Consider the following 119193-nt stretch of genomic DNA (forward strand, 5'->3'; position numbering starts at 1 on the left):
GTAATCGTCGATTTAGTATTTACTATTTAATTTGTTCCTTTCCTTATTATGAATTAAAATACACATGTTTTTACATGGCATATTTGACTATTTTAATTTGTTAGTATAATAGTCCTCTTGTCGTAAGTATTTAAGTGTCCCCTTCATGTATGGCTATGATACATATACCTTCGAAGTTATGTAGATTTATTGATGTAACACAGTTACCCCCGTGATTCGTGCCGGAACACGGGTGAGTGTGGTTAGAAAGAGGTCCAATTTCGAACATTGAGTGATCCTTGTCCATACAATGGTGAATAAACAGTTATTAATTATCTCATTTAAGAGCCAAATATTTACTACATTAGTCAACAAGTAGGTAAAATGAGAGAATTAATCCTGTACAATTTTCAATTATGTAGGTATATTATGTTGTAGGTACAGGAATACGTATTTCTTGATTATTATTTACGAACAACAGGATATAAAAAAATGTGTGCGTGTACTACTTACTGTAAAGAAAGAAGAACACACGAAAGAAGTGAAACTTCTTTATGACCTTATTTTTTTTTTAAATAATTTACTACATATGTATATGCGACTTTACAGAAATACGTTGAATCACGCGTGGTAGGGATAAGAAAAAGATGGCGCGTAACGAAAAAATGTTACACTAAATATTTTTCCAACCCCGATAAAGAAGTTTCACTTCAAAGAGTGTGAACAAAAGGAAGAAGGTTGAAATAAAAGACTATTTACAGTACAATTTTAATTACAGAAGAATAAAACAATATAAATCGAATTAAACCCACAGTTACAGCAAATACAATATTTAATGCAACATAAAACAGAAACAATGCAGGTAAAGATAATAATAAATACACGTTGCAACTTGCAAGCCCAGCACTTATGATGGTTTGTTGAAATAATATACTTCAATTTTTCACCGTATGCTGAATATTTCTATTAGGTACAAATCAATGAACTCATGTGAGTGTTGGTCCAGATCACGAAATTATTTTACATACGGATTTTAGTATATCTATTTGTGCAATTTTAAGTTTATTCGTTAAAGATCTGATTCTTCGATAATAGGAGGAGAGTTGCCAAAATAATTGCAATATGAAAATAAATAAATCGATTACAACTATGGTATCTACGTTAGCTAACTAGAACGTAGTGGACCCTATGTATTTATATTATATTTTACGTGGAGTAAAATGCGTAAGATCTATTTAACGAATAAGCTTTTGAGAACGGATAATTACATAATAAATAATAATTTAATGACCACTAATTAGAAAATATAACGAAATATTGAAGTTACTACACGACTACTTCACAATTTTGAGAAAAACTCGGATTATTAACACTGTGATACAATTGTTCAATTGTTTGTCTGATTAGTTTTTAAGATAAATTGAAGAAACATGATTGCACAATCTGGATTATCAAGTAAGTATACAATATAAATTATGTAAATCCCCGCGATGTGCCCAGTAGTCGGTAGTAGCTTGTAGGTTACATCTTCTTGAATTTGCTTAATTAAATAAAAATGTACTAAATTACCCTTAAATCATGTAACCATTACAATGATTTTTTTATTCTCTAATAATATTTCACAATATATATTAAGCTATAATATTTTTAATGTAGATAAATACATGCAATGTTATTCACTAAATTTTAGGTACTGTTGGTAAGTAGTAATTGCTTAATAGGAAGGATTAATTGAATTTAAAAAATTGACGAGCTATGCCTAAAAGATTACAATTGATTTAATTTGGCTAATATCTAGGATACTTTTGTAGGAAAATAGGGTACAGATGCAGATCAGTTGGAAGTTGAGTTATAGATAAGGTACCTACAAGGACTATAGGACTCGTGAGAAAGTTCATTAGTTCATTTCATATACACCTTTCACTACCAAAAACAGCGCCATTTCAATAAACATCAACGAAAACGATTGATGACTATGTTTTTGTTAGAACGATTTTAATTTAACAAGGAATCGATTGAACATTTCTGGGTCTATTCACCTTCTCACTTTTACTGGAATTATCGGAAATTATTCGTTGAAAAAATATGATAGTGGTGATAAAGGGACACATCTCACAAGCCGAGATTACGTCGCACACCATTACCTACACTCACAATACACGAACGAGAGTCATCTCGAAACGTAATCATTACATTTTGTTCACAGCGCCCGTTACGAAACGTGCTAAGGCAACTATCAAGTTATCTTCCCCGTTCTATCTGCGTTTCAACGTTTTTCATCTAAGTATACCTCTACCACTTTCACGTATCTACTACTCGTTTCATCACTTTTATGACATCACATTCTACATCTAATGGTATAAATATTGTAATTAAAATATATAGTTACTAAATACCTACCTAATGTGCCTTAAGTCTATTGTGACTAGTATAGTTTAATTTTACAGTAACATTAGTTTTAAAAGCACATGTTTCATAAAATAACACCTTGTATGAAACCTTACCTAAAATCTAAACAATAAAACTTAAAGTTATACATATTAGACATTTTCATACTAAACCCAGTACTATATATACGCAATAAAACATCAAATAAATATATAAAAATATTTATAATAATGAGATCTGAAACCTAAATAGTAAAAGAATTCGTTGTAAATTTTCGATTACGTCGCTGTCGTTGTCGCATTATTGCTTTCGAATGACCTTAAAACTAAGAATTATGTCATAATTCTCATAATAATTATCATTTATAATTTGTCTTAAACTTAGGCACACGTCCGTTAATAACGTGTTTATCGAAAATATAAATTAATTTTTATGTAGAACATGCACAATACATTAAATACCTATCGCTACTTATCAATAATTACTGTACAAAATGGAATATTCCTTTACCGCCACATACAGGGTAATTTGAAAAATTAAATTGTTCATGATTTACCTATCAATCGACATACTATTCCAACGCAATAAAAACAAACGTTTGCAAAATTTGTTAGTTGATAGCAAGAACATTTTATTCAGTTTCTTTTTTAAAGCCAGGCAGTCGTTCGAAAGCTTTTATGGCGCTGTATACAGTATGTCATTGTTAATACTGCAGGTATGCATGTAGGGTACACTTTCACTTCATTTGTGAAAACTTTTAGCTATTGTTGCTGTTCTAGTATTATGACGTCAACACTCTTTTTTAACCCTATACTTGGCGGAGAATTTTACGATTAATAAATTAAACTTTTACTACTTCCCTATGTTAATTGTATTATAAGGACACCAGGAAAAATAAAATAAAAAATCTTTGAATTTCAGTTTTCAGGATATATTATGTGTCTTTCAGTGCACACTGCCAAGCTCACAAGAAATTAATGACAAAGAAAAATGTGTCTTTACATGCACACTGCCATGTAGTCACTAAACAAAAAAATAATCAATAAAATAAAAATAACATTAATCTTTAAAAATATCAACAAGTTTTGAGATCTATTCGTAACTAGGTTCGATATGGTTACGATATACGACATAGTTAAACATTTTTTTTTAAATAAAGTTAAACTTTCTATTACTATTTACCACAATATTCAGTCCTTAATCTCTGAGATCAAAGTTTACTTACATTAGGTATATGTCTATCTAGTTATCTACTATGTAGTAATACGAAAAACTTAAATATTACTTAACATGAAAATCTACAAAGCAATTTCGCCCTTCAATTATACATAGTCTTGCGTTACACTTTGAACAAAAAAATTTGGTTTGATGTTTGGTACATTGTCTACATCTGCCTTTTGTTGTAAGAGTTGGAAGATGTCCCGTTAGGTCGTATCGAGTAGCATCATCAGGCCTTTCCGCAACAGGTTTTTTTATTTTTCCCACAGTTTTGGAAAGGCCTTCAGGTTGCAGACTAGAACTCCTCTCAAAAAAACGCAGTTGTCTAAATAAAGCGACTCGAAACTTTTTGAGTGGCAATAGTTTTTGATGACCACTGTTTTCGTGACGATACAGCAACCAAGCATTATTGACGCAGATGTCCAAAATTTGTGAAAACAATACTAAATACCAACGATGGCCTTTCAAATCAGTACGGTATAAAGCAACTAACATATCGGCTAGATCAACCCCACCCATATTACCGTTATAGTGCTTTATTAAATTTGGGCATGTGACTAGACCTTTCTTCTTTTCTTCTTTCTTGTACCGCATTATGCAGATTGAATCTGCAGATTGAATCTATAGATGGTGATGGTGGAATAAAAACTGATGGTGAAGGCGGTATAATGTCCGGATCATGTTGAAGAATAGAAGGTGAGTATGAAGTAGAGTCGGTAGTGTTATGTCTGAATCTCGGTTCTTCATGGACAGAAGCAACGGCATATATTTCTCGATACTCACAGTCATCACTATCTGAGATGTTTACATTTTCGACGGATGACGCTATTGATCGGACCGGGGAGCTGTCTTCGGAGACATCTTGGTGAGGTCTGCACATTTTAAATTCATCTTCCGAAGATTCGCCAGATTCTACATCAGACTTAGCTCCGCATTTAGGCACCAACGCTAGGATTTTTCGACTTCTAGTCATCTGAAATAAAAGCATTGCAAGCTAAGGAATAGGAATTTGGCGGAAACGGTAATATAAATTGTTGTCATGCATTATAAAAAAAAACTCTGTCCGAACAAAAGCTCGAGTATGTAGTAGCAAAGTTGGCAGTGTGCATTTATAGACACAACATTCACAAATTGTAATAATCTATAACGTTGGCAATGTGTATTTATATGTACACGACTAATAGAGTGTTATTCACAGGAAATCTGGCAGTGTGCATTTAAATATACACAACAAATACTGAGTTATTCATACTGCACCAGGCAGTGCGTATTTAAATGCACACCTAACAAAAATCGTGAATTACTGTATACGCACAAAAACAATCACAAAAATAATATACACAGACAATTGCGCAAAGCTTGCAGAAAGTAAAACCATAACAATTTCATACATTTAACTTAATTTAATTAAGATAAAATACGATACTTACAGAGCGTTGCGCAGGCGCTGACCGACGGCTCGCCATTTTGTTCACCACTGACAATGTGTGAGCGAGACAAACACAGACTTCTTTTTATTACGTAAAGAGACGTTTACGAAGTCACTTGCAGTTATTATTAAAACGATTCGATGTATTATTTTGTTTAAAAAAAAAACTAAATTCAATGTGCATGTAAGTGCACAATGTCAAGTATAGGGTTAATCGGAGTCAAAATACAAATTCTGAATTGTTTTGGTTATCGATCAATTAAATACAGCTATTAATTAATTCAAGAGTGCAGTTTACTCGAATTATGCAAAAATACAATTACATTAAATGAAACGTGTCATAGAAGCGATTATCTGAAGAAACTGTGAATACTGTGTTAACAAATAATTTTGTTCCTAACTCATTTTTTTCTACTTTCAAAAGTGTGCCTATTATTTGTAAGAATCAGAACAATATATTTTTAAAATTTCCGTTACTAATCATATAGAGTAGGTATATTCAGTAGGTATATATGCAACGTAATAATAATATAATAATATATGCATAATTTACGAATAAACTTTGGCATCATGGTTCATAAAGTGAAATAGAATGATTATTGATTAGTATGTATAAATCTTCTTTTTTAACATATTATTAGATAGTAAAAGTTTTTTTTAGAATTAGATAAAATGTAAGCTCTCCAAAAACTCTATTCTTTTATTTCGATTATTAATCAATGGCACTTTTAATTAAAGCATCTAAAGCCGCACTTTTCTGAATTAAAATGATGAAATATGGATTATCAGTAATTTTCTTGATTAGATAAACTACATAATAAAATTTATGTTATATATATATACGGACTGTTTCCATAGGCACACTTTGTAAAAAACATAGAATTGTTTAGGTATATCTCTTAATTGGTTTAAAGAAAAATTTCTTGTGGAGCCAAGATAATAAGTTGTATTAAGACTGATTTTGTATTCAGTTCCTTCAAATAAACGCTGTAATACCTATGCTTAAATCAATCACGAGGTTTTATTATTTAGGAAACGTTCTAGAATTAAAATTTCTTATATCGAGCAATATATTCGATTTTAGGCCAGTTTTATTATCATAATTTCTTATTTATAATACTTTAAAATTCAAAGAAGTAAGGTGTCAAAATTGTAAGTTCACTCGTAACATATTTTTGCATGAATTCACAGAGATGGTAATTGGCGATAAATCGTTAATGATATTAAAAAAAAGGAGCCGTATATTAGCAACGCGTTGTATAAGTTACATAAATATATATTTAAATCTATACTTATATTGATTGGTGTTCTCTTTCTCAACTACAAAGCTAGACTAGGCATTAAGTAATATATTTGTATATAATTATTTAAATGCTACCCATTTTAAAGTGAAAAGTATTGCTCTGCGATTTACATACAAACATCTACGTGTATCACTTGGTTGCAGTCTAGTTATAGCAACAAGTTTACATGCACAAGTATTTGTGTTTGTATCACTTTTCCTAGTCTAAAATACCACTAGATAATATTGCTTTTCGTTTAGTTACATTATTGCTTACTGTTACATACCAATATTAATATACATTTTTTTAACTCATAACTTTAGATTTTATTGCTTGCATATTGCTTTTTTGGACATAAGTAGTATCACTATTCTTCTTATAAACGAGAACAACATCAGAACACTGTTTTAAACATTTATCACGGTTTACAGTTAATTTATATAGTTTCATTCGTTGCTTATGGTAGTCACTAATTAATTAAACTTAATGTTCAGTCGGCGCCAATTAACAATATCAACCATCAAATATAAGTATACCAAAGAAATATTATTTTTGTTCTTGGATAGATTCAGATTCTCGGCGTCGTAAGTCAGCTGTAGTTAAGGTACTTTGAACAATAGCGCAAATTATTGTTTAAAAGTAATCACAACAATCGCATAGTGGAATTAAGATTTCGTAAATATCAAATATTTTTTACAGTTGTAGTCGTTTCCCGATTTTGATCTAAAAATATCTACTTAAAATTTTGTAAATAAAGCTCACGTAAAAACATTCAGTATAAATACTATTGAAAATATTCATAATATATTGTACTGTGTTACAAACTAATTGATCATTCCAAATTACATACTTCGATGTTGTTTAAAAATTTATCAAAGCTGTTAATTCTCCGACTCAACGTCTTGTCAGTCGTATTCAAGTGATAGTTGGAAACCTTTAATGCATTTAAATAATATATTACTCCATTGTTGCCTTTTTACAGAATAATGTTATTGTACGATGTTTTCTTCTAAAAAAGCTTATCCTTTGCTACGTTAATTGAATGAGACTTCCCCCCTTTTAACGTTTTATTGTTATCGCAGTATTTAAAATGTAAAGTGCAAATCGTTTAAGCAAAATGCTCAAAATGGCTTAATTAATATAAACCTAAAATTTAATTGTTACATAAATATGTAACTTATGCTAAATATTTGACTCCTACAACTACAAAAATTGTAAAGAAGGTAATTTGGTACATATGAAAATATTTACATTTAAATATTGGTATATGTTTTTGTATATATTATATTACCTTCGTAATGTAAGATTTTAAACCATTGCTTATTCGTATAATAGCTACAACTACAATAACGTTAGTATAAATATTTGAACAAAATATTTTCTCGATTTTGTTTTTTCTTTTTTTTTTTTGAAAGCCATATGCTTGCTCTATTCTACAAAACGATATAATTACTATATCTATCATATTACGATATAAGGAAAATGCATAGGAGTACATAGTCTCTTCATAATAGGTAGCATTAGAGATTTAATAGGTATTAAAGAAAACTGATAATAAATTAAAACTTATGCACTACTTTAACACATTGTAATATTAATTTTGAAACAAAATATCACAATTGAATCATTTTTACGTTAAAATTCGATGTCAGATTCGTTCAATACTGTACTCCAAAGCACCAAAACCGACTAGAAAACTACTAAATATATTATTAAACAATATAATATATGACTACGTTAATGCTACCCTAGTATTGCTTATCGATTTACATTATATTGCTTATTACGCGCAACCTTTGTTATTTTTTAGCCTAATAATCTAAGTTTGACTGAAAAGATGTAGGTAATCATGTTTTACAATAATTAAGAATTACCAAAAAATCAATCCTTTATAAAGACACTACATCTACGTTAACTAAAACATAACACTAGGAGTAATGTAATGGAAATTAATAACCATAATAAATAAATCAACACTTTGTAATAATTTTGATTTTACAACAAGAGTAGGGAAATCCTGGTTATTTAAATTTTATATAAAATGTTAAATGACCACTTGAGTCTCATCAACATAGTTAGTAATTTTGCTCCAAATAAATTTCAACGAAATAAGGAATTGACTGATTTTGTTTCACAAGAAGGACACAAGTACATAATTCTTTTACAGAGAAGATCTCTTAATTGACAGGGTTAAAGAAATTCATTAAGAACAAATTGACACGCGAGGCACTACCTATACACTATTATACGACAGGAAGTAAGTCGACGGCCCCATGGATAACCCTTATTACGACCTAACCTACTTCGATTTATCTATGTGCATACTACTAATAGTCTTTTTTTGCAAATTGGTCACTTGAAAACGCAGGAACGTACATAAGATATACCAAGAGGCCGGCGCTACACACCGTCTACGAGAGCTACGGATCGCTACGGGATTAGAATAGAATAGGAAAGTCTGCTGCGTCTACCGACTGCGGTGCGCGACTTATTTAGTGCCTACATTATTATTGCTTTTCGAATACCCATTTCTTACCGAGCACCTCGTGCTCGTCTCTTAAACTTACTTTAATACTACCTTATTCTACATTATGTTATTGCCAGTTACACTTTACTTTTCCTAATAACACACTCTCAATCTGAAGGCATGCTCGCTGCGTAATGCGACGCTGCCCGTCCCCTATCGACGTCGCGCTATGCGCCCGCCACTCGTCCAAAATATAAATTCCCATCATTTCAAAACAAATAGCGCTCCCTTTTTATTTATTGTAAATAAGCCTTGAATTTGTACTCGAGATTATTTCATTCGCTTCGCATAGCATTTATTAAAGAAATATTTATATGTAAAAATTATTTCATAAAGACCGATAATTTAGGAATGTTAAATAACCTTTTCATAAATACATTTCAATACAATAAAAATATTTAAAACTCGGATTTTTGTCGCTAAGAACGTGAAAAATGAGGCGCGGTGGCGTTGCGGATGCTTAAAGGCCAAGACGGGGGAAAGGTTCGGAGACCGTAGTGGCAGGGAAAGGAGGGACGGGCGGGACGAGGCGGCGCGTGGTCGCCGCTAAGGCACTGTGGCGGGCGGCCGACGCGGCGGGCGCGGCGACGTTGCGGAGCTTCGGACGGAAAGTTTCGGCAAGTTACTCGCCGACGGACGACGCGGCGCGCCCGGGCGCTCCCACTCCGTCCACAGACGTATTTCGCGCTCAGCTCTCGCATCCCCATACTAAACTTACACCGTGATACTCTAACCTACGTTGCGGTTGTAAAAATCACCTACAAAAGATATTAATTTCATTCGTATTTCGTTACTTCTATATATATAAGGGTATATTTATCGACGTTAATATGTACAATACACCGTTAACGTTTATCTTTAACAGGACGTCTGTCGCTACGGCCTATCGCCGCGTTTGCGGCACTACGGGGTCGTACGTGATTCGTTGTTTGCGAAACGTTGCTCGATTGCGGCAATGCGAACCGACAGACGCTTACGCGTCGAATCGGCCGCGAGGCCTCTTATATAATATAATAATAATTTTATAATTTTACTTTACTTTAATGAACTAAATTCATATTAATACTTTACGTTATCGAGTAAACCAAAATGGCGATTGTAACGGTCCCTATTCAGACGCAGAGGCGGAGGCATCAGGCGACGATGAATCATCCTCTCGAACACAGGCCGATTCTTGGTGTTTATTGAGGTAGCTTTTTAATGCAAAAGTTTTGTGACAGCGCGAACATTCGTAGTTTTTATCAGAAGAATGCGTTTGCATGTGAGCGCGTAAATTAGAGCGATCGGCGAATGCTTTCCCGCAGTGTGCACAACCGTAAGGCTTCTCGCCGGTGTGAGAACGAAGGTGGCCTTGCAGTAACCACGGCCGGGAAAATAGCTTGCCGCAGACGCCGCAGACGTGCGACAGTTGATGAGTCAGCACGTGCATAGCTAAAGCAGGCATAGACACATATGCTTTACCACACTCTCCGCAGCGCTTCGCGGCGACTGAATCGAGGCTGCGATGAGTTTGTTTATGTCGCGACAAATTAGAAGATGTAGCGTAGCGCTTCCCACATTCGCTGCATGTATACTTTGACTTGGTTTCGGTCGGTTGTTGGGCACTTTCAACAGGTGCATTTGCATAATTGCGCCGTTTGGACCGACCGTCGCTGACAAAGAATGCGTCGTAGGTGTACGCGACCGTTTCCCTGGGGCGTTCGGTAGGTTGTTCTTGGGTAGGTTCGGGTTCAGGAGGCGGAGGCGGCGGTTCGGGGGGTGAGGGCTCCGCGCGAGGCGGCGTGGTCAGAAATACCGCGTGCTGGCTCAAGTCTAGGATCGCGTGGGCTGCATTGAGATCTTCCTCCGGGCGCTGTAGATATGCACGATCCCCTAAGCAATACGGACGATAAATGTCCTTCTTCTTAGGCGGTAGTGACAGTAGAGTGCCATTGCTCGTGTAACACATCGAGGTGGATTTGCCGCTCGCCGGTGGCGGAGGAGGGGAGACAGGTGAAGATTGGAGATGCACTTGGAGGAAGGGCGTTTCTGATGAGTCAGAGGTTGAGAGATGTAGAAGAGCATAGGAGACAGGCTGAGGCGCCGGCTGAGATGGGCCGGGGGGAGCCGAGCTCACCTCGGTCGGAAGCTGTGCGGTGAACTGCGTGGAAGGCTGCTCCTCGGTGTAACCTGCGATACAAAAATCTATTAAACATCCAAATTGCATTAGACTACTATTAAATTACTTATTTAAATTCGCAGTTTTATTAGCCTCTTAATAATATAAGTGTCAGTTATTGATTTAATAAAAAATTATCTCGATTGTATCCCGCTCTTCGTCGATCGTTCTTAAAAATATATTATGCAGACTTCAATCGAACCTTCAATAGGGCTCTTTTTAAATCCTTCACAAAGATGCATGCAAATCAGGTATTTAACGAGGGGGTGGAAAGGCGCTCAGTGCGAGAGTGTGAGGGTCCCCAGTTTACAAGAGTTATTCTGGGTCCGTTAATAATTTACGAAGGCAACCTGTAGCATGCAGTCTAGCGCCTATATCAACCAGTGGCTACGTTTTTGACGTGACTTCAAAACATTGACTAATACATAATGGGGTATTTGGTTAGCAAAGCAGCTAGCCTTGATTAAATATGAAATACTTCTAAATGTTGTCACTATAGAAATATATCAATTGATGGCCTTCTTTTTACAATTTCTGTTTAGTTAATAGAAATTCCTTCATAATGAACTGCGTAGCAAGGATCAATAATTGCAATTGCCATCTCCAATTAGAACAAAAATTCGTATAGAAATTTGAAACCGTGTGCCGTTCGTGCGTCTCATCTCTTTTTTCTGATCCTTTCAAATCCCTGCGATACTTACATGAAGGCCCCTCTTTTGGACCATTGCCTTTAATTAAACCACGCTGACGCGTTTCAAAAGGCAGACTTATTCATTCGAAACATTGGTGTTTGAAACTGAATATTAAGTTTTTTATTCATGTTGAATTGCTTTTATCATAATAATTTTAATTACTTTCGCAGTGATTTATGAATGAGAGCCTTTGATAATTTAACGATATCGGTAAACTAAGTACCTAACTACCTAACTAGCTAACTAACATAAAACGACAATGTAAGATCAATAGTCAAAGGACTTTGTCTCTTGACTGGTAAAGTAAATGAAACTTGATCACAAGTTGTGATTAGTTAGTGCGAGTATGAGTAAAGGGGGCTCGCGGGAGCTAGGTACACCCTCCTTTGTGTTAGTGAAGAATAAAGGACGCAATTTCGTGTTCAGCTTCAAGGACTCAATTTCGGGTTAAACATTTTCTCGGGCTGCACAATTCTTTATTTGTATAGATTAAACTTTTTGATACCTCTGTAATCTGTTATTTGACGGAAGTGAATAAAATCTTTCTGCTCAATGTTTTACGTTACATTCTTGATGCTATACTGTGTCTTGCTGTGTTACTAGGTACCTGCAAGAAGTTTTTCGGATTACTAAAGCTAGCTGGAAAATTATTCAATTTTATTAAGTCTAATCTAGAGTAAGAAAGTATTTAATCGTAGTAGTGATATTGCATCATATTTGTAGATAGTCGTTAAATATTTATATCACCCGCATCAGCATAAAAACGACATTCACTTTTATCTATACAGACAATATTTATCTATTTTTTCTAAAATATTAAGCAAATTTAACCCTTATCTTTAACAAGTATTCGCTCCCTTTTAGCCAAGAACGTGTTGTCATACCTGGGCGGAACCAAGTAAAGCTTACATTAACTAGATATTATTACAAGCGATGTTCCTTATTGTATATTCTAGAAGTTCGGTTAGGTCGACATTCGTGCTCACAGACTCTACCAACGGCTTAAGGTGCTTTATGCAAGTAGTTTTTGAATGAAGCGATCGTGCTTGGAGTAGACATGTTCTTGTACAAGTAGATCACCGTAATATTTAATATGCTGGCTATAGTTTCATGTGCTTTTGTGCATCTGATACTGACAATTTCTAAACAATTATTTTATTATTGCATATGACGAGTGTGAACTGTGAAACACTGAATTGTAACATAAAACATTTTCTGTAAGTATATAATAAGCTAATCCTAAGTGAATAATAATAATGAAGTGTATAACTTGGATGGATTTCTAGATTCATTATTAATTAATGTGATGTGTTTAAAAGTTACCATAGAATAGGTATAACCTATCCCTACCTATTATACCTATAGCCATACCTTGGACAAACAGGAGTTTACAGAAAATTAATGAATTGCAGTTGATTAATTTTCTGTAGACCCTTGGTTGCGTCCAAACACAACGTGTTTATAATTTCAATTTGGCACGCAATTACACAGCTGCATAACAGTCTATTATCTCGCGAAATTGTAATTATTACGTGAATTAGGAAGTGCACGTGTGAAAATTACGTTCCATCAAATTTTGGAACCGCAGCCGATTTTAATTATTAGAACAATAGGATGTAATTTGGCGTTTACGAGTCGAATTGTGAGTCCGCCGGCTTCTAACAATTGATGTTAAATCGATTTCTGCAAACAATCGACAAACGTATCTCGTTTACAATAACCTATATGTACATATGTATAAATGGGAAGAACTTTCGTGTCGGATGGCAACAATGCTTACATAGAACAATTGCTTCTGAAATCAACAGGTATGTTTCGTGTGTACTTAGCATGTTTTGTTGGATAACAAATAATTTAATTCAGCGCGTTTGCACCTTTACTATTTAAATTTTAAATCGCCTTGAAGCTCGTTGTCTCGCCAAATGTGAATGCAGTGGTGTTGCGTCAGTTTACGGTCAAATACACAACTCTCTCATCATACCATTTTGAAATAAAAAAGTAATTAGTTTATACTTGACTATGCTCCAATTCAGACAGCATTTCAATCAATATAATATAATATAGAAGAAACACTTACGTAAGCTTAATTATCGATTGAACTGATCATATCGAAATCCAATCTGCACCATATAAAATTAAATTTAGATCAACTAAAACCGCTTACAAAAATTGTTATAGACTATATAATACCGCAAAAACGTAATAAGATTATAGCGAACAACCAAAACAATCTTTAATAGAATTTGCTAAGCACAGAAGCAAATTTTAGCGTAAAATGGATTTCATTTCTCTCAACATATTTCATAAACAGAGTTGGTTCATTGTTAAAAAAATTAACACGTTGCGGCGTAGTTGTGTACTACGAGCGAACTTTGTTAACGTTGTTTACGTTAACAGTTACAAAGTTAAACCAACATTTGTATTTCAAAATACAGAAACAAAGGTGAATAGCTTTTCTATTAAATCTTTCTTTTTTTATAGCAGATTAGAAACTTGCATTATATATTGTACGTTGAAAAAGCTCTTATTATGGCTATTTTACATTTTTTTATATAGGTGATATCAACTGAACGGCAGATACTTATTGTAAATAATACCAATATATTGAACTGATTATAATCCATAAGCATTGTTAAACTACAATGACAATAACGAGTAAAATTTTGTATCGATTTACAATTTACAAAACAATATAATTATTCAACAAAGGCAGGCATGTGAATTATGCCGCAGGAAAATTTTTCACACGTTTTCAATAAAGGAATTTCGCGATTAAATATTTCGTCCAATCATTTATGTTAACACGTTTATTGAATACCACCTGCAATTTACTTTTATATCGTGTAATAAAATACTGCACGGGAATAAATACTTTTGTTATTTCTGTTTGTTATTTTGTACACTAGATATTTATGGTTTTTATTTATAGCATCTACCTATTAGTATTTCAAACTACGCAATCATAAACTTTCAATCACTTATAATAGTATTTATTAAAAAGTTACTGAGTAGGTACTTACAAACTTTATCATAGTTATAAATTGATATGGAGGCAGATAAAGTTCAGACTGCTAACTAACTTCATCGCAAGGATTAACGCAATGTTATTTTAATACAATATCATAAGCTTAACCAAGATCTGTAAAGCTTAAAGCTATGCTTAAGTGACGAATATAAGTATATTTCGTTAGAAACTGTTAAATTTTACATCACGTACTCAGAAAGTTGAATAAATGAAGTCTCCGTTAACATTTTCAATTACTATTTTACATTTAAGCAAACATCGATGTGTATGATTTTATTTTAATTAAGCAATCAACAGCTTTAAACATATGAATTTATCGTAAAAGCAATCTTCATTTCTATCAATGCTTGAAATTAAAAGTAATACTGTAATGTTTATTAAATTTTAAATTGACTTTGATCAAATATTTAATTAATAAATTATCAACAGCAACATCATAAATCTAAAAATAGTCACGTAGTTAAATAAACCAGTCTGGCATTTTAACGCAATTATTTGTTTTAGAGTGAAACATTAATTGGACGCTAATTAATTATTTCAGTCGCTGTAGAAAAACTGAAACTGTATTTGAATATCTCTTGTCACCTAACAACTCTATGTTGCACAAACATGACAACAGTTGACCTTGTTGTTTATCTAGTTCTAGTTTATAGATAAACTTTACGAAACATTTCTTTTCGATCCTGTGTATAGGATTTCTTACGGCAAACCTTTCTTACTTCTACTTTCAATCTTCCTTTGAGTTTATTTCAAATATTAGACAGTATAACCATATTTTACAGGAAAAATGTTCAGTTATATAAACTTACTGTGATTTACGATTATATATGATAAACTTTATACATCTATAAAAGTATTGAATAGGTGCCAAATTTCAAATACAGCCATGAATTGAATGAAAACATTACCGCATTAAGTCCGCAGTGCTTTGTGTAGTCCATACTGAATCTACTTATATGTATAGCGAAAATAAGTATTATTTTGTATTGATTGTTGGGCGTTAAAGAAGTTTAAATACAGACTCAAATTTTTAAGAAATAATTCAATCTTTCAACTATTCACACACACAATAGGTGACCTTTTTGTACAGGTTTCAGATCATCCGATCATTTTCCTCGATTTTCTGGTGAAAATTTCTCGAAAGGATATAAAATTTTCTTTAAACTCAATTTCTTACAACCTTTTATTAAAATACATTTCGGCGCTTCATAATACACGTCGACTGTGAAGAGGGATATTGAAAGTAACTCACAAGCGATCGAAGAATATATTCTTCAAGTTGTTAACATTTTACAAGTATATTCGGACCAGGAAATGTGAAAAATGATTCTATTTAGTAGATTTCATCATTAGGTACTTCAACGTACTTGAATAGACAATTACAAAATATAAATTTAATATCTAAATTGTAATGCAATTGAATGTTATCTTTCACAATTTATTCAGCTTGTTTGAATCTCATTTAAGTTATTCTATGAACGTGTACCAGTTATCTTAACTATGTTAGATACTTATACATACCTATTACCTAGTGAAAGTTATAAATAGTAAGTGCTACACATGAAGCGACATTCTTAATGATAATAGCAACCTACATTTAGAAAACAAGTGGTGTATTGACTAGGCATAAAGTAAAATTGCATTATTATACTTAGAAGTGCAAAGTATAAATAGGTACCGACAAGGTAATTGTTAAGAAAAGAAGGAAGATAGAAACATACAAGTATACAGGTAAGTGTATAGTAAAAAGTAAAGATAATAGGAATATGAAGAGATAGTGCGGTAATAGGGTAAATTAATTGTAACATAGTTGGAAGATATGTTAGTTTTACAGAGGTTGCGATTAGATTAGATTTCAGGAGTCTCAACGTACAAGCAGCGACGTAATCAACTCGGTCAATCTCAATAAACGGTCGCTACTGGCAAATAGGGAATAAGCGGAATAATGACCAGCCAACCCTCATTTAAGGTACCTACTGGTACAAAAGAAACGTAACAAAATCAACGCTTAGCGTGCCAACTGTGCGCCGCAGATACAATAGCAAAAACAAACCGGGACAGTGGGATGAGCGAAGGGGTACGCCGCATTGCACCAGTTGAATCTCGACCCCTCGACACCCCACGTGCCCCTCCGTCCCTCCCACACTCCCCATCATCTCAACCGGAGGGCGAGGGAGCACAGAGTACTTGTTGACGCAGTTTCATATGCGATCGGGACGCTTACTCGATTGATTTCCTAGAAAATACACACACGACTAGTTTAAGCTCTTTCACTTGCAGAGTATATGCACCTACCTTAAAAGTACCAAGAATTCTCTACATAGTTATACACAGGAGTGCTTTCAATTCTACGTAATGTTAAGATACTTAGAAAATCTTTATGTCAATTACCATAATGATGCCATTTCTGTCATATAAGGTATTTCATTAATATAAGTTTTCAGAAATTATTATCGTTAAAATAGCTTGGCGCAATGTGAAAATAAAAATTTACCTAATGATAAATTCATTTAAGAATAAAATTTAAACGTTCTCTGAGAAAATTATTTTTCAAAGAATTAAGTAATTTTACTTAAGTTGTAACAAAACAATTCATGATTCATAATGTATTTTAATAAAAAAATGCCTGAAAAGTTTTTTTAATTTACAATTTTTGTAAACTGATATTAAAAGTAAAGTTAACATATGTATTATAATAAGCACGTAACTTAATATCTCTTAGACTTACCTAAACCAATTCGTTTCAAAACATTCAAGAAAAGAATATTCACAAAAAACAGTCTGTTAACGTGTTAGTTGGTCTGGAAATACATTTATGTATACTCAAGTAACATGAATTCATGCAAATGAAAGCAAGGCTTTGAATTCTCATAGCTTTATGTTTCTAACTACCTACACAAACATCTTTGTTCCTCCTACATGAGACGGGACTTAAACATGACGCTACACAGGAACTTGGAACATATGATAAATTTAATAGTAAGTAATATACTAATGTAGACGTCGCAAATATTAAAGGCTGATTGATTTCTATCATGCACACACATTTGATACCATTTTAACTATCATTATTAAAACAAAAAATAAAAGAAAATCTAATAGCTATGAAATGTGTCATTTTTTTTAAGAATGATGTTTCTATTTGTAATACAATAACTTTGTCATGTGCAGAAAAGTTCACTGTATTTTCAGTTTTCTGGGTCAATGGGTGGGAGGAATAAATACAAAGCTATAAGTCACTAAGTCAGCAAGACGCCGTGCTCAAGGGTACGATGAAAGATTAAAACAGAAAATCCCAAAAATATTAATTATTAAGTATGATTAAATGAATCCTAGTTGACTTAAAGCAGACTTTCTCCTAAAATATTAATCAATTAAATCGACTATAGTGCAGTAATTAAGGTATGAATAATTATGAAAGTGATAACTTTATGAAGTTTAGTGAAGCTACGGAAACCCTTTTTATTCCTTAAATCAAATACCTACGTGTCAGAATATTGGATTGTATTTGAAATAATGGTGTAATATGAAACATATGGCATTTTTAAAGTGTGTTTTATGAAGCAATTTCTCTTCGAAGAATTCAAATCCAATACTTATAATAATTATACGTCTTATGAGGGAACCGTGTCATGTGCGCAATGTCTACAATCAATAGCATGGTATATTGAAAGATGCACAGCTGAGCCCACTTATACGTGAAAGGGAAATAACATTTTGATATTCACTCACTATGACATCAATTCAATTTAAATAATACTACCACGCTATTTAGGCAGGGATCTGAAAATAGCAAATATTGTCAATTGGATTTAATCATGATTTAATAAATTACCTGTTTCAACGATATTCCAATCACCGATTTCGTAAAAGTAGACTTCAATTTCATCTTAATCTCACATATTACAAAGAATAGAAACTGAGAATAAATAATCTGAAACATTTGAACAGTTAAATGCATCATACATTTTTAATCATAATTATAAAATAAGCTTAACCGTAAATTAATCTCTATGTTGCTCGTATTTGAATACGCGAAGTAAAAATTAAAACGAATCTGCCGTCGTCCATTACGGGATTAAAATAAACAGGGTCAGTGACAGTAATATATATTTATCTACTTGCAATTCAAATACGGGTTTGATTTTTATTATAAATTACCATGACAGTAGTTAGGTACTTTTGTACGTAAAAAGAGATCATTCAAATCAACACATTTTAATGTTCTGTGCAAATCACCAAATCAACAATAAGATATAATTTAAACTGAGAGCTTCCGGTTTGAGTTTCAGTAAGATAATCGAATCCAAATCATCAGTTATGGGAAATGTGAAATTAACTAAGGTTTTATTTTTTGTTGCAGTTTTTAAAGAGATGTACGTGATTTGTCGTTACGTATATTTTACATTTCCACTGGCGTACGGAGTGATTTAAATTTAATTAAGAGAGAACTTAATTAAGAGAAATAAAAAAGATAATGAGTGCGTCGGCAGACCAGAACTTCGCTCTCCCAATTATTTCGGAAAATATTTAAAAGTTTATTAATTTTTACACGCTACTAGCTATCGATGCGTAGTACATAGGTACATCGAAAAAGTACGTTAATTGATACACGATGCGCTGAAAATAAAGCAAATATTCTAGCTATTCCCTTTCTACACGCATGGCTCGATATTGAATATCAGAGCAATACATTTGACATTTTTTTATTTGGCTGTCTATTAAACTCACCGACGTTCAAATTTCCGGATTTTATTTTTCACAAAATGTTCCGTAGAGGATGTGATTGATCAATGTTTTTTATTGAAAACAATTTGCCTTTTTACGAAGTTTTGTAATTTCCGTAAAATCAAAGTAAATATTTAGGTATGATTTGTCAGCAGGAAATTAAAAAGAGGGAAATATCAAATGACAATTTAATATTTATTTCTTAGGAGTGCAATCAATCATTTTTGTGAATGCTTTTAGATGTTTAAAATACTAAAGTGACAGGAGTATTTTGCGTTCTTCCTTCGTCTCATAGCTTATTTAACATAATATAGCTAAACGTAGCACAATTCATTATAAATGTTGAACGTTGCTGACATATATCGTACCTAATACATGAGCTTCCAGTATGGCCTGGCGTACAAATTTATAATAATTATTAAAAAGATTACTCAAACAGTGAACTTTCTATTTTATTATACATCACACATTAAAACATTAACAACAAAAAGTTCACTAAACAACGGTTTCGAATATATTCCCAATATAACGAAATTGGAGTACCTATGTGGAGTACCTATACCCAGTACCCATACCGCATAGGAGCTTATATTAAAAAGGCTGAGGAATTTGGAACGCTACGTACCTCACCTAACTCGGCATGCCGGTGGGGCGAGCCTGTATATTAATCGTAATATCTGTTCTGTATTTCCATTATTCTTCTTGTTGCCTACTCAAACAGCATATGGTTATTTTGCACTTGACGAATGTGAAATAAATCACTTTGTATTACAAAAAGGAAAGATGTTTTGTTTGTAGAAAGCAACATTATTAGGAAGTAACAAAAGTTTTTATCCTGAGTCAGCCCGGGTGGAGCCAGCACGAGCTATTATATTATGTATATAAAATGATTAAGTTTATATGTTATTAATAAGTATATAATTCAAGGCAAACTCAAGCTCTTCCCGAACTTTTATGCCTGTTACATACAATAGGTAAGGAAAGAATAACTTAATTACTGTCTTTTTATTTCTCAAATAAAGACGTCTTAACAACGAATTATACCCAAACATGACGATGCAGAAACCCAGAGCTAATTTATAAATCATCATGAAACGGAAACATTATTTCATTAGTATGATAAAATAAAGGTAAGGATACTGTAACAATGAAGCGTTAAAATCTACCCACCACCACTAGTTATTATCGTATACAGGGTGTAATCTTAGATATTTCTCGTTTTATTTTTTAAAATATATTTTGGCCATAGTACTTTCGATGACAGTTTATTTTTTTTTGATATCTGTAATAGTTACGGAATAATCGCCTGTGCACACTTAACGATTACACCCTGTATAATTCAAGATACCCTAATATTTATTCTAATTACAATTAAAGTCCAATAATGTCCCAGTTTCAGTTTCCAAGAATGCAAAAAGTCCGTAAGTACTATTTAAACTCGAAGTCGATTAAACTAATTGCATTGTCATTTACGGTATCGAAGGATCTAAAGAGAATTCCAAATCAAAGGAACAGTATCTGTTTCCGAGTTAATGCAATAATTTAATTAAAGTTGTCTTTCCGATCCATTCTTGAGTCTTCGCAAATAACGATTAGTACACAACTTGCCAATGAGGAAATAGCGAATAAATAATCAATTTTTTCTATCTTTTCCGTTTAAGCGGGTAAAATTGTTTGTAATCCAATTATAAAAATAAAATGTATGCTAACATCTACTTATTAAATATTAGGAAGAATATTACCATAATGTAGGTACACTATGGTAATTATATTTCAAAGAAGTAAAATGGAAAAATGATATCACGTTTGATTTTTTTGCTCTATCGTTAATATTTTTTTTAGTCTAATTACAATTATTCAATTTCACCTTCTTACTTTATAATGATGATTAAATGCAGGTGTGCGCTATTATAAAAAATGTAGTAATAATTCTATATAATTACAAGTTCAGACCATCATATACAGATACCTATACAGTATAATTTATCGGCTAACATACAAAAAATTGTAAGGACATGTCCCACCTCTGCCCAAATACTGCCACATCCACAAAAGCAACGTAAGTATATTTACGTAAGGCGCTCCTGAAAACAAAATGTGTAAGCGAGAGGGAGACAGCTTAGCAACATCTGCTCGTGGCAATAAATTTCAGGACATAAGGAAAATGGGTTTAGCACAAACAATTCTCACTAAAGTGCCGCCTTCGTTTACTTTTCAATATGTTCCCCATTTTATTACATGTCCTCATTTTCTGATAAACGAATAAATGCTTCAGTTATTAATCAATATGCTCAATACATATTTATGTACACTTATGTGCAGTGTTCATTTAATCTCCAACATCAAAACCTAAAGGGTTATAGAATTATTATAGACATATAGATGAAGGGGGCGAACACAGACAAAGCGGCGGAAGGGATCAAATACTAATGAGACAATATCAATTCGATGTACCTGTATAATGTATATGCAATACGTTTCGTCTGCATTCAATTGTGTCTATTTAACCTGACAGCTAAGAGACTATAATTGCCCAACAAGTGCAATACGCCGTGACTACAAATTACAATATGCTTATAACGAAGGGAGGGCTGATAAAATTTCAACAGCAGCGGTAATTGGGACCGTGAACTGGCGAGCACAACTCACGATCCCAATTACAACGGCCATCATATTATATTACATTTTCCAACAAATTGACCGCAGAACAGACTGATATGAACGCGCCTACCTAATATTAAACACGTTAATAATTTACGGGCACGGAAGCAAATTAGATCCCAATTTAGGAACGTGACTAAAATGTAGGTTACAGATTTTTTTATTTACATAATTTTATATATTAATTAATATATACATTATAAAAATAACACACTCTCAAGCGAAGTAGACCGATTTTATCATATTTTTGTCTTATTAAAATTGGAAACCTTTTCATTAAACGACTATTTGCAGGCCACAATATCCTGTCTGTAGTTTTTATTAAAGTTATATTATTGGTTTCCGTCGGCAAAGCAATTAAAGGTTTAAATAATACATATATATATAGAATAGAGGTTATATATTTTATTTATAATTTTTATATTGGTAGGAGAGCAATTTAATATATTAGAAGTGAAAATAGAAGAGGACCTTTATTGATTTATGTGAATGTCATTTACTTTATAGATACAGAGATAGAAACAGAAAGGTACTTTACTAGAATACAATAACAATTATTTTCCCTTTTATTACATTGTAATAATATACTTGGACACAGGAAAACTTTCAGTGAGAACAGTGCCATTGAAAACTTCCTTTATCGATTGCTTTTAAGTGCTTTCCAATTTTTTATAAAAGGGAATAAAAAATTAAAGAACTTGAACGTATTTGCTCGTACAATTCTTACAATATAAAAGTTAAGAGATGCAATTTTATAACTTGCATAAGCAACTAGGTATATTCACTTCAAGTTTGCTCCCACTTCGTCATAGTTCTAAAGTGCCGCATTTGCTGTTCAAAACTTGTTAGGATAAAGCGAAATTGAAGTCCAACAATGTACGATCTGCGACCAACATACTAACGCAATATTATGTAAATTTAATTTCAAGAATATTAAAAATGCGAAAGTCACTCTGTTTTCTGTTTTTGCATTGCACCTTAACAGTGTACATGCACTAGATATGCACGATTTAATCAGATTTTGCAATGTTGTTATAGAGGTTATTTCGTTTTCGCCTTTAATTTCATAAGTCTAACGAAGATTGGAAATGAAGTACACTGAATACTGTGTATTATTTTTCTACTATAAGATTATAATTCATCATCGTTTCTGATTTAGGTATTGAATGATCGCATATTGTAAATCGATTATGAATATAAAATATTAAACCAGATAACTAGTTAATGACTCAATAATTATAAAATGTATCTTGTGTTGCTTTTGTATTTTTACTAAGAGTTAAGCAACAAATGTATTATTATTTAATTTTTATTTATTTTTTTGCAAAGCTATGATTTAAATATAGTTATTTCAATATGTAAAAATAGCAAAACGATACTTTAACAAGTAAAATAATACAATAGGATTCGGTTCGGCACTAGCCGGCTGCTGCCGCGGCCGGCGGCACGCTCGCTTCGCTCGGCTAGTGTATTGTGATCACACTAGTTCACCGAATCTAACCCAAATCTGGCCATTACGAGAAGTATATCCTTATAATATATCCATTATTCGATAAAAATAATTAATAGATATTTATCGAAACATTCATACATAATTTTATTCATTCATATTTATAATTTTAACAAACCATTTTTTTTGGAAATTTTGGGATGAAATAAACCGCCAATTATACGCATTTGAATTTATATTCGAAATAGTTACGACAAATTAATAAGTAATATAACTTTTTCCGAAATAATTGAAGGACACGTAAAATATAAATTGTAGCAAAACTTGTTTATTATTGGGCATATCAATAGAACAATTAATGTTTAGTTACAATTAAATATGACTTCAAAAATGATAAAATCCCGGTAAATATTCTATATCACAAAAAGTCTGCTACATTTACGTCAAGGTCTACATAAAATATTTATCTTCAAAAGCTCTATACTGGCAATTAAGCTTAAACGATGGACAATTAGTGCAGGTGGTAGTGCACTGACCGCAAATTAATAATAATAGCAGTTAATCGTTACCAAAATAGTGCGGTCGTATTGCCTCTACAGATTTCGATTATAGCTCTACACGTCTAATATGTTAATTTTAACGAGAAATCCTTTTTCACATGTGCATGATGTGCTCAGATTGAACTAGGTTCTTACAAGGTATCACTCCCTCACATAGATATACCGATATATAACCAGGAGTCGAGTATTTGGGTCACTTAAAATACCTTTAACGTAGAATAAAGGCATTTCAAAGACGATAACCTCGCCACAAAGCTTTATGGATCCACCGTAAAGATGCTTGGTCATACACATTTGTACGTAACAACCATGCAAATAAGAGTTTGTTTGCCTCAACATTTTAAGAACTTTGTGCGTTTTATAACCTGAAATAAAAGTTACTATCTTCAGAAGAAATATTTTAATTTTTTAAATGTTTATTTAAAATTTGTTAATTCACAAAAATTACGCCCGAAATTCAATGTACCAAGGGAAACGTATAAGATGGTAGGAACCTACTATATAAAATTCTCAGAGAATGTTTCGTATTGTCCCATGCCGTTGAACAATTAATTTAAAAGGCATGCGTTATTCAATGGCTTTCCTACTTGTTGCATAAAATAGTATCACCCTAAAGTCTAATAGAAATCGTTAAACGGATGATCTTGTAGGGCTTCTAGTTGACACCGGAGGGTAGCTACGCTCGATCGTACTTGTATGATAAGCGAATACTCTTTTACAGAAATTAATAACAGTATAAATCGTATATCAGTACGATTGAAGGACAAAGGTTAAAACGTTATCGTGAAATTAAAAGCTCTAGTGACGTTGGCTGCGATTATCATCGATTAGCTGTTATCATTATTTCAATTAATAAGCCAAGTGCATTAGAAGGTTATGGGTAATTGCTTGCATGATATATTTTATTTACGCACAGACAACATTCATACGATATTTGTACTAAAAACTGTACTCGTCGGATTATAATTGCATAAAATTGCATTTTGAACAAAAATTAATGATGCTCTTCTTATGGTGTTTATAAATGTATTTTCTATTAAACGAACATCCGATCAAATAAAATAGTCCGCAATTGACTGATAAATGATTTATTTTTATCATTCCATTTAGCACTCTGAGTTTCAATGGAAATAGATTTTTATTTATAAAATGTAAATATACCTTTGTAGTAAAAGTGATGTGATACAATATTTGTTTAAAAAAGGTGCATTCATCGGATATCGAGAGTTAACAATGGATAAAATTATGATATTTTTGGTATTTCTCGATTTAGAAAGGTCTTTTGTTTTAAAATTTTGATCAGTGGATTGTATTTGTTGTTTGTTACAGCGATATTTCTCTCTTTGTTCATGTTCAATGGATTATTTACCCTTTTCCAGTTAATTCTTTTTTTGTGTTAACTTTAGTCATTTTGAAGTTTATTGTACAGCGTTGATTGTGCTTCACTTGTTTTTATTATTATGATAAAACATCACAGGAAAATAGCTTGTATTTGCGGATCTCATTTCTCAAAATGTTTTGTTAATAACTAACTTTATTATACGAATTAAATTATCAACAATTATATAGCATTGAAAATCCATAAAGTCGCCTGTCATACCGTTCCGATTTGAATTTTTGTATTAAACAATAGTTAATGCATAGTAAAATTCCCGTTTAATGAGATTACATATGCCATAATTGCCGAGTGTATATTAGCAGCTTGCTTGCTATGTAGTAATCCGCTTTTCTGGGACACTACTTCCATTATGTCCGTTCAGGAGACGGGAGGGACATTTAACGAATGGGTGCTGCGAACAATACGACTAGTACAAATACAATTGTAGTGAATTACTTGCCTGGAAATCGTTCAAAAGTTCAACATGTACGCTCGACGTGCTATGAGGCTGTTAGTGGCGCACGCTTGGGAAATTCGAGAACTAAGCCTTAGAGAATTCGACATGATAGCGCGAGGAATATTCGGTCAAAGCCGACAGGATTTACGAACGAGTGTAACATGTTGCAATGCTGTTTTCAAGTTTTTATTTTTTATACGTAAAAAATTTCATGAGTATTAACGAAGTGTTATTAATAACGTTCATTTTATCAATGGCTTAACAAGTTGTATTGTAGGTACAAAAGGTAGGTAAAAATTACGATTCATTATTTCATTACCTATAATGTAATACATAATATGTATATTTAGTATTACATTAAAAAAAACATCGTATAATGCAGTAATGTGACGAACAACACGTGTATAAACCACACCATCATTATAATTAAGACAGAAACGAACCGTCCATGATAATAAAAGTAATAAATAATGTTATTTCATCGCTGCTAACACGTACCTACGCTCTACGAGTTTCAACTGCGGAAGCGCTACGTTCGCTAAGAAAATCTATATTAGGCCGCCGTTACTACGTACGAACAAGCTTTTGCCGCCGTTCGTTTGTAGAAAGAAAACGGTAAAATATCTAATACAGTACTCACTAAATAAGAATTGAAAATTTTACTTTGTGACATGAAATTTGTTATTTGATATGATGACTACAATAATTTACAACTAAAGCATGCGTGTACTAATATAAAATGTAACACAATTAGTCTGTTAAATGTTTGGAGCGTTAAAAAGAGCAAAATACAAACGTATTTTATAATATTTAGATATGTATATTAAGTTTAAATTTTTTACAAGTTCTATTAAAGGATTGATAGGGGAGGTCGGACCTGCAAGGAAGGTCGGACAGATATATCTATTCCTCGAGAAAAACTAATCAAAGTGGGGTTTGTATTGATGAACAGAAATGTACCTCGTAACCCAAAACCCGTAAGTGCGATAGCGTAATCTGATACGCCATTTACTAGACGTTATCAGTATGGTTAGAAAAAGTGGCGTTATTCTTGGCTCAATTCAACGTTAAAACAGTTTTACTTTTATAAAATTTCTTACAGAATCATTTTTAATAACTATCATTATAATATAGTTTAAAATATATCTACGCTGTCTGTACGCGCTTGTCCTATGTCCCAATGTACGCTTAGATCTTTTTATTATTAATCATTTTATATAACGTGATAACGTTTTAAAAACCGTTTTAGTCGGGTGACATGTTCAGAAACTTGTGTCACACCAAAACCTCACGAGCGCGATCGCAGGTATAACGAGAGAGAGACGGACCGATCTCCCGTCTCATCTCGAGCGCTGCCACCAATAAGACGTTATCACGTAAACATCTCGATCGTAAACCTACTTTACCTAACAACCAATTTTTTTTATTATAATATTTGTTTAAAATAAATTTTAGACAAAGAGGGTGAAGATGCGGATGAAAGCTAGTATATTATAGAGACAAGCATGTTAAAGATGTTGCATATGTTCCTAATCTATTTAAATTATATACCAAATACATAATCATCAAAGTTTACATAAAGTAGAACAATACTGTGCTCATTAATATCGACCAATGGATCGCACTAAATCGAACAGTCATTGTAAAATAATAAAATGAAGATAGTTTAATTAAAAGTTAATTTATGAGAGACATATAACAATAGTTTAGTTATTTTCTGTAAATCTCTCAGTAAAATATTAAATAATCATTCAATATTTTAAACTGAAGAATGAAGTTTTAATTCAAGGAATGTTTTTATGTCAGTCACAACTTTCTTATTCTTTGTTCAGAACAGAGTTAATTTATCTTTCTATGTTTTTTTATAAATTTATTATAAAATTCTTTTTGTAACTGAAATCTCAGTTTAATAAAAGCTGTTTTTCTATATTAATGAGTCAGACTTTTGTAACGCAATTTAATTGATGTTAAATGAAAAGTCCTCTTGAATATTAATTACTAGCTTTCCGCCCGCGGCTTCGCCCGCCCAGTCAAAGAAAAACCCGCATAGTTCCCATTCCCGTGAGATTTCCGGGATTGCGTCATTTTCCCGGGATAAAAAGTAGCCTATGTCCTTTCTCGGGTATCAAAATATCTCAATACCAAATTTCATGAAAATTGGTTCAGTAGTTTAGGCGTGATTGAGTAACAGACAGACAGACAGACAAAGTTACTTTCGCATTTATAATATTAGTTAATTATAAGCGAAGGATGTCTGGGTCTGAATCTCGAATGACGCTCAATTTACTTTCATGTTCATTTTATAACAGTGCCCATTTCAGACACCATTGTTATTATTTCAGATAATATATTTTATATTTAATTGAAAACCGGTTCGTCGGCGAACTGGCATTGAAACATTTTAAACAGAAAATTTATTCTTTATTAACGGTACAAAAAATTTCACGAGCTCAACGTTGTGGATATTTTAATTAATTGATTGCATTAAAAATCATTGTTTGGTCCTGGGTGTTGCGCTTTAATGATTTTTATTTTGTTTTGATTGTTCTGTTTTACGTAATGCGCATTGTGCTAATGATTTGTTGTTTTTATTAAACGTTGTAATTGTTTTTTTTTTTATATATAGATACAATAATACTGCTATTTATCAATAAACAAAATTCATAAAAAATATGTTCAATGGCCGTAAATACAACCTCGCATGCGCTTAGCTACTCTAATGTATGGAAAAAATTATTAAAAATTCGCAAACCAATAAGGCAGTCGCTAAGCTATACGTAAACATGATTTTCCCGAAACTCTTTAATATACTTACGTTACCTTCAGATATAACAATTGTTTTTATGGTGTACTACTCCATTGAGAAGCTTTTTGAGCGTTAAGTTTTCTAGATGAAAAATAATAAAGATGAACAGTATGCATGTTTATTTTACCATGGATCCATAGAAGAGAACGTTCGGCTGGCTCCAGGTGATCGCTGGTCTGCGCAAAGTTCTAGCCAGGCACGAAGTAAGCATGAGTAACAAGTGCTTACCGTTGTAGAGAAGCGTCGGCTCTGGGTCGCGCGGCGAAGGGCCCGGCGCGGTGGCGGCGGGCGCGGGGCTCCGGCCGCGCCCCTCGCCGACCACGTCGATCTCCTCGTCGGACTCATCGACCAGCTCTCCCGCCGGAGCCACCTTCCACTTCTTGGCCATGAGGCAGCGCGGCATGGCGGCGCCCGCATCGGCCTCAGCGCGACTGCATCAGCGAGAAACAGACGAACAGAGAAAAAGAGAGAAGAGAAAGAGCGGCGCCCCGGGCGAGCGGCGTTGTGGGCGTTCGCACGCGTTCCTCTTGCGTTGTGAGGGTCGGCCGTGCGACTCGCGGTATATATTGGGGGTAGGGTGGTGCGCGCGCCGCGCCTTCGATCGGCATGGGAGGCGGGTGGCGTTCGCACCATGCCGCACAAACTTTACCCGCCGCCAACTTGAGCGCCACTTGCGGAGAGCGGCGACGCAGCGATCCCGCGATCAACCAGTGGACGCTCCGCCGCACGCCGCTCGCGCCCGCCGCTCGCCGCCGCTGCACGCCGCACACACTCGACCTCTCCTATTAATATTAATCGCTTACACTAAGGATGCTACGAAGGTTACTTGAGGAATGTTTGTTCTGCGTTCACTTTTAGAACAATAAACATGCTAACGAGGATACTAATTATAATAAAATGTAATATTATGTTTATGAATGAAGCATCGATAAAAGTAAATACTATAGATATAAAAATGTAAAAAGATAATATTCTTATCTTTAACTATCTATAGAAAAACTTTCCTACATGCGGATCTAAAACTTGGAACTACATAATATATTAATAATTGCTAGAAAAAAAAACACCAAAACGTTTCCTTTTTTTTTTAATTTTATAAATATATTCCATTTTGAATTCATCGTTTTGTTTAAATTTAAATAAAACAACAGATAGTGATACACGTACAATAACATTTTATTTTTGTAAAAATTTAAATACATTTTTCTATCTAAATACGAATATCGGTGGAATAACGTAAAAACCTACATCAATTTTCTTATAAATGAGGAAGAATATTTTGAATAAAAAAAATATATTTATCATTACTTCGCCTAATTAATGCAACTGCGACATAAATTATGGCGTAGTACAATTTGCATATATCACAACTAGAATCAAATATTGGTATCTTATAATATGTCAATAAGGACATAGATAGTGTTATAACAATATCAGGTTCTCTGAGACAGGCACTAGACAGGTCTGTATTGCCTAGACTTGAAAATGATATTATTACAGTTCGCTATCAAATATCCTATCAATCCTATCCTATTCTACTAGAATAAACGTGAACATATGAGGATAGATGGATGAATAGGTCATAGATTGATGGATGGATGTTCATCGGATATGTACAGAGATATATTATACCAAATATTAATTAGAAAATCGACTACTTTTCTCTCGTATGCTACGCGAGTAAAGCCACGGTGTCATAACTATAGCATAATTGATGCCCCAATGTAAAATGGTTGAAAATAAGTTCTCGTTAAGCAAAATAAATAATTACACAATAAACAAAATATTATAATAATTTATGTAATGTAGCGACACGATAAACCCTCGCTTCCCTCTTTCACAAGGAAAATTCAAATTTTAAAATTCTTTGCTGTCATATACACGGAGCTGTTTAACCAAAGGGGTGAGAAACACGAAGGGTTAACAACGCACATTAAATTTTCGTTTAGCTTATGTCAATACAACATGCTTTGGCGTGAAAATGTCATGTTTATTTATGTTTCCGTACATTTTTAGAAAATAAATTAATAGGATAAAATACGATCATCGATACGCAGAAATAATGGCGGTCGGATACGCTTCGACATACATGAGACCACTTGTAGACAGTACACTTTCCCGGAATAAAGATATAAAGCTGAAACATTGAAGATATTTTACTATTATTCTATAAACTTATCTTATTTCACCCGACATGATCAATTACTAACAGACACTATAGGTTAGTTATACCAGGTTATACATTAGTCGTTACGTCCTGTCGATGGCACCCCTTCGTCGCTGAACAATACAATTCCAATCTAAGGTATCAATTTAGTCATTAAAATAGTTTATTTCTGCATTTTTTACATCAATCAATAACAGGCGCTCTTTTTATTTTGTTTCCTTCATATTTTTCGTCTCGTCAGTGGTATTAAGCCAAGAAGTAAAAGCAAAAATGGCGAATGAAATACCTACCTTCGTTTTATTTTATTTCTGCGAAGCTTGAAATCATTTAACTGTCGCAATTTTATGTCCAAATGTTTGTGTTTGAAATTGTAACTCAATAACGATTCAAGTTCATGGATGTCGACATTGAGCTACGGAGCTTACGTAATCGCATCAGAAAATACATCCTTCATTGTTTAGGTTTGGTTCTTACTGTGTATGAAAGTGATTTCAATTTCCAATACAAATAGTATAAGCAAAAAATGTACTTTGAATAAAAGTACGGAAAAGGTATCTTCCTAATATCAACAAGTACCTACGTACGGCATTGCTACTTGTTGATGATGTATAGAAAAAAACATTTGTACATTCATTATTCGTTTAGAAACATATATAAATAGCAAGATAAATAGTAACAAAATGTCGAGTGAATATAATGTCAGTTTAATTAGTTCCCCTATTTATTGCCCTGTAAAATTCAAAAGAAATGTTAATATAGAAATAACATTTCATGGAAACTGAAAGCAATTCAAACGTCGATTTACTAGTTCGTTATGTGGTTATTTCAATAAAAGTGTGCAGCACCTGTGAAGTCGGAATGTAGTTCATGAAAAGTTTTATATCGGTACATTTTGTCCTGGTTTCCTTTCATAAATTTTGTATTAATGCCTACCTACTCGTCATAACTCATAGCATGAGCATACGTATAGCAATATTGGTATACATTTGCTTCAATCTGAACAAATGCCCGACGGACAGTTCATTTAATTAGAGATGATGTTGCAGCGCACCAAAAACAAAAACAAACGACCGAAACAGAATTTAAAAAAGTCCCCCAGCACGCGAGTGATCCCTGGGGCGTAGGTTAGTATTTAAAATTTCACAATACCGCGTGAGTGAAAGCAGTGATGAGTTTATTTTTGACGCATTGTATATTCTCATAATATGAAAAAAAATATTTATGAAAATAATTCAATTCGTATAAAAGCGTCCAAACCATGTCCAAACATATTCTTGTATAGATTTTGTCTTCACTAAGATACATTATGTATATTTCAATTCTTTTCACATTATATTGATTAATAATTGAATATATCCACGACCGAAATTCATCAAATCTACGGGTTTCATGCAAAATTTGACTATTAAATTCATTTTATTTAAATCGTCAATCATTATTTGATCATACCGAAAAGAGAAGTTACAAACCTTTGAAGTAAACAAAAAGCAAGAAACAATAAAAGGGCACGAAAACAAATAATTATTCCATTAAGCGACGAGATAAAAGCTATTTAAAAGCTCTGCAATATTTTAACTTTACACTTTTTAAAAGTCACGTAAACAAAAAGATTTGAGAACACTGACGGTAACCATTTGACGGTTTGTATTTTAATGTGTTCCTTTTTTGCAACGTCCATTGCGATGCTGGCTTTGGCTGAGAAAAGTGTGTTTATTAACTCACCACATACTCCACCATCCTCCATGTACCTACGTTTGCGAATATTCTCTCAACATTTCACCTTTTTAAACATTGAAACAATCACAATGTATACTTAATACGGTGGTATTATACATTTTAACTTTGTAATATACTATCATATTATTGTTAATAAGAAATGTTTTTATTTTTGTATGTGTGTAGGGGTATTGGTTAGGTTGTTTGATAATCTTCGGAAATACTGGTATGACATAGTCTATTGTAATCTCTAGTCTAGCGAGAGCGAAGCCAGGACAAGGCTATAAAACATAATATTATATGTAGCAAACCTTGAAATAACGTTTCTTCGAATACACATTTCATCGATCTTTTAAAAAGTATCAAATCTTCTGCACAAATATTTTATATACAAGCAAAAGGAAAACTCAAGTGAGTCGCAATACTGAAAATATTTCACAACTTTTAAGCCACAGGTTTTACGTCTTTCTCGATATGAACTGTGAATAGTTTTCTATCCAAGGATAAAGTTGAAGATAGGTACAATTTCCTCGAAGGTGAATACTTATACCAACTTCTTCGTATTAAACTTATATCAACAGGATCAGTGCTCGTTCTTATGACTTGTACCTACTTCAATAAAGGCAAAGAATAAATCACCTAAGAATAATTAATATACCTACAATTTGTAGTGTATCTAAAATGGAAGTCATATTTCACGGTACCACGCGTGAGAAACATGACCGATTTTAATGATTAATTATTTTTTTGATGTTTGTTATTTTAAGAAGAAATCTCATGAACATAACTAATACTTAAGAAATTCAAAGCACCAATCATTCCGAAAATTAAGTAATGTTATCGGCTATTTATTTATCAGTTCGCGCGAAGATATCTGCCATAAAATAAAGATAAAAACGACGCATAAAATATCTTTGTAAGTAACGATAAATTAGATATGACCTAAGATCGGCTGTTGCAAATCAATTAATGAATATAAAAAATTGCTTCATCCTAAATGCAATTTTCCAGGTACAATTTGCAATCATCAGAACAAATATGTAGGCTTTAAATCAACAAACTAACCGGCCCACATCACCGGCGTCAATCAAACGAAGCTATTACGAAAATTAATCGCCAATCTCACTGGATAGGTACCTCATATACGGACCGTTTCAAGTTTTTATTGACTTTTCAGTTTCAAGCATCTGCCGTGGAATTAATTTGGAAATCACGTTTGATACTGAACTCTGAAGAAGCGTATATAACTCCTGTATAACCGCTGCATGCGCTAACAGAATTTTAATAAAATGAACTAGATTCAAACATACGTGAAAATCATAGGTATCTGTGACTGAGTCTGCTTTGCACACACACACTGTGAAATCCTTTGATAGAAATGTATTTCATTTCAAAATATTTCACATTATTGATATAACATTAAATTTTAAATTATTAAATATTGCTGAAATTTAAATGAGTGAGAATATAATACCTCAAAGGGTTTAATGCCATAACCACACCGCAACACTCATAGCATCCAGTATAATTTATTTAATGCAAACCGTATTATATAAAACATAAAGTTGTAATTACTTGAATATTTTAGAAATGAATTTAATCGGAGCACGGGTTCGGTTTAAAACGATTTATTATATTAATTTTCGTAAATACATCGAATATTTGATCAACCATTACGGCAGGCTTTTAATCCATTATTCTCGTTTGTACCGACTAGTTTGATGAAAGTAATTTATTCAACGTCATTTTCTACAATACAGTATCACATTATTGGGTTTTATAATATTCTGTTGAATGTAAACAATTTAATGAATGTGTTGGAGTTTATCGGAAGGCAATACCGCTTATTGTGTCTACAATTTATCAGAATAATTCAACAATTATACGATTTAATATCTGTTCTTTGGGTAAATTTAACTAAATCGGCCATTGTAAAAACTTGCATTGTCATTTAAAGGAAATAAATTAAGTAATTAAATGCTCATATGCGTAATGTGAGCATTATCTTGTAAATAATATGCTTATGTATTGTACCGAAATAATATATCAAACCCATAAACGTATATCAATATTTGTTTGATAATTGGAAACCAATATGGAAGTGACGATCAAATTCGTAATGTACATAACATAATATTGTAGATACAGCAGATGATCATTTGACATCAAAGGGAAATACTATATCTACTTGTTACTGTAAATTGGTTGTAATTTAGTCTGCATTTCGTCCCCTCTGCGGACATACCCAGTATTCGCATTTTGCAGACTAGGTTTAAAGAATAGTCATAACTCATAACCAATGACAGCGATTTAATAAATTGTTCTTTATAGTCCGAAATAATGCCAATACGATAGGTTTGATGATGTATGCATTTAAATACAATTGACTAAAACTCTAGTATACCTAAGTGCCTAAACATTCCTAAAAAATACATAATATAGCAGTTAAATAGTGACTCTCCAATCCTTAATATATAAAACAAGCATATACTAAGAACTTACATTTAAATTGAATTCCTTGAACGCTATATTAAATACTCCAAACTACAATTAAAATTCCATCGAAACAAAAGGATTCTATAAGTTTCTCATTTCTGCACATTTAATAAACTCGTAGAAAGCTACAGGAATATTCAACAAACAAAGACGCTTAAATCTGTATGATGACAACAATGGCAGTGATTTCTACGTTAAAACTATTTATTAAAAGACTTTGTACAACTGACACTGCTGAACATTCCCTATTTTACACGGTGATCTCTTTGATTAACTTATACTGTATACTAACTGATGACATACGGAAATAATATTCATGCGCAAATAGTACCTAGTACCTACTCGCTTACATAAGACCTTAATTATGTTGGATGAAGTGTTTGGTTGCATATCGATTATTTATGAAATTGAAATTTACGTTTCTTTACTATTTCATTAATAGAATGTTTTGTATTTAATGATAATAATATCTGACATACGCAGTCGCAAAACTAAAATTGAATAAGAAGTGAGACAAGAAAAATGATTCTTTATTTTTAATACGGATACATTCAACGTACAAAACTCGTTATTTGCTGTCCTCGATTTATTACCTTGGAAGGGCATCAAGGTCATTGGAAATTAACACTGTATTAAAAATTTGAATACATCAACAGAAATAAATTTGAAACCGAACAGAGCACATACCATATGACAAAATACGCATTCGAATAATTTAAAAAATAGATATAAGCTTAACATGGAAAGCTTTTATCCATCAAACATGGGAATAATTAATATTGCAAAAGAGAATACATGTACAGCGCGGAGTATAGCTACTACGCTCCCTCGCACCCGCCGGCGTATATAAATATAAATCTATAGATATCGTCTCTACAAAGGGCTACAGTGCACCGTATCAGCCCGTTGTTAGGGAACTGTTATGTTACTCTATTTGTGATGGTCCCTGCAACGTTGCTATAGCAACACGATGGAAAATACCCTCAAAACTTGTTGTTCAAATCATTGTTCTCGTATACATGTTGTTAATCTCCTCACCTGCTGCACATTCAAATATTTTTTTTATTTTCTAATCAGAAAAATTTAGATGTATCTTTATCAAATAAAATTAATAAATAATAGCATGTATTCAAGAAAAATAATATATATGTACATTAAAATATAAATAATAAATATGTTTTGGTGATTTAATAACGGATTTTCTACGTTCATAACAATGTATGTAGTTTCTCCAATACGCGCGTAGACATTGCGTAGCACTCGTAGCAAAAATAAGTATTGCATTGGCAGTAACAATTAAACAGCTATTGAGCACATAGTAATTTAGTTAAGTATTATTTCGAATAACTTTAAATGTTTTTGTCACTATATTATTAAAAGTAGATATTATTACTAATTCGACACTTGAATACCACAAAAACCTCATCAACAAAATATTCATGTCAATTCCCTAATCGAAAAAATAAAACAACGCTAAAGCCAAGAATGTAGCGATGTATCTGATGTGCTCGAATGAAAATTTCCATCGAAATAAAGCCTACCTTTAATACACAGCTAGCAAATAATGTTAGCATAAAATAATAACGAGTCGTTGGATATATTTTAATTTAATAAATCAAGAAATCGTACATCAATATCATATCTGATTTACGGAGCATTCTTCGCTAATGAAGACAAAGGAAATTATTAACTCAATAATTGACATTCATGAATGAAACAAAATGAAAAATTCTTGCTTTAAAGCTAATTTTCAATTACCTTTCGCAGGAGCTATCGCTATCCGAATGCTGAGCGAAATTTTATAAAAGGAGGTTGGTATTGTGTCAAGAATAAGTACTGAGCATACTTACAATGAACATCGAACCGGAAGAAATGTGTTCTAAAGCGAAAAGTTTTTACTGAAGTCTTACAGCAAAAGTTTTAAATAAATGAAGATAGTTTAACACAATACTTTTGTAGAATTAAAAGCAGACAGTACTTAGTAACTTTATTATATTTGTATAAAATACAATCAATAGCAGTCATGATATTCTGTACATTGATGTTATAATCATCACATCGATTCTTTCCTAGTTATTAACAATATTTTATGAATAGACTGTATTCATATTTGTTTTGGTAAAATCTACAGTAGGGTTACGGGTGAGCTACTGTGAATTAACTTTTTATTTGTTTTGTGTAGTACAAATATTTGCAGCGAACGTTGCAATTACTTGTTTAAAAATATTTTCCTTTATACCTCTTTTTATTCCGCGTTGACTCCGCTCCAATAAGTGAAATAAAAGGGAGAATATTTTTTCTAATTTGTGCTGAGTTTTCATACACGATCCGTATGAATTGTTGCAAATTAATAATATCTAAATGTTATCTTATCTGGCGCCTTATCATATTACGATCTAATTATTACAATAATATAATAAAAATTATTTCCAAAACTTACACTTGAAAGTCCTACGATGAATCTACTAGGAATGTTATCTTATAAACCATCTGAAAATGTAAGGTATCTACGACAACATGGCAGCCACCATCAATCGGTGAATACGAACGATGTTTCATATTTGAATTGACATAAATACCTGATACTAAGGGCTCGACAATAGGACTCCGCGACGGCGCGATGCTGGCCTCGCTCGGGCTGCTCGGAGTGCTGTCTGTTTCCCACCATTTCTGTATCAGGTAACATCGAGGCATCCCTGTTGAAAGGTTATAATTAATAATAAAATAGTTATTGGAAAAGTAATAAGTATTAATTATCTATACTAATACTATGAAGCTGAAGAGTTTGTTTGTTTGTTTGAACGCGCTAGTCTCGGTAACTACCGGTCCGATTTGAAAAATTCTTTCGGTGTTAGATAGCCCCTTCATTGAGGAAGGCTATATGCTCGTGTCATCTCGCTAAGACCAACAGGAGTGGAGCACTGCTGGTAAAACCGCGGAGCACACCTAGTATGAAGATAAAATATATCATAAGTAATTTTTTTGTCTAAGATGTCGCATACTTATCATTACTATCCATAATAATTTCTCTACTATAATATTTTTAAAATCATCAAGGCCGAGATTACATCGTGTCCTAGGTACCATGATTAGCTACATTGAGATTCAGAGACAAATTCTAAGTTGTTAGTAAGTTGATAAGCTATTGATTAAATTTAATTATGTAAATAATATCAAATGTACACGTGAAACAAAATATGACGTAATAAAAAGTATGACATCTGCAAACCAGCACTTGGCCAGCGTGGTGGATGATGGCCTGGACCCTCATAGGAGGCCCGTGTCCCAGCAGTGGGAAGATATATGGGCTGATCATGATGAACAATTATACGTTACAACAATATGTATAAGCATATCAAATTTAAGAATAAGGCAAACTGACCTTATACTTATTCTGATTCATGGGTGCGGTATGATTCGATTGTAACCTAAAATAGAGTGCTGGATGATAGAATTTCAAATCATTTAACAGGTTAGACGTTTATTTAACTCTCGTTATTAATAATGTATTTACAAAGTTAAGGTTTAAAACAAGTTTCAGAAAGTTTTCGTAAGGATATCGTAAATCCCTTCAAACAGTATGTAAGCATGCCTGGGGCGACCAATAACTTTGGGGTGAGCAACAAGTGCTTTGAGATCTTTTGTTATTGTCCCGAAATTTTACCGTGACTGGAAAAACCTCTAGTCTCGACTTTTAAAACGTAGTTGAGTTTCAGCTTACTTTTTATGTCATTATAAACTGGCACGCTTAACTTACAACTCTACAAGTTTCGACCTTTAAGTTTCGTAGGTTGCAGTTGTATAAAACTTTTGGTGCCTTCCTCTTTAAATGATATATTGAAATGCATTTTAAACGTTTATTACAGAACAGTGTACGAGGAAGTGTACGAGTCTAAAAACAATTTAAAAAATCACTTTACGTTCATTTTAAAATCGTTCATATAAAATTACATTTTAAGTTATTGATTGACTTAAAAAGTATGAACGTAAAAAATAGAATAGGCAAAAAGTAAAATTATTCAAAATTTATCTTAAATTGATTAATGTCTACAATGTTCATACAATTTCAATGCTTATGTCTTCACGTACATATTGATCGCCAAATGCCACTTTGATAAATCGTGTGTTGACCATATAGGTATTCTACAATAATTGAGCATTAATTTATAATTAAGTATTATCTTATGCTTACGATTGATTGCTGGATGCATAGTTCAATCGAGTGCGATTACATTCGGTCTTATTGGAATAATTGATAACTATATATAGCTGCAGTGTTAGCTTTTAGCTTTCGTATATAAGCAATCAATACTTATATATACTATATTATAAATTTGAAGAGTTTGTTTGTTTGTTTGTTTGTACGCGCTAATCTCGGGAACTACTGGTCTGATTTGAAAAATTCTTTCAGTGTTAGATAGCTCATTTATTGAGGAAGGCTATAGGCCATATTATATCATCACGCTACGATCAACAGGAGTGTAGCCACGGAGGTGAAACCGCTCGGAGCAGCTAGTACACAATAAATAGAAAGTAGCATGATACCTTTCTTTTTCCAGATATTGTTCTATGGAAAGCATGGTGTAACGGAAGGTAGGTTTTGAGGTTTAACGAAATATATAAATACTTCCTACAATGCATAATTAATTTGATAGATTTGTAGAGTAATATGAATTCGCTTTTTGTTGTTGTTTCTTATGGATAACCGTAAACAAATTTTTAGATAGGTATAAATTATAAATGAGATGAAACTTTTGTTTCAAAAAAGGTAGGTACATATATGTTACTGAATTTTAACATTGCTAAATATTTGCCGTAGCTTAAAATATACCTACATGAGAATTAATCGATATTAATTATTATATACTTGTGCATTATCATATGGATTCAATATCAACATGTAACTGCAGTGCAATATGTAAATAGCGAAAGTAAACAAGGGTCGTTGATTAGTCAGACAAAATTAATACCATTTCGAACTCACTTGAATTGCCTGCGGTTCCTGTCTACACAGACTGATTGATATTACAACCCCTTTGACTCCGATCCTATATTAAAATGTGTCCGAGGGCTAAATGTCTATACATTTATTATATTGCACAATGTACATATTTGTTTTTTGTACATATAATATGTCCTGACGGGCACTTTTTTATACCTACTATATGGAAAGAATTGATTGTTGGTTAGTTACGATTCTTGAGCGCAAGACATTCAATAAGAAATTCTGTAACTTAGTGAAGTCGTGGGAAAATATAATGGATGAATAAAAGTAATAAATGAATATTTGAAACAATAACCATATTATGCTTATAACTATCAGATTTTAATTTATAATATTCATACAGCTCTTTATATGTAAATTATATCAACCAGCAAAGAAACCTCTTTTTATCTTACCTCCACATATTTTCTCGGTAAAAATACCTTAGCTTAGATGTGAAAACCTATTCAAGATAAATTTTAATGAGTCGCTTCAACGTCGCGCTCGTCTTTCTTTAAGACGTTTTAGTATTTGCTCATTTAATTTTTGATTTAAATATATATTGTAAATTATTAAATGTATTTTTATCAGAGGACTTTCATTCGAGAATGTGTTTGATATTTTTGTAATGACATATATGTCTACTCATAATTGGATAGCATCAAGGATAGGATAGGTTATTCGTAAAATGTCAGTAACAGGAGCTTATTGAAATGAAACCATCCGGTCCACTTGAAATAAATGTCGGTAAATCTATGACACGCTTTAAAACGAAATACATAGTAAATACATATTTCAGGAATTTTCTACAACTTTCTGTATATTGTATTGTGCTTGTACATAGGCTCTACAAAGAATTGAGGTATAAATCGAGAATTTACGTATTTTATACCTCTAAATACCTATATTTAGAGATGTAAAATACGTAAATTCTGTAAAATACGTAAAGTATGTAAGAATAATATTATATATCGTTCTTCTTTATGAACATATTTTAAAGACAACATTAACTAAGTTTTTAATAGTTACGAGGTAACGCTTTTGAGTAGTAGTGCGTAGGTAGTATCTAAAAGAAGATTATCAGATTACCTAACTTTTTTATGGCATAGCGGGCAAAGGAACAGGTGGTCCTCCTGACGTTAAGTGGTCACCACCACCTATGAACACACATGAACACACTTTAGTAGGTAATATAGGTGGTGTGACAGGTGTCTTGGTTTGGCACAATTCACAGTAAAAACTTTTTTTAAATAGAGGTTTTATATTTTGTACCGTATTTTGAAATGCCACTAAACATTATTACTTGTGACATGTTAAAATTGCATCTATTGCATCAAACCTGTGCATCAAACAGTATTTTATTTCGTAAAGTTTATTTTTATTTTCCGACATCCTTTTGAACAAGTTTTTATTGTGGTATAGTTCAAGCCAACATGAAATATGTACCTACTTCAAATCAAAAAGTGTTTCAAATATTATATTAAAAAGCAAATATTTCATAACTTCCTTTTATCGTTTATTATTCTTCCATGCAATAAAAAATATTGTAAATTGGACTATCCGTAGTTTCGCGTTAGTGAGTGTATCAAAATTTAAAAAAATACCTGCATGTAAAAAGAATCTGCAGATTAAATTCAATATCGGATATTCATTTTATAATCCTTTAAAAGCTTAAAATGAAAATACCTAAATTGCATATAGAAGAGCTTACATACAACATTTACAGCCAGATTCTGAATTGGGAATTGTTAAGATTTTAGTTTAAATATGTCAGATTAAAGAAAATATTGTATATTTAAGCCGTATTTCAGTATGATTTGCACAAGTCGTTTTTAACGTCAAATACTGAATGTCAAGTACTCAAATTAAGAAACCGGCCGACATTAAAAAAATAATAAATAAAAATTCCCATGGGCTAGAGAAGTTTTAACGCGTTAAAAAGTAGGCTACATATAAGGCTACATATTTCTCTAACCTCTTAACTCGAGACGCAAAATTGAAAAAACGTACCATATAAGTAATAGGGGGAGTCCGGGAGACTTGCCCAGGTGGGAGAGTTGAACCACTTTCAATAACTATTTAAATTAGGCGCCAAATTACGCTAAGTGGAACTTCTGCGCTGCCAGGTGAAAGAAAGACAAACAAAGAAACACGCATTCGAATTTATAAAATTTAGTGAGCATAGAATATTATAAAATGGCATCCTATAAAATATATTTCGTCTGGCAACGTATTGACAGTTCCATTGAAAAATGGATTAAATGCTTTTAGTCATATAACAGCTTAATAAAATCGCATTTTTCATCCAATATCCAGAGTTACAGGAAAGATCCTCACATACGCCGATTAAAGGGGTGGCACCACGGTGGCACTGGTTGAGTTTTGATGAAAAATCAAGTAGGTAGTGACTTTTTGCATTGACAATTAAAGCTATAATCTGATAAAAGCATGCAACCTGAGATAAAACAATAAACGACAATGCGTTTTTGGCGTCATTGTTAGGTGATGAATAATGAATCTCTCTGATTAAAGTTCGATTTACCTACACCTTTATAAGATCACGGTCAAGAACTAAGGGGATTAAATTGGGAGAAATAATTATATAAAATTATTACATTAGATTATACTTTTTATTGATTAGCAATCGAAGAATGAGAGTCAATCTTCCAAAATATAACTCCTATAAATCTATTGCATTTCAACTAAAATAGGTAGATACATACATGTGTATGTACATGGGTTGATCCAAAAGTAATGATAATCTATATTAAACAAGGTTATTACAGTTAAAATAATTATGTATTTCTCTAGATAATCTCCTAACTAGAAAATATACTTCAATATTGTTTTTCCTAAACTTCAAAAAAAAAACTTTTACTTCATTCACAAAAACCCCTCGACGCGGCCATCACTTCGCTGTCGTCTTAAAATTTCTTGCTGAGAATGTGTTTCTTGTGCCGAGGAAAGAGATAAAAGTATCTAAGAACTAGATCTAACGGTAAAGGTAGGTGTTCAAGCATTTAGAATGCCGATTTTTGAATGGCAGCCATCGCAACTGACGCCTTGTGATCTTTGTGTCGGTGCGTTGTCTTGGTGAAACAGCGTTCAGGTCCGCAGTTTGCCATGTCTCTTTTGCTTAGGTACTAACCTACCGCAATCTTTTAATTTGGTCTGTGTAGTAAGAGCCCAATAAAGGCTACCTTCTTAAAATATTCTACCATAATAATTATTCCTTCAGCGTCCCAAAAAACTACCGCTTTAATCTATCCCACTGATTTTCACTTTGAATTTCTTCATCGTCACTTTGGAAGATCGCATTCAGGCCATTGATTGTTTTTTGGTTTCAGCATAAACATGATGAACCCAGGTAACGTCCATGATCACAAAACGTGACAAAAAATTATCCTGATATCATTAAAAATTTAGAAATTCACCCTCTACATATCGAATCGTTGTTTCTTCTTTTCGTCGGGAAACATTCTGGCACGCACTGTTCACATTCAAATTAATGTAAATACTTGGAAACGTGGCCTGTTGATATGATTTTTTGTGATAACTTAGTGAGTACATGAAAGCAAAAAACATTTATTTTATATTTTTATGTGCATAGGACATACCCAATTATCATTACTTTTGGATCAACCTAGTATATTATGTACTTACCTAAAATTTATGAACGTAAACCGTCATGTACAACATCACTACTATACAGGGTGTAATCGTTAAGTGTGCACAGGCGATTATTCCGTAACTATTACAGATATCAAAAAACTTTAAACTGATATCGAAAGTACTTAACCTAATGAGTAAAATGGCCATAATAAATTTTTAAAAATAATACGAGAAATAACCAAAAATGTTACATTAAACGCTCCCATACAATTTATTTCCCATACATTTTGTATTCATAGTAGATTTTCGAAGTGACGTCCTTATTGTGCAATACAATGAGGAGGTCTATTTACAGTTTCTAAATGAACTTCCCTCCAAATTTGCGAAGTAATTAAAGCAGAAAACCAAAAAAACAAAAAAAAAGCTAAAATCTTTCATATTAAATGTATAGGTTGATTCAAAAGTAATGATAATTGGGTATTTCCTGTGCACATAAAAATATAAAATAAATGTTTTATGCTTGCTCATGTAATCACTAAGTTATCACAAAAAAATTATATCTACAGGCCACGTTTCCAAGTATTAACATTAATTTTAATGTGAACAGTGCGAGCCAGAATGTTTCCCGACGTTTTTAGGGTTCCGTAGCCAAAATGGCAAAAACGGAACCCTTATAGTTTCGTCATGTCCGTCTGTCCGTCTGTCCGTCTGTCCGTCTGTCACAGCCGATTTACTCGGAAACTATAAGTACTACAGTGATGAAATTTGATGGGAATATGTGTTGTATGAACCGCTACAAAAATATGACACTAAATAGTAAAAAAAAGAATTGGGGGTGGGGCCCCCCATACATGTAACTGAGGGATGAAATTTTTTTTTTCGATGTACATACCCGTGTGGGGTATCAATGGAAAGGTCTTTTAAAATGATATAAAGTTTTCTAAAAAACATTTTTCTTAAAGTGAACGGTTTTTGAGATATCAGCTCTCAAAGTCGTAAAAAGTATGTCCCCCCCCCTCTATTTTTATAACTACGGGGTATAAAATTCTAAAAAAAATAGAGGTGATGCATGCTAATTAACTCTTTCAACGATTTTTGGTTTGATCAAAGTATCTCTTATAGTTTTTGAGATAGGTTGATTTAACTGTAATTTATTATATTTGCTGCTACGGAACCCTTTGTGCGCGAGCCCGCACTCACCGCACTTGGCCGGTTTTTTGATATCTGCAATAGTTACGGAATAATCGCTTGTGCACACTTAACGATTACACCCTGTATACTCAGCTGATGTCCCCTTAGTGTGGTTTATAGTACACGGTGGTACAAATTTACCTTTAAATTTCCATGTGTCAATAAAACAGACCAAAATGGCTGCGACAAAGTGACGCTATTCTGTTTATTCAAGATATTTACCGAGCAATTTAATACAATTTCTGGTGTAGCTTTATGTACATCAAATACGAATGGATACCGATTTTACTCTTTGACAAACATTTGAATAACTGGACTGCAGAATATATTATATATAGTTATGAACATGTTCATAAACATCAATATTTGAATACATTTTGAGAATCCAACTCAAGCTTATAAAATTGGCTAAAAGGAAAGAAAATTACCTTAAGAAATTTATTAAAATAAAAGTTATTATTTGAATAGGTACCTACTGCATTTTTAACTCACCGCCACGGCCGCGGCGTTATACTTACAAATAATCTTAATCCAACATTACCTACAAATGTAACAAATCTAAACTCATAACAATAAAAATAATTTCAGGTTCAGGTGGTTATTGGAATATACGTTAAAATATAATGCAAAGTATTACTTCATTGTATTTTCACGACTAACAAATGCAATAAAACCACATTAAAGAAGAAATCGATTTAGGAAGCAAATATTTAATTAAATGTGCACTTCACTATGCTTGTGTACCTGCTTTAAGTAGTATAGTTTCACTATCATAGTCCATTGGGACGGAAATCCAACACGACCCAAGAGAGATTAGGCGCGAGATCGACGGCTTAACATGCTGTTCCAAGGACGAGGTGTAAGAGTAGACAGACAAAAGACAAGGCCAACTTCCTGACAGCATTCTGTTATCGACAGATTTTTGGACAGACACATCTCAATTGCGTGTTGAATCGCACAGAAGGTTTAATCTCAGGAGTAGCAATCCACACTAGAAATACAATTAGGTAGGTAGATCAAAAAGACATAATACATCAAAGCAATAACAACATCATACCTACCAACGATAGACTTTTCTACACGATCCAGACATTTATTTCCCAACTGAGACCCCATTATCGAAATGCATCCAACATGTAAAGTTTTTCTTCTACCTATTTTCAGAAAAGCCTTAATAAGTTTAAACGCAGATAATTGCACTGTTCCGTTTCGCAGTTATATAATAATAGAACCTTCAAACTCGTTACAGCATTGAAATTCCCACATATCTATTATTTTACCGATGAAATTAAACATACCTAATTATTGATTCATATCCGCACAATCAGAATTTATGTATTTGATGGCAGTGCAGTGGTATGAGTTATTGAAATTGTTTTAAATCAAGTGCAAATATAATTAATTTGAATGCGTGATTTACATGGTTGGCATGGGTTCTTATTTTGATTAACTATTTTTCATTCATCATACATTAAACTTATTTTGATATATTTTAGCGAATAGCTGAATTTTCGCTGACCGCCTAACCCCTCTTAATACTTACCTGCTAGAACTCTTCACATCTTCAAGCAAAGATATTTTTAAAGTTATTCGTCATTGTGTTCAAGTATTCAGAGATGACGATCGTGGTTATACTTAGTTCCCGTTACTCTTGTTAAGCTTAGCGGCTTAAACTTGAATTTAATAAACAAGATTGGTCTTTGAATGACGAATAGCTTAGATATTTACCAATCTTAGAGCGAGCGCCCACGAGCAACTTAGTTGCCCGGCAACTATTTTGTCTCTGTCGCTGTCTCCTCGCAAAGTTTTGAACGATGCGCTCACGAAAGCGACAGCAACGCAACTTTTTCTTTAAAATTTTCTGCATTTATCAACATGGTTTTCGAAGAGACGGTTGTGGTCTGTGCTCTTGTCCCGCATAGTTCCCATTCCCGTGGGATTTCCGGAATAAAACCTATCCTATGTGTTAATCCAAGTTATCCTCTATATGTGTGCTAAATTTCATTGTAATCGGTTCAGCAGTTTATGCGTGAAAACTGAAAACCATACATATGTACCTACAAACCTTTCCTCTTTATAATATTAGTATAGATATGTAATCGTAATTGTAAAAAGTAAAGTAGTTTTTATTTAATACTTTTTAGTGTATTTTTCAACACAAATCAAACGAGCTCAACCTCGATAAAGTTGAGTCAATATATTACTAAGTTCCTATGGCCACTTTCCGATTCCATCATCAAATCAGCTCTATCTCATAATAATGTTTCATCGCTATCCAATTTACATGCGTATACAAAATTTCAGCTCAATCGGTTTCCTGAAAATGAATCAAAGTTACTTGCTACATTTCAATTAAGGGGGCGCATAAAGCAAAATAACCAATCTTCTATTCGATGATACGTGTAATATGCAAGACTAAATCTAAAAAATAAAATATATATCAAACTAGATGATATGTTCAACGGTGGTTCAACGATTCTGTTTAATCAAAAACATAAAATATTAAAATTTACTCGTTAAAAAAAAATCACCAAGTTAGCTCTAATTTTCACACTTTTACGTTTTCTACTTGACATGGTAATACTTATTATGATTTTTTTTTCATAAACAATTATATTAAAACATTTGCAAGATATTTGTCAGAGCATTTTGTGTAATAACTTTTAGTTTTGGTTTTATCTGCGATAAACCACTTTTGGCGCTCTTTTTTTCTCGAGATAAACGTTTGATTTTGGTTTGTGGTTTATCGCAGATAAAACCAAAACTAAAAGTAATTACACAAAATGCTCTGACAAATATCTTGCAAATGTTTTAATATAATTGTTTATGAAAAAAAAATCATAATAAGTATTACCATGTCAAGTAGAAAACGTAAAAGTGTGAAAATTAGAGCTAACTTGGTGATTTTTTTTTAACGAGTAAATTTTAATATTTTATGTTTTTGATTAAACAGAATCGTTGAACATATCATCTAGTTTGATATATATTTTATTTTTTTAGATTTGGTCTTGCATATTACACGTATCATCTAATAGAAGATTGGTTATTTTGCTTTATGCGCCCCCTTAAGTCATCGAGATCAGACAAAAATGCTCACAAAATAAAAACTACTGGGCTTATCCGAATAAATTTTATGGGACCAATCCCACACCATTCTGCATCAAACAAAAAAAGAGTCACGTAAATCGGTTCAGAAACCTCGGAGTAATCGGTGTACATACATACAAAAAATATACCGGCCGAATTGATAACCTCCTCCTTTCTTTTGAAGTCGGTTAAAACTACTGTGTACGAGAATAAATACGTTGACATAAATACGTATTATCGCTACGCCGGTTACGCGGCAACTGGCCGGCGGCCGTCGCCTGGCAACATTTTTGTCGCCGTGCGCGCACTTGCATTGAAACCAATAGATAGGGCGACAGTTGCGTCGCGGGCTTGTCTCCGAACCCGCGGACAAAAAAGTCTCCCGGGAGTTGCGTCGCTACGTACGCGCACTTTCATACTAGCCCATGGCTGGAGAGACAAAATAGTTGCGGAGACAAAATTGTTGCGGAGACAAAGTTGCTCGTGGGCGCTCGCTCTTACGAGAGTAGCCATTTCATTTAGATGATAGAAAAGAAATGAAGACTATTTTTGAAAGACCAATACCTACATTGATAAGACATTTGTGTAAAAACGTCTCAACATCTCAACCTGATCTCAACAAATTTCTAAATGTAGAGCATTATGTAAGGGTAATAATTGTATTAATGAAAAGAAATTATATTAAAATACTGCGAAATAATATAAATGAGAGAGAGTATAAATCAATTTACAATGAATAGTAAATAGAGAAAATAAAAATAATTTCAATAGACTAGTGAGTGGCCTTAGATATTACAAGACTACATTAAAATATTGTTCGTTCGTAAATCAGTTTTCCGCTGCGAATTTGTTTATACAATTGTTGAGATAAAGCACTTAGGTACTTTCGTGAGTGTATCGTACTCACTCTTGTTTGTTATATTAAATATAAGCAGCATACCAACAACAATAAACAAACGAAGTAAGAAGTTCATTCCTTATTCTAGTATAGTTTTGTGGAACAGAATATTGAATGGCTTCGTAAAAATGTATCCGTTGATTGTCCACTAAGCGGTGTTCTTGACAACTGAGATTAACGAGAACCTCTCATCGGACTATTGCCTATTTTGAGCCACGATCCTAGTCTATATAAAGCTCAGATAACTGACGGCAAACTCAATTCGAGAGATGAATATTCGTAGCTTCGGTCACTTTACACAAACCACAATTCATTGCAATTATTCGAAAGCGTAGATACCTATGCGAAAGTATACAGGCACATGATTATGTTCAGCATGCGAAAGCATGATAAGTAACATGATAGGAAAATGTAATATTCTTGGAAATGGACATACGAGAAATGAAAATATCAAAGCTCAATCGCGGATTTATTTCAATGGAAGCTCGACGGGAAATCCAGTGCAGCAAACCTAATAACTTTATACTTACAATATTATTCAAATGGTGGATACCTAGAATCTTGTAATTTCTCAACGGCATAACAGATTGGATACGATATTCAATTCCACGAGATACTTTTAATCTGGAATTTGCAGACAAATCATGTATAATATGAATTTGCGAAATTGAAAGAACCTATGCTATCTGTGACATATGATTTATAATAAAAAATGATGTACTTACTCGCAAATTATCTTGTAACTTTAAGATATCTCAGAATAAAACATTTAATTAGTTTTTAATTATACTTGTAAGGATATATATTCACAATAAGTTTAACTATACTTATGCAAGTTGTAGATGTTAATAAAATTAATCAAGTTACTGAGCGGACCTGGGTCGGATCTCAAGAGTCGCAGCTCGTATTCTAAACAAATTAAATAAATTGAATAACTTTGATTTCTCTTATTACCAGGGTATTATACTGGAATCAATAAAAAAGAGTCTACTGTATTATTCATTGCTAACGTTTTTTTTTATTTTCTTCATAACTATAGGTACTACTTAACAAGACTTTAGTGTATTGGTGTGCAGGGAGATGAATTAAGGATTTCAGCCAAAAGAAATTATATATTTTCTACTAAGTTACACAAAATACACTATAAGCACTAAACTAATTTATAAACTACTTAGACGTGGGTCGGTGACGCGAGTTTCGGGATAGTCGATCCCACCGCAGGATCATTGCGTTCATAGTTTTTTTTTTTATGAAACCAAAATTTTATGAATATTTATAATTAGGAGAATATATTTATTATATCGACTAGGTTGCCAGTAAAAATTTTGCCGCAATCATGTTTAATAAAATTTTTTCGTATCGATTTTTGAGGGAAAACTTCGTTCACTTGTTTTTTATATAGAAAATGTAGTCTACATCACGGCAAATGTTAACTCAAAGTTCTGAGGTAACAAAGCCAAAAAAATATTATTAACGTTTTATAGACTCAACTTAATATTTTACCTACCCAATTTTCCATCACCTACGTATCTAAAATTACTGCTATAATCGTTTAAAAATTATAAATGCATCTATCCTATCCTACTAATATTATAAATGCGAAAGTTTGTGAGGATGGATGTGTACAATGTGATGTTTGTTACTCGCACGCAAATACTACTGAACCGTTTACAATTAAATTAAGCACACATATAGAGGGTAACTTGGATTAACACATAGGATAAGTTTTATACCGGAAATCCCACGGGAACGGCAACTATGTTTTTCTTTAAAACGCGGGCGAAGCCGTGGGCGGAAAGTTAGTTAACAATATTGACAATATTCTTAGTATCCTTTAAAGTTTAAGTCATATTAAGGTCCAGGCAATATTGAAATAGCTGTGGTGGCAAAGCAGAGGATTTAAAATTAATTATTACTTAATAAGACGCTTTAATAACTATAAATACCTATAGAGAATTAATCCTCACTTATTCCCATCCTTCGTGCCATCCTTTGTCTACTTTGGGATTAAGCTATCTTCCTTTTAACTTTCAAAAGGTGGATTTGGGAGTTTGTACTCTACAGATTAATAACGTTCATTATTAAAATATTCATATTATACATTATAGTAGGTATACGTACCGTAACTTGTTTGAGCTCGGGTTCCGCCGGTGAATGTAGAGATTATTTTTATTTTTCGAATTATACTAATTATATATTATTATACTTATTTATATTTATTATTAAACTATTTTTGTAACTATCGAAGAAACTTATAACGAAGATATATTTAATTATGCTTAAATACACAAACTATTTATTTATTTTTAATACAGTTCAGGATTCCTGAAAGAAAGATACCTATTGAATGTTTTTAAGTTCATAAATAGAGAAGTTTATTCAAATGAGTGGCATTTTGAAATAATATTTTCAATATGTCAATTTTAATAATAAAATGTTCAATTTGGTAAAATTGGTTAACCTCATATTTTTTATTTTAAAAATAATGATGTACAGTAGTTATATAAGTACACAATGGTATTCATATTTTTTTTGTGTTATGTTAATAACTTTTTAAAATAGCGTTACTTTAGTTTAAATAATAATAATAGGTATATATGTACTTGTCAAGAAGTTACGTGTACTGATCGCTTGTGATTAAATAACGAAATTATAAAAATATTTTTTGTTTATAAAATACCCTATTATTAATTGGTAGCTCTTATATTTTCAATTCCACACGAACTAACGCGACTTTTTTTCATATTAGCAGAATGGAATTACCTACAGTAAATTAAAAAAGCAAACAAGTAGCGTTTATTCTTTTATTTATATTTTGTTTTTAATATTAATGGTATGAAAAAACATGGCGCGGCAACTCATCGCGCTCAGACATTGGAATAAAACCGTAATCAACAGGTACCTAAAAATTATATGGGATATCCGAGCGCGCACGGCGTTGTCACCTGTAGGCGGGCGGGCCGAATGACGAACGGAACGAGCGATTGCATCCGCGATGCACTGGGAACTGCCGGTGACTGTAAAGCCACCTATATACTTGTGCTTATAGATATGAGAACAATTTATACCTGGAACTTTCCAACTGGACAAAACAATGTTTACGTAGATAAAATCTGGCACTTAGTCCACGTAATAATTGCCGAGCAAATCAGACCGCCAGCTAGAATCAAACGAAATCATAAAAATGAAGCCTTTAACGTAAGTATGTAATTAATAATTATAACGCATTTTTATATTTTGTAATATTCACATGAAAGCTTTCGAATTTTTTTCTGTTTCCAATCCAAACTACTCTCGCACGATTCAAATCTATTGACCTAATAAACAAACAACTAAGAGACACACTTTTCTTCTCGAACTTAAAAACGAAAAAATGTGACTGCTGCTGCTACTCTGTTATGGAATACTTTAATTCATAACTCATAAATAACTGCAGATTTATTTATGAGTTATGAAGAAATAATATTTATTTTGACTTGAATTTAAAAGTACATGCTACAGCTTGCTTTTTGAAGTCATAACAATGATTATTCGATTTCAAATTCGTTTATTATGTCAATTTTTATCCTATCTTAACCTAACCCTGCAAAGGTATTTAGCAAGTAGCAGTTCAAAATGATTTTATGTGATTTTAACAGCCTGTATTAAAGTTAATTCCCAATAAATATACCTAGCAAATAAAAATTCTCAAGACGCTTATGACGACTGAGTCACCGAAATTTATTTTATTAGCTTTGGCTAATCTGAGATTAGGGTAAACTTTTAGTTTAGTTGTCATCTGGGCCCGCATGTCTGAATTGGGTTTCCCTACTATTATGCCATTAGACCCTTCAATTCAACCCACGAGCATGGCTGTAGCGTTCCACTTTGGACTGTCAACAAAGGCAAGCCAGAAAGAATAAATTCTGAGCCTCGTCTTTGTCACTACGAACTACCACCCATGCAGTGCGGAGATGAAGACAGAGCCCTCCCCTGGATACTCCCACAGTTTTTTAACATACCTGTTTGTACCTATTAAATTTTAATTTTTAATATTTGCCATATTGTGTATAATCCGTATTGCTCAACATTGTAAATATCACCTGCAATGACATCTTTTAGTTATGAAATATGAATAAGGAGTTTGGGGGCTTCCAGTTACCTAACTGTTAGTAGTTAGGTTTTTTTATCTAGATATATGTTTGCACAGTAATAAATATACCAGATATAAAGTATTTAACAAGAACTATTCATAATCCTGGTGTAGATTAGTTAGCCACGAAGTCTATGTAAATTAATCTAGCAACAAGGATTTTCTCTGGACTATGATATTAGTGACGTCTTTGTTTGAGTCCTTCATACAATGTAAGCGTAAATGAACAGCGACGGCGCTCGAAAATTTAACTTGATAATAGATTCTCCTTGCAAGGCCCGAGTAAATTACGTCCTGGATACGACCACAAAGCGTCGAAATAGTTTCAGCTTGTATTATTTATTAACATCTATCGCAATATTTTATGTAGATTATGGTCAGGCCGTTTTAGAAGTTGAGGTGACCTACAATATCTACTGACGACCCCTTCTTTAAATTTATCTCATTTCACGTTCTTAAATTACAGTGGAAATTCTCTCGATATAGTTCTGTGGGAAGTTCCATATTTTGCAGCGTTTTTCTTTAATAGGTATCTATTTGTGCATTATAAATCGCGACCTAGGTACTTGTTCGGTAACATATTTTTTTAATGGTAGGGGGAAGTTTGAAACATGACCTTTTATATGTAGATTATTTTGAAAGTATATAGAGTAAAAAACGTGAATTTACCTATATCAATATTAGCTGTGCCCCGCGGTTTTACCCGCAGTGCTCCGCTCCTGTTGGCGTGTTGATATACAGGGTGTCACACTATTGGTATACTAAGCGCGAAGGGACTTATAGGTTTGCATATACTGATCATGAAAAAAATACTTAAACAACAAAATTACGTCAAAAATTTTTTGCTAAATTTTTCCTGAAAATCCATGTTTTCTTCTCTGGTTTCGCGCAGCCGGCATATAACGCTTCTCTAATGTGAGCATTTTGTCTATGAAAACATAATCTTAAACGATAGCCCACGTGCTGGTGGCAAAGCTGGGCGGGTTGCTTGTTATGGGTGTACACATAGAGTTTTAAGATTTCATCTATTTGAAAAAAAAATGCGTCTGGAATTTTTTAAGTATTTTTTACGTATGCAGCGTATGCAAAACTATAACCTCCTTTGAGCTTAGTATACCAACAGTGGGACACCCTGTATAATATATATACTTACTAGCTGTTGCCCGCAGCTTCGCCTGCGTGGAAAAGATAAATAAACATGATACAAATTTTCATCCCCTATTTTTTCCCCTTGGGGGTAGAATTGATCAAAATCCTTTCTTAGAGGACGCCTCCGTCCTAACATCTACCTGCATGCCAAATTTCAGCCCGATCCGTCCAGTGGTTTGGGCGTCGATAGATCACTATATCAGTCACCTTTTTTTTTTGAGTTATATACTTAGATATAGCTTATAGCCTTCCTCGATAAATGGGCTATCTAACAGCGAAAGAATTTTTCAATAAAGCTATTAAGTATAATATAAACGTAAAATCTATGATGAGCTAAATTCGAACCGGTTTGAATAAAAAAAAAATATGTGTGCGTGTACTATTGTACACACGTAAGAAGTGAAACTTCTTTATGACCTTGATTTTCAAAAAATAATTTACCATGCAACTTGACAGAAATACGTCGAATAGATCGATAAGAACAAGATGGCGCGTAACGGAAAAATGTTACACTAAATTTTTTTCCAACCCCGATAAAGAAGTTTCACTTCAAAAATATCTGCGAATATTTAACCTAACTGAAAATTGGCGTGGAAGATGTGTGTTTATGGCAATTAAAGCTGGAACCTGGACGCTATTGCTATTGCAATCGAGTTCGCTTGCACTGGACACAAATTTACTTAAATGTTGGCCCGAATACATGTTAGGATTTGATTGCACAAGGGTTAAGACGTATGCTATTTGGTTTTCAGAACAAAATAGTGCCTTTGATTTATATTAACGCCAATCTCATAATTAATAATAATTTTGTACAAATAATTATCGTCTATTAATAAAAAAATCCCCATTATTAAGTAGGTACATTATTTATTTTTACCTTTTTTGTCTTTGATTCATATATTTTCAGAAAATAATCTTTTGTTATTTTTCCTAGTCAAAGTAATAAAATTTTGTCCAACCTTGACATATATTTTTTTTAAATGTATTAAAGTAACAGTTGGCATTACCTGCTGCTAAGTTAAAAGCTTACGTGAGCGTACAGGACGGGCAAGTTACGTTTATTATTTACTTCGCGTTAGAAAGCAAGCAACAAAATGATAGAACAATAAAAAACCGGCCAAGTGCGAGTCGGACTCGAGCATGAAGGGTTCCGTACTATGGGGAACCTTAATATATTACTTTTTTTAATTTTTAGTATTTGTTGTTATAGCGGCAACGGAAATACATCATTTGTGAAAATTTCAGCTATCTATAGCTATCACAGTTTATGAGATACAGCCTGGAGACAGACAGACATTCAGACAACGAAGTCCCATTTTACCCTTTGGGTATACGGAACCCTAAAAAGGAATACTATTGGATAATTGCCTTACTTTGATAAAACGAAGAGAAAACTATTGAAAAGAAAGAATCATCTTGTCTTGTCCTATGATTGTTCTACCTATAGTGCTTTCTGATAAATATTCCCATTTTTTTGTCTCTTTATATCGCATAGTATGTAAGAAGCAGTCTCGAGTATAATTGTACTATATGGGACCCTTACGAACATAAATATATTTGAAAGCTCGAAAAAGTCCAAAAGAAATTTTGCAGATTCATTTATAAAAAAATGTACGGATACTATCCAAGAAGCTTATATCTAATACACTGGAGATTTCAGTATGAACATTAACTTGTAACAAGAAAAAAAGGACGTTGAATGACGCCTGTATGTTTTTTATCCCTTTCACACCTAGGTAACTGTAACACGGGGACGTGGACAACCCAGACGCCCTAGAGCAGATCTGTCTAAACTTTCCACCTAAGATCGTGTACAGCGTGGCGGGTCCTCAGGACGTGGGCCTACGACGTCTTCGCGATTTGTTCACCGTCCAGTCGGGAGAGCGAACGAAGTGGTAGGAATCGAGGAATACAGCTGCTCAATGTCATGCTCGCTCACAGCAATGATTGCGATATACTTTGTTTAAGTTTAGGTATATAAATTTAAAAATATTATTTTGTTCTTTCTTAGTTATAAAAAAGGATGTTATTTTAGTTAAGTAACTGCCTTGGGTGTGTACCTGTAAATTACTTGTGTTGGAAAATAAAGAATAAAGAATAATTTCTTGCCACCAAGTAGAATCACCGCATTAAATTAATCAAGAGCACAGAATAGTAGCACAGTATTACCATTATTTCCTACAGGAAGGAAAGGAAGTGGTAGGAATCGAGGAATACAGCTGCTCAATGTCATGCTCGCTCACAGCAATGATTGCGATATACTTTGTTTAAGTTTAGGTATATAAATTTAAAAATATTATTTTGTTCTTTCTTAGTTATAAAAAAGGATGTTATTTTAGTTAAGTAACTGCCTTGGGTGTGTACCTGTAAATTACTTGTGTTGGAAAATAAAGAATAAAGAATAATTTCTTGCCACCAAGTAGAATCACCGCATTAAATTAATCAAGAGCACAGAATAGTAGGTATGTCATGAGTAAGATATCATTCAAAAGGTAAATATTATAATCTTAGATTATAATTTTATAAAATAATGTATTTGTAATAACTACAACTAGTTAAAAAAATGAAACTATAGGTTTGTTTATGTATTTTGATTGAGTATTTCTTTATGCATAATATGATTGTTTGTTTCTAAAATAAAGAAAATATAATTGCGAGAATTGGATAATTTGTCCCGAATGAAAATTCCATTACCTATTTGCCGATCGTAACACAAACTGTAAGCCGCAAATATTTGGAATCTGTTAGTGAACCATTTCATTTGAACATTGTTAAGGGACATCGCTTGGATTAATTTTACGTTACAAACGACCGCAGTCAATAGAGCTTCGAATGGTTCGAGATTGAATCACTAAAATGAATAGGCTGATCGATCAACGGGCTAATAACGCTCCGTACATTCGTTAACGGTGGTCAAGTCTGCACATAGAGTAGATGCCTCATGCCATATAATTTAAGGGTTCATCTACTCCGATCACATTATAAACTACAAGGATAATTGACATTGAGTCATGTAAAATTGACGTAGGTACAAACGTTAGACAGGACCAAGACAGGACGCATATAGTGTTATCTAAACTTTAAGGACGAAAAAGTGTTGATTGTTGATTGTGGTTGATTATAAATGTTATGGGCCCTCTTCACAATAGGCAGGGTTGGGCGAATAGAGGCAATCAGTGATACTTTCTAAGTTTTATATTTTTGTAAATGGCTTGCATCGGCGATAAGTTAAATAACTGAAAGTTGGTGCAACGTATCTATGAACAAATACATAAATAAATATATAGTTACCTCATCTTTTCTATTTCGTTTTATTTCCCTTTAGGTATTGGGCAATAAAACGAAAGTATTAAAATAATTGTAATTTATGTTGTTAGTGTTTAATAGTTTTATTACCTGCCCAAGCACGAAAAAGAGCTGATGATTAAGTTGCTTAGCATTTTTTCAAGTATTTATATACAGGGTGGAAGGTTAAGATGGGGCATGAAGGGCAGGTACCTTAACCGATGTAGCTACATGAAAACGTTCTTAGGAGACTATCCTTAAATTTTAATCTGCATTCACAGATTTTTGAAAAAATGTACGGTCAGCAAGGAAATCGGCAGTTTTCAAAAAAAAATTTTTTTGATGCCAATCGATCCAGTTTCTCATGGGGATCAAAACACTCTAAAAGACCAACTGAGGTATCAGGTATGAGTACTAGAAAAGTCAGAAATCGCGAAAAACTATTTCCACACATTCACTAAGAAAATAAGTGATCCAACAAAAGATGCGTTAATAGAAAACTCCAAAGAGATTTTCAGGCTTCAATATTTTTTGTTTCTGATTATTAAAACACATACTGATAATAAGAAGAAACATTAATTTAATTAAACGGTTGTCAAAGAAAATAAAAAATAACAAAATAATAACAAAAAACAACTGCCCTTCATGCCCCATCTTAACCTTCCACCCTGTATATTTTAATGATTTTATTTCAAAAAACCTTCACCGTAGAAACTGCTCTCCGAATCTGTGGTAAATGGTAAAACTATGTTATGACTAGGCAATAGTCCTTCTAGAAGAAGTCAAATTCTATTTAAACATGATTTTGAGTTTGAGATAATATTCGTGATGAGGCACAGACATTCAAAGAAAGATACGAGATTAAAAGATGTTTTATTGATTCAAAATTAACTTGAATTTACAAAATGTGTTTCATTCGCCATTCTTACACAATACGTACTTATATAGGTAATTACAACTTAACGTCAATCTTTGGATGAACAGTAAAATGTGTCGCGTTCCGCATCTCTCTAGTCTCTACTCTACATTCGTCATTATAGCACATCTTTAGCATACTAGATATAGCTCAAGGAGATGAAAAAGTAGTTATGGGTGATTTTGAATATAAGTATAACCACGAAATAACTTCTTAAAAAATACATTTTCCATATAATTTGCTGCCTAAATAATAATGATGATTTCAAAAAATAATCAGAAGTAGTAAGAACATAAATAATAATTTGTGCGTACCTGACCCCGGGTATTATAACCACTTGTGGAATATGTTTCAGTATAGCTATTTATAAGTCAATGTTTTCCTCTACATAGCATAGGCACTAAAGCCTTATGAATGTTGTTGAAAGATTTAAATCCTGTGTACTGTCACTGTGTAGGTAACCTGCATATTCTGAGTTAATAGAAATATATTTCTGTTTATTGGTTTCTCAAAAAAACATGTCACCTTACTAGTTATGTACCTATACAAAAAAAATACGTAAACTGAAAATCAACATTGAGAATTCTCAACTTTAAATTGTTTTCCAAAAACGTCCCCTTACTAATTATTTACTAACCCTACTTTGTCTACATATATTCGCCTTATAAAATCGTATATAAAACATTAACTATTCAGTTACATATAGACGCTCAGTGTAACATTTGTATGTACATAAATATACTTATATTGTAGTCACGCTTACCTTATACTGTCGGTGACTCCATGTGTTAACAGGTGGCGCTTTCAACAAGTCGCGGAGTCACGCGGCCCGTAGCTCAGGCGTGCGGTAGGGGCAGAGTCCCGACAAGAACACGGCACGCTGCATGCGAGACGCAAGCGTGGCTATACCTATCGCCATCGATTTTTTATATACCTACATAGGCGGCAACACGTGGTTTAATCTTCAAAAAATACACTCGTAATTCGATCTTATGTTCGCGCTGTGTAGGTACTTCAAATAAAAAGAAAGATCATGCTAGGTACGCCGCTATTTGAAAATTTCATAAAATTTATTTTCCTCCCATGAAATTCGCAGACAATTTTTAATATTCGCATGTTAATTTTGATTTTTCAATATGTGCAATTTTAATAAATAGATTTATGTTGTTTATTTTACAAAAAAATATAGCCATAAACTGTTGTGGGTTGTAACTAGCCTCTACAGTCTAGGTTCGTAGCTCGTAGCCTAAGCTCGTAGCCTTGCTCGTAGCTAATGCGTTCCAAGCAAACGTTAATAACGACTGCGGCTGACAAAAGATGTCGCTCTGTTAAATTGTATTTGTTGTCATCTAAGTAATTATAACACCGTGAACTCAGTGATACATCAGGGATATTATGAGGATTGGGTAGAGAGGAGGTGGGGGCCTCTCAGTTACCGGCTTGTGCAGATCCTGTCAGGACATGGATGCTTTGGCAGCTACCTGCACAGGATAGGTCGGGAACCGGCCCCCACCTGCCACCACTGTAGCGGCCAACTGGACACGGCCCATCATACCCTGGCCGAGTGCCCGGAATGGACGGCGGAGCGAAGGCATCTTGAAGGCTTGCTGGGAGAGGATGAAAGTCTCGTGAAAGTGATGGTCAGTGGCGACACTGAATGGAAGGCGGTCGTGGCCTTTTGCGAGGCCGTGATCAAAGCAAAGGAGGTTGCAGAGAGGGCCCGGGAGAATGACCCAACGGCGGATCCTCTGCACCGACGAAGACCCGGCAGACGCAGGCGTCTGTACGTCCAGCAATAGCACTGAAATATTATACGGTTTGACGAATAAGTGCAGGGGGAGGTTTACGTAGAAACGAGCATATTGTAGCTATGCTCGCTGCAATTAAACCGGCCCCCCCTGCGATAAAAGGCGGATAGCCCGGCAATAGGGCGACGTTATCTTCTGATACCGACGTTTATTGCCACCTTATGGGCTTGGGTGAGCCGCCAAGTCACGGCAATATCCACGTACGCGGTGGGGGTATAAGGCCTGGCTGTTAACCCCTGCCGCCGAAGGTGAACGCAGGCCACCGTTGGGTTTTAGTGGGTATGGCTTCTCGCGAGTCCCACATACCCCCTCACGCAGAAAAACTGCAGAGGGGGATGCGTAAATGCATTTCCCAACGTTAAAAAAGGGATATTATGAGGATATTCATAAAACATACCTAGTAACTGACCTACATACTTATAATATTACCTGAACAAATTATTATTAAGTAATAATATGTACCTATTGAAGTTTACTCATATTTAGCACGCATAACGCGTCACCGTGCACATGTGTTACTTTAAAAAAAATGAAAGGCAAGGATATATTGCACAGTATATTGTAGGTATGTGAATTATAGGTTGGTTATAGGTATAATATTGCATATCTGACTAAATACTATATAACACATGCTAAGAACACATGTATGATAATCCAATGTTGATAGCTTTCCGTGAATTGCCAACATTGCCCACTTTTTTGATACAAAAAAAGTGGGCAATGTTGGCATCTTTCACGGTACTATTTTATACATCTTTACTAACTGTTACCTGCCCAAGTAACCACAAGTCCACAACCCAAACTTGATAGTAACTAGTCGTTTTTATCTGTATAGGACACATACACAGAGAAACTTTCAACTTTTATAAATTAATAACGAAGGTCTGGCCGTCGTGGGCTCTTGGAATAATAATACTATTTACAATCATAACGTACATTACCTTACCTACTAACTACGATATCTGAAAAAAATAGGTAACTAGGTAGTTTCTTTTAAAATGAAAAGAGATGGATTTAGAGATTTGGAGATTTTTTTATGGCAATGACAAACCTTAGTGTACACGTCGTTGTTACACATCACACACCGACGCCTATCTGGCAGTGTCATCCAATTGCTAAAAGATCCAGGTAGGCCACTTGTCATCCTAGTCATGTCTGTAATAAAATATTTGGTAATCAATTTCACCATAGCAGTTTCAAAATAAATGTACCTATCATATAACAACTTATAGATTACGGCGACATTATATAAATAGAGAAAAACGATTTAATCTAAACGGAAATATGGTCACCCGAACTAAAAACATTGCGGCCTTTGGATCAAGTGTTAAGAGATTTGAAAAAATCACTGTACATCCCAGTTTAGACCCTAGTGGATTATATACGGAACGCCCCGATGGATGTGATCCTTGTCTTTATCATCCTCAGTCAATCAATGAAATTTTTCGGGTTAATCGACATAGAAAAGTCGATAAAGATCCTTGGAGATACAACACTGAACTAGAAGATTGGGCAAGAAATTTGGGATATAGAAATCAGAAAATCTTAAATCAGAGAAGATGGCAAAACTCTTTGCTAGGTCCAGCTTGGCACGAGGTCAAAGAACTTCCCAAATATAAAGCTTCTTGTATGAATGTTGGTTTTGGAAGAATGCGAAGATGGAAACCTCTTAAAAGTAGCACTCCGTGTCCTGGTACGTATTATAATGCTGTACCTTTTAAATTACCTTATGGTCCACATTCTAATAGACCCACATTTGAAAGAGAAGAGCCTTGTCGATTCAAAGACACTTCTCCAAAGTGGTCTCTGGCACCAAATAGGTACGTGATTGTTGACAAGGAATGTATCGAACAAAAATCCAAGAAAATAGTGTCCTTAAAGGGTCCATATAATTTATTTACTGGAGTGCGCGATGAGACCACAATAAAGAATCACTTCAATACATCGTTGCGGTGCGCAGCGGCCACTTGGCCGATAGCTCTTAAAGGATGCTTGGAGACATATAAAAAATCACATTTAGGTACAATGAATAAGACCAACCGTAGTGTGCCATACAGAGGACGAAACGCATTGGTAGATATAACAATGTGCCTAAAGAGCCCAGACGAGCCTGGACCAGCACATCTAAATATCGATACACCTAAACATTTTAAACAAAATAAAAATGGCTTCAACAGTAGCTATGACAAACCGCCGGGATACAAACGCGTGGTTGTATGGCCAGGTGTCGGCCGATATACCATCGAAGGTGACAGGTGCATCCCGGGTCATGGCCATAAACACGTATTTATCAGTAAAGAACAAAGAACGATAGGCGCAATTTTACCACAACCAATGAACTCTTTTTAACATCAGATGAAAATCCAGTACCTTTTCCTGTGTCGAAGTATACAAAAACTTGTTCAAGAAACAGGTATCTAACTACGTTTAGCTTCATGTCAGCCCGGGATATTACCAAAATTAAATATAGATTATATCGCATATGGTAGACCTTTTCATTTCAACAAACAACTCCAATAAGTATGTAACTAATAGTAATAAATCTTAACTTTTTTCATTCTAACAATCAATAATCCTAAATACCTACTAGTTTTCAATGTTCATAAATCTGAATTATTAAATTTTGTGATGCCAGTTATAGGTAGCAATAACTTCACTACATATCTATACAGATGTATCACAGATCGCTATCGAAACTTAATTCACATATGCGTATTATAAAATAAAATAAAAAAAAATTCATCCAGTCGAAATTTAGTTCGTTGGTAGTGTGACCGAACCATTAGGTAGCGCGCAAGAACGACTTTTGTCTCCGCAACTATTTTGTCTCTCGCAACTCGCAGGAGCCGGAACGTCAACACATTCACCTTGCACATGTGTATTGTGTAGTGTCTGTGAAGAGTGAAGACGCGCTCGGCGTGACGTCATACTACATACGCATCATGAAAAGTGTAGACAGAGAATTTCTCTGTCTACGATGAAAAGTCTGTCCGTCTCCCTCGCGAGCAGACTAGCTTATGAGGACACCCTCAGGGGACAATTATTGTTTTTATTTTGCAATTGTTTATAATTACAGGGTGGTGTAATTTAAACAAAGACGTTAGGTATATCTACTACTAACTATATTCGACGAGATACTTCGCGGCACGCGGATAAGAATATTTTTTTACTTTTCCTAGGTATGTAGTCCATTGAATGAGTCCCTCCAAGGGAGGTCTAGAGTGCGTGAGTTAGTAACGTAAGATGTTTCTTCGGAAACATGTCAAGAGTCCCTAGGTAATATATTAAAACCCCGGGACACTAGGAAGAGCCCCGGAGTGGGGGGAGGGGGGGAATGGGTCCATTTTTTCATTTTTCGCTTACATCTCAAAAACGGTACATGTTAGAGAAAAACTTTCAAGGAAAAGTTGAAAGGCCATAAAATTATCTACAAGTTGTACCTAAATCAATTTTTCCTATATCCTACCGTTTCTGAGTTACACGTAGTAAAAAATGATTTTGGCTCAAACAATTTCCCCATACTACATCAATCGATCAAAAAATATTTCTTTCTTCCAAAAAACTCAAATGTGCAACTTGTGACCAGTACTGATAGATAAGGTCTATAATTGGTAAAATAAACACATTCCTCCATGGAAGCCTTTAGGAGGAATCGATTGTCAAAATATTATATTAGGGCAGTTTGAGTTACTGAACTTGATCTTTTGTTTTTTTCTTCTAAAAAACTCAAAAGTGCTACTTGTGACCGATACAGATAGATTGCTTATAATTAGGTCGCCTATGTTCTTTCTCAGGGTCTAAAGATTATCTTTGCCAAATTTCATCAAAATCGGTCCAGTAGTTTATGCGTGAAAACCATACATACATACATACATACATACAAACCTTTCCTCTTTATAATATTATAGTATAGATATAGCGATAGCAGTTTCTATTCCTTGGCAATTCTGCCACTTGTCTAAAGACCCCTACTGGGTACTGTCTTCATCTTCATACAACCATTTACATACCAATAACAATGATTGAATTATTAAATAGGTATAAGTCAGTTCTTTAACCTTTTGACCGCCAGAGCAAAAACGCATCGCCGTGCCCTCCACGCCAAGCCACAAATTCAATGAGATAACCTTGAAAACAGTAGGGAGTCCAAAATGTTATCGATAAACATAATAATTCACGTCTGAATATTTGAATTAACAGCTTATAACAAAAAAATAATATTTATTTAACCTCATCTCCTACTGTAAAAACTTAAGACCACATTTATAGCAACTATCAACAAAAAAAATCAACCTTTTGAGATACAAAAATACATATAAAATTGCAGCAAGTTACAGCACTATTCTCTATCAGTTACGCCCCATTGGCATGTATACATGCCAATGGCGCGGGCAACCATCCTTTTTTTTATAATCTCTCGCTTCTGATTAGGGATGTGTAGCTGTATATTATTATAACTTATCGAGTTTATTTATTAAGTTTATATGAACTATAGGTATTATTGTGGAGTGTTTATTTGTAAATATCAAAACAACTATTACCTTTAAATAAAGGGAATTGCATTAAAACTACATATTTATTTTCCAATCATTTAGTTTAATACTTGAGTTATTACAAATACTAATTATATGTAGGTAGGTACCTATTTAGGTCAATTACCATATTTTGATATGACATAGCGACAATTTGTATCATAAGAATATTCTAATAAAGGCACTGATTAGACTTATTAGGTAATAAATTTTGAAAACTGCTAAATAGGTAAGTACCTACAGATTTTTAGAGATATTTATACATTTTGGACCTAAGCGAATTTTTATCATTACATGGACAATAAATATTATGCTAGAACGCATACATTGTGTTTGTGACGATAAAATAAAAAACCTACTCGATAAAATATTTTTACAACTTTCCGCACTTAACAACACGGCACGCGCTTACGACGTCACCAGTCCGACATCTATTCATGTCAATGGCGCAGAAGGGATTGCATATCGATACTGTGCTAGGGATGCGCATGATTGGCGAAAAAGAAAATATTCAAATCAACAATATCCACAATAAAGACAATATGGTATTATACCAAAGAATGTAGTATTTACCTTTTTTCTCAGTGACTAAGCTTATATATTTTTTTTGTAGTTATTACAAAAATTAAGCGAATTAGAGTAATTTCGCTGAAATTTTAATGAAGTTACTTGAATATTACACTACATCACTAGTAGGCACGTATACATGTCATTGGCGCGAGAGAACATGCTTTTTTAGCCATTAATTAAGTTATTTTTTGTCATCAAATATTTGAATAACTACTTGGCAATTTTGTTTACTGTGTACAATTATGTTATAACTGGGGATTCAGTTCATAAACTGTATAAATAAAACACGTAAAAGTAAAGGTTTAATATGTTTATTTTGTATTTATCTATGATCTGTTTCTTGGCATGTATAGGTGTCGTTGGCGCACAGGGCACGATTGCGCATGACATCTATAGATGTCATTGGCGTTCAAAAGGTTAAAGAAACAAATCTTCAATGGCGGCGCTTATCATTCCCTCTCGCTCACACACGGCCGTACGGTATGCAAAAAAATAGGGTAAAGTAAAATGTATTTAATTTTCCCTGTTATAATTTTTGGAAGAAGTGTACAAATATAGTACGACATAAAAGAGATGAAATTAATTATTTTGGAACTAATTCGTTTTTCATTACCTGGCAACCCTGAATTGGCAATGTAGCTGTCAAGTTGAATAAAAATTTGTTGTTTTTTTCGTGAAGTGGAGAATTATTGAGATAAAATTGTTATTTAGAACAAGAAATTTAAATAAAAAAGGAGACATTATGAAAAAGGTTAAACGTAGCGGTGTCCGTGATGTGGTGTATAAAGTTTTTATTCGGTGTTTGTCCGAATTTCAAGCTGGAAATTTATTGACTGATTTGGAAAACGTTTACAAACGTACAGCAGAATATACCGGTGAGATTCCATTTATTTTTGCTCAGTACTACGTAAAATAGAATATTCCATTAGTGACGAGTGTTTAATGTATGTATGTATGGCGATTATTACGTTTTCGCAATTTAATTTGAGGTTATTTGTATGTAAACAAAAACTAGTTTTTATAGTGCGACCAGCACAATTTGAGTCAAGAAGTTATATCCAATCCAACCAGCCTCAAATAAAGTACCTAGTTTAGATTTTACTACATAGTATAGTGATAACTGTTTTCATACAGCTATCTATCTATTAATCAATCAAACCATAAGAAAAAAATCATATTTACTGTATCATATTTACAGATACTGAAGATGTCCCGTACCCTCTTGCCAGTACTTCGAAACAGAGTGATGATCAGTCCTTTGAAGGAGTAGAATATTTAGATTTTGATGAATTATATTAATGTACAAAATTTATCTACAAAAAAAATAAAAATATGTGGTTTTCAAATCGCCTTGTTTTTTTCTACCCGACGGACCCAGAAAGAGGGTAATGTGTTTGAGCTGCATGTATGCTTGTTTGTTTGTATGTTTGATTCTATGTGCGCCTCTGCAGTCTAAGCACTTGACCGATTTTTATAAAATAACTAATTCCAAATACATTTAAGTAAAATTTGACCTAGGTAGGTCAATTAAAATACTAATGTATTTTTGTCTTAAATTTACACTATTGCTACAATGAAACAATTATATAGATTTTTGGATTTTTATTGTATAGTATCAAGATCGCTTGCGTCGCAGTATCAGTGTTGCTATATGAGCGACGGTGGCGCCCTCATTTATTTTCATCTCTTTTGTGTCGCACTGTATAACCCTCGAATTTAAGGTTTTTGTGGGGGGAGGGGAGGGGGGAGTGGTGGGAATCCCTCCTCCAAAGGGGGGGGGGGGTGAGGAGTCACTTAGTTTCTGAGATATTGGAGTTTAAAGTTTTGATAATTGCCTTGACATTGCAAAAAAAAAATATGGACAAGAAATAATATGAACTTATCACCAAGTTGTATAGTCTCAGCAGTGGGTACTTATATGGGCTGATGATGATGATGAATCTCAAACAAAGAAATAAAGAAATATTTAAAGAAATGTATTGCTCAAAATTATAATTTTCAAATTTGACTACCTGAATTTGACTACCTGTCGACCCCTATGCGAAACCCGATCATAAATTTAGAATGACAATTATGTATTTGCTATAGTAAATAATATTTTCTTTAATAATATATTCTTTGGGAAAGTTGTTCAGTTTATGGGCTAATTACGAGACTACGAGTATCTATTAATGGGGATTTTGTTGCGTTCTGTATATGTCATTTGATAGTTCATATAAATACACAAATATCATAACAAAACAGTTTGTCAACAAACAAATTAAAATAATTACTTAACAAAATAATAAATAAAATAATTATCAATTTACGTTATTTTTATTTTCTTTTTTGCTGATCCTACCATCTGTCAAAGTCAGCTTTGGCCGCCATTGAAGATTCGTTTCTTTATTGAACTACCTAATAAATTCAATTTATTATAACTAAATAGGTAAGAATTTGCACGTTCTAAAGAAGCTTTCTCTGTATAGATTATGTTCTACTCTAGTGGTAGGAGTTCAAACATATTATTATATAAATAAATATTTTAATTTGTCAAATTATAGATTAAAATTTTTGTGAATCTGAGCGTTATGAACATCGTCGTACTTATACTTAGTACTAAAAATTGTATGAACGTTAAATTGTAAGCGGTTTGTTACAGTTCACAATTTCATAAACTCGAGCGAGTTCTAATTATTATAAACTGTGTTTATAATCTTACGGTGACAAAAAAGTGAAGTGGTGAAACAATTTTTTGGATTAACCTGTCTTTTGGCTAAAACTAACAAAGCTAATTAGGTGTTAAAAATAAGAGTAAATAAAAAACGGTTTCATTGACATTTTAATTGAGGAACAAATCTAAAATTATTTAACTAACAACATATTAAGCGATTCATTTATAAACATTATATATTCAATCTTAATGGAAACAAAGATAATTTAGTTTTGCTCCCCAATTTCCCATTTACATCTTTATTTTAAAGCTTATCATTAATGTACTGGTTAAATACTATGTTACATTACATTTTCTGATAATGTGTAAAGCGCATTTACAACAAAAAAACATCTAACCTTAAACATATTTCTATAAGAGATAGCCGTATTAGTTACACCACTTTTTCAAGTACGGCTGAACGGATTTCAATGATTTTTACTTACGGATTTTTATCCGCCCAGAATAGAAACTTAAAAAAAATTCAAATAAATTATATAGGCGGAAACGGGGCGAGAACCTAGTATTATATAAATGCGCTTACACATACTTAACGTTAACATATAGAAAAAAATATATACAAAACCATTAATATCTCTAAACAACTTACGCTTTTAAAATGTTCAACATTTTGATTTAATCTAAAAATCAAAAGGTAGGTTTGTATGTGAAATAACGATATCACTAGTATAATAATTTGGTGCACTGCCTTTTGATATGTAGATTTTATCAAAAGAAACTTATACGAAAATATCATTTTTTTATTTTTCAATATTTGTGTCTGTTATGTCTATATGATTAATAGAGAAGTTTTAAAACCCAATGTAACATGTAATTATTCCACCGTAAAGCATTCAATATGTTATATAATATAAAAAATTTCAAAAAAAAAATAATTCATACCAAAATTCAGATATCTGAAAAATACCTATTAATAAATAAAATATTGAAATGAATTATCACTAAGCTTCTTAGCGTTACAGTTCATATTTTAGTGTATTATGAGTAAATTAATATATTTTACTATTACATTTAAGTAATACATTTTATTATAAAACTAGCCGGTCGTCACAGCTCCGCCCGAGTCGACCCGGGACAAAATAAAATTCAGTTAATGTTTTTTGTTTGTTTCTATCATGTTATAACGGATTCCATGGTATTTGTGTCTGGTGAGAGAGTAGGGTAGGATATTAGTAGATAGGTTAGTTTTTAAACTAGCGCTCTTATCGAATTTATACAAAATTCCTAACTGCCCTCCAGACACAAATCACATAAAACCACGGAGATGAAAGGACAAACAAAAAAAACACACTTTCAATTTTTTTTTATATCGATAAATACTATAAGATGATAGAAAGGATAAGGGTGTTTTATATATATGTGATTTAATCACGCACGTGGGTTTGTCCGCATGTGGAAAATAATTTTTTGCTGTTATCCAGGTAATTTGCTCGAGACCCGCGAGCGTTTTCTGCGCATTACAATAAAGACTTGCATTAAAAAACAACACTTGCGGATAATTCGCGTGCGTTATTAAATACGCAAAATACTACAAAAATCCCTATAGATTTACAAATTTAAGAAGTCACGTTTTTTAGCCAGTTATTTCAATTACATTAGTTACCAAAGGAAACTTCTCCATTGCCTCACAAAGTTTCTTAGTTATATGCGTAAAAAGGAAAGTGAATGTATATACAGTACTGTAGTGAATGTATACCAACTATGTATTTCAATGTTTTATACATAATTGTAGGATCCTGATAGACACACAAAGGTGATGACAAACAAAATAGTAATCCCCACGATCACGTATGGATACGTATTAAAATATGTTTCAAATAAAAAAAATTGGTTGTTTGTAAAGTAGGTTTACGATCGAGATGTTTACGTGATAACGTCTTATTGGTGGCAGCGCTCGAGATGAGACGGGAGATCGGTCCGTCTCTCTCTCGTTATACCTGCGCTCGCGCTCGTGAGGTTTTGGTGTGACACAAGTTTCTGAACATGTCACCCGACTAAAACGATTTTAAAAACGTTATCACGTCAAAATGACATGATTGACATACATACAAACAGAATAACTATTTAATAACAATTGTTTTGGGTTCTCTAAAACATCAATATAATTGCAGAATAACTAAAAAAAATATTTAAGGGTAAGTTTACTTTTTTATGTCAGAGCAAGCAAAGGGGCAGCTCGTGTTAAGCACCGCCCAGGTGCTTTTAAGGACAAATAAGCCCTTTTCTTGAAGGCTCTAGGTGGTAAATCGATAACTGTTCCAATTACGTATTAAAACACCGAAATAATTGGGATAGTGAAAGAAAGTGATTTAAATAACATTCATGTTGGTTTACGGATCATATATAGCAACTTATTGATGAATAACATGAAGATGAAATCAAAACATTCATAAATTCATGTACATAAATGCATATTTTATTAAAAAAAATACTAGATTTCTAACAACTACATATACCTATAACAATATCTTACATTTTATCCAATACAACTATTGTGTAATATTTAACAACCCAGAAGCTGTGTTTTGTTTTTTTTTTTTAATTTATCAACATATATTTTTCCGTGGTAAGCAAAATATAAAATAAAATTCTGAACATGCATAATCTCGATACAGATATACAAATTTTGTAATAATGGTATTGACATAACCCATTATGAAATATTCAATTATCTATAAATATAAACTATTTCGACCATGCAACCCTATAAAATTAACTACGCGGTACGTTCTCACGTACTTAAGAACCTGCTTTAAAAGTTTACGGAGAACAATAACATCTAGTTCACGAGCATCGATTCACTACACAAGGGTAGACACTACACAAGGGTAGACACTTCACAAGAGCGGCGCGGCTCATCGCTGCGTGCGGCGCACGGCCTTGCGCACGCGGCGCGTAGCCACGTTGGGCGCACTGCCAACCGAGAACTGCACCTGGGGCGACCCGAAGCTGTACACCCCACCCGGCTGCCCGCCCTGCCCCGACGGTCCCGGCTGCCCCTGCGGCACCTGCTGCACCTGCTGCCCCTGTGCTGGCTGAAAATATTTTTTTTCCTTTATCAGATATGCCAAATTTTAAGCGACTGAAAAGCTATCGCCGTGCGAAATTCTCTCCTCCGATTACCATAATGCCTTAGATGAGATGTGAAGATAGAAAAAAAAACATCATTGAAACAGATAACAAATGACCGATGCACGCCCCTGTAATTACTTATTGCTTGTAATAAACCCATAGCGATATATATCACAAAATAAATATTCAATTTCAATTTTATTTACATACCTGACCAAATCCAGATGATCCGGATAGATTCCAAATTCCAGGTCCAGGGGCAGGTTGCGATCCAAAAGTGAATGGTGCTGAGCCCAATGGATTTGAACTGTTTCCAAATGATTGATTTACATTTTGTTGCCCAAATAACCCTGATGTAGGCTGGCCAGGTGGTGGTGGATTATTCGGCGGTTGTAGAGGACCAGTTCCAAACATATTTGGGGTCTGGCTTGGCACAGAAGTTGAAAACATTGATGGAGTCGATGAATTATTTGCACTCTGATTAGGCAACATGAAAGAATTCGGTGATTGAGGCCTGCTTCCCCCAAAAACTGGACTAGTGTTATTAACCATGTTTACATGGCATGACATATTATTGCTTCCGAATGAAAATGTGACTGGTTTTTGGATAATATTGCTTGATTTAGAATTTGCAAATAAATTGGGACCTAAATTATTGTTTGATGACCATGTACTATTACTAGGCTCATGAGCTGGCCCTGGTGAAGGTGCTCCAAATAATCCTTGTGGTTGTGTCGGTAAATGTGTAGATTGCGCTGGTAAAGTCATTGGTTCAGTATAAGTGGGACTCATTGTTTGAGATAACCTATTAGATCCAGCGCCACTATTCGATCCTAATGGTATGGATGAATTCATTGGCAAAGTATTTCTAGCACTCAATGGTTCAGATAACATACTAGATTCAGTTGGTGTGCTTCTATTAGATTCTGTTGATAATGGCAAGTTTGTTGTCAAACTATTCGTTTCTACCATATTATATCCACTTAACATATCGGTAGTTGTAGAATTTTCACTATTACCACCCATAAGGTTTCCACTAGTTGGATGGTTACCAATACTTGAAAAAATACTGGATTGAAAGGTACTTCCACCTTGTCGTGAAGCAATATTGGGTTTGCTTGGAATAGGTGAAGATGATGCGAGATTATCTGGTCTAAATTCAATACTAGAAGTAAATATGTTTGTAGTAGTTTCTCTGTTGGCACCAAATGTGTAATTGAATTTGGGTTTCTCAGTTTGCAACATCTGATTATTTGATTTAAAACTAAATACTGGCGCAGAGGAACAAGCAGACTGTGTAGTAGTATTGTTTTCAGTTGTTGCAATAGTCCCAGAACCTTCTGAGAAGGGCGATACCGATGCAGTAGGTGTAGGTTGAGCTTGCATCTGTGCATTCGTTTCTTGAAATAATGAAGAAGTTGAAGGCTGTTGAACAGTATTCTTTTGAAATAATGGAGGTGTTATAAAATTGATAGAAGTTTTCTGTGGTTGGTTATTCTGGAAAGATGCTGTATTAACTGAAGTATCAGCTGGTTGGATGAAAGATGTAGAGTCAACTGTTGCTGATGCAGGTTTGAAGAAATTAGCTGAACTACTTGCAGAAATAGTGACAGGTATTGACGATATATTTGCAGCAGAATTTTCTAACAATGTTCCAGAGGTTGCTGTTGCTTGTGAAATCTGCACAGATGGTTCTTGAGGGTAAGTAAATAATTTTGATGAGAATTGCAGACAATTTGCAGACTCCAATCTCTCCACATTGGGCACTTCTTGGGGCTTTTCATTTATTTTTATCTCTGGTTTTGATGCAAATACGGATGATTCTATGCTCTCCTTATTAACTGAGTCGCTTTTTGTATCCTTGGGTATACCAAAAGCAAATGATGTTTTCACTGGCGTGGTGGACTCTGTGGATTTTGCTAAAGTGGGTGCTTGTGCTGGAGAGCCTATCTTGGCCTGCTCGTTCTCATTACCTACATTATTTGTTTGGTTTGACAGAATGCCAAAAGTGAATGTAGCTTTAGGTATCTCATTATTATTTGTTTCCGTTACATGGGATTTATTTTCGTTAACCTTTTCCTTATCAGTCATCTTTGGATCTATGCCAAATTTAAATGAGATATTTGGGGATATGCCGAAATTAAATTTCGACCCTGACTGCTTGGTAGCACCAGGTTTCTCAGAATCACAGCACACACAACGGCTTTTATCATTGTCATTATGCACAAGACAATATTGACATTCCCACTTTTGTGATTGACTTTTTATTATTTTTTTAAGTGGATCATTAGAACTACTTTGGAAATTGGGTTTTGTAGAATTTTGGGGTATTTTACTGACAGAGCTTGAATCAGGGTTTGATGTTAAACATGCTATACATTTCTCTACCTTAGATAAATTCTCAAGCATGCAAACATTACACTTCCATCCCTTATCAGAAGACTTTATAACATCAGTTTTATGAGCAGGATTTTTCGCCCCACAGCAGAGGCATTTATCTATATGATCATCATTGCTAACCCAACAATCTTCACATTTCCATTTAGATGAAGTTCCACCCTTTAGCATACTAGATGGTTCAGTTCTATATTTATCTGATGATGATGATGATGTGCCTGGTTTCTCTCCTCCACAACATACACATTTATCTTCCGTAGAATTGTTGCTTACCCAGCAGTCATTACATTTCCATTTAGACAAATCAGATTTTATTATGTTATTTGTTTGATTTTTTTTACAAGCAGCACATAAATCAGATGACTCTAAGCATTTGTTAACCAGACAAGCAGAACAATTCTTTTTGTCGGTTGTTTCTTCTGTTACTGGTTTCTTACCACCGCAACACACACACTTGCTCTCATCAGGTTTGTTGGATACCCAACAATCATTGCATTTCCAGTTTGATGTATTAGTACTAGCTAAAGCATTTTTCTGGGATGTACCTACAATAGATGAAATAGAGTCAGTTTTTGTATCATCTATTTTTGTTACATCAACATTTCCCTCGGGTCTTATAAAAGTATATTTTGGTAATTTATTGTTAATAATATATTCACTCGAAACTGTAACTGGTTTTGAAAATGAATAGCAACTACTTTTAGACTTACTTTTCTTAGTAGGAAAGCTAATGACTGAACTTTGTAAATTTAAATTCTCAGGCATGTTAATATTCCCTACAGTGTTAACAGGTGTGTGCAATGGTGGACTAGCACTAAGAGTTTCTTGAGTCTTCGAAGTTGGAGTATCAAATGAAAACTTTGGTAAATTATTTTCCTCAATCTGTAACACAGCTGGTGGCAAATCTAGAGGCGCATGTGACACATAGTTATTTATATTCTCTGCTTTACTCTTACGTGTCGTATTTTTTATTTTTGTTACGAACTTAAGATCTTTCCACTGGGAACTGTAAAAAAGAATATTGATATTAATAACAAAAAACCGGTAATCTAGATGTACCATATCTTCTAATAATAAAATATAAAAATTTTAAACTTTGCCCAAATAAGAAAAAAAAGACAAAACACTTACAGCCGTACAAATAAACGAGTTATAACATTTTATGCAAAGAATAAACAAAGAATAAGGAAAAATCATACAAATAAACACGAAATAAATGTAACCTAGTATAACTTCGTAATAAGTATTCATACTAATGCTATTCCGTCCTTATTACGGCTACCACCCTAGTATAAGTCTGACATAACCGAGTTATAACATATCTTTTAGTACATTGTGCTGTGTTTTACAAGTTTTAGAAGCAATTTTCAATCTAAATTTGAGATAATAGCAATGAGAGTAATACGAGAAGTAGAAAAAGTTGAGCAAATTGATAATTTCATTATGTACCTATTGAAATGGAAAATTTTGTATGAAATGTCAAAATATACGAAATTATGAAAAACCCTTTTGATATTTATAATGATTTATTTATTTACAACATGCGCCAAACCATACATACATAAAACTTATTTCTAAACTTATCACAATAATATACACTTTCGTTGAAAATATAAATCTTCTAAGCCTGGAGTTGTATGTTTTGAATACCAGTTATTTGGCAACTCTCTATCTCAAGGTGGGTTTATCTTCGTATAGCGGATCGCGTTATCTATCATTTTCTTGCATATTTAATGATATATTTAAATTATTTCCAATAAATATTTAAAAAATAAATAAACAGAACATCGTATGATGAAACTTCACAACAAATTCGACGAAGTCAAACAAGCGTCAGCAAAATGACAGCACTAAGGCTTAACCGTAGACAATTTCAATGTTTTTCATAATTTTGTGAATGAATTGCGACGTTGCCGCTTCGCGCCTATTGCATAGCGTGAGCATAGATACATCGACAATATTCCAAATTTATTTGTAAGAAATTATGACATCCTTATTCTTTATTTATTCTTATCATATCTATGCATTGCATAAGGTTTGAATAAGCAAGTTTTTATTTGTACGGCTGTTAGCTTTTAAATATGAAATAAGGCAAAAGTATTTATTGTTAATATTTATTAGACTACACAAGAATACTATGTATATACAAATGAATATAGTAATACTATGATTGACTGAGGATCCACTTTTCCTCGATTTTAAAGTAATTGAGTGAATATTATTGTAACAAAAATATTAAATAAAAAAATTGACCTATCGCAACATTTTATCATTCAAAATATGTATTAATTTATTTAAATTTTCAATAAGAATGTTAATCTAAAGTAAACTTAAATTGATTTATCTTGAGTATCGAGTACCGTGAAGTATAGTAACATTACTTTTTATGCCGCATTGGTAAACGTCAAAACGGGCTTTTTATTTTGTGAAGAGTATAGAGCAGGCTCCAAGGAGATGTTCGTTTGCAAAAATAACGGACCTAAATCTGACTTCTGATATATTATATTGTATAGATCCCAGACATCCTATAGACAGATGTTGCCAACCAGTTTTGTGGTCCCCCTCCCCCCACCCTGGTAATTAAATATGGCATACAAACAAAAAAATAAAAATTTCCAAAACATGCCGTGTGGGGTATCAAATGAAAGAACTTATTGAGTAGATCACGAATATATAGCATACTATAACATTTCTTACACTTTCTCTAAGGTTTTTTAGAAAATTTACGAAAATGCTTCATTTTTGAGTTAACTTTAAACCACTATAGATTGAAAACTCATGAATATAATATATTTTAAATTATTATTTTAAATAATTAACAATAGTCCAGAGGGGGACCACAAAACTGGTTGGCAACATCTGTCTATAGGATGTCTGCGATCTATACAATATATATCAGAAGTCAGATTTAGGTCCGCTATTATTGCAAACGAAACTCCACTGAGAGTCCGGTCTAGTATGAGTTATGAGTAACGAAGAGTATAGTTAGTTGAACTCTATAACTCTTAAATTTTGATTAATTTTTTATAATAATAATTGATATATTATTACCCTGATAAAAATAACACATGCAATTAATCTTCTATATATATAAAACTCAAAGGTGACTGATATAGTGATCTATCAACGCACAGCCCAAACCACTGGACGGATCGGGCTGAAATTTGGCATGCAGGTAGGTATCCCCTAAGATACCTAATTAATAATAAAAGAAAAAAATACCTAATTAATATTAATACTTCTTAACACGAGCGAAGCCGCGGGTAAAAACTAGTACTTAAATATAATTTATTTTTGTAAACATAGTTTTAAAAAATCTAACCTTACAAATTAAGAAAGATTGGTTGATACCTATACAATATCCTCTGAGTTTCGGTAATTAATTCTGAGTTTATTGGGTTTTGATTGATTGAAAGTATGTAATAGATTAAGATAGGTTACATATAAATAAATACTGGTAGATATACATCATACGATTCAATCGAAATGCTTCAAATATCTCCAAATCTATGGAGAATTTTGTAATATTGTAAATGGAAGAATTTAAGGTTTTCAATAAACTTTCAACAAGGTCTAATCTTGGATGATAAGGATATTCATTTATTATTAGAAAAATATGAATTTTGACTAGAATTGGCAATTTTACTCAAGCATAAAAACTAACTTCCTGCGAACTCCTGCGCTCGGTTTGGTCACTTACCAACAGCTGGCGCTCCTTCTAGAATGCTTATGAACACTTCTGAAGAACACATGGCCACATAACGCATTAAGACATTGGTATACAGTTATTAGTAAGAAAAACCGATATCATTGGGAAAATAATGTAAATGCTGATGACTGATTATTATTTATAATTAGATTTATGCAAAAAAAAATCCAATTTCAGTTGAAATTTATAGTTTCTGACAAGAAATGAAGATCCTAATCATACAAGTTCCCACCTTGGTGCGATAAATCAACATCTATAATATAATGTAATGAATCGCAAAATGTGTTGGTAAGCGCATAACTCGAGAACGGCTGAACCGATTTCGATAATTCTTTTTTTATTATATTCCTTGAAGTTCGAGGATGGTTCTTATATAGAGAAAACGTAAACATGTACCACGGGCGAAGCCGGGGCGGACCGCTAGTCTTCTTATATATAAAAATGAATCGCAAAATGTGTTGGTAAGCGCATAACTCGAGAACGGCTGAACCGATTTCGATAATTCTTTTTTTATTATATTCCTTGAAGTACGAGGATGGTTTTTATGTAGAGAAAACGTAAATATGTACCACGGGCGAAGCCGGGGCGGACCGCTAGTCTATAATATAAAAATGAATCCCAAAATGTGTTGGTAAGCGCATAACTTGAGAACGGCTGAACCGATTTCGATAATTCTTTTTTTATTATATTCCTTGAAGTCTGAGGATGGTTTTTATGTAGAGAAAACGTAAATATGTACCACGGGCGAAGCCGGGGCGGACCGCTAGTTTCTAATGAAAATAAAAAAAAAATCATAAAATGTTTTTATTTTTTATTAAGGACCTTAAAATGAGTAATGAATAAATGATTATAATTCTTTCATTTACAATATCACAAAAATTTTGACATATTTGATGCAATACCAATTATCCCTAGACTTTGTCATGTGTCATATTCCCGGAGCGTCCGAAGATGATATGTATATAGAGTGGTTAAATGCATTTTCTTCATGCATAATTTAGTCAAATTATGTGTTTTGTGCTAAAGAGATTAATATTTATTTGTAAGTAACGATTTTGTTTCGAAAATTCCTTTTAAGTAAATAGCGAGGATAACCCCACAATTGCGAATATATCTTTGTTGGATTGATTTACTTAGAAAATTTTATAATACTTTTAAAGTGTCTTAATGAAGCTGGTGTAAAGATGGAAGAAAAGAAGGTTAAAATAACACAAAATTTAAATTGTATAAAATATGGTTTTCAAACACAGGTTTACATTTAAACCATATAAATCTAATCATTAAAATCAGTTCAAAAGTATTTACAGTACTGAATACTGATCATTCTTCAATATTATGACAATTACAAAAAAAAAGAAACAATCAAAATCAGGGATTATCTTTATTTCTGACATTTTAGATACATCGGAACTTTCATTATGCTCTTCTTCATTTTCACTTTCCCTACTACTATCATGTGTAAATCATTTCAGCGATTAATTCAATTCACCATTAAAAACAAAACCAAGAAGGGTATGTTATAGCAGCTCTATATAATTCCACACAGAGAGAACACGTGCAGTCACCACCAATATTTAAAGACGACTGACGGATGTTTGAGTTTTTTGACTGACAGGCTACCGTCACCTACCGCCCGATTTGTTTTTGATTGTGTATGACCGTGAATTGACTTTTATTTCTTTTGAACAAGGTGTTAAATGTATATGCATTGTTTAGGGCTCTTACGTTTCAATGATTCGAGTGTTTTCGAAAACATGCGCATTATTAATTTTGGAGTACTGTATATTTGAGATTTTGCATGCTTTATGATAATGTTCAAACATTGTTTTGATATTTCTAAACATTTCATAATTTGTGTTCGTTTGTTCGTTCGTTTGTTGTTTGTATTTATGTCTGAAATTGTTGATATCCCAAATATTATACCATATGTACCTTTTTGTCTTCACTGGATAAGGCGACACATTTGTTGAACTACTATGAGAAGCTACTAGCTGTCTCGCTGAACTTGTTGTATCCAGGAAACGAGTTTTTTTCTTTAAAGTTATTACGCTTGCAATACTAGGGATTGCGAGCTCCTGTGTTTTGTGTGCTGGAAATAAAATTATAATGTTAATGTCATGGCCATATTGTAGATTTGTTCATTTCATGAAATGATTGATCATTTCACGAAATGGTCGCATTTGATGATGTGGCCAACATAGTTTGACCAGATCGTTAAATCGTCAATGTTTCACGATTGTCATCCACATTTGGCCAGATCATATAAAATATAGGGCGTCTATAAAATATTAAAAAAATCAGAATATTTTAGGAACTTGTTTATTGTCATAATCAAGTTAGTGCCGCGGCAGCGGACGGCGAGTGCTAGAAGCGAATTGCTTTTTAGAAAAGAAGCAATTACATATAATAATCCATACTAATATTATAAATGCGAAAGTAACTCTGTCTGTCTGTCTGTTACTCAATCACGCCTTAACTACAGAATTAATTTGCATGAAATTTGGTATAGAGATATTTTGATACCCGAAAAAGGACATAGGATAGGTTTTATCCCGGAAATCCTACGGGAACAGGTTTTTCTTTGAAAACGCGGGCGGAAAGCTAGTATAGTATAAATATATTTATAAGATTTTAGACGCATTTTTTCTTGAATCCATACTATTAATATTATAAATGCGAAAGTAACTCTGTCTGTTCTCGCCTTAACTACTGAACCAATTTGCATGAAATTTGGAACAGAGATATTTTGATACCTGAGAAAGGACATAGGGCACTTTTTACCCCGGGAAATAGTTAGATTTTATCCCGGAAATCCTACGGGAACGGGAACTATGCGGGTTTTTCTTACACTGCGCGGGCGAAGCTGCGGGTGGAAAGCTAGTACATATAAGATATCCGCAGTTTCCATATGACTTTCTTCATATTGTAATTAAACGAATTATGAAGTTTTTAACTGCTAATAATAAAATTTTCGCCAGCGGCCGCCATCTTATCACATAAACACAGCGCTTGCAGCGCCTCTAACAATAATTAACGTAAATTTATGATATCATCAAATCAAATCAAATGATGATCATTTCATGAAAAAAACCGGGCGTTTAGTTGGCCATATCGAGGAACGATTTCTTATCATTGAACTGCTCAAACCACATCATGATATTGTAGCTAATACACATTCAACCATTTCATAAAATGCAACTATTTCGTGAAATGAGCAAATCTACAATATGGCCACGACATTAATATAACAAACCAAGTCTCAATAAACTCAATAACAAAAGAATACAATAATATTATGGGTTTAAAAAAATATTTACACTTACTAGTAACCTTCTTGCAATCGGTATTAGCATTTGAAGTATTGCAACTGCTATCTTGATTAACATATTGTGATATCCTTCTTGCTTCAGCCAATGGGGAAGCATAGCTATCTAATAAATCCAATAACTGTTTAGTAGAGCTACCCATGTCACGCCCTTGTCTGCTGTTATTTTTATTGAGCTCTGTCGTTCTATTATTAACATTGGTAGCTTTAGAATTAATGGGGCTGTTTGTTCCACCATATATTGTTTGGCCAGAATAGAATGTTGAACCAAGTAATGAGGATTTATTATAAGAGTGATAATCATCCTTGTGTTGATCACTGTGAGAATTACCTGAAAAACAGTATATTGAGTAAAAAGTTCATAATAAAAAAATAAATATTAATTCATAAAAATTACTACATACCTTCAATCTGGGTGTAATTTGTAAAAGAGTTAAATAAGGACTTCTGTGCCTTGGCCATTGATGTTTCACCCGAATACAATGAATTTTTAAGTATTTGAGATACTCTCTTTACTACTTCAGAGCTTTTAAGTGTTGATTCATTGTGTTTGGCATGGAGAGGGGTTGACATGAATTTTGGATCTCCTTTGTGATACTTACACTTGATTGATGAATATATTATAGGACTCTGAACAATGTCAGCTGCATCAGTATTTGTGCTTGTACATTTAGTCTGCAAATTTTTATAAACATATTTACTCAATTATAAAAGATATATCCAGCCTTAAAAAAAAACGAGTTATAACATTTTATGTGAATCAAGAATAAACTAATAATAAGGAAAAATCGTACAAATAAACACGTAATAAAAGAAACGCAGTATTACGTCGTAATAAGTATTCATACTAATGCTATTTCGTCGTTATTAAACTTGGAATAACATCGATGTAACTATTCTCCCGCTATGCAATAGGCGCGAAGCGCCAACGTAGCAATTCATTCATAAAATAATAGTACACATTAAATTTGTCTATAGATAAGCATTGGTGTTGTCATTTTGATGCTCGTTTGACTTCTCTCAAATTTTCTGTTGCAAGTTTCATGTTCTGTTTATTAATTTGTTAAATATTATTGGAAATAATTTAAATATATCATGAAATATGCAAGCAATTGAAAGAGAATGCTATCTTAAAGTAAGCTATCAATATATGGAGAAAACAGAAGATAAACCAGCACCATGTCTGCCTTGATATACAGTTGCTTAATAACTGGTACTGAAAATATAAGTCCAGACATAGAAAATCTATATTTTTTACAAAGGTTTACATATAAGGAAACACCCTTTTGATATTAATAATTATTTACGGCATGCACCAAAGTGCATATTGTGTGCATGCCGTAAATAAATAAATCATTATAAATATCAAAAGGGGAATTTCCTAATTATGTATGTATTGATATTTCTTACAAAATTTTTCTAGGTATATAATGTGGTTTTGGCGACTCCTTACCTGAATGTCCATAAAATGGTCATTTACAGAATGGCTGCGACGCAAACGCTTTTTTGGTGGTGGGTTTAATGTACAGTCTGTTCCTTCATCTTCTGTTGATGAGTCATTCACATCAACTAATGTTGCTGATCCATTAGCACTAGACGAACTTGGACTGCTAAACCACTTGGTTATTGTTGTTGGTAACAATTCAGACATTTTAGATGTTACATTCTGAACAAATGACTGAAACATGATTATTTATTAATAAATATTCAAAAGATCTGTTCTTTTCAAGCATTTTTTTTTTTCACAAGTTCGCAAGGTGCATTATGATATTAATAAGTGACCTATCATTCTTTAAATCTGATCTTAAAACTTTAACCATTCTCTGCTTACTAGGTATGTAATATATAAAATAAAGTCATCTATAATATAAAAATGCAACAATAAATTTGTTGCTAAGCACAAATATTGATAACAGCTGAACCAATTTCATTCTCTTATTGAAGTGTTGTCAGTTAGAAGAAATAATTATATCATGAACTTGTGTGTCAAAAATATTATTTCCAGATCAATGAACTTTAATGGTTTCTTCATACTAAAAAAAAAATTACATCAGACATTTTAGAGTATATCTATATCAGGATGTAGTAACCATCTTAGATTCAAGATCATATATCTTCTTCTTCTCTTTATATATAAAAATGAATCGCAAAATGTGTTGGTAAGCGCATAACTCGAGAACGGCTGAACCGATTTCGATAATTCTTTTTTTATCATATTCCTTGAAGTACGAGGATGGTTTTTATGTAGAGAAAACGTAAATATGTAACACGGGCGAAGCCGGGGCGGACCGCTAGTAGTATATACAAATACATAAATATATTCAGATATATTTATGGATTTGTATATATTATGTTATAGTCAAATCCCGAAACACAATCTCTTTGAGAAGGACCGGTTTATTGTAGGGTTTGGCAAAAGCCATCGGAAAATCCTCGAAATACGAATTTCAACCTTTGACTGAAGCCAGCAGCAGTCTCGGGCGTAGGTGAATGCAACATAGGCATCGTACGCGAGTTAGATGCCTTAGCTAGTCAACGACTGACGAAAATTGTTTAATAAAAGGCCAAAATATTACATTTATTTGGGCTTTGATAAAGTCATTATGCCAGACCTGGGGTTTGACTAACATATATACAATAGCATAAGTAAATACATCTCTACGCATAATAATAATATAAAAATATAGATATTATGAATGTTTGTCAATAATAACAGCGACAGCAAATTCGCAAGCAATTGATACTATGTTACCTATATTTTATAATTATTAATTTAGAATACTTGAGGAAATTGTACTAAAACTCTTGAATAAAATGACACCTTATTATTATGTCATTAAAATTTGCATTGCAGATATACATCACTAAAATCTATACTAATACTAGTGGTCCGCCCTGGCTTCGCCCGTGGTACCTACATGTTTAAACTATCCTATCTCGCAAGTTAGATCGAACTGCACATGGTGTGCGAATTTTATTATAATCGGTTAAGTGGTTTAGGAATCCATTGAGGACAAACATTGTGACACGAGATTTATATATACATATTAAGATTAAGATTATGAATGATTATTGATTATCATGGTATGAAATGTAAAAACATTTTTTTATTATTACATAAGGAATGTCAATTGAAGAGGGAATAGATGTTAATCTTCTTCTACCTCTATGGCCCAAGGAATTACAATCCAAGAAACAAATATGAGTTAAAGTGGGCTTAATGACTTGAAGAGAAGCAAAATGATTCAAGAAAGATTACACAGATTGCAAAGGAGCCAGGAATCTAAGCATAAAATTAACATAGCTACTGTAGCTGGTTCGAAAATTAAAAAAGTTATCATTACATTAATATGTTTTTCATTAATTTCTTATGGTAAAGCAATCTAACCAGCATAATGTTTGAACTATATTAAACTGATTCATCGCGTAAGAATAAACAAAATTTACCTCCTGGCTCCTACCTCCATTTCAAAACATGAACTTTAACGTTAGAAAATTTACATGTGAAATATCTAAGGTCACATGTAAGACAGATTCATAAATATTAATTTAAGATCATGCATTAGATACAAAAATACTAACAATCGCCATGCATATCATTTAGGATCATAAATAACGAACTACGCGTGTGGCCTATGATTTTACATATCGCCAAGAGCGGGAATTCATTGAATACTTACTTTAGGTGTATTACAAGATTCTCGTGGACGTTTTTCTCTGTTACTAGAATTCATAGTTGATACCCTTTGTATTTTAATGAATATTATATTTCAGCAGCACGCTATATTACAATTTTTCAGACAAATAAATTCACCAATGATAAAAACGTGACACAATATGGCGTCTTACAAATGTGTCAGTAAAAATATATTTATGCAACGTTTCTTATACTTCAAACCGAAGCGTATTATGAATTCATTATAAAAAATGCACTAATAACTTTATTAACCAACTAGACTAGATAATTTAAAATAATTATTAGAAATATCTTTAAATTTAACAAGTACACCTGGACAAAGCCATGAATTTTACGTTACCGCTCTTATTGAAGTGTTGCCACCCAGAAGAAATAATTATATCATGAACTTGGTGTCATTGTCAAAAATATTATAGATAAGTAATATTAAATACAATTTTCCTTAGAGTATAATATAAATGATATATTATAAATAATAATGGTCATTGGTCTCCATGATTTTTTTCCTTTATATTTAATAGTCACATTATACATCTTATGGATGGTCAATTTTTTCACCAGTATTAGGTTTAGGAACTCAAAAATCTATTACAATCTACTTGGTTTGCAGAAAATCAAACACCCGGAAAATTTATATCGCTGCAGGAAAAAGACAACATGAGGAGGAACAGGAAGAATTAAAAAAATAAGTTCATCTCCTACTAGAATAACTATTCTCGTAATGTGTTAACCAAAGTTTTAGCTTGAAAATACTGTTTATTTTGTGGTTATGACGTGAAATGAAGAAAAACTGAAGCTCAGTATCTTAGAGTATATATTACAATAGTATAGAGCGCGTGTATTGCACAAATTGCTTAGTGCGCAATGCGCATCGTAGGCAGACGAGCTATAGGCTGTGCCTTGGACTGTGCTATAGATACGTGGATACTATGGTTTTCCAATTACAGAGCATAATGCGACTCAGTGGCGCACAATGCCGAATTATGCTGATGCTTAATTATTGGAACGTGAAACGTACCAGCAGGTTGCGCAAGTTAGCAATAACCTCAGTAATGTGTATATAATAATTGGTTGAAAAATATTTACGGTTATTTTAAGTAATTCGTATATTGATTATTTCTTTAACATTTTTTTCAATGTTCTTCAAACATCCTTCATCCATACTTATATTTATTTTTTAACACAATTTGAATTAACTTTGATTATTTCGAATAAACTACAATGAAACGAAAGCTTTAGATTTTTTTCCAACAATTAATAATTACTAACGATAAATCGATTGCACACATTAATTCACGCGCATTACTTTTATGAGTGCTCGATTGTGCGAAGCGTTGCTTTTTTTTATATATATTAGACTTATTAGAGCAAGCAAAGGAGCAGATGGGCCACCTTATGTTAAGTGGTCACCACCGCCCATAAACACTTGTAACACTAGAAGTGTTACAGGTGCTTTGCCGGCCTTTTATGGACAAATAAGCTCTATTCTTGAAGGCCCCAATGTCGTAGTTGTTCGGGAACACCGCAGGTGGCAAATCGTTCCACAGTTTAGTTTTTTTTTTTTAGTTGCTGTAGTTGGAACATTCAACGTTAAGCATTATGCCGCATAATGCGCTCTAGTGCTCTTTTTGGAAAACACGGTATATAGATGTGTGTGTGACAAATAGGGATGGGTAGGTATCAGTTCTGTGTATCAATTAGTACATGTTGAGCTATCGATAAGTTATGTAAATAAATATGTATCATAAGTAAATATTATGTTCAATATGTTATATAAGGAGAAATGTATGAATAAAGTACACCTAAATATATAATTTTAAATTTGTTTGCCAAGTGAATAAAGTGTGTTTATTCCATTTAAATATGTCTTGTATTAATTATAAGTAGTTTAAAAAAAATATTTAATTGGAATATCTGAAAAACGTGTGGACTTCTTTAATATTATTAAAGTTAATAAAATAAAAGATCGGGCTTAGTACTATTTATTTAATAATAAATCAAATAACAATAGTATTTAAACATTTTTAAATAAAAATAAGAAATAATTAATAATTTAAAATGAAATAATAAACAATATTAATTATTTCTTTTTTATTCAATTTTACCAATTCTATACCTACCAAAATCTTAATAAATCAATTTAGCGGTTAAAATATAATATGGTAACATTACATACTTTACATTTACACTATAATACATTCGCATTCATAATATTAGAAAGTGTATCATACAAAACACACCACAAAATTATTTTTAATACATTTTTAAAAGAGTTTTAATTTTAAAGTTAAATAAATAATACCTATATGTTAAAATATAGTTCTTCTTGTAAACTATCGAGTACAGCGTTGGTCAAGTCACATCACTACGATCACGTGGCGACTGGCGGCGGCGAGTGGCCAGCTGTATTAAGTATATAGTCTATGGTGGCCAGTGAGGTGCGCGAAGGGTGCGCGCGTAGAGTGAGAATGAACCATAGAGGAGGCACTAAAATGACAAGTAATGCGTGAGAGAAATACACTTATGACTATAAAGCTAAGAGCAAGCGAGACAGAAACATTGTTTTTTGTTTCTCTCATGTTATGCGATTTCTTTTGTTGGGGACAAAGGCAGTTTGTCCCAAACAAGCGGCTACAGTCCATTGTTTTGCTAGTTTTCTGTTTTTTCTCGCTGTTAAGTGACTTCAAAGTTTAATAAACGTTGACAGTGATCTGTTTTAATCCGACTTTAAGTGAAAATATGGTGCGTTGTAGTGTGATTGGTTGTAAAAATCGGCCGGAACGAAGATTACCAAATATTACCTTTCACACGTAAGTAAACTTATTTGAAGTATATTGTTTTATAGAACTGGATATAGTTGATACATTTTCATTAACTCTAATGTGAAATTATCTACAAATATATAATATTTTCATCGAAATAGACGTAAACATTTTTTTGTGTTATCCGACTAAATTACGAAGTGTTCTTGTTGTTCAGGACGCCATTTGTTTTTACGTAGTTTCAAATTTATGGTATAATCATGTGATTAACATTAGGGATACCAGTACAGGGTAAAATTTTCCCCAAAATCGTGAAATGTTTTTTTAATATTAAATATGTTTTTTAGGTTTCCAAAAGAAACAAGTACATTAAACAGATGGATTCGAGCTACCGGAAGGAAGAACTGGTTACCAGGAAAAAGTCACAGAATATGTTCTATACATTTTGAGTCGCGTTATTTTCGAAAAACGAAAAAAAAAACCTATTTGATGCCCAATGCAATTCCAACACTTTTTACAACAGTGAGTAATTTTTGTGATGCATTTAGTTTGGATTTAAATGTTGTAGTTTAAATATTCATAGACCGATTTTGTTGCTACGTCTACATAATAAACAAAACAAGTTATTAATTTATTTTTATAGGGGTATATTTTCTATTTATACTAAATCAAATTTTATTTTTTTAGGATATTATTGTTGAGCGACTGAGTACTGCCCAACAATCAAAAGTCCATGGACCAGGTCTTAAGGTAAATTAATAATTTCATTGCACTTTCCCACGAGCAACAACACTGCACTATTTTAGAACTGCACGACATACCGTGGAGAGGAAGTTTATGAGGTGTTGTTGTGTATGTACACGGCTCATATGAATGTGTGAAGCCTGGATTAGTCACCGGTTTTTTTACACCTTTTATTTTGTACATGGATGTTCTTAGTATTATCTGATTCAACTAACTTAATCTTTTCAGGATGTTGTTGAGCTACCTAATACAAGAGAACAGTCGAAAACCCCTGAACCAAGTCTTGAGGTAAATTGATTATATTATAAAATTATGGTGAAATATATATCTATACTAATATTATAAAGCTGAAGAGTTTGTTTGTTTGTTTCAACGCACTAATCTCAGGAACTACTGGTCCAATTTGAGAATTTCTTTCGGTGTTAGATAGCCCATTTATCGAGGAAGGCTTTAGGCTATATATTATCTCAACAGACCAACAGGAGCGGAGCAATGCGGGTGAAACCGCGGGACATAGCTAGTTAGTAATAATTTCATTTGGGTACATTTTGTACATTTATGTTATTTGAATTTTCTGGTTTACCGAAGTTAAACTTTATCTTTACAGGATATTATTGAGCTACCTAGTACTAGCAAACAGTCGAAAGCCCCTGAACCAAGTTTTGAGGTATATCATTATTTCATATACAACAATAAATTAATGAATGAATACATTTATTTCTGAAACAATGAAGTAGAGTATAGTAATAATTTCATCACGCCGGTGCCAGCGCATGGTGACAGTGCTTGTGGCCGATCACGGGGCCAGGAGCAGGAGCCGCCGTTGTGAAACTATATAGTGCTCGCGCAATAACTAAAACCGTAGCAAATGTTAAAGAACAGCCGAAGTGATATCTTTAATGGCGTATAGGAAATGTTGCCACAGCGTGGTTTTATAGCGTGACCAAAAAATATATTTTGAAGAGTTACCGTGGGAGCACTGTAACTGTTTAGAGTTATTTGTATAAGTAGTATATTTTGTCTTATTTAGGTACATCTGTGTGGTCTTATATTTTTTAAAATTGTAAAATTATTTAAGTTGGAAAAGGAATCAAATCTACTACTATAATTGTGAGGGGAATCTAAAGCCTGTAACATAGTTTTGAAGTTTGAACTAATACATGCTTTAATTTCCCCAAATATATAAACTGTATTATTTTAATACTTTTTAATTAAAGATTTTTTTTCTATTATATATTTCTGTTTCAAGTTTGCAAAAAATAACTTAATATTTTTTTTTCCAGGTGGAAACACCGAGAAAAATCAAATTAAGAAAAAAATTAATAAATAAAGAACGTGTAGCCGAGCAAAGAAAAAAGAAAATTGCAGTATTGAGGACAAGGGCGTGGCGGTTAAAGAAAAAGAATGCAGAACTGTGCAGCATATTAGAAGATTTAAAAGCCCGATGTTTAATAAATCAAGAATCTGCTGATGTTTTGTCATCTATAGAAACGGCAAATAAGGACTTTTTAAAAAGATATATTTGTAAAGAATCCGCACCTAGGAAGTATTCTGTAGAGTTAAGAAAATTTGCATTAACTCTCCACTTTATAAGTCCAAGAGCCTACGATCATGTTCGAAAATATTTCAATACATGCCTTCCTCACCCACGAACTCTTTCACGGTGGTACCAGTGTATAGACGGTAGTCCAGGGATCAGTAAAGAATCTTTAGAAGCAATAAAACTACTCAAATTAGCTAATAGTATAGTGAATCCATTTCGCAAATTATTTTGCGCCCTATGTTTCGATGAAATGGCTATTAGAAAGCATGTAGATTTTGATGGTCAAAACTGTATAGGGTTTGTAGATTGTGGCAATAATATAAGTAGTGGTCAATTAGCTAAGGAAGCCCTTGTCTTTATGCTAACTGCTATAAATGGTAGTTGGAAAATACCTTTAGGGTACTTTTTAATAGATGGTATTTCGGCATACCAAAAAGCCAATTTAGTTCAGACCTGTATTAAAACCGTTCATGATGAATGTGGAGTAGAAATTTTATCACTTACATTCGATGGCTGTCCAACAAACTTTGCAATGGCTAAATTATTAGGGTGTTGTTTACAAGATACTCAAATAGATCCTACTTTCCAAGTAGGTGACAAAAAAATTATTATATACCCAGATCCATCACATATGCTTAAATTAGTACGGAATACTTTGGCTCAGAAAGGACCCATCATTGATAGGCAGGGACGCACTATTTCCTGGGAATACATCAAACATTTAATTGACTTGCAGGAAAATGAAGGACTTCACCTAGCTAATAAACTGAAAAGATCTCATATGAATTTTAGGCAACAGATCATGAAAGTAAAGTTGGCTGCTCAGACTTTCAGTAATTCTGTTGCTGATGCCATAGAATTTTGTAACGAAGAACTTAAAATAGATAATTTCTCAAATTCGGAGGCTACAGTAGAATTTATTAAAAATATAAATGACTTGTTTGACATATTAAATTCAAGAAATATGAATGCATATACACATAAAAAACCTCTATTCGAGGGAAACTTTTTAAATACTAAATTGATTCTTGAACAAATATATCAATATTTAATGAAGTTACATTTAGGTGGCATGCCCATCCTTAATACAAACCGAAAGACTGGATTTTTGGGCTTTATGATTTGTATACGAGGGATAATTTTTCTATACGAAAATTATGCCAGAAGTGAATCCTTACAATTTCTGTGTACGTATAAGCTTAGCCAAGATCACTTGGAGTATTTCTTTAGCGCGATTAGGGCTAAAGGTGGATTTAACAATAACCCTACAGCCAAACAATTTAAATCCGCTTTCAAACGGATGCTAGTCCATGGTGAACTTAAACACATCACTACAGGTAATTGCATTCCTCTACAGGAAATAAATATACTAACATATACCAAACCGGAAATTGCAATAAATAAAACCACAGAAAGAATTAAACTAATAGATGAAACTGATGATTCTGAGATACGTGACATTGATTTTATCCGCACTATGGATGACCACGACTATTTAAGTGATCCTAGTAAACTGACCGAATTTTCGAAACAAATTATTATTTATATCGCAGGGTTTGTTGTAAGTCAACTGAAAAAAGAACTTAAGTGTCCTGATTGTACGTCAGTTTTGACTGCGGATAAATTTAAAAGTTTCTTGTATAAAAAAGACAAGGGGGGACTGCAATATCCTAGTAAAGATGTAGTTGCCATTTGTACATTTAGTGAGAAAATTTTCCGTCAAAATAGAGATATGAGTAAGAAAAATTATTTTCATACTATTTCTCAAGAATGTCTCAAAAGATGCCTTAATGAAAATCTTTTTTCAAGAATAAGTGATCATTTTAAAAATCAATTATTTTTAGACTGTCACTATTCACTTTTAATTAAATCCATCTGCGGAAAATATATAAAAGTTAGGATGCACTATGCAACAAAAAAAATGTCTGAGGTGGATGACAAGGTACGCAACTTTTATAACAAGTTAATTTTATTTAAAGGTCAATAATTTTGAAGGTCAAGGATTCAACACCATCCTTAACTCTTAATTATAAGATTTTTTTTATGTTTGTATTAGTCATCACTACATAGTATAAAACAAAGTCGCTTTCTCTGTCCCTATGTCCCTTTGTACGCTTAAATCTTTGAAACTACGCAACGGATTTTGATGCGGTTTTTTTTAATAGATAGAGTAATTCAAGAGGAAGGTTTATATGTATAATAACACCCATTAAATAGTGGAGAAGTACTGTTATTTTTGAGGTTTCTAATGTGATGTCGTAAAAATTTACATTTTTCCGCTTACATTGCAAACGCTGGCTGAACCCTACGAGTTTTATCAAAATAATGTACTAAGTATTATACACATTGAAAAGGTCTACAGAAAAGTCCGCGATGGTATATGTCTATCTCTTATGGATAACCCACAATAACTTTTTTTGTCATTTACTTTTTACGACAAATAATGGCTAATTTTCGAAGCGATTTTAACCAATACAGCATTAATACTTAACCAATTAAATACCTTGAATACATTGTTCATTTGATATAGATATACAAGGTGAAAGGTAAGACATTTGAAAAATTTAGACAGGAGCTTCTACTCATGAAACTGAACAACTTTTGTTCTACAACTTTGCTGAATTCGTAAAAAAAATTGGACTTTGTAAGGAAACTTCGCTAATCAGCTGACAGATTTCCATACAAAGTCCAATTTTTTTTCTATATAATATAAATAGATATTATAATTATATATAATAATTATATAATAAGATATAATATAAAGTACCTAATGTCCGATTTATTCCAGATATTGATGCATGCCAAAAAGGAGGACTAGGCCTACTGGGGATACCTCTTTAAAAAAAACGCACCTAAGGTTCTTACCTCACAGGTGGTGTGGAAAAAGAACCAATACAATACAACAGTGAATATATATATATATACTAGCGGTCCGCCCCGGCTTCGCCCGTGGTACATATTTCGCAATAAAAGGTTGTGCCAAATTTCATCAAAATCGGCCCAGTAGTTTATGCGTGAAAACCATACATACATACATACATACATACATACAAACCTTTCCTCTTTATAATATTAGTATAGATTTAAAAATTGCGGGACGTAGCGTTTGCGGCGGTACCGGCCAGCCGCCCGGCTATATATTTTATACCCGTGCGAAGCCGGAGCGGGCCGCTATGTTTTTATATACAACGTTCATAATTTTTCTGTAGTGTATTTACTATTTAGTATCAGCATTGCACCCGTGCGAAGCCGGGGCGGGTCGCTAGTTAAGTTAATAAATAACAAAATCTTTTCAAATCTGTCTTTTTCTTCATAAACCTATCTTACAAAAAAATACCCAAACATTTATAGATATTTTGCCAGTTTTTCGGATAAAAAGTTTTTGTAATAGTTGGCAACATTGACGTAAGGATTCGCCATCTCGTTCGGGTATACGCCGATGTGATCTCTAGTACATTCTCCCTCTACGGGTGCGCGCGTGAGCCTGCGCATGTCCGCCTCCCACTTCCCGTTCACCCCCGCGATGCTAGATTTATTTTCATAAAAATAAATACAACAATCGATTTACCGATGAAATGTGATACTGGATTTAAATTTTGTGTTTTTTCTAGTATCGTTCTTGCAAGATCGAACTGCACATTTCACCATGTTTATTCGTAAATATGAAAAAAATTCCTAGAGAAACGCACTTCGATAGCACTCAACCACGACTACGGCTCGCCGCTCGCGGCGGGAACGTCGTGTTGTTCCCACCTGTGCCTACTGTTCCCACTTCGTTGTTCGTACTCTATAGATAATATATATTATAAATTTATAACCTATCTCCAAAAAAAAAAAGCTTGACCTCACTAAAATTTCAAAGATTCCCTGTTGAAATTAATCCATACTAATATTATAAATGCGAAAGTAACTCTGTCTGTCTGTCTGTTACTCAATCACGCCTTAACTACTGAACCAATTTGCATGATATTTGGTATGGAGATATTTTGTTACCCGAGAAAGGACATAGCCTACCTTTTATTGCGAAATATGTACCACGGGCGAAGCCAGGGCGGACCTCTAGTTGTATATAAAGATCTTTCTGTGATGTTTCAAAGGCTGTGTGATATCTCACAGATAATAACTCTTGGGAAAGAAAGCATGGATACCATTTTTCTAGAGAATTATAAAATATAAAATTTTGGTCCTACGGCTTTTTTATAAAATTTACCGTTTTCAAGGAAAATAAAAAAACCTCATAGTCTAAGATCCCATCGCAGGATTAGTGCGTTTATAGTTTTTTTAATGAAGTCTACTTTTATGTACCTATATTTATAATTATGAGAATATAATATATTGACTAGGTTGCCAGTCCAAATTTGACCACAACGGGATAGATAGTACTATCAAATTGTGACCTTTGATCTCGAATAACTTTTGTTGCGTACATGGGGTCAATGAGGTCTTTTTAAACTTTATTTCTACACTCCAGCTCCCCACCAAAATTTGGCTCTGTCGAAATTGTTATTATTTTCAAATGTTAAATTTGACTGGATTATATACATAATATTAAATTAAAAAAAATTTTTTTTTGGCATTTGGAAAAATTGAATAAAACACTAGAGCTGAATGAATTATTTATTATCAAAGTTATATTAAAACTATTTTGGAATATATGCCTTTTCTATTTTAACATCGTCTACTGGTGAATCATTTTTATCACATTCTACTAGTCCAATTCTCTTAACAACAGACATACCACTTTGAACTCTACCAAAAATGGTATGTTTCCCATCCAGCCACTGTGTTGGGGCTAAAGTAATAAAAAACTGAGAACCATTTGTATTGGGTCCCGCATTGGCCATAGACAAGATTCCAGCTCCTGTGTGCTTTAAATCAGGGGTTATTTCATCATTAAACTGCGGTCCATAAATTGATTGCCCACCTTTCCCTGTACCTGTGGGATCACCTCCTTGTATCATAAAATCTCTTATTATTCTATGAAATTTTGTATTATTGTAATAACCTCTTCTTACTAATTCCATAAAATTTCTACAAGTCAACGGTGTGTGTTTCCAGTACATTTCTAAAATAATAGTCCCCATTCTGAAAGTAATTTATTATTTTTATTTTAATGCTAGCTGCAGCTCCATTTTTTGTAAGTCTTCGATTAATAGATACTTAGTTATTATTATAATCTCAGTGGACTCAGATATAACAAACTTTAAATAATTAAAATCTATTCAGCCATTATTGACTAATAAAAATAAAAGTGGTGTTTAGAAGTGGTAACAAACACAACATTCTTTTAAATATTTTGCACCTATATTCTTTTTGGTAAAAAGTAAATCTATTGAGATCTCTAAAATAATTTTTTTTTTTTTTAAGAATTAAGATTGTTTGGTTTTGTACACTACTATTATAAAGAGGAAAACTTCGTTTGTTTGTTTGTAATGAATAGGCTCATAAACTACTGGACCGATTTTGTTGAAAATTTGGCACAGATAATCTTTAGACCCTCAGAAAGAATATAGGCTACCTTTTATTGCGAAATATGTACCATGGACGAAGCCGGGGCGGACCGCTAGTATATTATAGTATTAATATACGTATTCAGAAAGTGATAGATTGATAAATACTCACGTTGTTTCTAAAATAGCGACTGGTGGTTGCCAAGATTTGTCTGGTATTCCTGCGTTAGTATACCCAAGCATGATTATTAACGAGCTATGATATTGATATTGAAAGATAATATATTCGCTCTCCTAAAACCACATTAATTTAACTGAGTAGGTAGGCAGGAACTCAATTAAATGTTTTCGTTAAATTATTTATAAAAGAAAAAAACAATATTTATTATATTAAACACATTTACATCCTATTTTGAAGAGGCGTCTTTATTACACAGAGGTATATTTCACAGATTAAGTATGTATTAATTGTAAATTTAATAAATTGTTTACAATAAGCACGCAAAATGCAAAAGCAAATGCACGTTTTACGCCGCCAGGCACCCGGCACAGATTACAAATTACAAAATACAAATTATTACAACACAGATAATTACAAAGCGCTTTGCCGCTTTCGCCTTTCACCATAACATTCACAGATAACTATAAACATTAGACACAGAGTAAATAATACAAATGTCGCCGTTTCTCATGCTTTCTCTCTTTTCTCACTAATAGCCTAAAGTAGCCCAAACACCATGAATAAAATAAAGTGTAGTTTTTATCAATTTATTTATAATATGTTCTTAGCACACTGATAAACAGACATATGCTGTCTTTAAAACCCGTTAATGAAATATTAACTTAGATCATTAAGTACTTAATGATCTAAGAATAGTAAAGTTAACATTTTAAGTTAAATAATTAAATAAACCAATCTAGAGTCTTATATTTAAGCAGAATAATAGCGACAAATTCAGGATATTCGGCCTGTTTATCGACCGTATGCCTGTTTACCTACCAGGTAGCATAAAAAAAAGATTGCCGCTAGAGTGGCGACCAGTCGCTTTTTAGATTTTTTTGTCGCCGATTCTCGTTCTGAGTAGCCTAAATGGCGAAAAAATCGCCTACGTTGGCAACACTAATGTGTACCATGGCACAAATACCCAAAAACCCGTAGAAAGAGAAACCAAAATTTTCTGTCTACGCAAAAACCGGTCCGAGGTCGAGCGTTTTTCGTTTTAGCTTGTCTCTTGTCTCCTACTAACTAGATGATCATTTTTTTTTTTTTTTTTTTTATAGTGGGGAAATCTTCGAAAGATACCCACGGCCCCCGGGGATGGAGCCAAGGGTTATGTCGGATTCTTACCGACTAAAACCCCACTGTGTTCCGTCGAGCCGCGCAGTTAGCCGGGGCCGCGGGTACTCTTAGAAATCGTCCACGACCCTGGCAGCGGACGCCCGGTTACGGGCCCACCTCCGTTACCACCTACGGCTGCGCGCGTGCGCGCCTCCTCCTTCCTCTGCGAGGCGGCATGAGCGGAACACGTCTCATGTCACCTCACTGCCCCGGACGATGGAGCATGTCCCCGGTCCATCGTTAAGCTATTGCATGCTATGCCTTTAAGCCACACCGCCGTGCCCGTCGGAGTAGGGAGCGTGAGGTTTTTTCGTTACGGAATTTCTGGATTCGGTCCCCGCGCTCAAGGCCCGCGATAGAAGCTATGCAATAGCTTAATGAAACATTCTTACGGTCTCCTAACTTACGTCTATCTTCCCCTCGTTGTTCTTATGAGAGTCTATTAGTCTTATGAGAGTATATTAGGATGTGCCTGTCGGATAGGCACTTAACACAAAATGTTGCTGCATAGATAATATTATAATACTCTGTTGCCCTGAGCAGTCAGCTTTGCTCAAGAAGCATAAATCTAATACACTGGAGATTTCAGTATGAACATTATCTTGTAACAAGAAAATATGACCTTATGAGACCTTATGAGTTAATGTTCATACTGAAATCTCCAGTGTATTAGATATAAACAGGATATAAGCTTCTTGGACACAGTTTTCTTGGATATAAGTCTTAGGGCGTATTCAGAAACTTATGAAACTTATAAGCGCTTATAAGCGCTTATCGGCGCTTATCAGCGCTGGAAAGTGGAAACCCGCGCAGGAAAATATATGAACATGCGCCGATAAGCGCTGATCGGCGCCGACAAGTTCCAACAAGTTTCAACAAACTTGTCGGCGCCGATCAGCGCTTATCGGCGCATGTTCATATATTTTCCTGCGTGGGTTACCAGTGCTGATAAGCGCTTATAAGCGCTTATAAGTTTCAAGCTTTCTTTCTGAATACGCCCTATGGATATAGATATAAGCTTCTTGGCTTTGCTATTCGTTGACAACTGACAGCTCAAATAAGTGATCTGTATCTGTATTCTGTGATCTGTGGTAATTTTGATTTACATTTACAACGCATTTATTAGCTAGTTCAATGAAGAAACGAATCTTCAATGGCGGCCAAAGCTGACTTTGACAGATGGTAGGATCAGCAAAAAAGAAAATAAAAATAACGTAAATTGATAATTATTTTATTTATTATTTTGTTAATTATTTTAATTTGTTTGTTGACAAACTGTTTTGTTATGATATTTGTGTATTTATATGAACTATCAAATGACATATACAGAACGCAACAAAATCTCCATTAATACTCGTAGTCTCGTAATTAGCCCATAAACTGAACAACTTTCCCCAAAGAATATATTATTAAAGAAAATATTATTTACTATAGCAAATACATAATTGTCATTCTAAATATAAATGGCGAAAATGTAACAAACTAAAAAAAAAAAAATTAGGCTCGCCGGTACAATAATTACCCACGATTTGAAACTTGGTGATATTACTGTGAAAAGTTCATATTATTTCTTGTCCATATTTTTTTTTTTGCAATTTCAAGGCAATTCTCAAAACTTTAAACTCCAATATCTCAGAAACTAAGTGACTCCTCACCCCCCCCCTTTGGAGGAGGGATTCCCACCACTCCCCCCTCCCCTCCCCCCCCACAAAAACCTTAAATTCGAGGGTTGTATTTGTACACTTCTTCCAAAAATTATAACAGGGAAAATTAAATACATTTTACTTTACCCTATTTTTTTTTGCATACCGTACGGCCGTGTGTGAGCGAGAGGGAATGATAAGCGCCGCCATTGAAGATTCGTTTCTTTAAAGAACTGACTAATACATGATTACATCTGCATCGAACTTCGAAGAGGAAAAGCGCGGGAAACTTCGAATGAAGCGGGTGTAATTTTTCTTGGCTGAGTTAAAATAATTAATTTTTATATGATCAGTGGAGTTTGGTTTTGTATATATAGTTTATAATTGTATATATTTTATTAATTGTGTATAGTTAGTGTTTATTTAGGTAAGTTTTTGTATATATTTAATTTATAGTATGTAAAAAGTTAAATTTCGTGAGGTAAGGTTCGGTCTGATTGTTCTATGAACGATCCTCCGGATCCTATTCCCCCGGGACTGGTTACCCCCGGTCCTGAGGTAGCTAGTTACATAACAATCCCAATTGTTACAAATACATGCTTAGATCAGAATTTGGAGAGTACTCCAAAGAAACGACGCTATAGAAAGCATGCAAAAGATTCAAATGAATCAATGATCACTGAAAATATTGATGTTGGTGATAAGCTAAATAGATCTAATGATAATCCTAAATTACATGACTCTGTTGCATTACAAGATAGTCGGTGTGAATATGTACCTTCAGATTCCTTCCCTTATATTGTTCATGTACAGAGAACTGAAACATCACCCGGCGATGGCTCTACTCTGCATCCCATTACTTTTGGAAGGTTTTTAAAGAACAATAACATAAAAAACATTGTGTCTGGTAGCATTAAAAAAATAGGCAGAAACCGTTGCATTGTTGCTTTCACAACAGCACAGGATGCTAATGAGTTCGTCAAAAATAAAAATTTGAGTAGCTTTAATCTTAGTGCAAAAATTCCATCATTCAATATTACCAGAATTGGTATTGTTAAAGGCATTCCATCCGAGTGGTCCCCCGAGGAAGTAAAAGAATATGTGTCCACCCCAGTAGGTTGTGGTAAAATAATTAAGGTCCGAAGGATAAATTATAAAGTTAATGTTAATGGTACTATTTCTTGGAAACCTACACAATCAGTCGTTATAACATTTGACGGACAAGTTCTCCCTGAGCGTGTCTATGTTTGTTATAACTCTTTGCCAGTAAACTTATATATTTTCCCTACTGTCCAATGTTATCAATGTTGTAGATACGGTCACACTAAAAATATATGCCGATCCAAACCTAGGTGTTACAAGTGTGGTCAAGACCACACAGGCGACACTTGTACGGTAGAAGAAGATTGTGCGTCATGCTTATTATGTTCTGGTTTCCATTATGCTTCTAACAAAATCTGTCCTGAGTATAAACGGCAAAAAGATATCAAAATATGTATGGCTCAAAAAAATATTTCTTATGGTGAGGCAAGCAAATTTTACCCACAAATTACAAAATCATATGGCGAGGTATTGATGGCACCATCTTCTAATTCAACCCCAAACAGAATAAGTGTTAATAATACAAATTCTTCATACAAAAAAACTTTTCATTTAAAACCTAAATTGCCTCCTAAGTCTATAAAGGGTTATGACAAAGTTGCTCATAATGATATTATTAGACAAGCTCAGATTCCTACGCCTGAAAATGGCTGCGGATATCAAGTGGTCCATAATGAAACCGAAACATCTCAGATTATGGATATTATAACTTCTTTAATAAACACTTTATTAAAAAATAAAACTTTAAAACCGTCCAACGTTGCCACTTTGTATAAGTTAATTGATAGCATAAGTAATAATAATGGATTCCAAAATAATACAGTGGAACTGCAGGAGCATAATTCCTAAGAAATCGGATTTAATTCATATTATAAATAAGCATGATCCTATTATAATCGCTCTTAACGAGACTTGGCTAAAACCAAATCTCAATTTTAGAATTCCAGGTTATGTTTGTATTCGTGATGACAGAATTGATGGGTATGGTGGTCAAAGAATATACTACTCACCTTCGGCGAGAAGAATGACAACTTCATACAAAAAAAAAGAAACGAAGACGATTGATCCGCCATCTAGTTGGTACCCCCTTAAACTATTTACTGGCGGGCTTTTCAAACTTTAAATAGTCACATGACTTGAAGATTGATAAAAATTTTATTCTATGATCCATCAGGTATGAAAAAATATGTACTTACACACAAATTATATGTATTTAAAGTACATATTTTTTCAAAGCTGATGGAATATCAAGTTCAAGGAAAGGTTTTGCTAAAAAAACAGCAAAGTGTTCTAGGAAATGTTTAATAATTATTATAATTAGTTTAAAAATTAACATTAACATTAACTAGAATAAGTACCGTTTATATTCCAATAACATTATCAACAGCACATCACATCAGTGATTCTTATTACTACAGGATAAAATAATTGAATGAAATGAACCAATTTTTTATATTTTTAGGATTTTCTTCTAAAATATTCACAAAAATCTTCAAAAATTCCAAGCAGTTTTGTCGCTGACAAAAAATCGTTCGTGGCCGGCCTCCTTAAAGCTCAAGACATACTGCTATCGAATCCGTGTCGGAGGCGAAGTGGGATAGTTTGTATCCTGAGATTGTATGAACCCTGCCACATTGGCTGAAATGCGTGCCGTTACCGAATCTCAATCTCACTATCCCGCTTCGCATCCACCACGGATTCGATGGCAGTGTATCTGGAGCTTAGTAGTGGAAAAGTTATACAACATGATAAAGGGGTTTGGGTAAAGTTGGCGTCGTGATGAACTTTCGCGGCCCGTGATAAAATTTGGATATTTTAAATGAGCAATATATTGTGAGCAAAAGTTATTATGAACATAAATCTCGTAACGTATTAGGAACAGAGATATTTGGTTTTGTATTATTCATTTGCCTAGAATTTAGATTATTTATTATAAGATTTTTCTGAGTTTCTTAGGTTTGTCCGTTATTTACGAATTCTAATCCAAACGATGTTTATAAAAGCTTAAATACACGCAAGATATTGCTCTTTTTAAAATATCCAAGTTTCATCACTTGCCGCGAAAGATCATAACGACGCCACTGGCCCATACAAAAATACCCAAACCCCTTTATTTATAATTTTACACATGTTTAAGAATTTTAATTTTTTTCTTCAACGCTGCTGCTGATGCCTCTACAATGAACTGTCTATTTTTAAGACTACAAAATCTTTTCATGCAAATATAAAAAATGCTTTCTATTATAATTTTAATTAATGTATTTCTATGGTTCATACATTTGATAAAATCAAACTTTATGGTTTTTAATAAAATTTCTGTACACTGGCTTTTTATATTTTCTAAATGTGAGTTTTTCTCTAAAAAGGATTTTATATATTTTGAGCACAACTCTATGGTCTTAATTAATATATTGGAACCATATTTTAATCTATCTTTAGTATCATACTCCTTCATTTCTATAAAAAGGTGTTCTAGGCCTTTTTCTTTTGTGTATAATGATTCTTTGCAATCATTGCACTTAGTATCTATTTTTTTTAGAATGAATCCCGCAACGTAAGCACAAGCTTGTGTATCATTTGTCACTATCATTTCTTCTTCACCATCCAATTCTTTTATATTAAATTCTATTGTAAAAGGAACAGGTCCTTCATCTTCATTTTCTTTTTCTGTTGTTACAGATCTTGTAAATAGAGTTTTAAAATTATTAATGATTGCTTCGTTATGGTCTGTCTCACAGTTAGTTCCCTTGGCTCCTGTAGTTGCTAAGCGACTCAAGACAGCTGTCTTCAAAGCTGCTATAAATTGCCCCGTTGTTGGGTTGGTATTTGCTCCACAATTTCCCCTTATAATACCAAATAAGTTTTCTAGCGGGTCTTGTTGCAACTTTCTTGTGCACAAACTGCTTATTTGGTATTTTTGTTTGATATTTTGCCATATCTGTTCTACACCATTTATTGTCCAAATCCAACCATATAGCGATGGTGGCTTACTGCGGCATCCTACAAATTCCATGTTTTGGAAAAATGATTTCATTTTTTTAAATAATTGAATATGTGGCGTTCGGTCATTCATGTTTGTGCAACACTTTTTTCCATTTTTTAAATCCTGACTGTCACTATTTAGACAGTCAAATAAATTGTCCATATCAACAATTAAATCAGCGGTTATGATTGCTTCTTGTGGTAGTTCACCTATAAAAAAAAATTTAAATATGAGAGGTCAGTAGGTACACCATATTGAACAAACCCTAACCATTTAAAATCAACTGACTTTGAAAACCGGTACTTGACAAGTTAAAATTAAAAAAAGGGAACATGCATGGAGTACTGAAAGGGGAATTTCATTTTGTGTCAATGTCATTTCATTTGTTATTTTCGTGTCCAGCTATTGGTAGAAATCAAAATATATTTTGATTTCCACCAATTCGCATTTCTGACTTCCACCTCGCGCATTGTCACCGCATTTTTTTAGAGAAGTAATAACACCTCTTCTCTCTCTGTACTCCATGGGAACATGTGACATATTTGTAGTTTTATTACCTTTAGCAATTTTGCAGTACATGCCAGCTGCCAGAGTGACTTAAAACCTGAGCTGCGAGACTAACTCTCATTTTTTGTTTTGAGTTAGGAGCTAAGTGTTCAGTCCGAAGTTTTGGGGCAAAAACAAAATGGTCAATTTGTGAATCAAGGTCATAGAACTCTTTTATGTGGGTCCATTTCGCAATACCTGGAATTAGAAAAAAGAGCCTTATAAGTATGTATGCATTTATGTACCAAAATAATTATATTTTAATCATTACATGCAGTCAGAAATATATATAATTTTTTCAAAATCAAAGCGAGCTAAGTCATGGTACAAGCATAGCTAGTTACTGCATAAAATGTATATAAATCACACAAACATACTTCACACATCACACATCCATACTAATAATATAATACGAAAGTAACTCTATCAATCTGTCTGTTACTCAATCACGCCTTAACTACTGAACCAATTTGCATGAAATTTGGTATAGAGATATTTTAATACCCGAGAAAGGACATAGGCTACTTTTTACCCCTGGAAACAGGATAGGTTTTATCCCGGAAATCCCACGGGAACAGGAACTATGCAGGTTTTTCTTTGACTGCGCGGGCGAAGCTGCGGGTGGAAAGCTAGTACATAATATAATATACTAGGGGTCCACCCCCGCTTCGCCCGTGGTACATATTTTGCAATAAAAAGTAGCCTATGTTCTTTCTCAGGGTCTAAAGATTGTTTGTGCCAAATTTCATCAAAATTGGCCCAGTAGTTTATGAGCCTATTCATTACAATCAAACAAACAAACAAAGTTTTCCTTTTTATAATGTTAGTGTAGACAAACACTGATTATAAAATTAGCTTCTGCCCGTGGCATATTGATATTGATTACTTATGACATCCAAACTTTAGCATTTATTATATTGCATTGCGTTATTTACATGTGGGTAAAAGCCTGCTCCATCTGGCTCCATCTTTCTTTTCCATGTAAACCACAGACTGCGGCAGTACCTAAATTATATTATTAGAAGAATTATGATTAGTGATTCTTACCTTCACCAACTTTTCCATCAGAACTGATATTGGTTTTAGATTTGATGTTGTATTTCATAAATAAATTTCTGAAGCATTTCAACAGATGAGGGGCATCAAAAAGTGTGACAACATTATGGTTGTAGATTTCAATTTGAGGATTTTCTGGAGTAGCTCCTAGTGTCCCCAGAGCTTTTCTATTAACTCCATCCATATCACATACTGTTGCTGAAACATTTATATTGACTTCGAAGCAGTGGTAGAGAACCTTAAAATATAAAATAATAATTAGCTCTGAAAACAGTGAAAATTTAAGAATATAAAAATAAAAGTTGCATTTAATTTATTTACCTCTTTGATCAAGACCGAAAGTCTGTCTGCACTAACAGATGACCCAGATAAATAAAAAGCAACTGGTTGTTTAATTTGTTTACGGATACCACTCAACATGAAAACAAGAGCATAACATGCTACTTGAGATGATCTACCCTGTAATCCGTGATCCTGGTAGCCATCAATTAAATCATTTTTGTTATTGTATAATAAATGCTTCCTTATTGATATTTCATCAAATGACAAAATAAATTCATTGTCTTTTTGTTTCAGATTTTTTGAAACTTTTTTCAACATTTCAAATATTTTTTTATTTATTCCCACCTTTAAATCAAAAAGCTGCAGCAATTTTTTTAGAGATGATGGTGAGGGCAGTATTATTAATCTCCGTAGAAGATTATAACATGTTGGTGATCTTTTATATATTCTCAGGGCAGTAATTTTTTGCTCCTTTGTCCAACGTCGCCCTTTCTCTTTTCTCCGAAAATTTTTTATTTCTCCTTGTAAAATCAGTGCCAATGATGGAGTAATATATTTTGATAGAAGCTGTACATATTTATCTGTGTCTAAAGCTTTTAGCACCTCGTCATTCTTTAATTTGGTAATTGTATTTCTTAATTTGCATATTTTTTGCATAAATTTCCGACATTTTGTCATATAATATCTTTGTTTTGAGATTGTCTCATTAGGGTCAAATTCTTGGGGTAAATGTGATGAACCAGGCTTTGTGTCAACTTCTTCTTTAGAAAAGGAAGGACCAGGTGTTGGATCAACCCTTCTTTGTGAAGCAATATTTATAACAATATTTGTTTGTTCACAAAGAACGGACCTTGATGTAGCAGGTGAAGCATCATCCTTATTGCTTAGAACAACATTTCCAGAGTCAGACAACCTGCTTACGGGATTCAGAACAACTCTCTGTAAATAAATAAATCAAAATTCTTATTTAAACAATTCAGGTAAATCACTAAGAAATTAAGGATGCCATATTATAAAGCTATATGTATAGTATAGCATAGTATAAAAGTATAGCTGGGCACCACAACGTATGTGTAATGTAATATTATATCACTTTCATTTGACTTTAGTCCGAATGTATCAGTATTGTGCTGTAATATGAAGCTTTACATTATAGCAGCAGCCGTCTTGTTTGTATGTTGTAGCCGTATTGTAAGTATAACCTGCGCAGATAAAGAATAGATCTGAAAATGGTGGCGGATACTTATTAGACGCCATTTACAGATCTATACTCTATCTGCACGTCTTATAACATAAAACAGAACATTTACCTTAACATCCTCTGGTACGGCTGATCTTAGCAGCTTTTTAGCATTATAATCCCTAAATGAGCATGGTTTAAAATGTTGATCACACAGCATATAGTGTTCTGTGAAGAGTTTTCTCAGGAATTCTGAGGTGCGGTTTTTATCGGGGAAACAATATTTCGCCCACAATTCACAACTGAAAAAAAAGTTAAGCAATGTAGTTCAACAGATCAAAATGTCAATATTCATACAAGTTAACAAAATAAGTTTTAGTTTGTTTAACATACCGAAGCATGTTAGTTGTTCCCGGTCGGGGAAAACGATACAACTTAACACGCGAGTCCTTGGCAGGAGAACGTCCGCACTTCACACACTTCCTTTGATTTTCCTTCATTTTGGGAGTCTCTATCTCAAACGAAAGAATCACCACACAGATTAGGTTAGGTATGCCGCACAATGTAATATTTGCTAGTAAACGGAGGAGCGGAACTCAACTCAACGTAAATACTACAAATTATCACAAAAACAAGAACCAAAACCTTTCAAAAACACCCAACAACGCTAGAAAACACCACGCAACAAATGAAAACAAAAATCCGCCATTTGTCAAGCTTTGGGTTGCCAATTTCGTACTTCGAATTCCACTTACTATTCCACTAAGTCTAACATTTGCAAAAATAAAGTTTATTAGCAGTAGCAAATTTATTGATATGTAATAACTATGTATCTTTATTTATCTCTTATATAAATATTTGCACTTAGAACTTGTTTATATTTCTTAATGAAAATTTTATACTTGTTCTTTGCTTACTTTCTCCCCAAATCAGGAATTGGCATTTTCATTTGGTAATACAGAAGTTCTATAATTTTTTAGTGTTGCCGTATCATAATAATATATTATTTTTTTATGACCACACTTGCTCGTACTTCCTGTGCTCGTACCCCCAAAGGTATGTTGCATAGATCGTGGAACAAAGTGAACGCCCCCTGATGGTGGTGCTGCCATACTCATCAAAAAGTCTATACAATTTAAACGTCTAATATTACCAGCGCACAATAATAAATATGTAAATAGTGTTGGCATTAGTTTTAAAAATATTTCAATCATTTCAATTTATATATCGTATAATTCAGAATCAACGTTTAATTATTTACAAAATCTATTAACATCAATTTCTACTCCTTTATTACTGCTTGGTGATTTTAATTCCCAACACCAATATTGGGGAAGTGGTATTACTACTAGTAGTGGTGAGCAACTTTTAGATATTATGGACATGCATAATTTATGTATACTTAACACAGGTGAACCAACACGACGTACGCGAATGAATGAAAATCTGAGTGCGGTAGATCTTTCTCTTTGCTCGCCAGGATTAGCTTCATCCATATCATGGCGTCCTTTAGCATCTTCATTCGGCAGTGATCACTTCCCTCTATTAATGTCAGTTCCCATAGGAAATACTAATAACACAACAAGAAAGCCAAGGTTGAGGTACCAATTGAACAATGCCAATTGGGATAAGTTTAGAGAAAAGGTTGATTTACGTATTATAAATCTTCCTGAAAGTCATGCAGGTAATGAAGAGACGTGCTCTGAACATCTTGCTAAAATATTGATTGAAGTTGCCGATGAAACTTTCCGACATAAATCTACTAAAAGTTTGAAAATTCCTTCCCCACCGTGGTGGGATAATGAATGTAGTGATGCAGTCAAAGAGAGGAAGCGTATGGAAAGAATTTATGCAGATGACATGTCCGGTATTAATTTTGATAACCTCTCTGAAGCTATTAACTTTACTCGATCACTTCTTAAGAAGAAAAAACAAGAAGGTTGGAAATCTTTTTGTTCGTCATTATCCCCCGAGACTTGTCCAAGTGAAGTGTGGAAAAATATTAGACGTTTCCGATCTGCTTTCAGAGAACAAACATCTGTAATTTCTAAGGATTTAGCTCATAAATTTATGGATAATCTAGCTCCATCTACGGCCCCAGAGTATATTGAAAAACCCTTACCTATTGTCTCCCCTTCAGACCACAATTATAGCTCTGTAATAGGATCTCCATTTCTTTTAGAGGAACTCAAAGGAGTTCTTTCAAGTGTTAAAGATTCCGCGCCGGGTATGGACGGGATCCCGTATTCCTTTTTATCTCACCTATCAGAAATTAGTCTTAAATATTATCTGGACCTCATAAATTTAATTATGATTTCTGGGAAAATTCCACGGTCTTGGAAATCTCAAGAAATTATACCTATTTTGAAACCAAATAAATCTTCGAGTGAGGCAGCATCATATAGACCAGTGGCTTTATCGTCTGTCCTTTGCAAAATTTCAGAGCATTTAATAAAAAATCGACTGGAGTGGTATTTGGAACATAACAATTTTTTATCGAATAGCCAATTCGGATTCCGTAAGGCGAAAAGCGCCATTGACAACATCTCCATACTTACTTCAGATATCAATATTGCTTTTTCGGATAATCAACATGTTGTTGCTGCGTTTGTTGATATTCGCTCAGCATATGACAATGTGGTTATCACCATCCTACAACAGAAACTTATCAGACTTGGTATTCCAGACGTTTTAATTAATTTTATTATTTCTTTATTAGAGGAAAGATATATTGTTTTAAATATTGATGAATCCGTCCATTTTCAACGTACCACGAGTAAGGGTCTTCCTCAAGGGTCGGTCTTAAGCCCTCTATTATATAATGTTTATACGCACGATTTAGCTGATTCATTTAATAATAGCATTAACATTCTTCAGTATGCTGATGATGTTGTATTATACAGTATAGATTTTAGTTTAGATTCAGCTTGTAATTTTTTAAATAAAGGTCTGGTCGAGCTTAAGTCTTGGCTAGATAAAAATGGATTAGATGTTTCTGTAGACAAAAGTGTCGCTGTAGTTTTTACGAGATTGCGGATAGTTCCTAGGGTTTATATTAGTTTTAAAGGGAAACGGATACCACTCCAAAATCATACAAAATTTTTGGGCGTGTTATTAGATAGCAAAATGGCTGGTACTTATCACGTCGAGTATATATGCTCAAAATGTGAAAATATATTAAACTTGTTAAGGTGTCTTTCCGGAGTTTGGTGCCCACCCTTTTTGTATGAAATTGGTGTATAATGCTTTGATTCGTAGTATTCTGGACTACGGAACGTTCTTGTTAGAAAGCGGTAACGTAACGGCACTTAAAAAATTAGATCAAATCCAAGCTAAGGCTCTGCGAATCGTATTAGGTGCAATGAAATCGAGCCCTATTAATGCCCTTCAGGTTGAATGTGGAGATCCTCCACTGAAAATCAGAAGGCAATATTTATCTGATAGGTTTTTGTTCCGTATAGTACAATTCTCTAACCATCCATTAATAGACAAATTAAAAATGTTAAACGATCGGATAAGTACGTCTTCTTTCTGGAAAAATAAGTCAATACCTTGTTTAGTTATAAGTTACCGTAAATTCATTTCAATGTCAACAAGTATTTTTCAGTCGCCAGTTTTACCGCTGTATGCATATAACTTTTGATCAACATATAATTTTTTTTTTTATATTTTTTAACTTAAGTGCCTTTTGATCAAACCAATTATAAAATACAATATTGGAATCAATAAGAATGATACGGATTCAAATGCAAACTTTAGGTTTAATGTCGATAGGGAGTGGCGTAATTGGCATCATATTTTCACTGATGCATCTAAATCATCAAATGATAGTTGTGTTGGAGTTGGTATATTTCACGTTCAATATAAGATTACACAAAAGATCAAGCTACCGCCGGAGTCTTCAGTCTTTACTGGAGAGTGCTTTGGGCTCCTAAAAGCATTAGAATATATTAAATTAATGAAACTACCTAAATCTGTAATTTTTTCTGATTCAATGAGTTCTCTGCAATGCTTAGATAAATATTCTTTTTACAATAAACCATTTTACCCTGTTATTTTTCAAATCAAAAATAAGTTACATGAATGCATTAATCTGGGTTACCTGGTAACTTTTGCTTGGATCCCGAGCCATCGTGGAATCCAAGGAAATGATAGGGCTGATAGCTTGGCCAAGGATGCGGTGCAGTGTGGAGATATGTTTCCATACATGAACTATTCTCATGACCTGCTAAACTTACCGAAGCGATATCTCTTTGAAACGTGGAATACGGTTTGGTCAGATACTGGGCAATGTAAGGGAAGGAATTATTATAGAATCCAACCGACAATACCAATAAAGCCTTGGTTTGTTGGTGTTGAAGCCAATAAATTAGTTATATCTTCAATAAGTCGCATGAGAATTGGACATATGTGTATACCTAGTCATTTAGCCAGAATTGGTGTGTTAAATACTGAAGTTTGTGAGTGTGGAGAGGGCGAGGGAAATATAGACCACATATTTTTCGCTTGCTCTCTATACGACCATTCTTCCTTTTATAATTCCTTAATATCCTCAAATGTTCCTCTTCCTACTCGTATGTCCTATCTATTTATGTACCCTAAAAAATATCTGAGTAATATATCTAATTTTATATGTAGCAATAATATCAAATTGTAATGTTAATTAATTTCCATTTAATCTATATAAGTTATGTAAATAAGTATTATCATAATGTAAGTATGTATTAATTTTTTTTTCCTAAACTCTTTTGATCATCTTGCTATCGTCCTACCCTATTTTCCCGTGTATGGTTTCCCTACCTTTAACTTGACACTGGCAAATGGTTGTCTTCTTGCCATAACGAAAAAAAAAAAAAAAAAAAAAACTTCGAAGAGAAGTTAAAAATTAATAAATCTGAAATGTTCACAGTTGTGATGTTGTGATGTGTTGTGATGTGGTTGTGATCTCAGTTGCATAGCCGACATAATAAATGAATAAATTGGGAATTTAAAAAAGTTAACTTGTTTTAATCGTGGCTTTATAAATTTGTTAGTGGCTGATGATAACACAAAATTATTAAGCGGAAAATCAATATCATTATAATTTACATTGCGTACTCTACTTATTCTTATTATAAATTGGTTCTGTGCAATTTTTGTCAATTACATTTCATAATTTCGTAGTTATAAATATTATTGGCGTATTTTTGACTAACAAATTTTAAATATGGCTAAAATGTTGAAACTAATATGGCAGTGTTTGTACTCGCCACGGCTGTTCAAAATTTATGGAGATGGAGAAAAAGATGTAAGTTAGCAGTATAATTTATTCATATTTTCTATCAAGAAATAAGAAATTTGTGTTGCTTGAACTATTTTCTGTTTGATGTTAAAAGTTTTTTGGACATCGTTTTTAATATCTCATATTACTCTTTTATTATCGATAATAATTCGCAACAAAAAGGTATGAAAATTGATAAAACGCGTTTCATTAAAGAAACGAATCTTCAATAGCGGCCAAAGCTGACACTGACATATGGTAGAGTCAGTAAAAAAGAAAATAAAAATAATTTAAATGAATAATCATTTTATTATTTCAAATTGTTTATTGACAAATTTCTTTGTTATGATACTTGTGTATTTATATGAATTATCATATTTACGTATACAGAATGCAACAAAATCCCCATAATACTTGTAATGAGCCCATAAAACTGAACATCTTTTCCCAAAGAACATATTTTGTCAAATTCTAATAAAACATTATTTAATATCACAAATACATAATTGTCATTGTAAATTTATGATAAAAACTATTATAGGGAAAATCAAATACATTTTAGTGATTTTAATTTTCCCTATTTTTTTTTGCATGCCGTACCGCCGTGTGTAAGCGAGAGTGAATGATAAGCGCCGCCATTTAAGATTTGTTTCTTTAATGAAATGCTCTATATTACTCTAGATTTTTAATCATTTTTATTTTATTTGTATTAATTAATTTATATAAAGAATGAATCTTGTTTTGTCTATGTTTAAGCACTAAAGCTGGGGATATACCTACATGCCTGTAGCTTGCACTACTGCAACCACCACACAAATAGCTAGCACAAATTTGATTATCTTGCATGCATGTTGATGGAAGGGAGGCTGCTTACTTAGCACTTGTTCAGATGTGACATCTATGGGCAATGGGCATGCCAGTAGCCTTTTCAATGTATTCATAGGCACACGTTTTATTCACTTAAATTGATATCCATGTTTGGTGCTCTCATAACTTCTATGAACCGTCCTGTATATCCAATCCTCCTCAATCCTGGAATTCAAGGGCACAACTCGCATGCCAGTATTCTCAGAAACATCAGAAACATCTAGTTTAATGTATATTTTATCTTTCAATTTTGGTCTTGAATATTATACATAATATCATCTAATAGAAGATTGATAATTATGCTTTATACCCCCTCTTAACAACAAATGTAAAAAGGAAATTACCCAAACCAATGCAGCCAAATTACCAAATTTATTATGAACAACCAACATCCAAATTACCAATAGCCAATCAATTAGCATTTGGCAATTCATCTTTATTTATCTAAATAACAGTGAAAATAAGAAAAACTCAAATATTTATATACCTCATTAATTAAAAAAAATCTTTTACAGAAGTTGTACCAACCAAAACAATTAGAAAAAATTGGGGACAAAATAATTTCCACGGTAAGTATCATTTATATAGTTTGATGTATGTATTAACTTTCATGTTATATAGTTAGATGTATTAACTTACACCATTTACAGGCACAAAGCATATTCACTGTTGCTGGTTACACATCACCATTTATGTGTACATACATATACAGAAGAGGTTTCTTTTCTTGGGATGAAACAGTTTTCTTAAGTAAATTCTTTTCTGGAATTGGATGTCTTATCACAATTTCGTTGTTTATGAGAGCCATTGGCCGTGCATTTAATTCTCAATACAGAGACTTTCTATATGCGATCACTAGCCCAAAGACAGATGATAAAGCATACATGACTTCAATACGCAAATATGATTTTGAATTCTCTGCCTGGCCTGTTTCATTCGCAATGCCGGCAAAAACAAGGTATTTTGTGAATAGAATATTATGTATTCAATTTTCATTAAAATGAATTTTTATTGACCATTTATTTTCAGCTCCTCATGGTTTGAAAACATTCCTTTCAATAAGTGCTCAAATACAAATTTGCCAATTTACCAAAGAATACCATTGCAAGTAATTGCATTTATAGCAGTTCATACTTTTGCTTTGCGTCTCATTTATCCCGGAACTCTAGGGCTCATCCAAAATTTACTTTGTGAGTATACACTTTGTATTCATTAAAACTTATTTGAATTATGCATTTAATTCTTCTATTAACTCGACAGGGATGCCTTTGATCGAAGGACGCACTCAACTAGTTGAAACATACAATGGGAAGCGGGCTAAAATTATAACGTCAGATGCTAATTGTATTGACACTATCTTTGTTGAAAATCGCCATCATACAAATGGAAAAATTCTGGTGATATGTTGTGAAGGAAACTCTGGATTTTACGAGATAGGAATAATTACTACCCCATTTAAAGCTGGCTATTCCGCTTTAGGTTGGAATCACCCTGGATTTGCTGGGAGCACTGTAAGTAATATGTAACATGTAAATTTTAGTAATGAAGATTGCGTGTTACTAAGTTATTATCCTATAATATCCTGCAGGGTATGCCGTTTCCAAAACAAGAACAAAATTCGATTGACGCCGTTGTGCAGTACGCGATAAACGAACTCAAGTTTCCCATCGAAAATATTGTTATCTATGGGTGGAGTATCGGTGGATATACTGCGTCTTGGGCAGCACTAAACTATCCAGAAATTAATGCACTGGTAAGGAAAACATTTGTTACTATTTTCTTTTGTACCTATAGGTTTTAACCCATTCAGCCCCGAACGGCTCGATCGATCCACGACACAATATGAAAATGAAATGAAAAATGATTTTCTATTGTGTCTGTGATTCCGGGGCCTGAGTTATTAAAGGTATTTAACACTACACGTTCATCACTTCTAGTAGGTATGTATTGCACTCATTGTTATCTCACATTAGAATATTTTTACAATTAACTAGAAAATTCTGTAACTTAGGTTCTGGATGCGACTTTTGATGATTTACTACCACTTGCTCAAAACCAAATGCCGAAATCTTGGGCTTCGCTCGTTAAAGAAGTGGTACGGTCTTATGTGGACTTAAATGTCGGGGAGTTTTTGACTCAATACAAGGGACCCGTGCAAATTATTCGAAGAACTGAAGACGAAGTGATTTGCTTGAGGTACATTTATAAATATGAATATTTATGTATTTTATGGTTTATGATTTATATAATGAATTGTTTGACTTAGACAAGGTCAGCTCAGCACCAACTTTGGGAACAATCTTCTGATTAAACTGCTGCAATCTCGTTATCCGCCATGGTTCAGTGAGGATAACTCTTTGAGAGAGGCGATAGATCGATACGTTGTAATGACGGAGGCACAGCGGGCCACTATCGACCAACGAGAGTTATCGGAGACCAACCGACGTGCCCTGCAATTGGTAATGGATTTGTTTCTTGTTCTAAATTTTAGATAGAGTAGGTTTGTAAAAGTATGTACCGCGCATTTATGCAGGGGTCTAGTTAAGGGCAGCTATTTATAAAACACAATTTATCATTTATGAAAGAGTCTATGTTATATGGGCTACATTGTTACTAGACGCGACACAGTGATTTATCACTTAATATAATTTGTCAGTCATAACATGCATCATGCACCTGTAAATTGAATAAAATGTTTACACACCTACAAACATCAACAAAGTCTAGGGATATTTTGTATTGTACGAATATCTTAAAATCTATGAAGAATTTTGTCATACTGTAAATGGAAGAATTATAGAGCATTTTAAGGTCTTTAATAAATATTTAAAAGGTTTTCAAGAAGAACACGAGTCTGAAGAACGTTTGGGATAGTTAGCCATCTCTGGCATCCTCAGGCGGTCCATCCATAGCATTACGGGAAAATCATAATGTGGGTAGGAGTCCACTTTAGCGCACGAACCCAGCGCGTTTGTACCCAAGGCAGTATAACTTCACAAAAATAATACGAGCAGGTAATAAAGAGTGTCATTGTCCCACACAGAGTGCAAATGGGCCAGAAACTCATGAGAGATGATGCCCCTTCGCATACGGCACGAAAAGGTGCGGCCGCTCTTCATGACTACAATATTCAAATTTTTGATACTCGCTTGTCTTTTAATTCTATCAAAAATGCTTAGGATATGTCACAATAAAGAGCTCTGAGCAGCTCTGAGAGATTTTCCGCAAAATTTAACTACGGATTAACAACTTTAAGAACACTTCCAAAGAACACAGATTCAAAATTGTAAATTCTGACAAATCTGATTATTCATAATTAGATTTTCGAAAAAAAAACAATTTTTAGTCAAAATTTAAAGTTTTCTAACAAGAAATGAAGATCTTTATCACTCAATTTTCCACCAAAGAGAGAAAAATTACCCTTATCAGTGAAAATAAAAGAAAATCATAAAATATTTTTATTTTGTATTAAAGACCTTAAAATTATCTATAATTCTCCATTTCCAATATGACAAACTTCTTTATAGATTCGTAGGAATATCTAAAATATATTCGTACAATACTTATTATCCCTAGAATTTGTTAATGTGTGTATATTGTCATAAATCCAGTCACTCTAGTAGCACCTATCGAGACGAATGATTTCATTATTTGTTTGTTACAGTTGAAATTCCCAAATTACTTGAACAATTTTGCAAATGCTTTTACCAGCAGATAGCTATATCAGATACCAGCTATTAACTCAACTCAACAAACAACAAATCTTACGAATCCATTTTGTTACAAATCCATTCATACATACAATCCATTATAAATCCATCCTTGCCTGGGCAAAATTGATTAAATTGGGTTACAAATTGCTACCATTTTCACCAGATTTGGCTCGTTGCAACTTCTATTTGTTTACCAACTTAAAAAAATAAAGCACCGAGCAAAAATTTCACTCAAATGAGGAAGTTATCGCTGCCATAGATGCGTACGTTTCAATCCTCAAGAAAACGTTTTATTTAGACGGCTTTATGAAGTTAGAAAATTGCTGATACAAGTACATATATATAGAATTCCAAAGAGATTATGTTGAAAATTAAATACTTAGCAATTTTTCTAAAATTATATTTTTTTCTTTTGTAGGTTAAGTATTTCTCGGACCGCCCACGTATGTTCAAAAATAATTAATGATTTTGATTGAACGCGACTCTAGTTTAAGTGTAGACTTGAATTGTAAAAAGGGTGCGTTGTAGATTAATATACAGTGTGTAATCGTTAAGTGTGCACAGGCGATTATTCCGTAACTATGTATTACAGATATCAAAAAACTTAAAACTTGTATTGAAAGTACTATACCTAAGGAGTAAAATGACAATAATAACTTTTTTTTAAATAAAACGAGAAATATCCAAAAATATTACATGATTAAATATTACATAATTTTGTGTTAATGTGTTGACGTGCCAGCTCTAGTTAATCAGCCTACACGTAATTTCTTAGTAATATGAATTATTTTGGTATATTTATATCCTAACTATAGTTGAACTCTTGTTTACAGATTGTCAAGTACATGCGCGATTTTCAATCGACACATTGCGCTCCCCTCCCGGAGGCCCAGTTCGCTGATATTATGAAAACTATACATTTAAAAAACTAGCTCATAATTCACATTTCTGAAAGTCACAGTATTTCTGTCAGCTTTTACAATATCGGAAAGTTGAAGAGAGACAATAATAATGTTGTTGATGGAAATCAGTGAAGTGTTTAGTATGACAAAAATGTGACTAGAAATGTTGAATATGTGAAATGGACTTCTCATAATATAAATCTAAACGCTCGTCTTGAATGACAATTATAATTACATATTAATTAATAGGGTTATATGGAATAGGTCCAAGGTGTGCGACTCAGTATATACGGAATTACGTATAGTGAATATTTATATGTAGGTAATTTCACATTAGTATATAATATAATTCATATTTAATAACTATGTAGCTTATTAATGAAGCACCAACTAATGCGAATTCTATTTTCCTACTATGTAGATATTAAAATTTATTATCGTATTTATGCAAAGCGATTAGTAAATATATTAAGAGGGGGTATAAAGCAAAATTACCAATATTCTATTAGATGATACGTGTAGGTAATATTCAAGACCAAATCTAAAATATAAAATACTAGCTTTCCGCCCGCGGCTTCGCCCGCGCAGTCAAAGAAAAACCCGAATAGTTCCCGTTCCCGTGGGATTTCCGTAATGAAACCTATCCTATGTCCTGGGGTAAAAAATAGCCTATGTCCTTTCTCGGGTATCAAAATATCTCTATACCAAATTTCATGCAAATTGGTTCAGTAGTTGAGGCGTGATTGAGTAACAGACATACAGACAGAGTTACTTTCGCATTTATAATATTAGTATGGATAATCTTCGCCTGACATTCTTTCTAATGATGTTTTGAAAGTGTTAATGAGGTGGTTGTGATTGTGCAGCATTCTTTGAATTTTCAAAACAGTATCCCTTACAACTCCTTCAATGTTTTGGCACCTGCGGTCGACCTCACAATTTTCGTCACCCATGAAATAAATCTGCAAGAATTTCGGCTGATCATTTGTAGGCAATAAAGAGCCAATCCTGTGATAAATCTGTCCTTGGATTGTAAAAGTAGGTGAAAATCCAGGCATAACAACTTCATTGTCTACTCCGAAAGATGTCATTTGGAAACACGAATTATATTTTTTTCTTATACGACTCCAAAATCGCCATAGAGGTTCTTCTGGTTCGCCATGTAATGGGAGTGATACTTTACCACCAGAACAACACATGCCGGGAGTTTCGTCTTTCCATTTTAGTGCTTCACAATGTGTGCACTTTTTATCCATCCGACCAATGAGCACTAATTGATGATTAATGTAATCAATCATAGGGTCATAATTAAAAGCTGCGTCTTGAAATGCATCCCATGTATTACGTGTAAAAGCAGTTATTCTTTGTGCCTGACGTTCAGCGTTCAAAGTACGCCGTCTTTGTGATTCATCATGGGAATCTGACACAATTAGTGATGCATGTCGCTCAGCGTCTAAAAGTCTTCGTGCCTGTCTTTCATCTTCAGTTTCAGCGGCTCTTTGAGTTGAGTGACGCTCAGCATCTAAATATCTACGCGTTTCACTCTGAACTTCAGTCTGAGAAGCTCTATGAGCCCTATGGCGCTCAGCATCTAAAATACATCGTATTTGACTCTGCTCTTCAGTCTCAAAAGCTCTGTGAGCCCTATGGCTCTCAGTATCTAAAGCCAAACGGGTTTGGGTCTGTTCTTCGGACTCTTGGCTTCTAGCTATTTTCGCAGATCGAGCTCTGCTAGACCTACGCGCTAGATTAGATTTACGTTTTCCAGGCATATTAGCGTATACTTCTTAGACCTGATTACACCAAAAATGCTTTTATTCAAGAATAAATATTCTTTTCACAATAAATGTCACAAAAATTAATACCCAGAATAAGCCCAGAATATATATGTTCTGTGATTAATACATGCCAAAACTTTGTTCAAGTTTGATTGAAATAAACGACTGTGTAAAACCTCCTAAATTGAAGTATCTGCTTCTCATATAAAGTGATGTGAACTGGATACTATTCTATTTGGTAGGTTTATACATCAAAATTATAATCACAGTAAAATTTTATGATTATATCATGATTATATAAAATGTGTTTTGACGGTTTTGACAGAATCCTTTCTTAGGCTGTGTCCGCATATTTCACCGCGCGGATTTTATTCTTGCGATTTAAATTGCGCAATCTAAATTCGCGCGATTTTTGTCAGTTGAATTTTTGATAAGTGTAAAAATTTAAAATGGGTTAAAATCGAGTCTATAGGAGTCGGTTACATACAAACATACAGCTGGTTGCACGATTGATCAAAACGCGCGGTTTTTTCTGCAGAGCGGACATAATACATATTCATACTAACTTCATACTACAGAAAAGGTCGTGCGAAAATAATTCGCACCGCTTCCATGTGTTACAGAATTGCGGAAAAAATCCGCGCTGAAAAAGCCTTATGTCTATCTTGGTTGCTTTGGTAAAATGGGAATTCGTCATTTTCCCTGGGTAAAAAGTAGCCTATGTCTTTTCTCGGGTATCAAAATATCTCCATACCAAATTTCATGGAAATTGGTTCAGTAGTTTAGGCGTGATTGAGTAACAGACAGACAGACAGAGTTACTTTCGCATTTATAATATTATTATGGATATATCAAACTAGATGATATTTTCGAGGATTCTGTTTGATCAACGTGACAAAAACAAAAGTAAAACTTAAAAGTAATTACACAAAATGCTTTGACAAAGATCTCGCAAATTTTTTAATATAATTGTTTAAGAAAAAAAAATCATAATAGGTATTACCATGTCAAGTAGAAAACATAAAAGTGTGAAAATTAGAGACAACTTCGTCTTTTTTTTTATCGAGTCAATTTTCATATTTTATGTTTTTGATCAAACATAATCCTTGAAAATATCATCTAGTTTGATATATTATATTTTATTTTTTAGATTTGGTCTTGAATATTTACACGGTTCATCTAATTTAAGATTGGTAATTTTGCTTTATTCGCACCCTTAAGTAATATTTTAAAGTATATTTAAATAATAAATATATTCAACTGCCTTTATGTAAATTTCGCTCATCATATTTGACACAACTATATTTTTATCAGGTAATTTTTGACGGTAGATCAATGTTTTATAAATTAAATAAATAAAAATGTATACTTAATCATATAAACTGTGTAAACTATTTAGAGATTGTCTAATCTAAAAATGAACGCCCCTCCACTAAACTTAATTGTTTCAATGTGTGAGGACAAATAATTATTGAACCACTTTATATGTGTGCGCGCGTCGATTCTACTGCAAACTTTGACACTCGCGCACTGATTTGTCAACTAATCGGGCGATCAGTTCAGGTGCCTAGCATTGTATGGCGGGGAGAGCGCGCTATGTACGGAATGACACGTCCGTTCTGTCGTGCATCGCGTCATTTATGCACTAGTTGGCCAACTGGTCCTGTCGTTCGGGCATGGACGGGACTGGAGGACTGAACGACCAATGAGGCAGACCAATTTGTGTGTATTGCGTCTATACACGTACTTTGAATGTGAGCGTAAACACAGTGGAGGGGCGTTCATTTTTAGATTAGACAATCTCTACCTAATTGCCTAAAGCAACTGTATTTATGTGTAAAAGCCTTTT

General features: G+C 33.3%; 8 protein-coding genes across 9 annotated transcripts; 4 read left to right on the forward strand and 4 right to left on the reverse strand.

Annotated features, from left to right (window-relative positions):
- Positions 1 to 4111: 4111 nt before the first annotated feature.
- Positions 4112 to 5055, reverse strand: LOC149911040 (uncharacterized). The gene is made up of 2 exons (XM_090101699.1): positions 5016 to 5055; positions 4112 to 4558 (listed from the first exon to the last, which is right to left on the reverse strand). Exons 1-2 carry the CDS (start codon positions 5049 to 5051, stop codon positions 4112 to 4114), a joined length of 483 nt encoding a protein of 160 aa, XP_089957825.1. The 5' UTR covers positions 5052 to 5055.
- Positions 5056 to 9932: 4877 nt separating this feature from the next.
- On the reverse strand, positions 9933 to 29142 carry LOC149911041 (uncharacterized). Its single transcript, XM_090107064.1, has 2 exons — positions 28968 to 29142; positions 9933 to 10993 (listed from the first exon to the last, which is right to left on the reverse strand). Exons 1-2 carry the CDS (start codon positions 29140 to 29142, stop codon positions 9933 to 9935), a joined length of 1236 nt encoding a protein of 411 aa, XP_089963190.1.
- A 9190-nt stretch (positions 29143 to 38332) lies between these two features.
- Positions 38333 to 60171, forward strand: LOC149911042 (uncharacterized). The gene is made up of 2 exons (XM_090102778.1): positions 38333 to 38462; positions 59750 to 60171. The coding sequence occupies exons 1-2, from the start codon at positions 38333 to 38335 to the stop codon at positions 60169 to 60171; spliced, it is 552 nt and encodes a 183-aa protein (XP_089958904.1).
- Positions 60172 to 61295: 1124 nt separating this feature from the next.
- LOC149911043 (uncharacterized) lies at positions 61296 to 62710 on the forward strand. The gene has a single exon (XM_090107151.1). It carries the CDS (start codon positions 61465 to 61467, stop codon positions 62527 to 62529), a length of 1065 nt encoding a protein of 354 aa, XP_089963277.1. The 5' UTR covers positions 61296 to 61464; the 3' UTR covers positions 62530 to 62710.
- Positions 62711 to 68090: 5380 nt separating this feature from the next.
- Nup153 (nucleoporin 153) lies at positions 68091 to 84551 on the reverse strand. 2 transcript variants are annotated; one of them, XM_090102330.1, is made up of 8 exons: positions 84179 to 84551; positions 81952 to 82176; positions 80903 to 81173; positions 80497 to 80829; positions 79106 to 79262; positions 74175 to 74470; positions 71278 to 74009; positions 68091 to 71030 (listed from the first exon to the last, which is right to left on the reverse strand). In XM_090102330.1, exons 1-8 carry the CDS (start codon positions 84230 to 84232, stop codon positions 70851 to 70853), a joined length of 4248 nt encoding a protein of 1415 aa, XP_089958456.1. In that variant the 5' UTR covers positions 84233 to 84551; the 3' UTR covers positions 68091 to 70850. The 2 variants fall into 2 exon arrangements, with proteins under 2 accessions (XP_089958456.1, XP_089958449.1); XM_090102323.1 differs by having other exon boundaries at positions 71278 to 74470.
- Positions 84552 to 93848: 9297 nt separating this feature from the next.
- Cypl (peptidyl-prolyl cis-trans isomerase-like 1 Cypl) lies at positions 93849 to 95238 on the reverse strand. Its single transcript, XM_090107255.1, has 3 exons — positions 95099 to 95238; positions 94867 to 94988; positions 93849 to 94329 (listed from the first exon to the last, which is right to left on the reverse strand). The coding sequence occupies exons 2-3, from the start codon at positions 94935 to 94937 to the stop codon at positions 93885 to 93887; spliced, it is 516 nt and encodes a 171-aa protein (XP_089963381.1). The 5' UTR covers positions 94938 to 94988; positions 95099 to 95238; the 3' UTR covers positions 93849 to 93884.
- A 2729-nt stretch (positions 95239 to 97967) lies between these two features.
- Positions 97968 to 99736, forward strand: LOC149911046 (uncharacterized). The gene has a single exon (XM_090107356.1). The coding sequence runs from the start codon at positions 98181 to 98183 to the stop codon at positions 99624 to 99626; it is 1446 nt and encodes a 481-aa protein (XP_089963482.1). The 5' UTR covers positions 97968 to 98180; the 3' UTR covers positions 99627 to 99736.
- A 9961-nt stretch (positions 99737 to 109697) lies between these two features.
- Positions 109698 to 116698, forward strand: LOC149911047 (phosphatidylserine lipase ABHD16A). The gene is made up of 9 exons (XM_090102346.1): positions 109698 to 110111; positions 111467 to 111520; positions 111602 to 111909; positions 111981 to 112141; positions 112212 to 112462; positions 112540 to 112704; positions 112963 to 113147; positions 113218 to 113410; positions 115498 to 116698. Exons 1-9 carry the CDS (start codon positions 110031 to 110033, stop codon positions 115594 to 115596), a joined length of 1497 nt encoding a protein of 498 aa, XP_089958472.1. The 5' UTR covers positions 109698 to 110030; the 3' UTR covers positions 115597 to 116698.
- Positions 116699 to 119193: the final 2495 nt, after the last annotated feature.

The sequence above is a fragment of the Colias eurytheme genome, chromosome 1 (genome assembly GCF_061535395.1).
Source record: "Colias eurytheme isolate Ceu_HAF_F1 chromosome 1, ilColEury1 Martin Lab GWU primary, whole genome shotgun sequence".
NCBI classification, from domain to species: domain Eukaryota; kingdom Metazoa; phylum Arthropoda; class Insecta; order Lepidoptera; family Pieridae; genus Colias; species Colias eurytheme.

Excerpts from the sequence above, each read along its gene's own strand:
- LOC149911040 (XM_090101699.1), bottom strand. The coding sequence starts at position 5,051 with ATGGCGAGCCGTCGGTCAGCGCCTGCGCAACGCTCT. Across the intron at positions 4,559-5,015 it reads CAGCGCCTGCGCAACGCTCT|ATGACTAGAAGTCGAAAAAT; the intron begins GTAAGTATCGTA and ends CTTTTATTTCAG.
- LOC149911043 (XM_090107151.1), top strand. The coding sequence starts at position 61,465 with ATGGTCACCCGAACTAAAAACATTGCGGCCTTTGGATCAAGTGTTAAG.
- Nup153 (XM_090102323.1), bottom strand. The coding sequence starts at position 84,232 with ATGAATTCTAGTAACAGAGAAAAACGTCCACGAGAATCTTGTAATACA. Across the intron at positions 81,174-81,951 it reads ACCATTTTATGGACATTCAG|ACTAAATGTACAAGCACAAA; the intron begins GTAAGGAGTCGC and ends AAAAATTTGCAG. Across the intron at positions 71,031-71,277 it reads GATCATCTGGATTTGGTCAG|CCAGCACAGGGGCAGCAGGT; the intron begins GTATGTAAATAA and ends AAATATTTTCAG.
- LOC149911047 (XM_090102346.1), top strand. The coding sequence starts at position 110,031 with ATGGCTAAAATGTTGAAACTAATATGGCAGTGTTTGTACTCGCCACGG. Across the intron at positions 111,910-111,980 it reads GCAATGCCGGCAAAAACAAG|CTCCTCATGGTTTGAAAACA; the intron begins GTATTTTGTGAA and ends ATTTATTTTCAG. Across the intron at positions 113,411-115,497 it reads ACCGACGTGCCCTGCAATTG|ATTGTCAAGTACATGCGCGA; the intron begins GTAATGGATTTG and ends TCTTGTTTACAG.
- LOC149911041 (XM_090107064.1), bottom strand. The coding sequence starts at position 29,142 with ATGCCGCGCTGCCTCATGGCCAAGAAGTGGAAGGTGGCTCCGGCGGGA. Across the intron at positions 10,994-28,967 it reads GCCGACGCTTCTCTACAACG|GTTACACCGAGGAGCAGCCT; the intron begins GTAAGCACTTGT and ends TTTGTATCGCAG.
- Cypl (XM_090107255.1), bottom strand. The coding sequence starts at position 94,937 with ATGCTTGGGTATACTAACGCAGGAATACCAGACAAATCTTGGCAACCA. Across the intron at positions 94,330-94,866 it reads GTCGCTATTTTAGAAACAAC|AATGGGGACTATTATTTTAG; the intron begins GTGAGTATTTAT and ends AATTACTTTCAG.
- LOC149911042 (XM_090102778.1), top strand. The coding sequence starts at position 38,333 with ATGACATCTGCAAACCAGCACTTGGCCAGCGTGGTGGATGATGGCCTG. Across the intron at positions 38,463-59,749 it reads ATTATACGTTACAACAATAT|TGATACATCAGGGATATTAT; the intron begins GTATAAGCATAT and ends CCGTGAACTCAG.
- LOC149911046 (XM_090107356.1), top strand. The coding sequence starts at position 98,181 with ATGAACGATCCTCCGGATCCTATTCCCCCGGGACTGGTTACCCCCGGT.